This window comes from Neopsephotus bourkii, unplaced genomic scaffold (assembly GCF_033783945.1).
Source record: "Neopsephotus bourkii isolate Nb327-2 ecotype Australia unplaced genomic scaffold, CSIRO-AGI_Nbou_v1 NB_196, whole genome shotgun sequence".
Lineage (NCBI taxonomy): Eukaryota > Metazoa > Chordata > Aves > Psittaciformes > Psittacidae > Neopsephotus > Neopsephotus bourkii.
In genome coordinates this window covers 9,025,967-9,158,092 of record NW_026900709.1, presented here as the reverse complement: position 1 = coordinate 9,158,092, position 132,126 = coordinate 9,025,967, and the positions used below count along the sequence as shown (strand labels likewise).

The window sequence follows — 132,126 nt, the reverse complement described above, 5'->3', positions numbered from 1 at the left end:
GGTCCCAGGGAACAATAAGGCACAGGGATCTCAGGGGGCTTTTCAAGGTCTATTACAGGTTTTGGAAAACGTGCATATTTTGGTACCAGATTTACTGCCTGTACCAGAAGGAGAAAACAAAATTCCCCTGAGCTCCATGCCATTTGATGGAACCTCAGAGGGGAACACTAATAAGTACTCGGCTTTCCACATGGATAAGGGAATGTTTCAGTGTGCATACACATTTATCTACAAAACAACAAATGCTGTTTATATGTTAGGGAGGTTTTATCAAAGTCAATCCACCCTGTAATTACGTTAAGAAATGAATTGAATGGAATTTGAATGACTTCAGGTAAACGAGCTTTTAACCCACAGGGTATTTTACCAAATGACTCATGTGTGTTCACTTTTCCCCCTTTTCCCTCTCACTTTGTTATAAAGGTGAAGTGAATGATTAAGTTTATCAGGACATCAGCAATCAGTGTTCAGCAGAAATGAAAACAATCTCCCTCGCAGTAAACAACCTAAATATATTAAAACAATAGGGTTTTTTTTTTGTTAAATTTGCACAACATGGGCAAATAAGAAAGAATCAAGCAAGACACTGGATAGTCTCATTTTCTTATAACAAGAAATCCCTTGTCATGTCTGGAGACAACCACAGAAACAAATGAGTTAGTTCTGGGATCAGACTGAGAGGAAGACAAAGTGATGCTTTGCTCAGATCTACACCTACACAAAGTCCCCATCTCTCACATTTTTTAGCTCATTAGGGACAACTTTTCATATTTCTTTTCCCAGTAGGCACAGGAAATCAGCTCTTTTGCAAATATGTGACAGTCTGGCAAACTGCATGGCACAGACAGGCTGTTGTGTCTCAGCAAAGGAAACAATATATAACACGAATGTCTCTACTGCCAGCCACAGTCCCACAAAACTGTACAACCTCCACCCGTTCCCTTTGGAACTTCATGACAGCAAACGCAGCAGGGAGACAGGGCTTCTCCTGAGAGCCTGCATTCATTCGTTCTTTGCAGTAGAATGAGGAATACAATTGTCAAGAGCTGTTTGCATGTGCAGCTTGGTCACTGCCTGTCAGCAGCCCTTGTTGAGCAGCCTGGCAGGCCGGCATCAGCCCTTCTGGCCAAAGGTCAGAGCTGTACCTTGCTCTTGGCTGAATAAAGCAAGCAGAGCTGCTGTGTGAACCTTGCACCAGATGGTCCCTCTAACTGAATAATAGAGATCTTTAACAAAAAATAATCCCTGAACACCCCTCCCCCAAGAATTTTTCTTTGATGAAAAATACTTCAATATTTTTTTCTCTGTCTACTTCAACAAGGAAAACTGGTGTCAGCTGGGGAACCTCCTGCCCTCTCTTGAAATCAGGCTGTATTTTCTTGTGAGAGGATTGTGCATACCTCTCTTTGGATTACAAGCACGTTTCCTGGTTCAACCCCAAATACACCAATCGCATCTGGAAGTTAAATATGCAGTATTTTGCTGCTTCATGTTGTAAACTACAACCCTGTTTAAGACTGTTCATTAAGATCAGGACCAAGACATTACAAAGCAGGATGAAAGAAGTAGCTTACAACTCTGTGTGAAGAGAGCAAGGAATCTGAACAAACTGGGAAGATAACAGCCAGCCCTGGTTGTCCAGCTCTGAGCTTCTCTGGCATGGACTGTGTGCATGAAAAGTGTGTGCGTGACCTAAAAAATTGCACTTTATGTGCAATGTTGTCTACAGTAAGGGAGTTTAAAGCAAAGAGATTGTTTTCCATTCCTGTATGAGCTTGCATGAGTCACCCCAGGGGCTTCCGCATGTTGTCCTCAGAGCTGCATCAGGTGGGATCCAGGGATGACCCCATGCTATGGCTCAGTGCTGGGCTCCTGCACCAGACTGCAGCCAGTGCCGTTGTCCTGCCATTGGTTCAGCCCGGCTGGAGAGTAAGGAGAAGGGCCAGGTCAAGCACTTGGCAATGAAGACAGGCAGAGCAAGCAAAGGTGATATGGCAGTGCTGTCCTCAGCCTTACACTCAAGCCTTTTTGCATGTGACATTCCCTCTGCGCTGCATGCCAGGTTGCTGCATCTCTGCGCCAGGGGTAACACATGGTCTGACAGTGGATTAAATCCACAGGGACTAAAGCTGTGTTCACACTTCCTCCTGCTTTTGTCACCTGCTGCAGCTCTGTAATACCCGCTTGTGATAGAATTAAGCAGTTCAAAGGACTAAGATGGTTTTCAATAAGGAAAATATTTTACATCTTGCATTTTTTGGTCTTTGGTATGAAACAAATAAAACTCAAGCTGTTCCTGAAGCAGTTCCAAATGAAAGTGCTCAACCACCTGGAGACACAACAAGGGAGAGGATTTTTCACACCCAGACTCTTTATCTCATTCATTTAAATACCTTTCCCTTTAAATACCTTTTTAAATTCATTTGAACTTAAAGTCCTTGAATTATCCCCTTGAAAGATTTTCATCTTTCTTTCAACCACTTAAACTTTAATTCAAGTTGTCAGTTGTATAAATGGCATCAAAGGTCTTAAGGGGAATTATCAGCCTCATTTTTTACATGATAAACATTAAGTAAAAATTAAAAGTATTAACTCAAATGTAATTAAAATTATAGGAACCAACAAAAGATATGGGAGGGAACCTACTTGAAATAATCTTATTCATTTGGACTTTCAAAAAGCTTTTAACAAGTCCTGCAGAAGAGGCTCTTAAAGAAACCAACCAGTTATAAGGTAAGAGATCAGGGATTTGAAACAAGGTGCTAGAATATAAAGCATACAAAAACATGGTCAGTATTTTTATGGGAAAAGGTTAACTGTGAAACAGTCCCAAACCCTTGTTCTAATATTTGTAGTACTGCTAGCTGTCATTCAGCTTACTTGGAACAAGAGAGATAGGAAACTAAAGAACTTATAGTAGTTGAAAGGACAACATAATGACGGCTGAAAGTCATTACAGATAAGAACACAGTAATGGACATTAGAGGAAATCTTGCGAATTATTCATACAAATTTGGTGTACCAATTGAGGAAGAAAGACCAGCGCATCACTGTGGACAGCTCAAACTCCCTGATCACCATTCAGTGACTGTCAAGAAGCAAACATACAGACTGTTCCAAAGCATAAGGAAAAGCAAAAAAACCCCATAAAATACAGTGTCATGCTGAAAATTAGTGGTGTGGTCCCATCAGCTGGGATCTGTGCTTGATGGCTCCAGAGTACAGCATAGACTCACAGAGAACAGAGCAAGAGAGACAGGAGAAGAAAGATGACTATAGGTTGCCAAGTCTTTCCTTCTGAAGCGAAACTCTTTTTACAGTGTTTACAGAAAAGACGAATAGACAAGCACTTAGCTCTGGACACTGGCAATAATGGATATTATATGGAAGAGAAAACGAGCACTTCTTACCCCATCTCATAACAGGAGAGACATTCAATGAAAATGAAAACACCACATTTTAAAAGAATGACAGCTTTCTTATTTCAATGTTGTAGATGATTCTATAATAATAATCTGCAAGATTTGTAGCATCTTCTGAAACACTGACTGATAAGGAAGTAAATATTTCCATGTGATTTAGAACAACCAGGTGGATCAGAAAGCTTATTAAGAAAACAAAAGGGCTTTCTGGAGATATGGAGTCACACCCCCCTCCTCCTTTAATTTCCTTTTGTAAATAGAGATTATAATGGTCTTCACAGTAAAAGGAGAGACTGGAGGTATCAGGAACAAGGAAGAAGATTAAGTTGAAGCCAATGCTAGGGTTAAAGTGCAAATTAAACCTGTCATTCAAAATGAGAATTTCACAGACTGATGACAACTGCCATGCAACTAACCTTGAAACTCACTCTCCCTCGGCTGGAGTATGATACACAGATCATGAAAAAAATTGGTCTTCATGCTGTATTTTCTTTATAAACTACAGTGAAATTGCAACTATGGAAATAAATCCTTCCTATAAATACCGTGAAACAAAGAAAGTTTTTGATTATGTATGCACCCAAAATGTGGTAGACCTTGAGTCCTGAGTAGAAATCCTGAGCACTTAAACCCGGTCATTGCTCCTCACCACACTGGTAATCACAGTCACACAGACCACAGGATGTGCCACCCATCCTCCCCGGCATACCGAGGCACAGCCTGATCTTGGCATGCACACTGTGCTAGTCGAACTTCAACTTCAGTTACTCTTGGGAAGTATAATTGCATATATATAAAATATCAAAATGTGACATCAAAATACGCACTATCAATGCTGGTATCTGTAATCCCACCTTTTGAAGTGCCTGTTATCAGGTACTATAAAAAAAATACACATTTTTCCACTTTGGCGCCATTACACCATCTACCACCACAGAATGTCAGTTAATGGGCCACATACCTTTATTTTTTTTCCCCAGGTAGATTTTATATCATCAAGACCAACACTATGAATATTGCATACTGTTAGGGTATAGAGCAAAAATAATGTTTGGGAGCTATTCAGATGTTGTGGTGATAAAGCTCATTACACAGAGTATAAATAGCTGAAATGTATGCCGATGAACTGTATTCACACATACAAGCAATCTTAAGCTCTTGTGTAACAAGAGAATGAAAATAGAAGACTGCAAGTGTGTGTGTTTATACATCTGTGGAAAACTAAAATACATTTCTCCAATATGTCTGTGCCTCTGTAAATAGAGAGCTAAAAATGAAATGGGAGGAAATAATTACTTTGCAAGATGAAACAAACCAACTGATTTAGTGTATATAGGGATGAATTTAGCCTGAGGTTCCACACAGAACCATGGAGGCTGTGTCCTTCCTTCCCAGCCATGGGTGAAGCAAGGAACCCATCCTCACAGTTTCTCCTTGCAGCCATAATCACATGCAGAGTGGAGGAAATGATGGGCTATGAAGCACTTGTGGATAGCATCTCAAAGAATTCCAATTTCAAACAGGTACAGTGATCAAAACAGCCTGATGCACCATCTTGCTTCTACAGAGATATAACAAGGTTTTCTTCTGTGCAGAGAAGAGAGCACAGGAAGGAACAGAGCTGTAAAGAAACTTTTTTATATTCTTCTCCCAAATGCGGAATTTTGCTTTCTCATTTCAATCACTAAATCAGTCACTCAGCTTCAATCTTTTCTTGAGCACTTTTGTGTTCCACTTCTGGTGGTTCATAACAAAGTGTACAGCGCAAGAAGAACAGGCCCCTCAGAATCTAATCAAAGGAGAGCCTACAAGATCAGACATCCCACCTCAAGACCTGAACAAAGGAAACATTCATTAAAAGCATGCATCCCATTCCAGGTAGTCATCACCTAAGTATTCCTCCCACATGGGAAATCACAAATGCTGTCTGCACCCCTAGCATAATATGATCTATCAACTTCTCAATTGGCTAGTTCAAACCCCAAATGAACGCAACTTTCTGTCCACCAAAATGTCCCCTGACACTGAAGTCTGTTAAAACAGGAGACCCAGAGGCAGCCACATGAAACTTATGCCTTATTCTCAAGGTGTAAATACACACCACATCTGGGACATGAGACACCATTCTTAAAAGAGAACAGAAAGATGTGACCATCTCTTCCTTTCTGAGGGACACATGGGAAACAGGGAGGACAGTCTGAAAGAGGTGGGGTGCTCTGAATTTCCTTCAAGGACTGTGTTTAACATTCCCAGCAGTAAGGGTGGTGGTACGAGATGGAAGATGGCATTCTCACAAAGATTACAACAGCAAAAAAACCCCAGAAAGACTGCTGTCATCCCCCTAACTGGGACAAGTCATGAATTGGTGGAATCTTTCTCTCTTCAGTGCTACTGGCCTACATTATTTTTCCAGGGGAATTTTAAATTGACTATTTGGGCAGGTCTCATTGTTTTTCTACTTTACTAAATGAAAAATTAGGACACTTCACAATTTCACATGAGACATTCACCTGTGACTGACAATCAGGAAAAGACGAAAGTACTTGTGAAAGCTAACCTTGGTGTAATGAAGCTAGTTCCTCTGGGCTCTCTCTACAGCCAAGACAGGCTCTTTGAGTTCACTGTATGCTGCAGAAATTTTCTTCACATGTGACCCACAAAGCAGCCACAGGAGGTTAGATTCACAAGGTTCAAGCCAGCCATTGTGAAAACCCTCAGTACACACAAACAGCTGACCAGACATACCATCTACCTTGCCTGAAACATCACTAGAGCAATGATTACCAATGTAGACATCAACATCATGCCCAGCTCTGAACTTTTGTGATGGGGGATGACATGGACAGGACAGTAAGATTCACCTTGCCCACGTCTAGGTGGTCTTGGCAGTGCTTCTCTCTCTCCATGACCCTCTGCGTGAGCCTTCATGGCCAAAAGACTGTGGTTGATTATGTAAAGATCATTTTTATGCATTATGCAAGTGACATACAGTAAACTTTTTATGTGTATTTTTGGCATTATACTTTTCCAAATGGCTAACACTGCATGTGATAAAGAACAAAGTTCAGAAGTGCTAGGAAAAAATGGAAAAAACTGTAACTAGAGCAGGAGAAAATGAGGAAAAGCTAAGAGTAAGAATACTGAGCAACACAAATATAGGCAATACAGGAGCAGCATCTGGAACTGACCAGATGAAAGATCTTATCCCTCTCCCTTACTAATCAATAGGCAGCTCTCCAATTAGCTGAAATATTGCCCCAGGGCAAAAAAACGATGCTGAAAATTACCTTTCCTTATGGGATGGAGTGGGCTTTTCCATGGGGACTTGAAAATACAAGGAAACTTCTTCAAGTTAAAGGAAAATTTAGGTAAGGTAGTTACAAAGGAATTTTTACACAGCATTTTATTATACAAAAAGCCCAGAATCTGAAATTTCCCAAGAGATTTCACAGCTATGACTGAGGCATAAAGTACCTCCAAAAGCAATAGGTAAGCAACTGAAAGCAAGCCAAGGGACCAGCAATTTTAAAGGGAGGATGCACATTCCAGTTAAGTAATTAAGCAGCAACACCAGTCACTAAGCTAAAACCAATTAGCATTACACCTACACACCTGTGTCAGTGGCCCCCACTGTGAGAACAGATTTGACCTTACCTTACCTACTGAGAGCACCCTGATACTCAAGACAGGGTTTTTTGTTTCTTGGAGCTTCACATCCTCTTCCATGCCTTTACTCTTTTCCCCACCACTTTCTTTTAAGACATGTTGCAGCTTATTTTCAACTTCAGGAAAAAACGTTGGTCCTTATTTTGTTTTATAAAATAGCGGAAAAAGATAACTCAAAATGGACATAGCTTAAACATGCAAAATGTGACAGCTAATTTTCTTAACAGATTGTCCGGCTTATGGGTTAACAAACCATTTTCCCAACATTAAGGTTTTAAGTTGCAGTCTTTCCTCCCCCCCTTTTTTTTCCTGTCAAAGTTAGGAGGAAATGCTTGATGATAGTCATGAGTAGACAAGAAAAGAAAATCCCTAACTAGTCTCAGCCAAATTACAGACTTGCTTTAGGAAAACATATAAAAAGCAGAACATCTCCTGAAATGACCTAAAGGTTTTTCAGCACAAAGTAGTATTTTGCCCATGCCACTTTTAACCTACTAATACATGTTTTATGTAGAGTTTTAATTGAAATGCTTAAAATGCCCCTTTATTCTGCATTTTGAGGTCACCATTTCTGAAACAAAATATTTTGACAAGTAAAAAAGATTTAAAAAAATATACTAACTTCCCTAATTGGAAATAAATTGAAGGACACGTTTCTCTGCTCTGAATGTTACTAAGGGCAACTGGAGTCAATTCTCTCTGCTAACATGGTAATAGACTCTTGCTTTTAAAGATTCTTTAAGGAAATTAGCCTTGTGCTTTCCTAAACAGTGAAAGATAATTCAAAGTAGTTTAAGAACGGTGAATGAAGATGAGCTAGTGTCTTTTTATAGGCATAAAAATATAAATTTAATGACAGGGAGGTACTTAAATTGCCACTGGAGTTTGATGTGTCCACTGTAGTTCATGCATTTTTTCTGGTGGTTGACATGACCCACCCTATTTTAGAGTATACCCTGCATTCAAAAGTGAAGAACAGTTATGCTATTGGAGCCTTAAGTAAATTACAGAACATCATGCTACCAGGTTAAAATAACATAGCATCTAAATCTAATTGTACTGCTAATAATTTTCAAAATTGATTTTCAGATGTGCATGACCTCTCTGTAAAATTTATTTAACATGAACACCACAAACAGAAATAACATTTTTGTAGTCAGGTTCCCATTCCTATGCAGAATTGTGAGGATGAACTACCTACAATTCCAAGACTGCAATATTGCTTATATAACAACTAAAACTGCTTTAGAAAGCATGATCTGTTAATGACAAGTTTAAAGTATTTTAAACAAAATAAGTATATAGTTTTGTTCCAAAATTTATCTAACTGCTTTCATACTATGAAAGGTAATACTATGAGGTAATACTTTGATAATTTATATAAAAAGATGGCTTTGTTACAGCTTATCTCCATAATACCATACCTTTCCTTAACACCACTGTTAAGGAAATTCAGATACTTGGCCAGGGAGCCCTAGCAAAAGGGATGCAGTCTCTCTTACTGTATGTATGGGCTTAGATATTACAACCACCCTTGAAAGGCAGTAAGCATGCAAGATCAGAACAGGTCATCACAAGTTCCTTCCCAAACATCTTTTTGGTTCACAGAAGCTCAGACCCAGCTGAGTCTGGAAGTTTCCCATAGAAGGCATCTTCCCTGCAAGGTGAATGTGGTTAGTAGACAGAGCCCTGTGCAACAGGAACTCATCTCTGACCACTGACCAGCATGAGGGACTGTGTGAGCCAACCCAAGAAGCTGACAACAGATCCAACCAGACCCAACATCAGAAAACGAAGGCTAAGCTCTTTCAATCATGTTTTTTAAGTAACAAAGATTAATAACTGAGCAAAATACGGAAAAAATGTCACAAAACCAATACTTCCTGAAGTCTTTCAGACAAAACTTCTATTAAAAACACAACCTAGAGCTCCAACATTAACTACAGACTAGATGTATGAGTTGCTTCATTACTGGGCATGGTCTACAAGTAGCTGTTACTGCTGAGGAACGCAAGCCCAGGATCACTATGTATCCCTCTACTCTACAGCAATTCAGAAGATGCAATGAAAAGAAGCAAACCCCCAAAACTCTTATGTCACTTTGCAAATCCTGGAATACCCTCAGTTTGGAGACTATACAGTATTTTGACTTGGAAAAAAAAATCTACCAAAATTAAAGGAGAGGAGCACTGATCAGGGCTATAGAACAGTTCCACACTAACAGATATTAGAGGTGCATTTTAATTTCTGGAAAAGAAATGGCAAAGAACACACATGCTTAGGTATATGAAGTCACAGATAAGATGAGAAGCAGGAAGCAACTACACACCATTATTCAGAAAACACATTGGAAAGTAGCAAATCAAAGTAATCAGGCAAAAACTGTAAAAAACCCCAGACAGGCTATATGGCAAAATAATGGAACTCCTGGCACAAGATGCTGCACAATCCACCAGAAATAAATTAAATTAGGCCATTTAATGGTCAAGGCCTTACTGAGAGATGCACAAAGTGACTCTGGCTCAGGACGTCCTTAAGCAACTGTCTGCTAAAAACTGGAAACGCTCTCGGTATTACTGACCAGTCCCCCTGGGCTGCCACAGTGCAGCCCTTCTGAGCATGTGTCTCTTTACATGTGCACATGAGGACTACTGCTCATCGCCTCACTGCTTCCAGCTAACATTAGCCTACTTATACTAGTAATGGTAAAAATAACTGCTATTTTAAATAGGTCATTGTATTAAATATCTATTAATATTCCTGGGAAGGGAAAAAAGAAAACCCACCAAGAAATTGTAAATGCAGTTAAAACCCCAGCTCCAGTCCTAATCTCATCCTTTTACATTTTTTTCCACCAATGAGCATTATATTTTTATCATCCTGTATGAAATATCAGAAATTGGAGATGTTTAAGCTGGCACCTCCTGATCAAGCACCTCTGAGATCAAACACTTTTTTTTGAATACATGTTTTATGCTTTCACATTTATTGTTTTATTATTAAAGATTTAATTAACAAGCTTTTTAACCTGAGCAGAATACCTCAAAAGTTATAGGTTAATGAAATTTATGTTATTAAACCCATAACATAGCAAGGGAAGTATTACTCTAGATAAATTAAGTTTGTACAATTAAGCCACTACGAAGTACAGATCATTTTCAATAATGTTTGTAGAGAGCTATCAAAGCAACCTAACAATTATCAGCAGAAGTATTTTTTAGAAAGTGTTCTTTGAAATTAAATTGTCCTGGAATTCACATACATTGCAAAAATGTACACATCATTTTGAAAATGAGAAGCGCATTGTACAACAAAACCCCACCACAGTTTGATCAGTATATACTTCATGATACCTCCACAGCATTTTTAACTGTGTGGTATAACAAGATAGAAACCGTATTTTTTTCTCTGCAATATGAATTTATTTTTCATGCAGATGCTTCTGACTGGAAATATTTTATTACATGAAGGCTTGCGGAAATAAATTCTGTTAAATACAGAAAAAAAATTTAAAATGTGATATTTTTCTTAGAAAAACGTTGCAACAAGACTTAGGCAAAACTGATCTATTTCCGTAGGAATAGTTCCATTTTCTGTTACAAAACAGCTCAAATATGTTTCTTAGCTTTATACAAGATGAAATACAATTTCATACATGAAATGTGTTAAGTTCTCATATGCCCAGAAATTGTGCTCATTTCACAAAGTACAAAAAATGTAATCTTATGGCATCAATAATGGCGTTAATATAGAACTATCACCTCTGTCCACACTAGTGGACAGAGAAATAGAAAACAGTGTCTACACTACTTTCTATTTCATGCTGAAAGACTTTCAAAATGTTCCTTATTTACTAATGAGATTTAGAGTCTTAACCTGATGATCTTGATTCATTACTTGTACAATGAATGTTGAGCTACTTGCTTCAAACGGATCCAGGCAGAACATGTTATACTAGAAACTGCTGCAGCAACTAAGGTTTTTTGTTTTCTTTTTTAAAACTTTGCTTGCAATAAACTTGAGCACTTCAAGCCACAGCGTGCAAAATGTCTGAAAGATTTGAACCACCTCTTATTTAGATTTCCTATTTCATTTCTATAGGGAATGTAGAAAAATGGGAAAGATGTCTTTCAAACACATCCTTTGTAGGGCTAAAGTTGAAGTCTATGACTTTAAGACCAAATTCATATTTAGAAAAAAAACCCAACATCAAACCAACAAACACAAAAACCCGAACAAAAAACTCCCACTTTTAAGATCACAAGTGTAACTAGCTCAGGATGTTACAGTATTAAAAAACATCGTGAAAAGCAACAGAACAAGTTGACACGCTTTCAAATGTGACGCTGAAACCAGCGATATTGCTTTTCCAGTTTTTAACTCTTGAAGAAAAAAAAATAAATAAATCAACTGAAGTATTTCCTGAAAATTTTGATCAAGCTTGCTTTTATGTTTGAGCAGTCAAAAGAATAAATGAAATGCCAGAAGCAGTCGCACTGATGCTGGAAAGCTTCATCAAGCCTACTCTTCTAACATTCACATTATAATCTCAGATTTTTACATTTATCACCCTAATCTCAGTATCTGACTTTCAATTAACAGGAAAAGTTAAAAACTGATCTTTATAGACTATGAAGTTACAAATATTTGAAACTAAGCGACAAAAACACACATTTCACAGAGATCTTAATAGTTTTATTCACAAAATAAAGAGCTTCATCTTTCCAAAGGAAGACTTTAACAGAAAGACTCAATGCAACAGTTATAAAAAAGTGATACTGAAAATTTGAAAAAGACTAGTAAAATTTACAAATGCAAACTATTACTTTGTACAAAATTTTTGTTTTCAAAGACAGTTCAGTAACATGTTTTAAGATACAGTTTTAACAGCTCAGAAACGCACATTAATTTCAGCCTCTGGCTAGGCATTATTTTCGTCTGTGTGGGGAGTTCTCTCTTCGTCTGTCCTCATTCTTTCTGGATTCTCTGGATTCCCTGTACTGGTCAGAATAATGGTTGTACTTCTCTCTGTGCCTCTCTGAACCATTTCTGTATCGATCTTCTTGCTCCTCCTCTCTAGGACTTGAATTATTATGGGCTCTCTCTCCAGATCTTGATCGTTCTCTTCTTCTACTGTGATGTTCATTATCTTTACTCCAGTGCCTGTAATTTTCATCATCAGAAAAAGAAGCTCTTCTGTCTGCTTTCTTGGGTTTCGAATTACTGTGTTTATTTTCTACATCCTTACTTCTTTCACGGTTCCTATCCTTTCCACTGTGGTAACTGTCTCTGCCATTGGACTCAACTCTGTGATGATATTTTGATATATCATCTCTCCTGTGCGATTCCCTCAACTTTCGGTGATTTCTTTCCGATTTGCTCTCAGTATCACTCCTTTCCTCTTGCTGCCTCCTTCTCATTTTTTTTTCATGTGATTTTCTTTTCCTTTCTTGTTTTTTCCTGGAACCTTTATCAGATTCTCTATTTTTTTTTTGCATTCTCTTTCTTTTGGCTTTAGGAGCATCTGAAATTATAAAACAATAAGGGAATAAAGTTACATTTTAATTTATTACCCTTGTTAAACTATGTAGAAAGTTCTAGTTTTTTGTTTTGGTTTTTTTTTTTCAGAAAACATTTGTGTATATGTATCTGGACAAAGGTTTCAAAATAATAACCTTGGACTTTATTCCCGTCCCGCCTGTCTCATGCAAAGGGGGAAAATTCACCCATTCTTTAATTGAGCAGGTACTGATTATCCTCAAATGTTTGTCTTCACTACAGGCTTTCTATTTTACATAAAATATGAAATTCTCCATAAAAGTGTGGGCCGACTATCAAGCCTAAGACTATTCTCTATTTTCCCTCCAAGCTTCAGTATTCTTAGTAACTCCACTGTTACTAACACAAGAACACTATCTTACAAGGAAACAAAAGGTATGCTGAAACGGCTTGAGACATTGGTACGGCAGCAACATTAACAATGGCCCTCGGGCTCATTTTCAGGAGAAACAGTGACAGCTTTGTTAACAATTTAAGACTAAACCTAACTTCCATATTTATAAATCACTGTACTGCTTACCTCAGTGGAAAAGTTTGCTCTTTTACAAGGAGCCCCTAGATTTCACTTGACAGTATTTATGAGTAACAAACATTTAGAATAAACATTAATTGACCATACTGTATAAACTTTAGCACCATAACAGCTGTTGCTAATCACTTTTTGAGAATACCACAGCCACAAACTGATTTAGTAGCACACCAAGTATCTGAATCCTGCAGCAGCTGCTAGTCTTATGTCTAACTTAAGGCTTTCTGGCATACTGATAAAACACAATGATGGATCAATTCGTATTTTTTGACATATTAAAATCAGTGTTTTCTCTACTATTTTACATCCATCAGAAAGCAGAAAAAGACCTGAGAAAGTAAATACAAAGAAACAAGCTGTTCTAGTAAGACGCATTTCGTCCTCTCCTGGACCCATTTTGGTTGCAGTGACCTCTCTATGGCAGTGCTGAGCTGAGCTAGCTGAAGAAGTTCCACACATTAGTTGTCAGTAAAACAGTAATCCCTTGTTTAGCTGTATGTTCAATTTCTCAATTTCTAATCATGGCATTTTCTGTTTTCTCTTATACACTGCACTGTTAAACCACTGAAGTAGTGTAGCAACACTCCTCTGAAAAATGCCTTTCAACTCTACCAAGTTATTTTAAAGATTTTTAAAGATTTAAAAAGCTGCAAACACACAAGATAGAGTAAGACAGAGTTACAACCAGTAAGGGACCTCAACCAAGCTTATAATTAAAGAACAGTTATCTCTAATTAGTGTTCTGGAATTAAGTACAAGAGTCAGAAGCAGGGAGGGGGGGAGAAGTTAAATCAGGCTTCAAAGTTATCAAAATGCAAGCTTTTATGAATGTGTTCCTAAATGGAGAGAGGACAAGCAGTAAAAAAGAAGGTCTTAACCTACAAAAATAAAGTGTTCATACTAGCAGACTGCAAACTCTGTTGGTTTGTCACTAAGGACTTAGCTCTCTGATTCCTATCAAGCAGTTGTCTGTGCAGAAGATCTGGCTCTTTGCTGAACCAAGGCCTTCTCTGACCCTGTTTAACTGTGACATCCTCTAGTGCTTTGTTGTCATTAATGCCATTAATATAATGAGACACAAATTGGATTTTGTACAATAAGGTTACTATGGAAAACAAAAATGCATTTCTAAAGCATGAACAGCTCACACCGCTTTTACCAATCAACATTTTCAGCTCAAAGGAATAAATCAAATTAACTCTGAATCAGCAAGCTTCTGTACTATAGAAAGTCCTGCTGTGTTATCATCTGCCCACACTATACCCAGTGCACACACTAACACACACTACTTTATAGATTAAGCAATGTTTATGACACTTCATGTCAAAAAAGAAGGTTCTACATCAGCAGGATGGTATAACATGCTAAACATTAATTATAATGCACAAAAAGACAAGAAACTAAGTTGTCAGCAACAGCTAATTTTTCCTTGGAGATTTCTCTACAGAAAAGAACCTTCACTATATCACAGCACAAACTCTTCCTGACTAAGAGGAATTAGAGACAGTTCACCAGTAAGCATCCCACAAAGATATCAATAAGGAATGAGCCTAATACCTGTTGCACAGTACTAGAACTTCAGCTTAATGTAAAAAAGTAATCTACATAACAATGTTTCTCAGATATTTAAGTCCATTAAAATGGAAATCAGTTTCTCTAAATTTTGGCATAAATTTCCATTAGCAATATTCAGTATTTTAAACCATGTGCATTTAAAATCATTGATTAGTTTCTAAAGCAGAGGAACTGACACTGTCTGTAGCTAGATTTTCCACAAAATAAGTATACACAGAAACAGAAATTAATAGGTGTATAGAAGTAAATAAAAGACATGCAAATAGTTACATAGCTAGTGTTTAAGTACCTGAGTCACTGCTGTCATCACTAGTAGATGAGGAGTCACTGCTGCTGGATGATTCTGAGCTACTACTGCTGCTGTCAGAATCAGAATCTGAGGAAGAGTCTGTCTCTGAAGACGAAGAGGAATCTGATGACTCAACATCTTGTTTCTGTGTCATTATCATCTTTGGTGCATTTTTAAGATGCTCCCGTAATTCATCCCTAATTAACAAGAAAATTTTATTTTTAGTTGGGTGGGTTTTTTTTTTTTGGCAGGTGTGAGGGGAGATAAGGAAAGTAAGTATAAAATAGTAAGTGTTCCTTACGTTAGTCCTCCCAGGCCAATGGAAGTGAAGAAATTGATGGCAAAGCGAGTGTTTCTTGGGTTATCCCGAGGCAGCAATCCCTCAAAGAAAGGCTGCAGTGTTCTGACGGAAACAAACATCTAAATTAAACACTATGCCTGCTTAGCACTAATTCTCATTGACATTAGTAAGCTGAAAAAGAAACTGCGTGTATCTCCATAGGACAGCAAAAAATTTTCTCTTCCTGCATTTTTCTATACTTTCATTGTATCTGTGATGCATCTTACCAAAATGCTACTTAAAAATCTGCTCTTTTATGAAAAGGAGCTTCTTCACTCATAGAAGTGACATATATACTGTTGATTATGACAACAAAAGTCTGATTCTGTGAAACCCTGAGGAGACTTGTCGAATTGCAGCAGCAGCAGCCTATGATAGCAAAGGATACCGCTGGTTGATTAAGAAGTTCAAAGACTTAGGTATGTATGTTGAAGTCCCAATCAAACAGGGCCCTAAATATAACTTCAAATTCAAATTTACATGAGTTAAAGCATCTACTTAATTCTTCATCATACATAAAGAATCCCACCTTACAGGAAATAGTTCAAACAACTGAAAGGAACACTGGGAGAATGCAATGTATTAAATCACACAAAGGCTTAAAAGCATGTGTTATTTAAGCTACACTTGAGGATAAGTAACTAATCCTAGAAAAACTTATCAATAGTTAATGTGTTTTTCCTAAATTTTGTCATAAAAAGAAGCCACAATAACATTTATTACACACCTATATAGCTGACAATACATATAAGTAAACTTGCACTTTGAAAATTTTTATACAAGCTGAGCATTACTGGCAAATAAAATTGGTAACAAACTGACAGTATCATGCTCAGCTTAATGGGACTCTTTGCAAGGACTAAATCTATAAATGAGCTTAGTCTTGAAGTACTGCAGCTACAGAACTGCAGTTTTAGTTGAACTTGAAACCAAGAGTTCTTATTTGTACTTTTTCAGATAAAGAAGCTAATTGAATTCACAATTTTGAAAATAAAATTTCAACTTACTCGTCTTTTAATCTTGCATTTAGATTAGGAAGTCCCATATATTCACTGAGTTCCTGAAAGAATATTTTGACAAAAATTCTGCTGGAGGATGTGGTAGTTTCTTCACTCAGTATTATACATTCAAGGACCTGAAAATATTTAGAAAAATATATATAGAAAAACCTTAAGCTTAAATATACATCCTTTTACTGATCTTAAAAACTTCTATCCTCCTAAAATAACTAAACACTGATTTCCCCCCTACCCACCCCTCAAGAAAGTAAATCTTGTAAATCCCTAATCAAGACTTTCTTCCTCAAAAATTCCTTTCTACCATCTGGAAGCAGTTTCCGATCATATTTATGCTAGTAATTCTTTAAGGACTTACTTTATCCAGCAAAACTCCACAAGAGCATGAACTGTTGGGAAATTGCACATATAGGGCTTAGAGGCTAAATATTTGGACTTGTTTGTGCCTGAAGAATGACAATTAGACTGGAATACAAAATAAGACTAAAACAGCATGAAAAGAGAAGTTACCTTGATATTTATTTCTTCACTTGTAACATTGTAGTATTATATCTCAGAATGCAAGATTGCTTTTATTTGGTACTTAAGTCACAAAAGATCAATATTTTAATATTTCTTGTATTTCTATAAAGCCTCTAATTTTATATATAAATACTATTTTAAAAAGTTTCTTTAGTCTTGTTTTTTTAGGGGCAGTTCAGCTATTTGGAGACAGTTCTACTTTTAAAAGTTCAAAATTCTAAAAGTAATACATTTTAATCAACCAATTTCAGCTGAGCTCCAGAAAATAACAGTTCAAAATAGCTACTTCAGAATGGGCTGGGAGGATGACTATGCAGAGGGGGCAGAAAGAGGATATGGAATAAACCAGAATCATTCAACAGAATCTGAGAAGACAATCCAGTTTGCTACAAATACAAGTAGTTCCAGATTGCAGAGTAAATACTAAAACTAATGTAATTGTTTCAGAATACAGGAAATTGGTTATTGAGAAAGAAATCTAGGACAACAGCTTTTTTTACTTACACTCCAGGGAATTGAATCGGTGTGCAGTAGATGAGCAAACATCTTGGCAACATTCCGCAGTTTGTTTGTTTCCAAACGATGAATGGTATCATATTGTTCTTTGAAAATAGCTTCAAAGGATTCCATATATTCTTTTTTTAACATGCAAAAACGCTGAGACAACATTGTACAATTTAAACAACCAGATTAAACAAAATATTAAACATGCAAATAACCTACATGTAAGTGACCTAATGGTGCAAATATTTACTGCAAGGTTTTCCTTTTAAATAACCCCTGAAGGAGAAGACTATACCTTCATATGGATATATTCATTGCTTTCAGCAGTTTGTTGGAACAAGAAACTCATCTGCATTGCAAAGTAGTAATTATCAATTTTGAACTACAGCAAGATATTCAGCAATTTCTTTTATTTCTGCACATCGAATATTTTCACCTGATGTAACCCCATCAAATGTAACTTTTTATACAGGACATCAATGAATTACTAAAATTAGAGAGATAGCAGGTAAGGCAGTTTGGTCAGAAACATTCCAAAGAACATGGAAATTAACATTTATAGTCTACTAAACCTGTAGATTCATCAGATGGTGCTTTGTAAATGACTGCAGAAATATTTCCTCAAATAATGCTTAAAAATACAAATGGAAAAAGTCACTGCGATTCAGCATAACTTGCTCACTTTAGAAGACAAGTATTTTATCTTAACTCATCAGATCTGTCAATATCATAGATAAAGAAAACTTAACTAAGAAATAGCTGTAACTAAATTTCCAATCAGTTACACAAAACTGAAGAGATAGCTGTTCACTGAAAAACAAACAAAAAGACTGAACAGAAGGTATTCATTCAGTCTTGTGCTCTAAAGAAAAAAAAAAAACCCACAACCCTACTAAGCAGCTTTGAACACAGTGGTCGGGAGTCTCCAAAATTAAACTTCAGTACTGTAAAAAGGATACCTTCTTTAATACTTTAACCTCTTTTTAGTACCATTCCTTTGCCACTGATTTATTGTTCTACCTTAATGAGAAAGGAGGAAGGTAAAAATAATAAAAAAAAGCAATGATATGAAGAGAAAATTAGTTTTCTCATTCTGCATTCACTATGCTGATTACAATCAAAAAGTTAATCTAATTCACTAATTCAACCAAGCAATATAAACATTTCCAGAATGCTAGACTATTAGTATTATTTATCAATTAAAATGTTAAGTTTGACAAACAGAAAAACAGAGTAAACCAAATTAAATTATCTACCATAAAGTGTAAAATCTGAAAATAGAACTCACCCCCGCCAGTAACCCGAAGAATTTCTCATATGTTCTTTGCTGAGCACAGCAGTCAAGTATCATATTGCAGAGTTCTTTCTGGTTTAAGGAAAAAAAAATATTCTCTAGGTAAATTCACTGTAGCAGCAAATACTGAAGAAAGCCTTACAGAGATGCAACCTTTAAAACAAGAACATTTACATATAACTTCATTGGCAACACCAGTAGTTTCCTGAATATCTCATTTTAAAAATTATCTGGGACATGAATATGAACTTTCACCATTTAAATTTCCTGTTTGGCTTAAGCTAAAATGTATGCATTAACACACTGTGTATCTAACCAACATAGGTCAAAACTAATTTACAAATTGACTTTACCACAGTGCAAAAAAAGAGGTGTAAGATAAAAAGGGAAGGTTTTGAAGGTTTTTCTTGTAGTTTTGTTTGGTTGTTTGGGTTTGGGGGTTCTGTTTGTTTGGGTGGGGTTGTTTTGTAATTGCGCCAATCCCTGCATTTATAGAAAATGGAGATTCTTCACAACTTCCAAATGTCAAACTACCTTACAGACAAACCATTTGGCAACTGAAATACAATGTGCATGCTTAAGGGAGTATTTCCAAAATCAGAAATATTTGTAGATTTTGGTATATACTAGTATCTTGAATTACCCGTCCATAATTTTCACAACCACCTCTGCTTACCATAAGCAGGAGGCAGTGTTTCACTGCAACTGCTTCACTGGAGAGGCCTGAGGCTGATGTTCAGAAAGACTAAAGGCATCCGTGGGAGGCTGACTGAAGGCTCTGAGAGGAACTTTTCTAAAGAAGCTGTTTTAGGCTCATGTTCCGAATCACTCTGCAGAAGAGCACCTTTCATTCTTGGCTAGACGAAGCAGAGGAAACCTAGCTAGATGAGCCTCCCAAAACTTTTATGCATCCCCCATCACAAACAGCCTCCTTTCTATTTTTTTCCACCATCTCCATGGTGGACATGGGTGCAAACACCAGCTGCAGTATTCACACAGAAGATGCTCTCCTTCCACTGGTATCAACTATCTAGAAGAGTTAGTCCCATTGTTTTGACATATACATGTGGTCTGTCTCCCTTTCTCCTTATTCCCCAATTCCGTTACCCCAAGATCATTGCCAAACTACCCACTGGCAGCTACCTCCTCCTATCTTTCACACACGCTACACCAAGAGCCAGAGAGAAACACGCATCAGTGGATTCTGCATTGTTAGGACCAGAGGTCTTCATTGGCTGAAGGCGGTGATCTAGGTAAGTAGGCATACACAAGTTTAAAAAAAACCCCAGCAAACTTACCCTCTGACTTACTATATAAGCTCCAGGTAGCTATACAGCTATGAAATGGTTTAGGGCACATTCTGCAACATTACGACAAGTGAAGCAAGCTTTTATACAAATTAAGAGCCATGAACTACATGACACTTAAACAGGACTGAAGGTTTTTCCTCACTAACTTTTTTTATTATTATTTTTTCATAAGACCAATACCATAGCATAAATCGATTTGTGATATTCCCAAACAGGTTTTCAGCTGCCAGTCATGTATGTTTCACTGCTAATATCTCTTTCAACTAATAACAACATATCCATAAAAAATACTGGATAATTTCAAGCACTTTGTCCTCTCTATAACTTAAACTAGTTTACTGTAACATATACCCACTTGTGCTATTCTTACAAGCATGTATTCCAGAAAGTAACATTTTGGCCATCATAGAAACTCAAATAAAAAGCCAATCCTGCTGAGCAGGAAAAAAATACCCCCTCCAAATAGCAAGGCCATAATGTATCAAACAAGCTTACAGATGCACTTAAAGGCATTCCTTTCAATGCTGTATTAGTGTTATATATTAAAATGCATATTAACTTTTTATATCTTCCTGTTTTACAATAATGCTGCAGTTAATCAGTTTTTAAACAATAAAAAGGGTAAAATGCTGATGCCACTGCTAGTAACATCAGCACGACTTGAAAAATTTCTGCCTAATCTTAAATGCAATTACAATATTGGTATCCCCTGTGGTTTACAGTAATTAAGTATTTTAACATTTTAATTAAATATTACAATGATTTCTAGGAGGGTATCTTAAATAACCACAAGCATGAAAATAGATTAGCCCACAAAGACATTCTTGCTAGTATTATCTAAACAACTCCAAGTTAGGTCTAGAGTAACTGCTTTCCAATAAACTAACTTTCAAATTCTTTAATTATTTTTTGAGCAATGAGACAAGTTCATGTGGCAATTCTAGATTCATTTATAGCTTTAAAGGTTAGTAAACTTATTTCTGTACTTGCAATGAGAATAGGTCTGTGATGTTTATGATAGGAAGAGCCCGTGTTTTTTTAGTCCATCACTTGCTTTAAAGAATACAGTGAATACGTTTCCCAGTTTCACAAGCAATTTGTATACTGTGCTTTTCCAACAGTTTTCATACAATGCTCAACAAGTGATTATTTAGCTTAGTTAAAATATGAACGGCTACCTACTCATGAAGTAGAATGCTTTGACAGTATCTGAAAACCAATACATATGGTGAATGACCTTTTGTAAAAATCTTTAATTGATTATTGTATCATGGAAAATAAAGGCACTTCCCAAAACTGCTAAGACAAGTAAGGAGAAAGTTCCCTCTACATACAGTGCATTTCTTACAGTTCTCCCTAAACATTTCTTACTTTCTCTTACCCAAACAGGATAAAGGTTTAGACAGATCATGGCTCAATCTAACATGGAAAGAATCATCATACATTTAAAGATGCTAAAGGGTAAATTAGGAAAACACACACACACAAAAAAAAATAATCAGACTTGCTTCTTTCCCCCACAGCTTTACCCTGCCCACTGTGTATTTTCTCAGCTTCACACAAAGGCTATGTTCACTGTAGAGAGATGAACTAAAGCAACTTGGTCTTCTCACTCGCTTTTGATCGTGGGTTCCTTTTCACAGTTATACTCCCTCCCATACCTTCCTTCTTTCCTTATTTTTTGCAATTTCTTTTAAGATTTGCATTTAGCTAAGACTGCAATTTCAGAGCTGCCCCCCAGGCTGTCTCCAAAAGGAGGCATCCCTCTCCCTTTCCTAGCTAGAAATCATGGAATTTCCACCTTCCCTTCCTTGACAGCCACACAGCTCTCTTCCACCACTGCATACACAAGCTGAAGCAATCATAAGAGATCCCCACCCTGTAAGTTAATGCGGCTTCTTAAAAACATAACTAGCAATGCCAGCACTTGTTTTTTAAAGTTTCTTCAAGGAACTAGTGACACTGATTGGCTGGAAGCAAACCTAGTAAAGGACATAGGTTGGTCTGATTAAATGCAAAACTGGGATTATGTAAAATTAGTGCCTTTCATTTTACACATGTGCACAGCTTTTACAGATGCGACATTTCTGCTTTTTCCTACTTTATTTCAGCTGAAGTGTATTTTACTTCCACTTACTACCTTAAAGCTTTCCCTACTGCTGCGTATTTTAATGCGTATCACCATCACATGTGCCTAATTTTCCCAGCATCTCTTCTCTTTCTCTACTTTGTTTGTCAAATTACAAAGAGCCAAGGCCAGGAAAGCCATGGAAGATGTTTCACTAGGAGGTGGCCTCTTGGCAAACTACATGCAGTGCTTTTGGCAGCTACTATACTGTGCCTCCAGGCTTGTCCTGTGTTTGGTCACCTAATGTCTTTCTCAACTTTTTTTGTCCTTCTTTACCATTTTTTACCTAAGCTGATTTTATGTGGAGAGCAATGCAAGCTTAAAGCTTGATACGGTTATCAAAAGTCTTGCACAACTCAGACCTATAACACTTTACACAGGAATTATTATTTGGATATAAAGATATATACATCTTTAATCCTGCCACTACAAGTCTGCAACACAACACTAAAGAATCTGGTGAAATAATACATTAAAGCTCCACAGTGTCTGCTTCCCTTCCACCTGAAGGCTACCCACACAAAACTAAATTCAGCTTAATTCTGCATGCCTTCTACACCTTCATTTTGTAGACATTACTGTACATGACAACATACACAGAAAATGCAATAAATTTCCCAATTATTTAATGAAACTGACTATTTTTACCTCATTGGTATCTTTATGTCATAGAGATAGGCAATTTTGGAGTATCCTATGATTTTAAAATATTTTAACATAAATATCACCTGCACATTTATAAAGCACAGACTGTTTTCCAAAAACCACAAGTAAGCTAGTTAACTAAGATAGTTGAAAATTAGTCTTAAGATTTTATTTTCTAAAAATTTATTTTCTGGTAGAAAAGATCATTAACAGCTGAAAATTTTAAACTTAAAATGTATATGCTTAAAATAATCTCATCCAATAGATATCATGCATTTAAAGAAGTACTTCTTAAAACTCCACTTGCATTTCTGGGACTTCATCCCATATAGGTATGGTTTAATTGACCATGGATTAAAAGAACCCATTACAAATTATTTCAAGTGGTATTTTGAATAATTATATGTTTAGATGATTTCTCCTGTCAAACCGCAGCCCCTTTGTGTGATCCACAAGCCTATTAAGAGTAACCCTATTCCATCCTTCAGGTCATTAAAGAAACTTCAGGTCAGCCAAAGCAACTACTTCATTCCCTACCTCCAAATTATTTAGAAACTGTTTTCAATTTTACAGGATTACAGTGTAATCTACATTAATAACTGGAGAGAATAGAAAAGAGTAAACTGGTTCCACTAATGGATCTTTGCAAATTTTAACTAAATATTCAGATTCTGCACCTGTATGTGCATTTTCTTATGTTCTCTTCAGGGATTACACTAATGTCAACAGCACTGTATGTTACACAAATTAAAGGCAATGAGGAAGCAAGACCTTGTCTATCAAAATTTTATACCTTAACTGCAGAATGAGGCTAAGGATAACAATAATAATTCCTTTCTTTCTTCAACACCTTTTGAAGAGTCCTGAGACACAGACTTCAGATTGCTTTTCAAGTTGTGATCCACTCATCTCAGGTATCAAATACATTATTTCCTTTTTAAAGATATAATTTACAAACTATATACGCTAATCTACATCTCTTGTGAACATCCTGTGAATTGATGGTCTGTCTAAAGTATTCCAGGATCATACAGGTCAGAGATAGCCTGTGTAAGAAGCTATGCTCTGTAGGTAAGGATTAGTTACTGCACCTTGGACTAAGAAACAGCTGTAACCACGTGCAGTCCTTTTCAACACTAAGAAAATCAGGTTGAGGGCCAGCTTCTTTCAAAAGTTTTGGAGTATATTATAAATATTCAGCTAACAATGTTTTTAAAGAATTAAGAACTTTTAAAATTCCATATTAATTACACATTTATATATTATATAATACTTTATTATTTTTTTGTTAATGATCATACTAAAACATCTGGAAACAAAGATAACTAATGTTTTAAGCTGGGCTGATGGTCACATGAGCAGTTTGAGAATAAAATAATTCTGATTTTGATGGAACTTCCAGCTTTAAGGCAATATATTTGAAAAGTAGCACGGCTAAATTCAATGCAAAATCTGAACTAAATGCTATAATATTACAAGTTAAAATAGTAAACAGTTCAGAAAATTAGGTGTATCCATGTCATTAGATTTATACATCCAGACACTAACAACAAAAGCAGGGAAATAAAGGAAGTTTATGCATTAACAGAACTCCAAATAAACATACTTTTAACCTCAATGTCAGATATGAAAATTCAAACTGACTCAGCATCTCAGGCCCGTGAAAGTCCTGCTTCAAAAGACAGGAAATCTACCTGAGGATGGTCACCTTTCGCAAGCTAGCCTGTGAACTAATCATGGTGCTGCTGCCAAACCTACCAGTTGCAATGCCCTACAATAACAAAGGGAAATGATGAATCCAAGAAATCAACGACTACTCAGTTTCCTGGACTACATTCTCACTGAATGTCAAGTTAAGTATTTCTGTTATCTTCAAGACTTGATGCATGAATAGCATGAGATACTGACCCCTCCAACTAGGACTGGTTTGAGAAGTATGACATCATCCTGTAAAAATGTGAATGTGCCAAATGCATGCATAACTCTTTCAAGAAGCCCGTGCCTACAATAACTTTTATCTTTCAAGTAAATACATAAATATCTAATGATCCATTACTTTAGTCAGGGGTAAGCACATGTAAGTGGCAGATATCCTGACAGAAGAGGCTCTAATTTAATTTAGCAAAGTTCCAAGCATTGCAGTATATAAGTTTAGTTCTCACCACAACCAAAAACAGGAACAAAAGCCTAGAAGACAATCAGGATAGGTACATTTTCAGAAAGCAAGAACAATGTATGGGTGGTTGTTTTTCTGGCTGGTGTTCCCTTCCCCTCCTACTAAGAGAAAACGGGCAACAAGGTAAGATATTTCCCGTTCTGCTCTCTGCTTGAATGATGTCAGTAAACTTTCACAAAGACGTATTCTGCAGGCAGTTGCATCTTTCAGAACAGAAAAAAAAATAATCTATATTCCTCATATTTTCCTAAAGGATCAATTCTCTAGCTAAGTAGCCGTCATTCCTGTCTAGATTTGTATTACTGTGAAGATCCTCAATTTTTTTTTCCCAACTAAAAGCATCAGAAACTGAAATGTATTCCTTGAAGAACACTGACAACAAAACAAAATATATTAAAGGAAAGCATCAAGTAGAAAGTTTATTTATGACATTTTAGTTGAGCTTATTTGTTCACTTTCCTTGTAGTTCAGAGGCCAGAACAACTGGTAATACCATATGCCTCTACAGTTTCGTTAAAATGTTCTTCTTTGATAATGCATGGGATTGATGCACCTTTAACAGATAATAACAGTACTTTTTAAAAAAGAATAAATAGGGTGCTCTGCCAAGACTGAACATATGTCCAAAGAAGCAACTGTAAGGCTTGTTTACAGCAGTTCCTCGGGCTGTAGTACAGACTACAGCAAAGTTTTTCAGCTTTTGATACTGCTGCAGGCTGCAGTTGGGTCTGAATAGCACCAGGAAAAGCAAGCTTCCTCAGATTAAATTTACTGCAAAAATAAAGAACTTAAACTATTTGAATGTCTTTTTTTCTTAAAAAGAATACATAAAACCAGAAACGCATGAGAATTAAATTCTGAGTATCTGACATACTTAAATACTTACAGTATGCAGAAAAGCAGAATTAAGATGCCAAAGTGAGTCAACAAAAGCAAATTAACTATCCAAATAAAAAACAACCTCTCTGTTAAAACTTAAGAATCCACATAGAAGAGTATGAAGGAAGAAGAACCCCAATGCACAGATGATAATAAAAAATAAAAGATGAGGACATGGAAATAAGTGAGTATTTTGAGGTAGGAGAATATACCGCTGGAGATTAAAAATTAACTGCATGCAAGTTCAGATGGGAAATGGAAGATGGATGTTTCTATTTAACAGCATCATTCCCTTCTCAAACAGCAGCATTTCAGTTCATGGCAAAATGGAAAAATGTGTTAATCTCAAGACAGAACACAACCATTTTAGGCTGGCAAACACAAAAAAACCTGCTGACATTCCCCTCAGCATCCAGTACTAAAGTGCAGTTCCAAAAAGCAGTGTTATGCTGTTCTATTCTGTAGATTATCCATTTGAAACTTAATCCTCTTTCTGAGAATTGGAGCTATGCGACAGATCCATTACTGGTATTAAGCATACAAACACTTGTGTTGCACAGCAGTTACTGTGACATGATAATCTGATGAAATACTGGTAAAAACTGATAAATGTATTCCTGAACTCAGCTCTGCTAAATCACACTGAAAACCTCTGGACACGAAGATTTCCTGAACAACTAACCTGCAAGAAAGTTAAGACTGCATTAGTCTCAAAACTGTCATTTGTGTCTATCATTAGGTTTTGAATAGTCTCTCAGTTTTTAGACTGTATTTAATTGACACTTTACTAATCAAAACCTGTGCAAAACTGTCTTAAGGACAGAACTAAAGAAAAAATACTTTATTCAGTAAAGCCTTCAAGATGGAAAACATGGAGTTCCTATAATATTAAACTTAATTTGAAAAAAAGGATTTTGCTATGAGAATTTTAAGTTTCACCTGATTTTTAAGGAATAGAAACTGCACTCAACAATACTTTAGTCAAACACTAGTACCTGTTTCTCCTAATAACCACCATTCACAGTAGGAGCTGTCACAGAGGATGAGCTCTTACCTACAGGGTCTTCACTTCAACAAATAGTCAACAATGACATTTTCTCCTCTCCTGTAACTGCTCTTAATTGTAACTTTCTTACAAGCATAAACAAGCTTTAAAGATTCACCCAAGAGTTCAGCAAACATTTCAGGAATTTCTCAGGACCGGTTAAAGCTTAGAGTCATAAGGTACAAAGAAATTATAGTTAAAGACACAACATCCTGCAATATGAGTTGCTGAAGCTTCCAGTAAGAGGGAAACAAACAAACAAACAAAAAAGTGCTTTACAGCTTAAAAAATTAATCCTGTGGTTTGTTTTGATAATGAAGGCAGGGGTAATCAACTCAATAAAGGCTTCAATCATGAGGTATTAGCTTGAATAAATGAGACTGTACAATGAGCAAGTCAATGCTCTCTCATCTTTAAAGTCAGGTGAAACATAATAGTGATTATTAGAGAAAAAAATAATCAGCACAAAAAAGATGCCTTGTGATTCAAAGAATTTCACATCAGTTTTGAACACTGAATTGTAGTAATTCCTACAACTAGTACTGAATCAGGTTGATATTGATACTCTTTAGACCTATACTTACACACACAAAATGCCAAAAATAAAACTTCTGCATTTATTTTAAAAGCATTTCATTCCTAGCAATTACAGCTGAATCAAACTATATTACCTCAGATTCTTTCTAGTAATTGTGGTGTGCTAACCGAAATAAATTATCGAAGCAACACAAACTGTAGTATTAAAAACCATACATTCTTATTCATCTAAGCACAGTAATTTTCAAAGAATGCTTTAAGTTTTAATATTAAAAACTGTAACAGTGAATTTTACATGTTTACCAAAGCACAAAATGACAGGAAAGAATCTATTGGAATGAGATGCTAAGAGCACAAAGTAACGTTGTCTAGAGACCTGACTAGATAGCTAACAGGATACCATATTTTGTATCCTGAAGTCATTCGTTCTCTAAAGAGACATGAAAGTCAGTGCAAACATTTCAGAGATTATAGGGCTATTGGTAACAAATCTACTGCACTCTAAATTAGTTAGCATTGTGTTTAACGGATTCCAAACAGTTCATGTCCATACAATTTACTTATACTTTCCAAAGTCTCAAAACTAGACCCGGGAGTTGCTCCAAGAGCTTTCCTACAAAACTGGGAGTATCAATTGTTTGCAGTGCAGCAGGAAAAAAGGTGAACCTGTCTGCACATTTATTTTTGCATATTGTAACATTCACGTATTACAAAAAGCGATCCCTTAAATTCAACTGCATACGTCTGGTTATTGTTATTTGCAGCAAACAACTGTTTAACAGAAAGCAAAAGAAAACAACCTGGCAGCAAATATTAAAACAAATCTCAGAAAACACCACATAAAATGATTAAGAAAAAAAAAAGTTGTTTTTTTTTTTTAATGCACCTAAGAATATGACTAATGGGCTGGCTTTCAGTATTGTTTTATTTTTCTTCCCCTATTCAATTTATTTTTTTCCAGGTAGATCTTGCTTACAGCATAGTTAGTTGCTGATGAAGAATGCAACAATATTAAATGCAAATAGTTAAGTAGTTTTCCAAGCAGCTACCTAACAAGCAGTATTACACAAATTATATCCTTGCTGTATGATTTAGTATGTACATTCTAGATTGTTCTCTTTAGTCTTCATAGCTGAGTTGCTAGAAAACTGGATTTTTTTTTCTATTTAGAATTCTTCAGGTTATGCTTCACTGAGAATTATACTCCTGTACATACTCAGAATTGCATTTCATGCACAGAATTAAAGAGTTAGATAATAATCTCAATTCTTGGTTCACTTCCACGTAAATTGCTTAGGAACAAAATAGTATAAGAGCTGAAAATTTAATAGGCAAACCAACTGCTGACTATTAGATTAAACCAACTTTTCTAAGAACACTTAACTGTAGCCCAAATCTCCACTTACTAGTTACTATTATGCTAACAGGGCTACTTCTATACACATTGTTTAAAACAGAATACTGATAATTAAAGCCACATGAAAATTAAAAGATCTCTCAAATGCAACTCTTACTATATAAGCAACAGCTTACAGCTGACTGCAAAGCTGTTTATATAATTAGATGGGTATTTACATTCTACCAGGATCCAGTATAAGTACTAGCTGAAGATCAGTTTACTTGAATACTGGTTGTATTGAAATTACGCAGGTTTTGGAGACAATACAGATTTTGTCTGATGATCTCCAAGAATACAGCAAAGCAATCATACTTACAACTGCTTCAATTCAATACACTACTGTTCAAACAGGACTGTGAAAGCAACAAAACAACACATTCTTTGAGCACTATGCTAAATTTCAAGGCCCACTGATAAAGTTAACAGCTGCCTGCAGATATGATCTTCAACTCTTGAGTTCTTTCAGAGAGAGCTCTTAAAAAGACTGCCATACTACAGTACTGTCATCACAGGATAAATGTTACAACAGTTCACCCAACAAACTTTTCCATCAGAGACTATATGTAAACATTTGAACTGCTTGACAGAAAGGAGCAGTTGCGTAAGACAAATGTCTCATGAAGTATGTGTCAGCCTACTTGCTCTAAAGGTTGTAGGGCTCATAGGAACAACAGCTGTAAGGAATTACTCTCATTCACCCTATCTGCTATACAAACAAGGTCCCAGGAACTGAGAATAAGGATTCTAGATACTACCACAGTACTGTTTCTTAATAGTAACAAAAAAGAGTAAGAAGCAAGGCTTACAGTCTGACTTTCGGGAAAGTCCATCTTCAACAATTTGTGAGCACATTCTTCAAAGTCTAAGCTGCAATAATAGAGAAAACAGCTCTCATTATCTGTGCAATATATCCTATGCTAAAAACATTTCAGAATTATACTGATTGATTGCTGATGCTGAAGTTTCAACTGTTTTGAAGTATTTAATTAGTATTCAGAAAAGTGTTTATTTTGTTGTGTTTATTGTTGCTGTGGTGTTTTTTATATAAATATTTTGTATTTCATGAATTTGTACCTGAAAATTAATCTGAAAACACCACATTCGCAGACAATCTGAAAACAAGACAACTCAGGTGATTACTGTTGCAAGCGCTGTACATAAGCTCCAAAAGGAGTATATACAAAGCACTCTCCTCTTGGCACTTCTGTTCTTGCTTATTGAAAGCCTTTAGCTAGCAGTAGGTACCTGCCCCCACCCAAGATGAACAAACTTAAGCAGGGCAAGGAAGTATTGAACAGTAGCTTTGAGAAATGTAAGACCTTTTCCCGCATTTTAGTATGGTATTAATTCCTGTGTCTGAAGAGCAATGCCACAACTACATTATCTCACCCCTCATGCAGGTTCAGACATGCAGAATATTATGGGCCATGCCTACTTTTAACGATGGAGTTGAGTGACATATGACAGGTTAATCTCTCACCCAGGTGACACAGGAGTTAAACCACCATATTTTGATTTGTGCCATGTACTGCAAGGGGATTTCCTTCTTGAGATGAAGAAACACCTTTCTGAATACAAATAATGTACACTTCAGGACCGGTATCTGTATGCTTATATTCCAAACAATGCAGATGGCAATAGGACTAAAGAATATCACGCTGCAGAATGCTTACTTTCGTAAGTCATTCTACAGCATCTCTATTTCAAGTGTATCACACATTTTTTTCAGAAATGCTGAAGGTGTACAATGTGCTGCATAATCTGAAGACCACTGACTTTTGTTCACTCAAAAATGTGATGGCAGTAACCCTCATAGAAAAAGTCCCAGTTCACTACCGTTTTGAAACAAACAGGATTTATCTTAGAATAAGAACTGGGGTATCCATTTGTTAAAACAGCCTATATTATCAGGTCCAGCTCCATAAAGAACAGTACCCTGCCTTTTTTTTAATTGTACATTAAAAATTAATTTAAGAAGAAACAGAATTCTAGTTCATCCGTTTCAAAATATGTACATTCAAAGGTGTACAAATTCTATTATATTTACCTTGACTGTATAGCAAGATAAATTGTACGACGAAAGGACACCAGGTTAATTTCTGTTTTGTCATGGACAGTAACTTTCTGACCTGGGAAGGAAAACACGGTTTTGTAAAGAGCAAAGTATTAAGGCAGATATATATAATTTCTTAGAATAGCAATACATACTATTTACTAAGTCTGTAGCACACAACATAATACCCTTCTAGAAATATTTAGAAAAGTTTAGCACCTTAATGTATTTTTTATTTTTATTATTACAAAGAAGGAATAATAATAATAAAAATTATCAGTACTTGTATCATCTGATGTGAACAAGTAAATATTTAGAGATATAATTTAAAGAGAGTAACTCCCCTTTTAAAAATCTTTCACATGACTTAGCCACTGCAACCTCCGGGTTCAGCACTTCTTGTATATATTGTTAGCAAAGTATTTTCTGTATAATTTAACTACACAATGCTTTTACATAGTCCCTGATTTCAATAAGAAATACTGTGTTTCTACATTACAGTATTTTGCAAAGTTCTCTTTTGTCATGAAGCAAGCGTAGAAAAATCTGTTCTGAACCAAAACCATTCTGGAAACACCTTCGTTCATCAGGCATTCACTATTACTTCATTCTTTTAAAGTCTGGTAACAGCATGAATGATGAAAAGTTAAGCGAATTCTCAAACTTTTATTCAGCCTGGAAGCTCTTTTCTTCTGTGAAACACTGCAGCAAACTAGTGAGGAAATACATTCCTGGTATTCTACAAGAACAGGACTTGGCTGGCATTTAACTACTCACACAGTCTGCACAAATATTTCAGGTATGCTCATCCATCAGGTTTTTTTTCTGGGAATCAAATATTTAATTCTTTGAAAATGTGTAAACCCTGACTGCTTCCCCTGAAGACCAAGAAAGGGGGCTGGAGGGTGAACTAAAAAAGACGTTTCTTAGCTCAGCCCAGAAATAAGATGTAAAGACAGTTGTAAGAAAACCCACTATGATTTTTTAAGTGACTTAAAAATATGACAGAGCACTCGAAAGTGTTCAGAAATGTTTGTCTTTTCAAGTTTTTAAGGAAGTGTTTTCACATTCTGTATTTTTAATGTCTTATGACATTATTATACGTCATTATGGTGTCACATATACTATATGACATTATGAGGCTTTTCTCACACGAAACTGATGTGGTCAAAAACAATCAGACAACATACCAACACTAGTAAGGTGCCAAACATACGCTTACCATCTTCTCCCTCCTCTTCATCATCATCTTCATCCTCCTCACTACTTCCAGCCTCTTGATCTGCTTCAGATTCACTGTCACCTTCATCAAGAATTTCTGAAAGAGCAGTATCCCAGATTAAAGTACTATAGACCACAGTAGTTTCATTACCAAAAAAACTTAATCCCACATTTATAAATGAAATGGGTGGTGCCTCAGATATAGAATGTGACAGAGTCAAAAAAAAAAAAAAGGGTAAGTAAACAACCTACAAATGTGTAAAATTATAAATATTATATATAAACGTGTATATGCACACCCCTACCTTTCTTCAGCATTTTGTATTTCTCTTCATTTTCCATAAAGTTCGGATCCATCTTGAAAACATCTTTAAAATAAAAAAGAATCATTTAAAACACAAAATTATGAAAATGATGAATATTTAATCTTAAATTTGTTTTCATGGGGAATGCAGTCCTAGAATTATCTTCCATTTCTAACTTACTAAGAACATCCTCTGGGTTGTACTCATCTTCTAATGGCAACATATGAGTGAACTGATCCTCCTCTTCTACTAGATCTAATCCCTCTGGAATGATTGGATGATCCTTGAAGCCATCCTTCCGTACAGCAAACATAACTTCTATCATATATTGAACACGCATATCAATTTTAGATTCATGCAGAATATGTCGAAGACGGTCAAAGATTGCTTTGGAAAAAGACAGAAATGTAATTATGAAAACATTTACTAATACAAAAACCAAAACCACAAACGTTCTGGCTTAAATATACTTACCATTAATACCCCTAGGAGAAACTTCTGTTAATTTGAGCCCACTCTCTTTAATAAATCCAATTGCTACTTCAATACTGTCATCAGTAGGCCTTTCAAGAAGCAATGTGAGCATCTCCAAACATAAAACCTCATGAGCCTATAGAAAGAATATTAATAAAGAATTAGAATATACAATGTAGCACTATTATTATAGTGATTTACTTGACAGAGCAGTCCAGCCTTTGAGGATACCACAACACAATCACACATGCAAGGCAAATGTAGTGGGACAAAGCTAATAAAAAAAACAAAGGTCAAAATTTCAAATATCATTTTACCACCTGTATTTACACCAACTTTGTGGCAAATGCAACTATGCTACTGAAGTGAAGAAGCAAACAATGAAAAACATACTGCCATTAAGAAAAAAAAATCACCTGCATTTCCAAGAAGCAAATAAAACAGCATAACTAGTTTCAGTAATGTAAGTTAGTGGACTGTGTCTACAGTTAAATCAGGTCTTCCAGGGGGAGGCATACAAGCAAACGGCACATCTGGGATCAGTTTCATCTTTCCCAAAATGTTGTATATTCCCAATGCATTCCTGAAACACTGTTTCTTGACATTATTTAATTGAAGTATCCTGACTTTTAACACTTAAAAAGGTAGCATAGAGCTTGATTCAGTTTAGACACAACTGAGTCTAGATCTAACTCCACAGATGTTTAAAGGAGATGACAGTGTTGCAAGAACACTTTAATATGTGTGGAATAGAGCCCCACATGATGCTTGCTTTGCATCAAGATTTGTCTCAGTACTAGCCCAAACATATTTACCACGTCTGGTGAAGCTCGGGAGCGTAAGTGCAATGGTAAGTGATGATAACTGCACAGGCAAATCCCAATGCCTTTAATAAAAAGGTCCTAACAACTCAGTTTTTCAGTAAACTTTAGAACAGGGAGAGTATCTTAACTTAAACAACTGCTGTCTTGAAATCAAGGAAATAGCCATGCAGGCTTTAAATTGAGAAGAAACATGAAGTAACATACCACATTCTGATTCATCAAGTGTGCAACAAATTTTGAGGATGTTAGACAAAGTTGCTGTAAAAGAAAACAGAAACTTTTAACACATTGTATATGAAGGACAAAAATTTGTAACTCAGACAGACTGCAGAGCTGTGCATCTCGCAATCAAATGTGCTACTGACAGTTGTTCACAACTATGCTTTAAAAAACCAACCCCTCAAAACTGTCCCAGTACCAACACAGAACAGGTTGTCAAGCTTTCATGATATTCTGACACCAGTATACTTAATATACTAGTAAGTCCTGACCCTCAGGTCTCAGCTGTGCTCCTTCAAGTACCTAACTGCAACACACATGATAAAGTTAACACGACAGAATTGTAAGTTTCAGCATGTTGCTTCTTCACATCTTACATACCTTATCATTTCTGCGATATCCTTTGCGAAAATTTAGTATCAACCTCTTGAGAATCAATTCACCAATATTTGGAAACTTTGAGTTGATAATTGCCACTAGGGCGGCATAAACATGGGTGAAAATTGGAGAGGCACTCTGAGCTTGCAAAATGGATCTAGACAAAAGCCCCCTGTAAAAATATGTAAGTTTAAGATTTTCCTGGTAATAAAAAAACATTTTTATTCAGTACATATCACATAAAATGGTATTTTACAGCTGGAATAGTTAGAAGATACCAGATGGTCATTTTCAAACTGTTGTTTATCATGTCACAAAAAAAGTTTTGCAAAATCTGTTGCTCGTGTTCAAGACAAGAAATTATTATCTTTCACTACGTATTATTTCTATTCAAACTACATCTGAAAATGCTAAGCATGTACAAAGTCTTAATCTCTTATTGTGCAAGTATCTTTTATCCCTTTACTCGACACAGATTCACCAGTTTTGAAATCTGTATGATTTTGCTGTGTCTTTTCCTCAGTTCAGAAAACAAATACCTGTTTGCGACAGAAAAAACATCTTCTCTGCAACCATTTATGAAACACAGAATTGCGTTTCAGTATAATAACTTAAACAAGCCAAACAAACTTCTAAGAAATAAAAATTACATTTCCATAAAAGGTCTTTTACAATAAACATCTACCTAAGAATAATAGAACAATGTTCAGTAAAACCGGAGTGGGCAAAGTAATACTTTTTAATGCTTTTCTCAAACAACACTGAGTATTTCCAACATAATTATTTTTTGGAACTGAGAACTGATTATAAAAGACTACTATTACAGCCTACATGAATGTAAACACAGAGCCCATGAGATAACAGTTTATCATACTAGCAGTCTCTCTTACGTTTGTATCAAGGCTGAAGTCTGAAAAGAACCTGAGACTCCCCTCCTGCTTCACCTCCCCCTTTGTTTTGTTTCTTTTAATGCTTTAGGCGCATGTAATAGAGTAATATAGCTAAAGTAAAACTCTAAATGGGTGAAGAGAAAAAGAAAATACCCTCCAAACAAAGTGCACACAGGTGTTCAACTCTGTCTTCTCTGTGGTCTTTTGGAATACCCCCCCAAAATGCCTATGTGATACTAAACACATAAAACTATGTAAGGACCTTATTCCTACTTACTTTGAAGTTGACACATGAAACAGGACTCATTTCATACTAGTGCACAAACCCAGAATTATTTAATTCTGAAACTACTAGTTACTTCTTGCTTATACACTGAAACTGGTCTGGTTCAGACCCTATTTACTCTCTACTCAGAAATTCAGAAAAGGCCTTGCAGCTAGTTAAAACTTCATGTCATTAATTTCATATGCACTTTTCTGCAAATCTGGAAGTCAAAATTAACTGTAAGAAGAAGGAAAATGGTGCCATTTTCCATCTACATTATTTTGAAATTTATAAGCTTATAAACCACACACAAAAACTTCCACAGCGTATTCAAAACACATTTAATAAGTTCATTTTTAAACTAAAATATTGCTGCTTATACGAAAATTAAGTTTCAGGGACATGAAATCTGGAAAGTAAAAAGAAGCCCCACACAGACTGAGACTTCATTATTACTTCTAACTGAAATTACATTCAAGAACCACTTGCTCACTCTCTAGATTTTACTTCTCTCCTGTCATTTTCATGCTACTTGCAGGATTCTAATCTTCCCATGAGGTATGGCATACATGAAAGTCATATATTCCTTCACTATAACCTCCTCAAATAGCAGTGACAAGTTCAGAAAAAGTATTGCCATCTGTTTGAAATTTAACAGAGGATTTTTTTGTTGGTGGTGGTTTGGTCGGGTATGTTCAAGTGGCAGTCGAACTAAGAAACCCATGCTCCTTTAGGCTAGCAGATTTAACCTCTAGTAACACCAAAATGAAAGCAAGGCAATATATCACACTGTTTGCACAATCACCATGACTTCATGCTGACCTCAAACAGCATAATAATATTTTCTGTACATTGCAACAATAAACAATCCTGCAGGTATCATGGAAACACAAGAAAATGTTTTAAAAGGGTAAGACTTACCTTCCACGAACAATATTTTCCTGAAGGAGCTCATGAATGATATTTTCTATATTAGAAACGTTCACTTTATTGACAAGACCATTGATGGACTTCTTCAAGGCTTCCCAACTCATCCTCTGATATGCCAAGCTATTACAAAGGTACAAGGAATTCTTACTGCATAAATCTGAGGTAGCATTGCGTGAATTCATATATATATATATGAAAACACAAATATAAGTTGTAATCAGTAAAATAGGTTTAGTTCACAATTATACATTTAACTACTAGGAAAATACCAAAACAACATTATACACCAAAATGTAATTCTCCACAGACATGGTATAACCCAGCATGCTCAGATTTCCAAGATATTCTAGAAAATCCCTGGCATCCCACTTTTCCATTTACACTTCACAGCAAAAGTAGGTACAGTCATAATCTGATTCTCTTACCTTTCTGCTGATAGAAAGATACCTTCAAAAGAATGATCACAGCTATTCAAGGTTATCCCATTTTCATCAACATTCACCAAAACTCTTTACTGTTTCACTTTGCAGTAGAAATGCTAATATATTACTTTCAACTCACCTATTTTTATCAGTGATTTGCTCTTGCATCATCCTGAGCTTGGCAGGTGGAATATATGCACCACCTGTGCGAGTAAGGATAGGATCCACTTCTTCCTTCTTCTTCTTTGAAGAGGTCTCATCATGAGCAAGTGAGCTCTGGACTGTCGACCTCTCTGGACTCCTATGATCAGGTGATGAGTGTCTTCTCCTCCTTCGATCAGATTCTCTCTCCTCCCATTTCTCATGGTGTCTGTCTCTACCCCTTTCCATCCTTCTATAAAAAAAACCAAAACCAAAAAAATAAACAAAAAACCCAACCAAAAACCTTAAACAACAACAACAAAAAATCCCAGACCACCAAATACCCAAGGGTTTGTGCGAAGTTTTCTCATCTTATTCATTAAAATGAGTATCTTATTACTGATTAAGAAGGGGCTTAATACCTTCCTTCTGAAGTTCTGTCATCATAGTATTCCCTTCTTGAATACTCATGATATTCGTATCTGCTGTCGTCAGAATATCTTCTCTTTCTGGGAGATGGAGACCTGTCACGCTCTACATCCCTAATTGCAACCCAAGACACAAAATTCTTAGTAATAGGCTTTGACAAGCAATGCTATTAATATCTACTTGCAATATAATGTTACAATACAGAACTGTTACAATTCTGCAACCTGGGTTTCAGTTTAAGCACCATTCAGATAGAAGATGCTCCATCCATAATAACTTCCTGTCAGCAAAAAATAATCAAAAAGCAAAGGAGCACTGTAAAAAGCTCCCCCTAGAACTTAAAATTAAAGTCTAGTCGTAATAACATCAAATACCAAAGGTAAATTTAGCACCACAGATTCCTTATTACAAGAGGTTTGATTCCAGTTAAAATGTGAAATTAAAGGTAAGCTGGTAACAGTTCATCTTATGCCTTGGAGAAATATCAGCTGAAGTGCACTCTACCATCTCCTACTAGCATCAATAATCTTGCTCTAAAGTGACAACTAAAGAATCAGCAATATGCGGGTCCAAGCAAAAAGCTGGCATCTAATTGCCACTTTCAAATTGTCACATTCCCGTGACAATTTAACTGAATGCTAAAGATTTTTTTTTAAGATTTAAAAAAAGATTTAAAAGATTTTAAAAAACCCTAAAACCACATCTTCATTTACTGCTATATCAACATGCATGTATTTTATTAAATTTACACTTATTTTTCACCGTTCGGTTATAGTAATACACAAAAGTGCAGGTTTTGTTTCTTTATCTAACTATCTACGTGAAGTATGCATACAAAAATGTATGGTATAAGAACCATTCTACCTGTCCTCTGGAGACAGACTTCTTCGGTGCGAACTGTAGTTTTCCTTCTTTTCATAACTGGAACCATGCTTTAGAAAACAGGGAAAAAAAAAATCAGCCCAAACATTATACATTAATTACTGTGAGCACATATATATTGAGATCAAAGCGTATCATGTCTTCAGTTCTCTACTCCTTTACAAGAAGGGCTACCAAATAAAGCTAACAGCAGTCAGTTAAGACAAGGACAGCTGGCTCTAAAGCGACAAGTAGTAAAGCAGCTGGACTCCCTCCTACAGGATGCTGCAGGATTTATCCTTAAATTCCTCCTTTTTACTAACCATGACTTATTTTCTCACGAGTCATTCCTAGTTTCATTCATTATAAACATCTAAGTTACACTGTTCCACTTGACAGACCCTCGAAGCAAACTTAATTCTAGATTTAAAATGTAAATTTACAGGATCGTTTAAGTGACACACACTTAAAATAGTTCTGTGGAGTGAACCATGACCTGTAGAAGTATGGAATTATACACAGAAATCGGAGCATGCCAGCATCTACAACACACATACAAAGACATCTCATCAAGATGCTTCAAAATTACTTTGGTGGAGTATAGAGGCTATATAGCTATAACCTCTATACTTTAATTGTAAAGGTCCTTTTTTCCCCTTAAAATACTATTTATGATTTTTCAGAAGCACGACCTCATGTTATCAGCCAGCGATCAGCTCTGAAGTAGGTAACACTCCACCCTGATGCTGAAATTCAACACAAGGACTTGCTTATGCACTTTGAACTTTTTGCTGAAATACTCATCTGTTGAAATGGCACTGTATCATTCAACATGCTAGCATGCTAGTTTTTGCTTCACCAAAGAACCAGTTAAAACTGTTGGTTAGTTGAAAACAATGACATCTTGGTCACAAGCTGACCCTGATGGACAGTTATACACAATGATCTCCAAAACTGTCATTAGGAACAACATGGCAAGCTACTCTACTACATGGCAAGAGTGTCTTTACTATGTGGCAAGCACAGTGTTTATAATGAGCTGTGCAAGTAAAATCAACATTAATGGAAGCTTGCTAAAGTAATAATAGCAACACAACAATCATGAGCATCATCCTATCAACAGACTGATGAGGCTGAGTTGCCATCACTCAGATTGGAGTGTATGTACACATATGCAAGTATATATTTATATTTCTGAGACCATTACAACATATCCTAGAATATCATCTTCCCTGGGGTACATTTCCACACCACGTTAAAAGATATTCTCAGTGTTAGCTTGCCTGAATCAAGACAATGGTACAAAACAAATGCATTGCATCATTTACTGGGAACATACATCCCTAGCAAAGTAATGCCTATCTGACAATTTAATTTCAGAGTCACATTGTCTTTGATGGCAAAGCTAGTATAACAAATTCATGTGTTTTCAACAAGGTTTTCTTTCCCTTTCAATATTAATTTGTGGCACTACACCATACAGCAGATCACTGAAATCAGTCAAGGTTAAAAAGGTCCTTAAGTTGCTGGTTTGGTTTTCGTTTTTCACAAAAATAATGTAATGCAAGATTGTATCCTAAGCTTCCATGGAAGTAACAAAAATCTTCAAAATACACAGAACAATTACTGTATTCAAACAATATTTAGCAGGTGGGAAGAAGTGGGCCTTTTCAGGATGATCTACTCTCATGATTTCTACGTCATCTGCCTTTGCCCAAGCAGACCTGAAAAGAGAAGTGTTCACAGAAATAAAGCAATGTTAAGGATGTCTCTGTATTTGGCAGTTATCATGTCCCATTGCAAAAGCAGCTGTTTGCTGAAGAACTTGTCACCCTTAGCTCTTTGCGACCAGGCCTTCTTCCACAAGTCACAGTCTTCTTCCTTGTCCATTTTTATCAAAATGATTAAGCCAAAGTGTCCAAATAGTGCGGTTTTGCTAACTGACTGATTTTGACAAATGAGGAAGCACTACCATAACCACCAGACTGGGAAGATATTGAGAAGATATCAAACGATCCCTCAAGCATCTCTATTAATAACCACTTCACATAGAAAACTTGGAACCAAAAGAGTGAAGAAGCCTATGCAGGGTCAAACTTTAGAAACAGGCAGATAAATACCAAAGATTTGAGACAGGGTATTGCTCTGCTAGCCTGCGCCAAACTTAAAGAGTATTTTTTAAAGCCAATATTTGCTCCTTGCATTCCTAAAAAAATCAATCCCAACCATTCAGAAATGTGTCACATGGCTTTTAAAAGGGAAACAAAGTTTAGCTTTCACAGTAAGAAATACAGTTGCCACATTAATTGCTATTTCCTCTCTTTTCATTTTAACATGATTATTTTTTCAACACCTCTTTTTCCCATTCCTCCACATGCTTATGTTTTCTGTTGACCCATCATTCAACCACTTTTTCCCTATTACTTTATCATTATATGCTAATAGTGCTCAGAAGTTGTATTGTTGGGATAACAAGTGCTAGAAACACCTGTAATTCACTAACTTCATAGAACTATTTCTCCTGTAAACAGCTGCTGTCAATATTGTTTGCTTTAAATCCAAGGAGGTTTATTTACTATAACATCAACTACAATCATAATCACCAGTAATAAGGGAATGATAAAACACTACGATTTAAAAACACTTACATTTACTTGCGTAACCCTGCTCTTCATCTTGACTTCCTACTTTTTATGAAGCTCTGAATGTGCAGCAATGAGACAATCCAAGGTGGAGTTCAGCAGACAAAAAACATTTCATCTATATAACACGCAGAAAACAATAAAAAGGTTTTCATTGCACGAGGTGCCGGAACTTGCTCTTTTAATTTGCTCCTTAAAGCTACGTTTGCGTAACTCCTTAAACCAAAACAAACACTTCCCCCAACCCCGGCCAGGCCTCTTACTGTTACACAGCACCTGTCTCAGGAGAGAACGGCTGCAGAACAGCAGTCGGGAGGCCGAAGCCCTGCCCACGGGCACAGCCACACGGCGCCCGGTCCCGGCTCGCCACCGAGCTCTCCGCCGGGCTGCGTTAACGCCCGCTGCTGAGCCGCGACTTCCGAGGGGAGGTCCCAACCACCTAACCCATGGGCTCACGCGGCGGGCCAGCGGGCGGTGTTCGGGGGCTCCCCGCGCTCCCGGGGGTAAGGTGGGAGGGGAGAAAGGTGATCCACCGCCCTGCCCGCGAGACCACCGCCACCCACCACCCGCGGCCCAGCCTGCTTGCACCTACCGCCCACCACTGCACACGGCCACACCGCTTTCACTTCCGGAGCACGTCGGCGCACAACGCGCGCGCGCAGCCGGCGGTAGTTTCGTTTCCCGCGTAAGGAAGAACAAGCTTCCGGCAGCCAGGGCACTGGTGCACGACGGGAAGCGTAGTTCGGCAGTAGCCGCCATCTTGCGTTCGGCCCGGTGTTCTGGGGGCTGTTCACCGGCTTTGTCCGTCCAGTTTCGTTTTGTTTGTTATTTAGAATTCAAATGGTTTTAGTGGTTATTGTAAGGAAAAACAAAACCACCAAAACCACAAGCCAGAGGGACATAAGCTGGTAGAGTGACTCCTGACTATAGTTCTATAGCAGATGTATTGCTCCATCCTGTTCAGCCTGCACTTCCCTAGTGCTGCCTTCTTAAGTGAAGGCGTCTCAGAAAAAACAGCCCCATTACTACCAAATGTACAAGGGTCCGGTCTGAAATACAGGTAATGGCTAACGAGCAGTCAAGTCCTATACCAACGAGAAGTCTTCCAGCATCTCAGTGAATTTACTGAGTGAGTTTAGTACACTGGTGCCTTAAGTAACACCTGTAGTGCACACTTGCTGTCACACAGATGAGCTGTTAGTTAAACATTACTTGAAGTATGTCTAGGACAGACATAATACATGACACCATGATGGGTGTTAAAATGCTGTTACATTAGGATACCTGTTTATCACAGGGGGCATTTTGGCCTCTGACAGTCTGGAGTAATTGAGCACCACCAATTCACGCTAACACAGAGCCTGTGGCTTATTAGAGGCACAATTTTGTTTGGCTTGTGAAAAGTCATTAAATTCATAGGGAGGGAAAACAAAACAGGACAAGAAAATGCTCTGTGAGGTCTTAAAATGATTATGGTTCATCTTCACCTCTTGCAAGATAATGAAAATAAACTCTTTGAGGACACAGCACATCACGGTCAGAAAGGCACTAATTCAGCCAAGAGCCAGATGGCTCGTGCAGGGACATCTGCAACCAAGCTGTGTGTCACTTGTGTTGTGCTGCACCCACCAGTGTCCACATGAAGTCCATGTGTGTGCACATGTATTGGGACACGGTACTTGTTAAGGGGAAGAAGGTGGCAATAAGGTGGGAGCAATGCTGGAAAAACAATACTTACAATCCTGCCTTTCAAACAAGGCAGAAAACGCATCAACTGCAGAGGATTCTGAGGAGCGTCGAGTGTCTGTTAGCCTTATGCGGACTCACAACCACAGTTACGGTGTTATCTGCTAACACATTCCCTGTGTTCGTCTCACAGCTGAAATTTGCTGAACTATGATATTCACAGACCAATCTACAAGATAGTTTCGTGTGAGTGGCAGGTATTTGTCTGCAGCATCCCTGCAAGAAATGGGGAAAAAAAGCACGTAATTTTACATGTTTTATTCCTGTTCCCCCTTGCCCTCCTGTGAGAACTGCACCCTCTGACTGTGTTAGTGGAAATTGGCTCCTTTCTCACAACTAGGTAGCTGTCAAGAGGGAGGTACTTCCACATTACTGTAGAGTCCTTGCCCTGTCTCAATCCCCCAACAACCCAGGTGTCCAGGTCTGGGGCCAGAAGGTGGGTGACTCCTGGTTGTGCCTAGGGTCCTGTAGCCTTCCTCTACCACATATTTTGCAGGCCTCTGGTCCTCTAGGTTGGTGAGCCAATCTAAGTTTTTAGTGACTGTGATCCTAAAACCTGCAAAGTCCTCACTAGCATTTTGTAAAGGAAGAAGACCAGATAGCTGAATCACTCACTTCAAGTGCAGAATGACTAAGAATGTCTTAATGTCTTCTTTGTGTTGTGATGGTGGCCAGCCTCACTCACCAGATGACAGCATAGGAAAAAACATGCGTTATTACCTGAAATAATAGGAAAATGTTATTGAAACTTTGCAGAAAACTAGCTAATTCAATTTACCTCCAAGTATGGAATAAACAGTGAAATCAAAATAATGAACTAAGAAAGCAAAATGAAGAGGTTTCATAATAATAATAAAAAAGCTATATTTTGAAATTCATGACACAAAGGTCTGTGTAAAGTAAAAGTACAATTCGGGGTTATTATTGAGGGTAATCCCTTCAATGCTGAAGTACTGGAGAGTGCTGGAAATCTTCTATTGACTTATTCTGTAACATTTATTGGTTAGGCTAAAAATTTTAAGCTCCAAGCTTTTCTGGAAAGCATAGCTCTCAGTATCTTCTTGCTACTTTCTAAAAATGGTTTAGTGTCAGGTATCCCAGTATTTTCTTCTTCTTCACAATAGATCATGATTACACACAATTGCTGGAACAGCTACTGTTTTTTAAATGCCCTTTCAGGACACTGATTTGTTTCCTTTATTATTCAGCAGTCTTGTTCTTCTGTTAGCTCTTGATGTATATCCATGTGGGTCTGTTCTCATTGTGGAAATGATAGAAGGTTTCTGCTTTTGGAGGATTAAGATGTTGATTAGAAAAGGTAGTTACTGAAAGCATGGGGATATTTGTTACTCTTAATAACAAGGAACTTTAATTTGTACATGTTCTGAAAGATTTGTCATTGATTAACTACATGCATATAGAGCACTAGATGAGAGCATTAAAAATTTAGTTGTGCTTACATGTTTAACACTTCACATTTTGTTCATTCTCATCAATATGGAAATATCATATTTGTTTTGTGAGAATTCCCTTGGGATAAGGCTATTTGTACTGAAACAAAATGTTTTTAAATCCCAGTGATGCAAAACACTTTCTCACTGTGCCCTGTGGATCGCTTTGCAAAATCAACATCCTCTGTATTACATCTTGCTTGAAGTGTGGGGCTGGCGAATTTGCAGAGCTGAGGCCTAACATCTGTGAGCTTGTAAACAGCATGGGCTTATTGTGATGACTTTGACTTATTGCTTAATTGATTGGGGATTTTTATTTTAATGTTTGACTTGCATATTTTCTAAGGGCAGTCTTAGTTATATAGCTTGCAAATGCTACAGTAATTATGCTTCACTTGAAATACGGCTTAATTCTACCACCAGGTTCTGTCATGCAGATCATTACCAGTGACATTAGGACATTATATCATGTAACCAGATGTTCTGAAATGCAGTAATTTAAAAGAACCATATCTTCCCAGCATTTGTGCTCACATTGAGTATGCATTAATAACTATGAGGCTGGGATTTTTTGATGCAAATACAGGAAAACATTTTAATCGTGATAACTTTCATGGAGTCATACCACTTAGTTAAAATTCAGATCCAGCATTTCATTTTGCAAAGTTACGTGGGTGCCATTAAAGGTCCATTGTCACTGGTGATTTGTGAATTAATACTGGCTTCTACAAACACACCTATTTGACTTGATTGGCTTACAAAATATGTGAAGAAGAGATTAAGTACATAATCAAATTATGTTTTTTACATATTATTATGAAACCCCAATGAGTTTTGTTTGTTCCCCTGTCATCTGCTGTTAGCATTCTTAAAATGATGCTGCGTCTTAGCTTTTCTTTTGTTCATGCACTTCTCTGTTTCAGTCAGGTCAGTGGTAGTAATGAGAGCTATATTCAAAATGCAAATACTTCTGTTAGTAGTGCTCTCAGCACTCTAGATTAGATGACTGGTAGTTTTTCTAGCTAATCTTTCAATTAACTGCTTCATGAAGGCAGAAGCAGGACACTACATACTTTCTGTTTTTTTTCAAACAGAAATCCATTTTCCTGCTTCATAAAGGCTTGTTTTTCATAACGTGCTCAGGAAAACAACTTGCCTTTTTCCCCTCTTTCTTCACTAAATTTTCTTAAGTTACATATTCCTCTGTTTCTTAATGATACCACGTTCCTGGCTGTGCTTGCTTTCTCCTTTACCATATAATTTCTGTTCAGGACTCCAGAGTTGTTTTTCCAGTTTTGCTAATTACTTGCTGTGATACTAATTCCAAATCTTCCTTGCTATTCAGATAACCCTTTAGTAGAACAATGTAGAAAGTGCAGCTTCCTGAGGTGTACTGGGGGGTGTGTGTCAGATCTAGCTTATATTTGATAACAGGTTTTGTGTTTGGGTTTTGGCAGTTTTTTGGTTTATTGGTTGGTTGGTTTTTGGTGTTGTTTTCTGTTTGGTTTTTTTTTTTTTTTTTTTGTGAGTGAAACTATATGAATACAATATAGTTAATTTTTTTAGCTGATTTTGTATATATTTTTTTGCTAGCAATGTTAATTTTTAAAGCTATCAGCTGAATTTAGTAAAACGTCCTCAAAAAATGAAAATGCTACAAGTTCTTTTTCCTTCTTTTTCTTTTTTTTCTAGGTTCTTGAATCAACTTACTTTTTCTCTACTGAATATTATAGTCTTTTTCTCACATTGTGTAATGTGTTTTGTCACATCATGTAACACACCTGTAAGACTACTTTAACAGCAACAAGTATTACAAGCTTGAATCCTCAGTGTTCAAAAAAAAAAACACCCCAAACATTGACAGACTAAATCTGGTTAATCTGGTGCAGCAGTTGAAGACTTAGCTATTAAGATTTAAGATATCTGCACTGCTCCTCAGTCCAAGATTCTGATACTACAGAAGAGTGAGAAAAGGATCATCATCCCATGACTGACAACATTGAGTATGCTGTGGAGCACATTAACTCAAAACTGCTTTGGCTTAAACTACACTACCAGTCTTTGCTCCCCAGCACTTGAAGTGTTAACAAAATGAGTACAAACCTGTTCTCAAACTTTTCCAAAGGCCAGTTGTGCTATCATAGAATTATGCACCATACCAGATATAAATATTCTGCACTCCAGAGATAATAGCTATTTTTGCTTACAAAGTTATAAAAGTCAACTCTCTCATTTACTTTGCAATACTAAGAGGAAAATATAATAAAGCAAGAAATCCCTAATCAAGATAAATACAGGAATAGGATATGTTAATAATAATAATACGGAAAAGTGCATTATTTTTTTCTGCTTATCACTAAGTTTTAGATACAGAATTTGATTTCTTTGGCTTTCAAACTGTTTTGCAACTGTGGTGCTTACACATGAGACTGAAAGCAGCATGTGTCTGGATGGTTATACAGGTTCTGACAATATGAATTGTTAAATGCTTCTGTGAACCCTCTGCAAATACAGCATCGCCTGGCCCTGTATGTTCTATGGTTTCTCATTCGGCTGTAAAAGTAATCCTTTTCCTGACTCACACTGTGTAAACAGGTGTCATGAAATAAAAAGGCATATGGCACCAACGTGGCAGCAGCAGCTCATGAGAAGGACATCCTGTGGCTGATGGTGCATGTACCGTCACTCAGGATGTCCCTCCAAATGCCCAGGGAGAAAGCAAACATGGACAGCTGAGCGTGCCCCTCAGAGGGAGCCTGAGGCCAGGGAGAGGAAATAAATAGAGTGCTTCGAGGTGCCTTCACCAGGAGACAACTTATTACCTCTGAGAAATAAGTGTGTGTTTTGAAAGCTGAATAACACAGGGTTACATGAATTACACTCGTCTCTCCTTAAATGTGGAAAGCTGAGGAGGGGCTGGGAAGGTGGGATTCATTGAATAAGAAAGGGAAAAGGCAGTTTAATACTGAATATAAGCAGTGAAGTGAGGTTTTCCATTTCTCCTTTTTTAAGTTAATGCTTTTACTGTTGGATTATGAAGTGAAGTTCCCTTCTGCTTATTTCTTCTCTGGTCTGCTTGTCTTGCAGTCCTTTTTCTGCATTGTGTAACCCTTAATTTTACTCTTCATCATGGTGAATGAAGAATACCTTCAGTTTTATAGTGGGTCTAGTTTTGGTTTGGCAACATGGGCTTTAAGACATGCAAGTTTAATTCTGCGAAGGTGAAAATATGTGCCTGTCTAAAGCCTATCTTTGGGTGAACGCTTTAAGGAATAGGTAGCAGTGCATATTCAAGTGCAGCTCAAGACCCTAAATGTATGTAGTCTGAGGCAGAGCCATGACTGTGGTTTCTGACTTCTAGAGAGTAGGAGGAATTCGGGTGCATCTTCTTGCTTGGTGTGTCTTGCACAGCTTCTTGTTCAGCTTGTGGGGTGTCTTAATTGCCTGGAAAACACTCTGTGGTTGTGGTATATGAAGCATCTTACTGCAGCAATCCCAATCACCCTGCAGGAGGCATGCAGCTAGTTTGTAAATGTAAGAGATGGCTAGGATTTTGTATCTCTAGCTCAGTCTGAAGTAAATTCGTGCAATTGGAATGGAGCATGATTTTGGAGTCTGGGAAAAAAGAAAAGCAAATCCAAACCCCAAAAGCAAAGCAAACCTGCCCCCCAAGAAAACAAATTAAAAAAAAACAAAACCAACCAAACAAAAAACCCTGAAGAAACATACACTCAATCATCACATATACTCAATCATCAGTCCTACATGTATGCATGAGTAACCCCAGTGGCCCCACAGAGCTGCCCTCCACGTGCAAAGAGCAGGTCGCCGGGTAACAGCACCCAGTGGAATCAGTCTGAGTGTGGCAGGACTCTGTTCAGCCCCGCACTGAAACTTGACTCCCCCAGTTCCAGTAAAATGCGTAAAAGCAAGAGTAACTAATTAATATCATTAAACAAACTCATCTGGAAGAAAATGCATGAGAGTGCTCTAATTATAGGTCTTTGGAAACTACTTTCGTATGGGTTTATATGTATTTCTGAGTTACCTCAAGGCATGTCTACTGCACAGTGCAAGTGAAATGGAGATAAATGAGCTAAGTTAACTCTAAATGAGATAGTTCTGGTACCAGAAACAATATAGCCACGTTAAGTAGAAATCTGTGCTGATACAACTTGTTTCATTAGGTTAACACAGTGTTATGGATGGGCTAGCAGGATCACATCATTTCTGGTATCCAAATTAACTCATGGCAAGTAGCTTTATGTATATTTAGAACAGCAATAATTAACATAGAATCCTTCTTTTTTTCTTAAGTGAGTACAATGGTAGATCAGACCTTAAAATACAGTAACACCTAATTCATACAAAATTAAATTAACATGAGAAGTTGTGCCTTCAGATAAGGCAAATTTAAAATATAAATTTCTGCACACTGAAAGTGTTGAAATCAGTGACAATTCAACTGAGACTAATAGCAATTAAACCAACCATAATTACAATCTTTGAAAACTGCAGAAAGGGAGAAAGGATAATATGTCCAACAAATTCATACTCATCAGCTTAATGTTGTGCATGAATACTCCATTAGTAAGCCACAGGAAACATAGTTTTAGTAATGTTGTTTTCCCATGGCAGTTTTTGTCATTGTGCTTGAAATGATACAAGTTACAAAATCATCCACTGAACTGGCACCTCTCCTGGCATAAGCATCTGTAGCTCCATCAATTCCCAGTCTTCTGCAAATGAGCAATAAAGGTTTCTATCTAGAAGCTCACTGAAATTATCTAATACTTTTGGAAAAAGCACCATAGCTACTCCAATACTTTATTTTAGTAGCTGATTCTCTGCAGTTAATATTGCTTAATTAACCACAGAATGATGGACTGGAGTCTGGCATGCTGTAGAATTAAATTTTTGTGCAAGGCTCAAACTGTATTTCCAGATGCTGTTAAAGTGCATCAGCCATAGGATATTGCTCCACACCTCAGCTGAGACAAGAAATCACAGCCAGTGCTGAGGTTTTGGTATCAGGTCAGATAACCAAGCTGAGCCTAGCCAGAAAAGGAGGTCTGAGACAACACAGCTGAACTCGTTTGGTAGTGGAAGGGGACATGATCATGCAACCCCTTCTGCTACCTTTTTTTGAAGCAGCAGTAATCTTGCAACAGGGTGTTAAGAAGCAACATGTGAGAGGGAAAGAAACAAGAAAGCTCTTACGTCACGTATGCATCACTCTTTCAGGGGGACCTAATAGCTATGCTATGAAGTCCCATCACCATTACATTTTAATAAATGCTAGAAGATCACAGATTTTCAATAGTAACTTGGTACCTTACAAGGGTAGCATTCGCAACACTCCATCCCAAATCTTATTTTTCTCAAGACAGTGCTAGCAGACTCCTAGCTGGTTTTGATACCTCATCAAAGCAAAGCTGTCCCTGTGAGCTCAGTGGGTAGGGATGATTGCATGTGGAACTTTGACACATTCTCCACTGTGTGAAAACACATCACATATGTTTTCTATTATTTTTAATGGCAGTCTCTCAGCTGTTTCTCATAGTAGTCAAAAATCTGCTCAGCTCCTGTTTAAAGCAGGAGCCTAGTCTGTATTTTTATATTTTATTTTAATTTTGTGGCAATGCTCTTCTCCAACCAGCTTCTATGATGGGAAACAATTCCTGTCCCTTCAGGCACCTTCTACCCTCAAAGTAATACACAGACTAAGCATATTATTCAGAAAAGGAGGACACAGGAAATGGAGATTGGCATGAAAAACTCTTTTTTTTACTCATGGGGACATGATGTTCAGTGCCAGCAGATGGGTTTTTGCCCAGAAACTGTAGGACAGGGTATGATGAATACACTTGCCTTTTGGCCTACCTGCATCAAACCAGTGACTGTATTGGCTAATGTGCTAGTTAGTGGCTAGGGAGCTTGTGTCCACATTCTTTGCTAAGCGTGCAGTTTATTTGATGTAATCCTTCTCTTACTGAAATCTTGATATATAATTTTACTCAAATTTTACTCTTCAGCTGGAAAGGGAACATGACTGTAAAGATATCAGAAAAAAGAATATTCCATCCATACTGGAAATTCCACCTAAATTTTGTCCTGCATTAAGGATCAATGATTTAGTGGTTACATGCTTATAAAAATGGTTAGATTCTTCAACTTTGCTTTTCCAAACAAGAAATGGGAAATATGTTCTTCCCATAGTTTGTGTTTCACAAGTTAAAAGAAAACAAAACAGAACAAAACAAAACACAAAAACCTCCCCTGTCCCTTCTGTCACTTTTCTGTTGTATTTTTATTACTATTTTATCAAGCAGAAGCAGCCACTCAAACCTTTAACTAAAGAACAAGTTAGGACAACTATTTCTTAACTACTAAACTGGCATTTGGCATGTTGGACCCATCTTTCATGTCTTCTGCACTTCAGAGGGAAAGGTACTGTCTGGAGCTAGTGAGTGCTTACAATGAATCTTGTGAGATAACAGCATAAATGCATCAGGGTAGATGGTATATCATAATATACTGGAAAGGATCTGATTATACATAGTTTGCCCTATGTTTAGTGGACCTGAAAAATGTGTATGTTAATTATTTCTTCTGAATTTCTTCAGTTTCTTGACAAAACTTATGGGCCTGGTGTTGGGATAGAACATCCAGATATTGGTAGGACACTGAGCACCACTTGGAGCTCCTGGATCTTGCAGTACATCTAGCTATACGAGTTCATCTCGACAGAGACTAAAGAACTTACAAGGTTGTTTGAAAATATTTTATTCAGAGTTTAAACACATAACAATGCTGGGAAGACCCCCTGAAGCATTTCACAAAGAACTTTATTATATGCAGAACAGTACTGTAATTGAAAAAAATAAAAGCAGGAGAGTATAGTAACAAGAAAGGTAACAAATTCTATACTTAAGCATATTTAACAATACTAAAATATTTAATTCCTCTAAAATAGCCAATTAGCGTTGCAGTATTGGGTTTTGTACAAAATATGATGCTGATATTGTTTTCTTGGAAGTGGAGGTATTCAAGGCCAGGTTGGACAGAGCCTTGGGTGACATGGTTTAGTATGAGGTGTCCCTGCCCATGGCAGGGGGGTTGGAACTAGATGATCTTAAGGTCCTTTCCAACCCTAACTATTCTATGATTCTATTCTATGATTCTATGATATATTTTAGTTATACTAAAGAGCAGCTTTTCAGTATGTGAGATCAATATTTGTGTTCAGGATGAAAATGATCCAAGGATCCTTTTAGTCGTAGTTCACGTCATAGCCATTGTTCCTTAATCCTACCCAGAAGACTTGTCTTTTTCCTCCTAGATCAAAACTTATGCTGGTGGAAGAAGCTGGTGTAATGGAAGAGTTAGCACTTCAATCTAGAAAAGAAGATATTTCAGTTAGAGATGCACTAAGTATATGAAAACAATGATTTTGAAGTGACCCTGACAGCATGTGACAGCATATATGTAATTCAGTATAATTTCAAACAAATTATAGTGGTTCTGTCACTTTTAAAATACATATAGTTAAAAACAATTCTACAGAAATTTGCAAAATGTCATGTTCAAGATAATGAAAACAAATGCCAGAACACTGATGCTCCTTTGACAGTCTTACCAGCAGTAGTGTGGTTTTGCACATTGTGTATTCAACTGTAAGACTTCTTGGCCGCCTTCCACTTTACCTAGAAACAGATGTAAGATCTCTTAACATTTTTTTTTCTTTTAAATTACTATGGTATATTGACAAAAAATTCACTGGGAGCAGAAGTCACCCTAACAAGCCCTTTTAGAAATGCATTCATTGTGTCATGAAATCCTGCATTTGCTAATTATCTTTCCTTAACTCTATTGCAGACCTTCAAATTAACAGCTATTGAAAACTATAGGCAAACAGTAGGTGCCTGACTTAATTAACTCTGACCCTGTGTTATGTGATTTCTATCTTGGTGTTGCTTGTGCTAAAAATGGGCACTGGTTTTCCTATGGCATATGACTGTAATTCTTCAAAGGGCTGTGATATAGCAACTTTATAGAATACTTTATTGTTATTTGATGATTTAGTTATCATTATGGCCTGCAGATCAGAAGACCTGCAAGCACCAGGGCACAGCTAATGGAGTAATGCCAAACTAATTGCATTATTGTTTTGATTAAGACCTCCTATATATAACAAATAAAAAATATTAATAGGAATACCAGAACAGATTTGCTGTATGGTCTAAACAGAAACAGACTCCATGATCACATGGGTGGGATCTTCTGAAGGGCAGAATACTACTGCACTCAAGGAAGGGATTTCTTATTTTCCCCTGAAAGATTAAATTCTAATCCTAAGCACTGTTCTCTCTCTGCACCACTGTGTCCATGCACAGTTACTTTCAGCTACCCAGGAGAGGAAATTCAGCTGCTGGTATGGTTAAACTTCCTTGCTGTCCTACTACTGGTACAGTATCTACTTCATGAAAATTCTGGGGACACCGTGACAGCAATTAGCACCAACAAAAACCTGCCAGCTTTCCAGGAGCCCTTCCGGACAGACAGATTTCATCCTCACTGTGGGGAGGAATATGTAAAATAATAACATTGTTCTGTTTTGAAAGCACAAAGTCATGAAGGAGATCGTTCACAAAAAACCCGTCTGGATCCAGGTGGCACACTATCTGTCACGTCTGCATCCTGCTTAACAGGAGGCATTCCAGTGTACCCACACATCCTTCAATTTATTACAAATTTTTTAAAATTTGGGATTTTATTTTTTTTTTTGCATAATATACAGTTGTGAATGTCCCATCTTTTTGAGCATGGTGAAAAGACTTCTACATTTTCAGGCATAAAATGCACAAACATGTACACAAAAATAATAATTTTCTTCAACATTTTGTTACAGAATGTGTGGTAAAGTCCATATCAGAAACAGTCATAGATAATAACTATCAAGCAATTAACCAATAGTCATATCAATACTTAGAGTCACACCATGTTTTAATGCCTGATGAATGTTACTATTTTTGTTTTTAATGGACTGTCTTCTCAGATGTTAAATTTTAAGGGAGTCAGTATACTTACCTTATGGTTGGCAACTGAGTTGAGTCCTTACGGTCTTTGCAAAGTACCAAATGTTCCTATTTCCTATGAAAAGGGTTTCCAAATAAGCCTTTGGCAGTATTTCTGAAAAAAGTGGGACTGCTGCAGAAATAAACTGGCTTTGTGTCTCAAATCTCCATGGGGCTTATGAGGCAAAATGACTTCAGCAGAGAAAGTAGGTTAAAGCAAGGACAGACAGCCTCCTCAATGAGCAGAGCTGGAAATAAGCACAGATACTCACCCCATTCCGTACACTTAAGATTTTGTAGTTCTAAAAAACAGCACAAGTAAAAAAAAAAAAAAAAATTACTAATGTTTATAAAAACATGTCCATTAACTCTTACTTGGATGAGGTGTCCTGTAAAACTACCATGACTCAGCTGTAAACTGGGTTTGCTTTATAGACGTAATTTAAAAAATCTCATTTGATATAATCTTAAAATTTGAAGGTAGTCTGGTGTTTGACATGAATGTTTTGACATGAATGAAAACTTGATTTGATTTGATTTTCTTTTTGGTGTGTGTTTCTGCCAATATGCATTAGCAGGCATTGGATAGTTAGGGTTTTTGTTCTGCTTTTCAAAGCCCTGAATCATAGGTAATTTGCTTGTATAAGGATAAATAGGAGAACGAGTGTCTTGTTAATCAATTAAGACATTAATTGATTAATGTTTTAATCAAAAAACAATTCTAATTGGGTTTTTTAGAATTTCTTCTTTCAGGGATGGACTCTCTAGGAATTAAAATATATTCTTATTTTTTCTCTACCTAATCAAATAGCTGTTGTTTTCCTCCATACCAATTGCCAGCAGCAATATGGATTTTGTCCCCTACCTTCTAGCTATAGCTATTACTTCTGGAAATACTTTTGTAACATCTCTAATATATTATTCCACTGCTTTTCAGCTCCAGTTATGAATTACCTTGAACAGAGTTACTAATTTTTGACACTGAGTAGTTTTCATGGCTCCAAAATGTACTGATAATGCTTCTATCACTGTGTATCACTGGGGGAAATTAAATTCTAAGAACAGAAGCATCTTATTTTTCTGAGCTTTTCTCTCTTTTTGTAATGAAACAGTGCCCCCAAGAGCCTTTATTTAGGAAGGGGCAGTTTAAGAAAATTAAGTCAGTTAATGATTCACCAGTATAGTAATCCCTAAATATAAAAAGTCTGCCAGGCATTGCAACCACAGATGTTGGTTTGAAGGACAGTGAAAAGACAGTTTGGTTTGGTTTTCATATTTTATGCCCAATAATGGAAAGTTAACTAAATGACTAAATTCTTCTGATATGTTTGGAGACCTCTGCCTGCAGAGGACATCTTTGCTGGTATTCTGAAGAAAGGGAGGGTGCGCTGTCTGCTAAGGCTGCAGAGCACTGCTTCTTAGTGAGTTTATTTATTGGTGGGCTGGTTTTGCCCTTTGCCGATTGACATCAGGACAGCTGGCAGCAGTCCAGGAGGCAGCAGAAAGCACTGTTGGTTTGTTTGTTTGTTTGTGTGGATAAACAGAGAAGAAAGATGGCGTGAAGTGCAGAAGAAAAAAGAGAAAACCAGGAAGAGCTTTAGCTACAACGGAGTTATAAAATGCAAATAATGAGCCTATTATGCATTTTTCCTAAACTACATGAAATACACATAAAAATAATCATGAATCAATCTCACAGAGGCAGATATTTAAAGTGTTGAGAGTCATCAGTACTTTTTCTGAGTAATATGCAACATTTTGTTGACAGCATCGTGGCTGTTGAAAAACTGAGGAACCATCATCACAGCATCTAGTAGATTCATCATCCTCAATGAAGGAATTTTTTGAAGAAAAATTCAGAAAGGAAAAAAATGCCAGTTTATCTGTCAATTAGCCTTTACATTCAGAAATAGCATGAGGGAGAGGGGAAGGGTAAGAGAGAAAAAGCTTGAAAACAGGAAAGGATGCCACTTGGAAAAAAAAAATCCATTAATCATTACATTCAGTGCAGAATTGAATTTAATGTACTATTAGCACCACAGAGCACAAGAAGAGTCGTAAGTAAAATGGAAAGAAAAGGGGGGGTTTAGGGAAAATTAATCACTGGCTTCAGCCTGCAAACTAGCACTGTAATTGTATTTAATTATAATCCAAAACTGTATGCAGATTACTCACCGTATACAAACAGGACAATTAGGGCTGTGGATCTTCCCAGGAAAGATGATACCCATTCCAATCTGACTGCTTGATACTATATTGATGTAGTTATCTACAGAAAAGTAGTAATTTTTATGGTTAAGTAAAAGGGTGTACATCAGAGCAATGCTGCAAGTTTTGCATGGGCACTAAACATTTACCTCTGATTAGCTCATTGTTGGGAGTGGCAAAAGGAAAGGAGAAGGGAAAAGATAAGGGAAAGGAGAGGAAAGGGACTGGGGGTTGTGGCTGATGGGCTGAGGTTGGGTTTGTGAGAACAGGCAGGAGAAGCGGGCATGGCCCCTAATTTCTCCATAATGGTTGGTTTTCTCATGGGGTAACAGATCTTACCAGAAAGGAAAGCAAGAAAAGGATTACTATCAATGAACTCCACAGCAATGAGAACTATTTCAAAATAATTTACAATGAAAGGTAACAGCATCTGCCTCACACAGCAGTTACCCTGTGCAGCAGTGACAAATTAAAATCCATGAAATGGAAAGGAAGAACTCCCTGTCCTGGCAGGCTTCTCATCAGTATCATATACCACAGTCACTGACAGATGAGCTTTGCAGCATACTGTGATGTTTAGCAATACAGGCTATTTCACACCAAAACTGAGGAGCTTGGGTTGTGTAAGTGCAAGGCTATCAAAGTCACTCACACATTCAGGCACTTAACTGATTTTCCACTGCCCAGCTGAGACACCTTCTGGCTTCAGCAGGATCCTTTACCACTTGCTGAGCTGGTGACTCCCTTGCTTTGCTCACTCCTTTTTACTCGTTGCTGATTCAAGGCAGCTGCCTCATCCAAAAAAAAATGTTTTCCCCTCCAATATATCTTACACCACCCTGATGCCCTAATATTGTCTAACCCTGAAAAACATTTATCACAAACAGAATTTTGGGTTATTCTATGTCTTTCTCACCATCCCATTACGTAGGTTGGCCATAAGTAGGAATTTATAAGTGAAATTTTAAAAAGCACTTGTGAAAATAATTGCTTTAAATAATTTTCAATAACCTGTCACAGGAACAGCTCAAGATTTCATCTACCACAGAAGCAGAAAATATAAATAGTAGACATGGTCTCCCAAAATAGCCTGCTAATAGTAAATAGCTCTCTTTAGCAGAGCGATCTAATTTTCTCAGGTATATCTCAATTTAAAATCAGGGATTTCCATCCAGATTCTAGGCCACTGAAAGCTTTAGAAGTCAAAGCCAGTACTTTGAACTCTACCTGGACTCTATGCAGAGCATTTAAGAAAGATAAATAGGTGTAAAAGGCTTGTGATGTGATAAGATTTGTGTGAGAGTGCAGTAAACTAGATGATGCTGTTCTGATCAAGTGTGCAGCAGGTCAGAATGTGGTTATTTGAGTTGTACAGATCTGTGTGAACAAAGATAAGCATAAGAAAGTGCTATAAAACACACATACAAGAACTAAATCATAGCATTCCTAGATAATCCCAATTTACAAAGAATAAACTATGCTCTCAGTCATTGGGGCAGCACCAAAATGAAGCTTAACTCTGTGACACGTAGCTTTGTTCTCTGCATAGATGTCTAGATACTGCAGCTTTCCTCAGCTTCATTACACATTCACTAAATATTATTACATGGAATTACAAACTGATTTTTGGTCACAGAGAGGCAGTATCTCACTGCCTCTAACAATTATTACTTGTTGTATTAGAATTACAACTAATTAGATTCCCTAATAATAATAAAAGAAACATGCTGTAATTTATCTGTCAAGTGCATCTATATAAGTAATATTTTCAAGTCTGTACTGGCTTCTCAAATAAATAAAAATAAAGATCTACTGTCTTAATCACTATTTTGTGGATTTTTATATTTATAGCTTTGACACCACATATGTAGTTTTTACAGTCTGATTGCATCAGAGCATCTCAGGGGTGGAAGAATAAACTCTACTCTGATAAAATTAAACAGAGGAAAGGCTCTGACTGCACCACCCAAGCATTGGAAGGCAGATGCAGGGCCTGTGAGAATGAAGACCTTGGGCCCACTGCAGGAGAGGAACTGGTTTGAGACCATCTTAAAAATCTGAACGTACACAAGTCCATGGGTCCTGATGAAATCCATTCGCGGGTCCTGAAGGAGCTGGTGAATGAAGTTGCTAAACCGTTGGCCATCGTATTTGAAAAATCATGGCAGGCAGGTGAAGTTCCCGACGACTGGAAAAAGGGAAATATAACCCCCATTTTCAAGAAGGGGAAAATGGATGACCCGGGGAATTACAGACCAGTCAGTCTCACCTCTGCACCTGGCAAAATCTTGGAGCGGATTCTCCTGGAAGGCATGCTAAGGCACATGAAAAACAACAAGGTGCTTGGTGACAGCCAGCATGGCTTCAACCAAGGGGAAATCCTGCCTGACCAATTTGGTGGCCTTCTATGATGGGGCTACAGAACTGATGGACAGGGGTAGAGCAGTTGATGTCATCTACCTGGATTTGTGTAAAGCGTTCAACACTGTCCCACACGACATCCTTGTCTCTAAATTGGAGACACATCAATTTGATGGATGGACCACTCGGTGGATAAAGAACTGGCTGGATGGCCGCACGCAGAGTTGTGGTCAATGGCTCAATGTCCAGCTGGAGACCAGTAACGAGTGGTGTCCCTCAGGGATCGGTGTTGGGACCGGTCTAACAAGACATCTTCGTCACTGACATGGACAGTGGGCTTGAGTGCACCCTCAGCAAGTTTGCCAACGACACCAAGCTGTGTGGTTCGGTTGATACACTGGAGGGAAGGAATGCCATCCAGAGGGACCTTGACACGCTTGTGAGGTGGGCTGATGCCAACCTCATGAAGTTTAACCATGCCAAGTGCAAGGTCCTACACCTGGGTTGGAGCAATCCCAGACACAGCTACAGGCTGGGCAGAGAAGAGATTCAGAGCAGCCCTGCGGAGAAGGACTTGGGGGTGCTGGTCAATGAGAAAATGAACATGAGCTGGCAGTATCATAGCAGCCTTCTAGTATCTGAAGGGGGCATATAGGGATGCTGGGGATGGACTCTTAATCAGGGACTGTAGTGATAGGACAAGGGGTAACAGTTTAAAACTTAAACAGAGGAAGTTTAGATTGTATATAAAGAGGAAATTCTTTCCTGTTAGGGTGGTGAGGCACTGGAATAGGTTGCCCAAGGAGGTTGTGAATGCTCCATCCCTGGCAGTGTTCAAGGCCAGGTTGGATGAGGCCTTGGGTGATATGTTTTAGAGCGAGGTGTCCCTGCCCTGCGGGGGGTTGGAACTTGATGATCTTAAGGCCCTTTCCAACCCTAACTATTCCATGATTCTATGATTCTAAGTACTCTTTAAAGGTTTAGGTGCCTTGTGTTAGTTACAGACACTTTGGAGTCATTTGCTTGTGTTTTGTGCTTGATATAAGCACAGGAATGTTGTAATACTGCTAATCAGCATGCCTTTTCACTAGGCATTCAGTGCATTGCCTGCAATTCAAGGGATGTATTTTGTTCTGATTTATAAAATGACAGATTTCTGAGCTTTAGGAAATGTTTCACTATCTAACACTCATAAAAATAACTTGATGCATTTATTTTCTAACATTTAAAAATCAGCTTTTGCCTTTAACTGGAAATTTGTTCTTTTTATTATTAACCCAGTCAGATATGAAGCTTGAACAGGTGTATTAATGAGCACAACTTTTCAATTCTCAGTGCATCAAATAATTTGCTGCTCTTGAAATTTCTTGCCCCTGACAATTGTAGTCAATATTTGCTAGCTTGAGGTGGTAATACCAAAATGTGATCCCACACAGCCCATCACTTGCTGGTAGAGCAGCGACCTGCAACCACTTACGTACTGTTGTTACTCCTGCTTGAAACTGTTATTTGGTTGAAGTCTGTGTGTCTGTGAGAGGAGATCTGTTTTTCTGTTTGTTTTGGGGTTGATTTTTTTTAAGCAATATTTGTAACCAATTTCCCCATCTATAGGAGAAATTTCTACTTAAAATTAGAAGTAATTTCAACTGCAAGTGAAGGCACTAATTTTTTCCTTTCTTGATTTGATTTCCATGTAACAGTAAACTCACAAAAGGGAAAATGTGGAATAAAGAAGATAATGGATGGTTTTATAACTGGAGTAGAGTGAATTTTACAAAACATGAGAAAAAAGTGACCTCTGTTCAGAAGCCTCTCTGCTCATTAGCAGATGGATGGCTGTGGTTTAATAATTCTACTGTGGCCCAAAGAAGGAATCAAATTAGATGTGTGAAGCTGTCATTACTCTGTGTGTTCATCTGTTTAGTTCCAGCTTAAAGCATGTCATTCCTTTCATAGCAGCCCCTCAGATTACAGTATCTCATCCTTTCTACATCAAAGTGCTGTCAGCACTTTCATAGTATAAAAAGGACACAGAGATAATTTTACAATACATTCTCTTCAAGCAGCATTGACTTGTACACTTACAACATTTCTTTTTAGTCTGGGATTTGCAAAAGAAGATGCACTAAAATGAGTGGCATCTTGAAACTGAATAAAACCAGGAACACAAATATCTATTTAAGATTCGACCAATGCATCTCTGAGGGAATGGTGGGATTTCAGACAGTTCTTCTCAAGCACTGTCTGAATTATATTTCAGTCAATAACAACCATCGTGAGTGTGGGAAACATGTCTATTCTTTGGAAAACATGGATCATCTCTTTTTTTTTTACTAAATTAAAAAATACCATAAAATGTCTTTAGTGAAATATATAGTAAGTCAGGTCCCAATTCCAACATATCAAAGACATAGCCTCAGCGAGTAACCAGTGCATAGATAGCTGGGTTTGCTATGTTGACCTTATTGCCCTATGACAAAGTAAAGAAGGAAAGAAAAAGAATACAGGAAGAAAGGCCTGAAAGGCAGCAAAAGACACAACTTTGTAGGATTGGCTTTGACTTTGTGGACTTTCTTTAAAGCCACTCTGCCAAGAGCTGTGCTTTCTTCATAGATGCTCATTATGAAGCTATACGTATATAATTTGTATACGTATTCACTGTATTTCCTAACCATGTTTGTCATTTACCAGCATCTGTAGAAGAGGTCGTCATAGAACTGAGCAAAGATAGGACAGGGAATAGAACTGTGAAAATCTGATAGAGGAACTTCAAAACGGAAGGCAGCCTGTGTGTTGGCAAGCAGATGAGCAATTTATGTGGTTCATCTGCCCATCTCCCTTTTCAGGTATTCTCAACAGCTCGCTTGGAAGTGATATGATGTAGGACTTTGCCTTTCTCACCTGGTAGAAGGATAAAGGTTTTGGATCTTACTATGTCATTGGAGCTAAACTGTGCTTACTACAGTCAGATTTTTTGAAAGGAACAGCATACTTAGGTTTTCCGACATTCTTCCTGCTGTTTTCTACATAGGCAAGTAATAATGTAACAAGCTCTGGAGCTTCAGGAGGATGTCGTATACCATTCTCAGAAGAGCTGGGGACCTTAGCCGTGCAATGGCAGTTGAAGGCAGCACAACACAGGAAGAATTCTGGGCAGGACAGATCTAGCTACTGCCACACAAAGGATAAGGCTTGGTCAGCAGGCAGGAACTGCATGTTTCTTTTACAGAGAAATTGTAGAACTTTGGTTTTATCTCAGATTTCAAAGAATTCAGATCTAATTTTTTTTTCTTATTTACAACAGGGAATGGAACTACAAATCAATAAATAATTACCAAAGCAAACCATTTCATTTTGAAGGTTATAATACGTTATAATACATTAATTTTTCAAAATTAAAAAGCAAAACATGGCTGTGAAATAAGGTGAACATGTTCCTGTGAAAGCATAAACTTCAATGAGAGGAAAAGTGAATATTTGGATAATCCATTTTTTGAACTTGATGGCAAAACCATTCTGAAATCATGGGAAGAAAAGTTTGGGTCTACATATATTATGTTTGTCAGATCCATCTCTATCTAAATACTGAGCACCTTTGTCTCAGAATTTTGAAAGACTGCTCAGGTATATTATGAAAGATTTGCAGTCAAAACTATTTCTTCCTCTCTCAGTCATCTTTTGCTCCCTTATCTTATTAGCATATGACTGTCACTAGTGTGTCCTTGGCTCTTCATGAATGCAAAAGGACAAACACTTAATAATACTGTTTCATCTTACACAGAGGTCACAAACTGATCTTAGTTAATGTCAGTGTAAATCTGGAGAAACTCAGCTGAGCTCAATGGGCTTACTCAGGCCTGAAATCAATTATTACTCTGGTGTGAGATGGAGCGCAGCTCATCGGCCTGGTTCTGGCATTGAGATGCAAATGGCAACCGCAGGGAACAGCAGAGCATTGCCCAGGCATCTCAGAACCAGCCCTGGCCACCCAGTGCTCCTTGGCACTACTCGTGCAGAACAGGCGAGCAACAATGCTGGGGCGTGCCCGGGTGCTGCATCTCATGTAGCTACATGGCCAAGGAGCAAACAGGGAGAGAGTCAATAGAAGTCAGTAATTGTTATGCAGCCATGCAAGAATAGAAGCAAAATGCAGCTTAAATACTACTCCCACAGCCCAGCCCCCATGATTATGATTCTAATAACCAGAGTAGTAGCTGTGGTGCCCATTTTTCCATTTCAGTCTCTGGCATCTGCGGGCACTGGCACTGAAACAAACCCCAGTGGGATGCCTGGAAGGCAGTGCTGTCCCAGGTTACTGATGGGATATATCAGTTTAGATAAACTGATGCTTCCTGACACCCACCCTGGGAGAGCCACCTTGCAGGAACAGGCTGCAAGCACACACCACAAAGTCCTTTTCCATCTCCTTCCTGTGTCTTACCTCCTACTGCCAACCAACAAGCAATTATGAAGTAATATGTTGTACCAGTTTAAAAATGACACTTCCCACACTATGTGTGTCATTATATCACATTTAAAACAAGGAATTTAACCCAAAGTTGCACATATCTGTACACATATGCACATATGTACACATACTGGTACCCCAGTAGCACAGTGGGATGGATATTCCAGGGGTAGGGATCTGCAGATGTTCTTGAAACCCCATTCCCAGGGAGCCTGCTTTCCAGCTTGCATTAGCTTTAATAAAATGCAGGGGTGCTTAAAGGTTTTGTTTCTTTCGCCATATCAGTATTTTCCCACACTATTATTCCATATAAAACAGAATAACATTGAAATAGATTTTTTTATCCTTGGTGATATTTATCCACTAACGATTTTTCCCCTCTAGTAGCTGATGTAAGTAAATGTGAAGCGCAGAGGTATTGATCAGGCAGGTAATTCTGAAAGAAAGAATGACATAAAATTTAACAAGCAAACTAATCTTCCATTTCTTTTTGTTCAGATTTTATGACCATTACTTAGTGCAGTTTACCTTTCTGCAGCTGTTATGCTACAATTGGCAAATCTGGGAAAAAAAGAGTAAATCATAAAATGGTTTGGGTTGGAAAGGACCTTAAAGATCATCAACTTAATATATAAAAAACACATAAAACCTTGACAAATCCCTTGATCTATGACAATCACAGGATAAAGGCTCATATGGAAGGGATCAACAATAATTTGATTTTTTTATAGTGAAAGTTTCTTTTTCCCCATTTAACTCCCTGCTTCAAGCTCCATATGACTTTTCAAGCCGTCGGCATACCCACATGATATCGATATACTGCTACTAAAACTGAGGGTGATCATTTTCTTCATTCATAGCACTTCTAGACAACCTGTAACATACAGCTATGCTCTGCTCACTAGCTATGTAAAATATATTCATTGTAAGTGCAAAAGAGAAAGCTTCCAACTTCTTTATTATCACCTCTTTATTAAGCTCTTGAAGTTAAAAGATTTAACATGGAGTATAAAGATACCAAATTAAAACCAGTGTTTCAGGCAACACCCTGTTTTGGTGAGAGTTACATATTTTTGCTGAATAGAGGCCTCAGAGCTGATGAGAATCAGGATAAGAAATGATCACCTCTGACCAGCCCTTAGTCCATGGAACATCCAGAGGGTCCTTTGGGCAAAGGCTGAGAAGGGCAGGGATTTGTCACTCTACTAGGTTAAAGCCCCAGACATAAGAAGGAAGATAGCTGCTAGAGTCTCCGAGAACTGAAGAGTGGTTGGGGCCAATAGGTCAAAACAAAGGAATTTTCTTCACATCAGTTTTACAGAGTGAAATTATATGAATTAGTAAAGAACGATACTGAGGGCACTGAAGATAGAAAGTGTTATGTTTCTAGTTATGGGGTGTAAGAGGCTGCATCACAGTCATGTATGCAGTAGATGTTGTCACGCTGTGGGCCATATGCTTTTAAGTTTCTCAGGAATTAATAAAGTCATGACTCTGCTTCTTCCAACCTCCCCCACAGGCCAGCCAAATTATGGGGTGTGTTGCCCTGGTGTGCTCTCACACAGCGGTGATACTTTGAAAATCAAGTCTAAATACATTTTCTTCTCACAGGGAACACATAAAAATTATACCAAAAAGTATCAAGACAAACTGTACACAGCAGCTTTGAGATGCAAATATCCTAGCTGTGACTAGTGAGCTAATCAGACTGCGCAGGAGGCAGACAAGTGGAATTCCAGTTTTATATATGGGCACACACTAAACAGTTTTTAGGTATTGTGATCTAGCTAACCTCATTCCTGCAGAGCATCGATCCATCAATCACCTACCAGATCTATAGCATTTATTTTCTCTTGCTAGCCACAAATCTGAGACAGTCCTGATAAATGTCAGTCAAACTTCCAGAAATACCATTCATCATCCTCACCACTGAGTGTATTGACAATGCATATATAAATATATATACCCTATACATAAGTGATAGCCTGATTAGTTACTTATCTGAGAGCTCTTGTAGTGGTTATAAGTAAGAAATGAGTACTGCATTTAGGGTCTTATGCTTCCTAAGCTGCTGAGTCACCTTATTTTCCACAGACTTCAGTAAGGAATGGAGAACAAAAGCTGCGCACAGAACGGTGTCTTTAGGGAGAGGTGTTGTCTCATGACAGCCAGCAGAGCTATACTGTCAGTGGGGACAGCTTCTGTGCTCACTATACATCTAATATCACTCAAGTGACATTACTCAGAATATTACATAGTGCTACTATGTCGGAATAGAAGGGCATTGCTGTTGCCAAATTCTGCACTTATACTTGCTGAAATAAAAGCCATGATAGAATATATATAAAAATTCATTTCCTCTGTTACTATGGTGATTAGTCTTAAAAGGTACTATAACAAACACAATGAGTAATAATTATTCCATGTAAAAACCAACCAAACAAAACCCTTGCTCTAGTTCCCCTGAAATGTCAAGCAATTCTGACTGGAACAGGAACTATCTGCTAAGAACAGTGGATTGATATGATGAAGCTGGAGGGTGTCTGTTTTATAGAATTAAAGTAATGAATTAACAAAAACCCCCAGCACTGATATGATAAGCTTGCTTTACTTAAATTAGCTTCTATGAGAAATCACTGAAAAAAGAGGCTTTTACAATGTTTCTTTTTTTTTTAACTGCAGTATGCTCATAGTGTTAAAAGGGTGAATGTATAAAAGCAGTGAATTGTAACTCTTTAATGTTGACCTTCTTTTGATAACTCAGCTTTGGCGTAGCCTCTGCTTTTAAATGAGAGCACTCAGCTTGTGCTGCTGGCTTAAATTCACTGTATGGCTAGTGAGCTTCAGCAGGTTTAGTGCTTTTCTACTTTAGACCTGTATGGCTTTTTCCTCCCCAAAGAAGTAAATTATTTATAAAGCACCAACCTTTTTTAACCCAGCTTCTGACAGGCTGGGATTTTTCCAATCTCAGTTGAAACTGTCTAAATAATTTATCAAGTATTCTTTCAAAGTACAATGAATTCTGAAACCTAAGAAATGTTAAATGAGATTCTTTGCCCTTCTAGTGTGAGTGGGTTACTAAGGTTAAGCTAATATTTTCTTTGAACTTTTCTCAGTCCTGTTTCCTCCCACTGTATATAGAGTTCCCCTTTTCTCTCCTACCATCTATGTATTCATTTTCATGACATTTTCTATTTATCAGACATTTCCTTTGTGTTTCTCTGTCTCTTGCTAACTCTTCCCTTACTGAAGAGTCTTCCTATACCTCACCTTAGCTACAGTAAGACAGCTGTCCCTTTAAATGGTCCTTGGGATAAAAAACCATTAATATCTGTGTCCCAAGCTATACAGGCAGTATCAGTCCAGTCAAATGTCTTCAGTGTTTTCAGCCTAGCCTCAAATTCAACAAAACCTTCTCCCATCCCCGTAAAGAAAACAATGATGAATTATAAAATCATGGAATAGTTTGGGTTAGAAAGGATCTTTAAAGGTCATATGGTACAACCCCCTGGCGATGAGCAGGGACATCTTCAACTAGACCAGGTTGCTCAGAGGCTCATCTAACCTGACCTTGGATGTTTCCAGGGATGAGGCATCTACCACTTCTCTGGGCAACCTGTACCAGTGTTTCAGGATCCTCATCATAAAGGATTTCTTCCTATGCCCAATCTAAAGCTAGCCCCTTTCAGCTTGTCATGGTTTAACCCAACCGAACAGCTTGTTAAGTCACTCCCCCCCCTTCTTGCCCTTCCCCTACTCTCGGAGGGTCGGAGAGGAGAATCAAAAAGAATGTAACTCCCACGGGTTGAGATAAGAACAGTTTAGTAACTAAGGTAAAACACAAATCACTACTGCTACCACCAGTAATAGTAATGATAAAGGAAATAACAAGGGAAGAGAATACCACACCCCATCACCAGGCGACCGATAACTTGCCCCCCAGCCCAATCAAGCACCGACCGATACCTCCTCCAACCCTGCAGTCCACCCAGCCCTTCGGCTCACTCTCCAGTTACATCCAGGGCATGACGTGCTGTGGTATGGAATACCTCTTTGGTCAATTTGGGTCAGGTGTCCTGTCTCTGCTTCCTCCCGGCCTCCCTCCTCCCTGGCAGAGCATGAGGCCCACAGAGTCCTTGGCCAAACCAAAACATTATTTTTATCAGCTCTGTTCCCAGCTGAAAGTCAAAACACAGCACTGCACCAGCTACCAAGAAAGAGAAAAATGACTGCTACTGCTAAACCCAGGACACAGCTTAAAGCCATTACCCTTGTCCTATTGCTACGGGCCCTACTAGAAAGTCAAGACTGTCTCAAGTCTTGAACAGTCTTGAGATCTTTACAAAGATGAGCACAAAGAAGTTTAAAACATTGATTATTATGTCTAAAAAAACCCCAACACCCAAACCCAAAGACTGGGACTATAAACAGAAGAAAACAACACAAACCAACCCAAAATGACTGCCACTATTCCAAAATTTCCAGGATGTATTTTAATAGCTTTAAACTTTTGTCAAATATTTTAGGTGGCTTCCTTTGTCTGAATCAATTCAGCCATTTCTACTCACAAAAGAGCTTCCAGTTTTCCTTTCAGAAAAGAAAAATAATGAAGTAGCACCCCACATGGATTTTTATTTCAGATTCAGCAATTCAGCACTGTACCCTTTATAAATTAGTGATGTCATGAACTATGCTTCAAGACATCTGAAGTAGTATCACAGTTGAAAACAGCAGCAGAAACAGACTTACAGGTGAGTTTCTGTTTTACCTCTGTATCCGCTGTGTTGTAACTTTAAACTGAACATTACTCCTTTAAGGAAGTTATTGAATTTTAAGGTTTCAAAGCAAGTCACTGAGCCACAAAAGCTGTTTTTAGAGGACTTGACCTGCATGGGTCCCCATGTCAGGGAAGAAATAGTGCCCAGGCATGATCTTGTAGGAAACAGTAAGAAAAGGCAGTAGATACAGAATGGAGTAACACCTGTTATCTTTGTAAGTAGAGAAGGGAATAACACCTATTATCTTTGTATCATAGAATCATAGAATGGTTTCTGTTGGAAGGGACCTTTAAAGATCATCTGCTTCCAAAACCTCTGCCATGGGTATCCTTTGTTTGTTATGATGTCATACAGCATTGACAGAAATTTTGCAAGGGAACTTTTTCCGCCTCTCACACTTCATCTTAACTTTTGTTTCTGTCACAGTCTCAATAAATGCCTTACATAAACTGCCCAGTGCCCACTACAGTCAATCCCCTGCCACCTTCTGCTGTCCCAAACCCACCACCTGTGGGCTTCTCTGTTTGGCCCCACTATTTCTGGAATAAGAATGGTAGGATAAGAATTGGAAATTAAAACCAAACAAAAATAAAATAAAAGCAAAACTAAAAGTACACAACAACAATAACAACAACAACAAAAAAAAAAAAGCATGCAGGGAGCAAACTAACCAGCAGGTAATCTCCTTTAAAATCTCCTTAAAATTATTCTTTATGAATTACAGGTATATTGCCAAATTTTTTATTTCATGCTTGCTGGATTTTACCATTTTCTGACTTACAGTGAATTCCTTTTCTGAAGGTTTTCTTACACAAAACTACATTTTAGCTGTAATTCTTAAAAACAGATTTGTTACATCATAACCTTGGGTTATTATTTCAACTTACATAGTAAAATGATTGGTCAAAAATAAAGCTTTGATCTTATTTGTAGATAGCAGTTTTTCAAATGTATGGCTACCACGATATTACTAAAAATACTTTAGAACTGTATGCGTAACGATTTGTTATGAGATATGTACGTTTGCATAGCTTAATGATACCTATTTGTGGGTAATAATTTTTTAGAAGTCTATAAAATTTTATTTTCACTCCAGTACTCTAGTTTCCCTTTTATATCTGATAACCATGTAAAATTTGATTATGAAGAAAGCTTTGTTTTTCACTTAATAGCTATCCCCAATACAGTATTTTTTCTTTCTACAAGAGCAGACAGACTTTGATCCCAAGAAACGGGAAAGCTCTGTTCATTAATTCCGACTTCCCAGTAGATGGTGCTCTAAGTACAAAAACACGCAATCCAGGATGTTCATAAATTTATGTGTGAATTACTTAAGACACATTACATGTTTGTTAATTTGCATCTTTTATGTATTCATAAAGATTGACGATATGGAGGCACAGTGGTCTATGAAAAACAATAAAAAAGTGTTTCTTCTGGTCAAAAAATTTTGGGAGCTTTTGGCTAGTTATCTCCCCTGGTATTCCTATGGCTACAGCACATCATTTAACATCAGTATTTATGGTTTTGGTCACTTGTGCTGCAACAGATATGCTAATAGCAATTTATTTTCTTGATTGGAGCTTATGCATAATGTTGTTAAATGCCAGAATTTACTGTGCTCCATTCCAGTAAGGTGTAGCAATTTGAATAGGTACCTAGCCATTAAAATACACAATGTATTATATAAAACCAGGCACACTCACACAGAAACACAAACTGGAATACACAGAAAAATGTTATTAAATAACTATGCATTCATCTGACACCCCTGCTCAGATAGCTTTATATGAGATACAGTAAAGTACCATAAAGGAATTACTGTCATGACAATGCCTTCCTTGTAGTGCCTTCATTTGCAGTGTTTCTTTATAAAAGATGTAAGACAAAGTTATGAATACAGAACTGCATTGGAGAACTTCATCTGTGCCAATTATGTATAATTGCTTCAATGCTGTAATTGTTTATATTTTGTACCATCTATTTAAAAACCTGACATTTCAATCTTTCCTTGTTTAAAATGGTTGAAATGCTTATTGCCAAACACAATATGCAAAGAGAAAAACTATCTCTAGCAAAGTTTCAACCAGAAAGGTTACTATCCTAAGCAAGAAGAGCTGGGCTTAAAAATGTTCTACGTATTCTAACATATAGTTGCATCTGAGTGCCTAATAAGCAACATACCCCATTCAGTCTGTGTGGAAAAACTTAGAGTGAAGTGGGTGCACAACACAATAACAGTGTTAACTTGCTTGAAGGCTCCTTGCGTTTGCATCAGTGACAAACCTGACTGATACTAATTCTTTCAAATCTATGAATAGTAAGTTTGAAATCTGTACTAAATTGGAAGACTGACGTTTGCAACAGAACTTTGATGTGCAAGATTATTGTTACTTTTACTTTCATTTGTTGCTAATATTAAAATATTTCATGTATGCGTTTATCTCAGTCTCTGAACATAGGTACGGCAATGACAGCTTTAATGGGAGCAGACTTGGTCACCCTGCTGTGACAGACTAGTGAATAATGCTATTTGAATCTTTCATGTATTAACTTTCTAACTCTAAAATACGTTCAGCTACAGACACAAAAGATACTGAAGCTCTGTTTAATAAACAATTTAACGGGATTCTGATCTTCATTAATAAATGAAAGAATGTATTTACTTATATTAATGCCTGACCTGAATGTCTAAATTTCTTCTTTGTCTCCATATTTACTTGCTATAGCAGTCCCTTAATCTTCTGGCTTGAGATAACTTTTATAAGGATTGTTGCTAGTGACATGTTTTGTGAATTTATACAAGGATTATTTATTTTCTTTGGTATTTTTCTGCGATAATATGCTAACTGTACCATCAATTTTTAATTAAAAAAAAATTGTTGCTGCTTGATAAAACAACACTTAAGGTGTTTAAGAAAAAAGGTACCAATATTCTTTTATTTCCTTAAAAGCACCAAGAAGAAAAAAGTGATAAAAATGTTTGAAACTTTAAGCAATCATTACATGCTGTTTACAGCCTGCTTTGCCAAAGAATGAAGATGTGTGTCAACATGTAACTACACTGTCTACAGTCGTTTCAGGACACAGGGGAAGAGCTGACACTAATCAAACAGCAGTATTTCCAGTTGCAAGAAAACATAAATCGTGACCTGTGCATCTCTATTACTACAAATAATATATTAATTATAATTTTTTTTAAAATTTGTTTTATTGTGCTAGAGCCTTTTGGCTTCAGATTTTCAAGACTTCTGGAACAATTATGGTAGATGGTGATTTTCTTTATTTAAAAATAAATCCACGCTTCCATTTCTCTTAGCTCTGCTGTCAGACCTCTTTTGTGTGTTCAGCTACGTCAGCAGAAAAATGCTGTCTTTGCTTATGTCAGTCAGGAATGTGGTGCAGCTATACCAGCCAAAAAATTGCTGTCAGCACGTCTTGAATCTGCACTTGGGCCTATGCCAGCCAGGCTAGTCTGTCATAGCTGCAGAAGCAATAAAGGCAAGCCTTCAGAGCCATGCTAGCTGGGGACCTACATTGCCAGGCCCCAATTTAATCTTTGAACACCCTAAGTGATAATCAGTGATCAGCAGCTCCCACATAGGTTTAAATCTGAACTCCTATCCTGGGGATAAAATCTAAGAGTTTTGTCCTGAGGTGTATCACAGCTTTCCTGCAGTATTAGCTGTGCACAAGCGACACTGGCACTGCAGAACCTGCCTGGTACGATTCATGCCAAACCCAGCTATTTTCTTAGTGTGAAGGCATGGATTTGCAGCTGGCCATCTTACAGCTTTCATTGGCTCTGAGACTTCCTAGTCCTAGAAAGCTTTTTCTCTTAACTTCCATTTCTGTCTTGCTCAGTGTGGGAACAATGCACTTTGTTAACAACTGTTGTGGTACTCTACCAACCTGTATCTATCAGGTATCATGCCACCATAAGTTCAGGGGAGGTGAGGGGGGTAGGTCTCAGGGTTAGTCCTTGTTTGTATGGTGAGAAAATGCAGCCAAATTACAGCAAAGAGTATGAAAAATAGAGCAAAAGAAGAAAGTAGGGGGAGTGCTGCTCAGGTGGAGCTATGGATGCCAAAATGAACATCTCCCATACTCACTTTGAATACAATTTGAGAAAAGCCGATTTCAAACTTTGCTTGAGGCAAAACTGGGATTAAGCTTATCCTTCATTCTGTCTCACATTTTTGAATGTAAAGCATTCTCAAGCTGGTGTATGATTTTTTTTCCACATACAAAAAAAGGAGAGTGAAAAGCATCACCTAAGCTATGACACCAAGTGAAGCCTAGAGCAGAGGCATGCTCCTAGGCACTTTGGGTGCAATGAAGAGGGTTAGCAAAGAGAGCAGTATAATTTTGTTGCGTCATTAATACTGAGATCTGTGTTTTGAAGAGAACAAAGAGGAGAGAAAGGAGAACAAATAGCGCATTATCCCAACTGGGAAAAACATTTTACACCTTTTGACTTAAGGTCAACAATAACTCTTTACATGTCTTCACAGCTCTTACCCATTCTGTCTATATGATATCTTCAAAATAAAAGATTGGAATAAATTATTTTAAGTTGAACTGAATTGAACAGACAGATACTATTTTAAACTGAAATACAGTTCATGTCAAGAATATGGTTTCTGCATAAAATGAAAAAGAAAAAGCAGAACTGAGTTTATAACATTATTTTTTTAGTTATGTTTGAATGAGCCACCCATCCTTCAGCAGGAAAAGGCTGAGAAAGGGAGAAGTGTTTGAAAGTCAAAATACTACTTTGCACATCTCTAATGTTTTACATTATAGGATCTCTAGTAGCTTTACAAGCTTAATGTGATTAACTTTGTGCTCAGAAAGCAGTTTTACCCATAAAAATAGGTAGGTCTTTACAGGATTAGGGCCTCAATTTGTCCTTAAAGTGGTGAGCAGCAAATATCAGTTACTGCTTTAACAGACAGAGGTGTGTAAATAACAGATACTGTGATTTGTGTGAAGATCTGTCAAAATGAAAATTGTATTGGATTAACCTGAAACAAAACAAAAAAGTGCTCACAGTTGCAGCAAACTGCAAGTAAAGGAAAGCAGAAAGTAAAAGAAAAAAACAATGTAATGAAACATTTCCTTTGATTCAAAAATGAAACATTTCTTTCTTAAAGCTCTTGAAACATCATTCTTTAGAATAAATGGAAATGATTTTAAATTGCCAGTTAGAATTGAAATAATAATTCTCAGTATGTCAAACTGAAATGTCTACTTTTCTTTTTACACAGCATGACAATTTTCACATTGGTAGAAAATATTCTTTGGCAGGAAGTGTTTTCTGGTGTCTACGTTACAAAAGGTTAAGTGGAATTTTTGACACATGGCTGTTCATAGCAAAGCATCCTCTCCAAAGGGCTTCTGAGGATTTTCTGAGGGCAGCTGAACCCAGCTTTGCTGTGTCCTGTGTCCCTCAGTGTGAAGGCTCTGCATCATGGTCTTTGATGAAAGCAGGTGACTTTGGGCAAAGGAATCATAGAATCATAGAATGGTTTGGGTTGGAAGGAACCTTAGAGTCTAATTCATCTCGTTCACAGCTTTGACACATGTGCCTCCAGTTACCAATATGGAAACATCTGTGGTCATGAGAGATCACCTGCATCATCATCATTCCCTCCTGTTGCCTAGTCACTAGAGCAGAGGTGCTTGCCACGTTAGCTCTGATGAACATCAAGACATAACGCTGGATCCAGCTGTCTGTCCTGGTGAAGTCCTTGGCTGTCTGAGTGCAGGGGCAGGAGGGGATGGGCAACCCAGCAGAAACCTGACGTAGAGAGGTGTGTGGCAAATGAGGCAATGGTACGGCTGCTTCTACCCAAAGTAACCATTAACTACAGCATAGCTGTCTTGCTCGTGAGCTCTCAGCAGAGCTGCCATTTGGCCTTAACCAAGGAGGCTGTTTTGGGAGCAGTCCTTATACCATGATCTCCCAGATACTGTAGAACAAAGAAAAGACAAGTTATGGGGATGGCCCACCTAGGGTGTGGACTGTCAGAGGCACACATCAATCTTGCATCGCTAAGACGTCCTTCCCTTGCCAGCTCAGCAGCCACAGTGATCTCACTTCTGGACACTGTAGGCTTGTATCCCTATCATAGCTGGGCTGTCCCCATCCCAGTGTAGTTCATACTAATAGAATGCTAATGTATGTTTTAATAAATGATGTTATCAGAAAGGAAAAATAGGGTTTACTAACAGCATATGTTTTGGTACATTCAGCTTGATACAAATTAAAGGAAAGTACCTCATCTACTAAAATTGAACATGCAGTGAACTATTTTCTAACGCAAGTTAAGGTTTCTACCATAGAATTTGAATAAATATATGTTAATTTTCTATTTGAATGAATACATATATGAGCAGTACATAGTAAGAAATATCCAGCTGAAGTAAAGGCCATGTGCAGTTGCAAGTTTGAATGTTTATGCACACCAGTAAAAACAAGCAATTTTAGAATAACAATAAAAAGCACAAATGCATATGAAGATTAAAAGCAGTTATTCAAATCAAGCTTCCACGGTTCAGATCTGTGATTTATATCACTTTGATTTACATGCCAATCCATCGTGCTTACAGTATATTCCTCCACTGCAATTAAACTCATGAATTTGAGACCATATAGTTGTATTGAGCTGTAAAGATATCTTCCTAGTCTCTCTGATTCCATTTTACTCATCTATTAAGAGAGAACAAAAACTCTTGTTTTTTTTATGGGTGAAGGTACCATGCAAATGCAAATTATATTATACAAAATTGTAATTTAAATGGTAAAGAGGTAACACGTTTTAGTAAAATGACAATTCAGGACACATGCAAGTGTCCCTGTGTGAATGCTGATCAAAATGCTGAAAGTTAGGACTGAATTTTAAGTGCCATAGAAAAATGCATAGAATGTTAAGAGTAATTTAGGAAGTGCACAGGCCAAGGGACAGAGCTGCCTCAGAAATGGATAAAGAAAGGACTGAAATATTCCTTTAAGGATTTAGGACAAAGGATCTCTCAGTCCTCAATAACAGTGCAGATCAGGTTGGGGAATAGGCTCGGGGGAACACAGGCATAGCAACACTTCAAAAGACACAGGAACTGAAAAATTTGAAAATGCAGCTAGCAACAGATTTGGATGTGAAAAGGAAAAAAAGCAATAGTGAGCACAGCTGGAGATGAACTTTGATGTTGAATTACACAAGGTTTAAGAGAATTAGGTCCTTTTGAAGGTACTGTCCTTAGAAATTATGAGGGGTGATTCCAGGGCAGAGCAAAGGCCAAGATCTCCTCTATGCCCCCCATCCCAAAACTGTGGCTGGCTCTTGTAGAGGCCAGTCCAGGAGGGCCTGGCACACATCACTGCGCAGATGCTCACTGCTTCTGGGATGCACCCCCTCTGAGGTGTCTAACTGAAGTGAATGACAAAGGTAAAGGAACCAGGGATGTCCTCTCAGGTGCACAAGAACCAGCTTTGACCTTTTTGCAAAGTCTGCATGCCAGGAAGAGGCAAGGTAAATGGAACTGGAAGGATGTGCTGATACTGACAGAGTAATAGGTAAGCTGCTAACCCTCTAGATAGGCTATGAAAAGTATCTTTTCCTGTGTTCAGGGGCACTAGAGTTGTGGCAGTAGCCTTTCAAACTTAACTCAAAATTGTGGAAAAGTGGTACACTGATATAAAAAGTCATATCAGTGAGTCACCTGAGAAGGTGACTGAAGAAAAAAAGGGTGTAGCCTGGCCTTTCTCATGCTGGCAGGGACATCAGACCTGGCAATATAAGACTTACTACTGCACAGAAGTACTGCTAAAAATACTATCTGTGAATTCTACTTTCTAAGATTTTATTTTTTTTTCCAAAAAATGTGGATGGGAATGCTTGAACGGGGCAAAATTATCCAACATGATGGGGAGAATCTGGGAGTTGCTAATGGACACTCAAAAATAATTTCCAGCACTAACTTGTGAATGTGAGAGGTGACAAGGAAGGAAAGACAATCTCACCGTCTTCTGGGAGTTCTTTGGTTGAGGCTATTTACTCATGGCAGGGTATGGAAAGCTTACTGAATAGGAGGAGAATGGTGTCTCTGTGAAATGATAGACCTTTGTAGTGAGTAGGAATTTAATGCCAAGCAGCAACACATTGCTGCTGGCATCTAAACTCTCCCAGTTGGTCTGCTCCAGAATTTGAACCCCAAAATGGAACAACAACCAGTACAAGAGAAGGGCCCATCCCAAATCTTGCTGTCTCTCCAAAGACTGCCTCAGGCAGACATGTCAACACTAAGAGTTTCAGTGTCAAAGGACATTTTCACTGATTGCCCAATCAATCAAGTAAATCCATCCTCCCCTCCATGCCTCCTCCCCTTTTTTTGAATTCTCACAACTGCCTCTACTAATGGAATCTCACTGCTGAAGACAACAGCTGAGAAAACACTGAGGATTTTACAGTGCCCAGTTTAAAAAAGGTCAGCTCCTTTGAATTGGAGGAAAAAAAATAATTAAAAAAATCAATAATTTTAATGGGTTCCAGCAGAGGAAACTACAGACCACTGAGATACACTCTGCCTAAGATAAGGCTGTCTTCTCACTTTTCATCATTTTACTGTCTGCTCAACTGGTTGGCAGTTATGATGCTGACAGTTTAATCCTAATTTCTAAATCAGTGTCAACAACTATTTCTTTCTTTGGAAATGATACAGAAAGACCATAAACGATGCAGTGCATGATGCCAAACAAGCCTTTTCCTTTTGGCACACCAGGAAAAGAAAAAAAAGCAACAACAACAAAAAATCAACACAAAAATCCCCACCCCAAAATAAAACCACAAGAAAATATATCCACAGCCATTCCCTTTTCCTAGGAAACAGCAAACCAAACACAGTGTATGAAATCTTTTCCCAGCTAGCGTGGGCAGTTATCACTGTCAGAAGACAGGACCAAATTACATTTGATCCCTTTGCTCATTTAAGTTACAGATAGTCGTGCTTCTAAAAAATAAACTGGTAAACTAAACAAGTCCTACTGGATTAATGATTCTGTGCCTTTACCTCAATCAAAATAGGTTATCACTGCAGAAGAAGCTAGGGGTACTTTGGTCTGAAATAGAATTAAATTTGCCTTTACTGGGGAAGAAGGATAATACATAGCGTGCCGCATTTTCTTATATATAAATGGATTAGGATCAGTGCACTTTTACTTGAAAAGTAGTTGTTAGTGTTTCTAAGATTTTAACAGCTCCCAGGGATGTATGAATTTGCTAACTTAAGCAATGATGTCTGGATCAAATGTATACATAGAATGACTGACTTGATATATATGTCCTTTGGGTATGAGGTTTTGTTTGTACAGGACTGTAATGTGACCTTGGCATGAGCCCAGATGTGTGACTGAAGTAGCTCATTTTATGCTACTGCATAAAATGTATCTTGGGAAGTGAAACTGCACCTTGTTGCAACCCACTTCATCTTACAGGCACCGTACCTCGTACCAGCCTACCCCAGCTGAATGGCTCCCTTTCAGTTCTTTTGTATGTTATATTGCTGTCTGATAGCATAAAAAAACCCTCTTAATTTCAGTATGAATCTTATGAAGCTTATTAAAAACAGATGCCCATCAACAAAGGCTTGCTTCTGAATGTTTCTGAAAAGAAATGCTGTCCATTATTTATCTTGTAAGCCTAATGTGAAACCCCCATCAACAGACTCTTCCCAGCTAGCTTGTGCTACCCTGTCCTGATGCCTGGGAATAGGAAGTGTACAATATCCATGTCTCCCACTGGAATCAGGGAAATCCTGTTGTCTTCAATGTATAGCACGTTCTCAGCATCCCACAGGATGTGGTCTTCAAGGTTCAGTTCACAAAAGCATGTGCTTAACTTAAGCATATGAGTAGTTCCATTAATACTGAAGTACTTAATGTTAACCATGTATGTTTGCTTGCATGGACTAGTTTCTTAATTAGCTACTCACCCTTTAATCCTCCCTATCTTTTCACCTCTGTACTGTTACATGCCTCAATTTCTTTAATCAGATAATGAACACTAGGGAAGCTGTTATTTACTGTTTATACTTCAAGATTGGAACAACAAAAAAAAAGACTGTGTGTAGAGACTTATTAAACATGGTAAAGCCAAAATACAATGGCATAAAAAGATGTGTACAACTTTTGAATAATATCTTAATTTTCCTTCTGCTAAGTAAATGACTTTTTGCACTTCCTAAAGCAACGCATGGATTTCTTTATGAGATGTTTTATGCAGTTTAAAAGTTGCACATTCTTTAAACTCCCAGGTTTAAAGCCCTATTACACTGTCAACTCAGCAAATCAAAACTGAAATGCGGCAATGCAAAGACACCAGAACAGCCACATTGGTACAAAACCTACCACCACCAAAAAGCCAGCAAAAAAAATTACAATGAGGTTCTAGAAACACAAAATAGCATGGGGAGGGAGAGGAGGAAGGGAAAAAAAGGGAAACTCAAACAAACCAACTTCTGGCAAAAGTAGCTTTGAAGAGGATGTTTTCCAGTTACTGTTTTTCATTAGAAGTGTCTGCTGGTTGCACTTGGATATGCTGATTGCACTCTCTGCTTTCTGCCAATCTATCCTTATCAAGTCTAAGGCTGCCAGGAGGGCAGGAAAGCACATTTACAGTCATCAGGTTTCATTGCCTTTTCTATTCCCTTGACTTGTTGTTTTTTTCCTAATCTTTAAATTTTCTCTTTTTCTTAGTTCAGCACATTAGCACTCCTCCAAATTTTTAATTATTCTCCTTGGTAATCCCCTGGACCCCTCTGCTTGAACTTTCTTTCTCCACTCGTTTTGCCTCTGAGTAATGATCACCTATACTATACTTTACCAGTCTAACCCCCTATAGTTTTCTTTACTTCATCTGTATGCTGCAAGCTGTCCATTTCGGAGTTGCCTTGCAGTTTGACAACACTGGGAGTCTACTCTTTCTCAGGTGATTTCCCTGTCAGGCTCGCTGCTACTGAAAACAGGACTACTGACAGCATACGTTTTGAATCCAGCCATGAAAATTGCTTCGTGATAATCTTTACCAAATGCTGCATTACATGGCGCTACATTCGCTACTGCACTTGGAATTCTTCTCTCTGTTTGTAAATCTGTTTTTATAACCATATTATTTTGAACACTTCATTTCATGCCTAGTACTGAAAAAGGAATAAAGTATCACAGCAAAGCATTAGATGCTTACCTAAAAAGGGGATGCTAGCCTATCCAATTTTCTTACAGTACTGCTCACTTACTATAGTGAATAAGCCCAAGGTCCAATATGATTCCTTCATAATGTATACTGAACTGTATCATTTTCTTCCTCAAGCCTGTTTGCCACTAAGCCAGATGTACTCAACCCATCTTCTCATTACTATGATCAATCTTCTCTCTGCTGATCAGAATTTAATCCCATTAAATCACTAGGCTTGCAATAAGTGCATATCATACACACACATGCTTGCCACAGCAGATTACTATAACTGCCTTTATTTTTGGAACATGCTTTCAAGGCTCCCTTAGGCTAATCCGTACAACCCTGCTGCATGACAGCAGGAAGCTAGGAGCAGCACAGCCTTCCCATGGAGGGAGAATGGCATGCAGGGACTGCATGGAAGGCACAGATCCTTCCCCTAGTCCGTGCTCCAGGAGTGCAAAGTTGAGAATGGGTGGCAGGGAGGACAGAACAAACCATTTGTATATTATGGATCTTTCTACCTTACATAGTTGCTCATGGACGAGCTGCCAGCTTGGAAAAGTCAACCCCTATGGTCTGTGGAGGCTTCTGTATCTCCTGAGACAGTCCTGATACAGCTTTCTCAATTTTATTGAGATCTTTGATTATTTGCCCTAAAGAAGTAATAGAGCAATAAAGGTCTTGACTGGGGAGAAGTGTTCCAAGTGATTTAATGATTTGGAGCTGCCAATGTTTCAACTAGTTTGGGTCACTAGAGGGTGCAGATCAGCCTCTTCAGCCTCAGTCTGGACATTTGTTTTGTGACATATAGACCCAGAAAACCTCCTGATTTAAGATATTAAGTGCTTCTGGGAGGAGGCATGAAATACTCATTCTGAGTCTGTTTGCATGTGTCTAGTTTTCCTTTACAAGGACAGTTTTCCTTTTACAAGCATACACTACCAGGGTGCTATGTTATGTAAAATAAGGCATTTCATGCCCGTTTCCTGCCATATAAAAGGAAAGATTTTGTCAATATAACCATTAAACAGAACAGCACCATGAAAAACTAGGTATGGCTTATTTAGTCTTTTAATAGCCTGAAACCAGCACATTCAAATTATGTCACTTATTTTAAAAATAGAGAATATTCCCTTCTGTGTGTGGCTTGCCAAGCTAATTCCTCCATTCTAGCGCTTCTGATAAGCAGTTTTACAGTTTAATGGTCTCTAAATTTGTTAGGATCAACAAAGTTGCATAGAAATAACAAGATTATATTCGAATTAAAGTGTTAGCAATTTCTACTAATTTGGGTACATAAATACCTGTGACCAAGAGGGTATCTTCTAAGCTGTAAATACACAATTGGTAGTGTTTTCCACATTTTATGTAAAAATACAACTGTTGTGTCCAAACCTGTTTTTCGCTTTATGTGGCAATGGCTTTAGATCATGCTTTCATCTAGCTGTTGTAACAAACAACTTGGATTTACAAATACTCTTGCCAGGGAGCTTGTGGTTTGGAAAATAATGAGGATGAGAAAACCTTCCTTGTTCTCTGTGCAGGCTAGACTCTTAATGAGAGATAATAGTGATGGGCTACAAAGCAGAATGGTTCTCCTGAAAGATAATCATCTAATTGTCCCAGGAGCTGCACATGGCATCCTGAAACTTCTTACTGAATAAAATCATCTGTCCAGAACTTAATCAACAAAAAAGTTAATGCATTTAAGACTGCTTAAAAAGTTAAGATCAATCAATCAAGAGTGCACCTCTGAGTTCACATGGTCATTAGTGATTCTATTGAAGATCTAAGCTATTGCAACAAAGAAGTAGAGAGAGTGTTTATAAATTCTGGCAGAAGGAAGCAGATGTGATTTTTGTATGTTATAAATAGCTGGATTCACTTGATGGGCCACAGGTAAACCAGTAAATACTATTTGAATGAAAAGCATTGACTCTGCCCACACTCATCATTTTGGTACTTAACTCTGAAAGAGAAATTTCTGTTATGAAATAGTCAGGAGTTATGGTGTGAATTTAATTCTTGACAGTACTCAAATCTACCATGCTGCACAGGAGTCAAAATATCATAAAATGATAAAATGTCATCAACAACCCAAAGGATTCCCCATGCAGATTATCCAACTGCAAGAAGTACATGTAAGAGCATAACTGTGGTGACGTAGATAGTGTCCAGATGCTGGTTTGTCTATTATTACTTTTATGTCTATAGTCTCCGCTATGGATCAAAAGGCCTGTTCCATAGAAGTGGATTGGCAGCTAAGAAAGGTGAAACAAGCCCAACACCTGTTATGAAATGGGGCTGCAAGCAGATAAAGCCACACTGACTCTTAGTCATTCTCTGTCAGAAAGAGAGGAGTCTGAGTAGGGAAAGAGGGTAAAGACAGAAGAATTAATAATAACATCGTATTTGCCTACTGTGAAAAGGGAAAAGTAGGAGCAGCAGAGTTTTCCCAAAAATACCCCAAAAAGTTGACGCCTTTGATAGAATTATTTTCAGGATTTAAATTCATAGACTTGATTAATTTTAAACATTTCACATGCTATTCAACAGCAAGCTGCATGTTCAAAAAATTCTAGTTTAAAATTTGTTCTTTACCTAATCTCTTAGATGACCTAAAATAATTACACATAAAAAACAAATGAGTGTAGCACTAGAGAAAGATCCTCTGAGGAGGGGATGACATGAAAGGGAGGCTTGACATAGACTCAGGACCTTGGCAGGTGGGAGATGTCCCTGGTTCTAGGCAGAGCTGGCAAACTGGTGTGTGCTCTGCAGAAGTGACACTCATATGGAAGCTCTGCTTTTGGCCCATTGCAGGCAGAATAAAGTGGATAACCTCTGCTGAATCAATGCTTGGCTCTGTACAACCATGCAGTGTCCCTGCAAAGGTGACTGTGATAAAAACACTGTGAGGCAGCTCTAAATGGAGCCTGATGAACATGGTAGGGCTGTACAAGTACAACTAGGGCAAGGGTAGCGTTACTAAGAGGCTGAATAAAATTCAGCAAAACATTATTAATTTTTTCAAGCAGTTCTCATGTCAGAAAATGAGGAACCCCCTGTGTTACGGACAGTGCTGTGACTGGCCTCAGTTCTCTGCTGAGACTTAGAAGAACATAAAACCCAGCAGCAGCAAAACAGTGACTATCCAGTGGGCAGATGCCATGGGATCTGCAACTGTAGGCTGCAAGTCGATATATATCAAGCACTGGTACTGTATGGATTATTTACATGATGATACTGTGAAGAGAAATTTATGGTGGAAGTTTAAAGCACATTTAAATTCCCATGTGGACATCTCTTCATATTCAATATTTGAAAGTGGGGCACAATATGAGACAGGAAGAAATAAGACTCTGTTTCTTCAAGTGTTAAATTCTGCTCAGAGAAGCCATGCTATAATTGATTCTATTCTGAGTCAAACAGAGTTTAGGAGAGAGGCAGTTTAATAAAATCTTAGTTAGTTCTATTTCAGAAGTCTATGCCTAGGAAAAAACAAAACCAAACCAAACCCCAACATCATGTAAAAAATAACATAAGACTTGCATAAAAATTCCTAGTCTGAAGTAGATGTTTTGTCTCTATATTGAAGAGACATCAATTTGATAGATGAACTACTCAATGGATAAAAAACTGGCTGGATGGCCACACGCAAAGAGTTGTGGTCAATGGCTCAATGTCCAGCTGGAGACCAGTAACGACTGGTGTTCCTCAGGGATTGGTGTTGGGAACAGTCTTGTTTAACATCTTCGTTGCCGGCATGGACAGTGGGATTGAGTGCGCCCTCAGCAAGTTTGCCGATGACACCAAGCTGTGTGGTTCGGTTGATGCGCTGGAGGGAAGGAATGCCATCCAGAGGGACCTTGACACGCTTGTGAGGTGGGCTGATGCCAACCTCATGAAGTTTAACCATGGCATGTGTAAGGTCCTACACCTGGGTTGGAGCAATCCCAGACACAGCTACAGGCTGGGCAGAGAAGAGATTCAGAGCAGCCCTGTGGAGAAGGACTTGGGGGTGCTGGTCGATGAGAAAATGAACATGAGCCGGCAGTGTGTGCTCACTGCCCAGAAAGCCAACCATTTCCTGGGCTGCATCAAAAGGAGCGTGACCAGCAGGTCGAAGGAGGTGATCCTGCCCCTTTATTCTGCTCTCATGAGACCTCACCTGGAGTACTGTGTGCAGTTCTGGTGTCCTCAACATAAAAAGGACATGGATCTGTTGGAACAAGTCCAGAGGAGGGCCACGAGGATGATCAGGGGACTGGAGCACCTCCCATATGAAGATCGGCTGAGAAAGTTGGGGCTGTTCATCCTGGAGAAGAGAAGGCTGCATGGAGACCTCAGAGCAGCCTTCCAGTATCTGAAGGGGGCCTATAGAGATGATGGGGAGGGATTCCTCATTAGGGACTGTAGTGATAGGACAAGGGGTAATGGGTTAAAACTTAAACAGGGGGAGTTTAAACTGGATATGAGGAGGAAGTTCTATACTGTGAGGATGGTGAGGTACTGGAATGGGTTGCCCAAGGAAGTTGTGACTACTCCATCCCTGATGGATTCAAGGCCAGGGTGGACAGATCCTTGGGTGGCGTGGTTTAGTGCGAACTGTCCCTGCCCATGGCAGGGGGGTTGGAACTTCATGGTCTTAAGGTCCTTTCCAACCATAACTATTCTATGATTCTGTGTTAAAATTATGTTCTTTCGCTCATGAGTTAGGGACATACATTGCAATATCGTGCTATTCAGATGCTATATATTCTCTGAAAAGTAAGTATAACACATTTCTGTCAAAAGTACCTCTACAAGCAAAGACAGTTCATTTCCTGAAGGAAGAGTTCTCTCAGTATCTTGCCCATATACTCTGCTAAGGTTAAAAAAAAAAAAAAAACCACTGCATTTTTATCTTTTTTATTCTTCTGTCTTTCATTCTTCTTTTATATTGTTCTTGCCATTTTCTGAACGTAAATTTCTAGATCAGTGAAGAGATCCTTGACCCTCCACTAATAATTAGCATTTTGAGACAGACTGAAGTCAAAGACCTGTAGATTAAAAGCATTATAGCCTGTTACCAGTCTACCAGGATAGTTTGCCCTAATGTTGTGTCATTTAGAAAAGAGGTCCTCTAGTTTGTGATCTTCTACATTAATTGTTTAAAAAGGAATTAATCCTAAAATAATTCATGCCAGTTTATATTGTTATCATCTATCTGCAGGTTTTTGTTCATTCCAGCTGTAAATGTAATGGAATTCTCTCTTTTCTGTCCTTCATGGTTCAATCTCTGTAATTGTAATTCACGGTCAAGATATCTGTCAATTCATCGCTCCTTTTGCTGGTCGGTAGTTCATACAACAATGAAAACTATCTGCCAAGAAGCACCTGTCTTTTTAATAATTCAAGATATTAAATAAATAAAATGGAGTATGTACCTGCTGCCTTATTTTCTTTAAACTCACTCATCCCTCTCATACACATTTCATGACAAAAGCTGTAGGTTAAGAGATGCTGATTTGTCATCAGCACGTACAGTGAAGTTGCAATAAGGAAAAACTTCGCTTTTCTGACTGTTTCCCTACAAAGAGGGATAACAATTTCAAGCCACTGTCAATATGAGTGTGACAGTTGTTTAAGTTAGCCAAGACGCATGCATGAAGTGAACGTATTTATACTGTCTGTGCTTTTAAACAGTTACAGTGAAATTGAAATACCTTCATAGGGAATTAAGTTCAACACAGTATTTTTTAGAATATCAATTATTTTGATTTTTTTTATTTAATAAAAAACTTTACTCCCTGTGTTATTTCTATTGGTTTATTTCTTTAACTTTTCAATTGGGATAGCTTAATATGTAAAGTTCAGACAACGTTAAGCACAACAAAGTTAGGAATTTGACTGTTACATCCATGATGATGTAACTGTTCTGCTTATGGTATCCGTCACAGAAGTACTGTGATTACTCACAATGTACCTACAAAGTGTAGTTTTGAACAGAAATCTACTTTTTGCTATTTCACAGGTTGGGAACTGACCCACAGGGACCAAATCCAGATCCTCAATCGCTGCTTAAAGATCTTCATACCACCAAGTTGATTGCAATGTTGTGTGGCTGCTTTGAGCATCTGACCTGGCAGAACTGTCCAGTGCCAAAGATGGAGTGTTTAGTGGAAAAAGGATCATGAATATGAACCTTTTATGCTTTAGGCACTAAGCATGAAGATGTCTTTCCATTTCATTTTTTAATATCCACTTTGAATTTTGTTTTTCAATCAGCATATATTTGAATAATCAAACATTTATTTTTATCAAGAGAGAGTCTGAAATGTGAGAATTCACTGTTCTGTACTTTTCCCTCAAGCAATCTGTGGAAAGAAAAAATCTGTATTTCACAGATAACATGGCCATTAGCAGCTTAGTCTGCTGCTTCTGACCAGCAGTATTATGTCACACATAGTTTTGATATCAGAATTGAAAGCAGCAGGTATTCATTTTTCCCTTACTATTTCAGACATATTGTATCTTGTTAGATAATATATGTTGCAATTTACCAAAAAACATGAACATTTTGATAACTGAAGAATGGTTATTAAAAATCCCTCGAACAAACAATTAATAATGTAGGTAAGAGCCAGACCTGGTGTGCATGGGGGAGCAGGGAGGTGTTATCTTCCTTGTGTACAGCCTCTTCCAGCCTGAAGGTTTTCAGAGCACATCTGGAGCTACAGCAGAAGCATTACTTAATTACTACACTGTGATGTGGATGATTTCAGTGGCATAAGGAGGATCGGATACTCAAAGCAGTAGCATGGCCTTGCCATCCTTGTCATCAGGCAGTAAAATAAGGTATGATGTTCTGAGAGATATTAGTCTGCCAATTTCCATGGCAAACCACCACTGTTAGCGACTGTTTTAGCCTGTTACATAAGATCACACTGATTTTTCTTCAGAAGGTGTTGAAGATAACAGCTCTTTTGGAAAGAAGATAAAACAAAACACCCACAAAGAGGGAGGAACAAAACAGCACTGTTAGAAAGAAGCAGCAGCTCTTGTCTCTCAGACCATCCCTGACTTGCAGACCATAAGCTTCTTTTGGTCCATCTGCACTTTTCATACTGATATCAAATCATGTAGTCCCCAGGGCAATGGCTGAATAAGTACATGAATAAATCTCTCCTTTCTGCTGACTAATTTCTGACTTACCATTTTTAATCTCCAGGCTCTGCTCTCTTTGAAGGGTTTTGTTCTCTCTAGCTATTTATGTAACATGCACAATGATTCTTACCTCCTGCTAGAGAGAGTGGCTTTTGGGAGTCTTGAGAAACCTTGTGCTTCCCCTTCCTGGAGCTACTCAATGTCAAAAATAATGGAAAAGGGAAAAAAAAAAAAGAAAAGAAAAGATTGCCTTTGGTTCTCAGAGAGGGCCTGTGAGGTGAAACAAGGTAATATACCATTATAGATTATATCCCTAGGGTATTCCTGTGAGCAGCATTCTGGATGAACTGTGTTTCAAGGACTCCTTAATCTAAGACATGCCTGTAATTTTTAAAGTAAAAACCAAACCCCTGTGCTCCTTCTTGACCCCCTGTGCAAGGACCCTTCACCCAGCAGGAAGGGGTGTTACGCTGCTTCTTGTTTAACTCACATGCATTCTAACTCTCTAACTCAACAAAGTTGCCTTCTGAGCTGCTTTAAAGCCCACACAAAATTCCCTGGTGCTGCAAATATGAAGCCCGCAATACTTGTGTACAGTTATTGCCAGCAGCACGCCCATGACTCTGGGTTTTCACCACACAGCATCATTAGCACTTAGACTGCAAACTGCTTGGGCTAAAGACCCTGTCAGGGACTAGTTTTGTCAAGTACTGTGTGCAGCTATGGTATTTGAATGAATCATAATGCAGTATTAGACTGCCATGTGGCATCACTAGACTGCCATGTCAGGCAAAACATTATATATAGCAAAATGAATTCAATGGAAGTGAAAAAAGGCCTTGGCATATTTAAGGAAAAGAATGGTTTGACTCCTGCTGTAAAAGGAAAATGGGGGTGAGGAGGAAGAGAGAAAAAAAGAAAGACTGATTGCCCAAGTGTGTGCATATTATAAAGCTGTCATTTACAGGAATGAAAGAAAAATAAACTCCCTTTCTACTACTGACATAATCTAATAACCTGCATTGCTTTATGTAGAATCTGCACAGAGCTAATGACTTCAGATCTTGCTGACCCTGTATGGCTCAGTTCCCAGAGTCCTACTGAGCATATGGGGAAAATAGCCAGGTTTTGTACAAACACAAACGTTTGCTTGAGCTGAGCCCAGGACCAATACAGTCTAACCATCACCTTGGGATAGAAAGTTTTGTTGCCAAGTAAAAATATAATCTGGAAGCTAAGAGTCAGTAAGAAATAGAGTTGTTTCCTCAGACAGGCCTTCTCTGCTATGAAAATCAAATCCATGGTAAGAGGAGCAGATTGTAAAAAAATTGTACTATGATGATGTCTAAATACCTCCTAAAAAAGGATTTATGATTTTAGTCTAGTCCTGAAGGGAGCTTGCAGAACTACAGGACCCCTGGCACTGATGTGGGGATTGCAGATAGCACAAATTAGGCTCTAAATAATGGATCAAAAAGAGAAGCCTCCAAAGCTACATTTTATTGCTCTTTGGGGAATAGCGCAGACTATTATAAAATACTGCAGCTTATGAAGCTCCAATAGCATTGTGCAGTTTAAAGGAAAAAAAAAAAAAGCCTCAAGGAAAACGGGGAAAGCTCAGTGGCAGTGAGCCAGGTAGAGCTACACTTTCTTATTGTAGGAGACAGTGGTACATGGGGCAGGGATGGTGGGATGTCCTGGAGATGGCCACATCCCGACCTTACGCAGTGTTCAGCATCCTGCCTTTCAATCTTGTACAACTTAATGTAAACTTGTAATGCCTGGGTGCTTCAGCTTTCAATCCTACATTCTTAAAATAAAGCAAAGGTTAAGCAAGAGCAATTATGGGATGATGATATTCAGGTATATTCAGTTGGTTGCTGCTACCAATTTCTGTCTGAGCATGAGCATACCAGAAACCATCTCTGTTTCTTCTGTCAAAAGGGGCAGACATCATCAGCATAAAACAGCCTTTGTTAATTCAAGTTGTATTATGATATAAGACATACTTGTCCTCAATTAAAGCTATACAGCATGCTTACTTATGGCTCTGGGGTCTTTTCCCAATTGATTTTGAATTGAAAAAAAGCAAACAAAACCCCAAAGTCAATTATGATCAATAGAAATTAAGTAAAAATTAAATGTAAATAAATACTAGATCAAATATAAATTAAAACATGTCAGAGAAAAGTAGTTTATTTTCACCTGAAACTTAAACAGGCCAGTAGCAGCAAATGCTTGGCTACCTCTAAGCAAATCTAAAGCTTGCTTGCCAGACTCAATCTCTGGTGATGAGCTCTTTGCAGCTACATGCAAGACTCAGTAAGAAAACAGATGGCACACTGGAGCTTTACTTCATGAAGAATAATAGATGAGTAGATAGAGACTCTCAATCTCAGAGTGGCACACAGGGTGATCAGAATCCTAATCACAATCACCCTGTGATAAAAGACTCTGGATGAAGAATGAATTAAGGTGGTTTAGTCTGTTTTATCAATAAAAGTAATAGTAAGACATATTTCTTACAATTCTTTAAGCAGAAGACTCACAGGAGCGATACATATTGCTTACAAAGCATCATGAAGTGGGATAAATCACTCTGTCCATTTAAGGGTTGTGTGTTTGCTGCCTCTGTATTATCAGCAAGATTATTCCCTGAATTTTGGCAAATGCATAAGAATATATAAAAAATATACAGACCAAACTTCTCCTTCTGGCATCTTTTGTCCCTGCACTGTGAAGCCTGGCACAGGTTAGAAAACAAATCATCTGCTCTGTGTTGCCCTGTTTTGTTATTATGATGCATTATAGACTAATGCAGGATTCTGTCATCTAGAAATATTTGAGCAAGATTTCCATATTTGAAAAACAATTTCCTGTCAAGAAGGTAATAACAAGTGAAATAACATCAATATAACTGGAATATTAGGACAGCCTAAAAGTAATGATATTGCAGCCTAAGGTATTAGAAGGAAATAGCTTAAATTATTCAGCAAGTAAACTGATGTCATGTGGTCAATGCACTACATATTTCACATATCCCAATTAGAATTAATGTAATAATAAAGATTGATTATTAAGTAATAAACACTGGCCAAACAAATTACTTTAAACATAAGTCAAATCTGCTAGGACAGCATACCTCTTTCTCTCTCTGGGTTGCAGAGCAGACCTTGACACAAGCCGGAGCAGAACAAACAATTCTTCACAAGTATTTTCAGACTCCTTTGCCCATCTTGCAAATATAGATCAGGCTCTCTTTGAAGCTACTGAAAACTCTGTGCGCACTGTTTGGTCAGTGTGTTACTGTCCACAGTGTGACGGTAATAATAAAACAAATAACAATATTTGGGCTTACCTGTGTAAGACTGCACCAGCTACCTATGCTGGTTATAATGAAACGGAGTAAACTATATGGGGAAACTGCGCATTTTTGTTTGTATTGCAGTATCAATTAATTTGGTAAAAGCAGACTCATTTATGGACTTCTAGGCCTTTTGCTGAACGTAAGCAATGATTTGTGCTACAGAGATTTTTAATACTGAATTGTACCCCTTCATAAATAGTGATTCAACCAGTGTGACAAACTGCAAAGCCTTGCAGCTTTCATGAAATGCCGTTCCCGTCTTACTGTCTTTCAGATGGTGTCAAGTGGTACAAAGTTGTGCCAAGATACAGTTAGCAGCAAAGAATCTTTCCTATCACCTTCCTTTTAATTCATTGCAAATAGTGCATTTTCATCCACAGATACAAGCTCATCTTGTCTACAAGATAGAAAAATGAAGCTGAATTTTGGATCATGCGCTAATACAAGACCTCTCATCCCACAGCTAATACAAGACCCTTCATCCCACAGCCTTCAGACTGTGGGGTGGGATTCACTCTTGTTTCATATACAAGCGCTTACAGAAAACCTGCAAACTAACTGGGTAAGCCCCTTCAAGTCCTTCATATTTGTTTTCACCTTTTCTGAGTTATACTCATTAAAGTAAACTTCTAACATGGCACTGCTGCTGATCTTCTCGCAGACATTGCTCTTTCATTGTTTTAAGTTATGCAAGCCTTCAGGCTGCATGAATTTGCAAGTCCATTGTTCTAAGGCGGTTTGTCACAAGAAACAACGAAGGAAATGGGAACAGAAGAACTTCCAGCTCATGCTGTACAGCGCTGCTGTGAAAAGGCAGGTCCATCTTGCTTGTGTGCATCAAAAGACAGTGAAAAACAGCTTATATGGACAAAACTTTTTCTTTTTTTTATGATATTTGGCATTAGAACACAAATAATTTGAAGTATTCAAGACCTATTACAAAATTAACAATGGAATACCTAATTGATTAGGGGCAAATATACCCATGCAAGACTTAAAGCAGCATAGAGAACAGTATGTTAGAGATGAAAAAATTGAAGTCTTTGTTTCAGATTTACCTTATCACAAGTGTCTGTCCCCACTGTACATGGCTCTGGTCAGCATGTGTAAGCAATAACTGACGATATGAGAATTTAGTTGGCCTTTTCAAATAAAGCTTACCTTCAAAGTTACAATAAACCAGTACTCTCAGAAGTCATTGGTAAAGATGGCAAACATGAAAAAAACTACCTGTTGTTTGTAAACGTTCAAATAGCAAATAAAGAAATGTAAGACCACTGCTTCCTGCCCTAGATACTTTACAATTCATGACCACTTAGTAGAAAACTTAACTGAGATATAGTGCTTTTGAGACACTTCTTCAAACACACTTTGCTGTTTCAGGCCTCTCCTCTCTGCCTCTTGGCATATTGTGCAGTTCTACCCTGTATCAGATTTATATGCAATATACTCCTAGATCTTGAGGTAAACTATCAGGCATCTGAAAGAGACCCCAAATGAAATATTCATGAACTGTCATAACATTCATTACCATTTTATGATTCTCTTTACTTGGTTGAACAACAACGCTTTCTAGCACTCTATTAAATCAGCTAGCAAACTTTATAAATCATCGGCTAAACTACATGAATCTGTCACTTCTTAATGTACTGTCTGGGCTCCAAAAATGCTTGAGTACATGGCAAAGTCATACTACTTGTACGACTCTCTTTGCTGTCATTCTTCAACATCGATTTTTCTGGGTGAACTCTTACTGTATTAAGAATTTACCATATTTTTACAATTGAGTTTGAGTTTAGTAGACAGATAAGCAATAAAAAATAGGTAAAATCTAAAATATTTATTTTTGCAATGATGAAAATGTCCTTAGCTTATCTAGAAGACAATAATACAAATGTGCATGGACTCACTAACTAAAACCAAAATTTTTTTGCTAAGCTGTAGTGAATAGAATGGGGACATTCAGATCTAGCTAAAACTTTGCAAGACTTCTAATGCTGCACTGAAAGCTAACTCAATCTGCTTGAAGATGATGCTAAATCCTAGTGAAGGAAAGTGGAAGTGATTGGAATTGCTGAGGACACAGATGACCTAAAGAAGAATCAGACCTGTCCATTTCCATTGTGACCTCTCGTTTCAGGGCTGTCTACAGTATACTTTTTCCACCAGTCATTGCAGGCTAACAATAGCCCTCATACGAACTTTTATCAATGACTTGCTGCCCCAGATCAACATGGTCCTTTTATCTGTTGTATTTACTGGAGTCAACACCATGCACCTTCTTGTCTTACTGGTTTCTTCTCTGGTTACACTGGCTTTTGCTTAGCCTGTCTCTCCGTGTTGCGTGCTAAAAATCCCAAATCTACATAGTTCTTAGTCATGACAAATTTTAAGCAATTCTATCATGGCTGACTTTGGCCACATCATCTTAGTCAAATAATGTCCCCTGCAAGTTACTGAATAATAATTTAAAAAATAAACTCTATATCTAAACTGAAACAAAAGTATTGACTATCTCCTGAATTTGTTGGCTATAGTTGCACCTAATGCAATATTTTCAGCAGTATCTGTTCTGCTGATAATGTTTTACAAGGTCACATAATAAATTTTGTGTTCTCACACTGAATCTTTCTGCATCAAAATCTTTGACCTCTTTTCTACTACACACCAGGTCTTACTGATTTGTGTGACTTTCTCCTGAAGCTATGGAAGTGTCAGGATATTTTGAAGCTAATTTCTTTCCTCGAAGGAGCTGATAGATAGCCTAGAAATGATTTACACACAAGGTTAACCTTTTAATACCCATTATCTATTCCTGTGCTTGAAGTTCAGTGCTAGTTTAAGTGCTTTGCCAGGTTAGAGAAACAGAGCTGGGTTGAGGGCCCCTGACATCAGCAGGAGGCATTTACAGAGGCAAAATAAACTTTGAATTAGCTTAAGAGAATTTATAGCCATTAAAAGACCATTCAAGATGTCTATATATTTATGCATCCATTTAAAAAATTGCCAAAGGCAAAAGATGTCAGAGTAGATTGTAAAGTTTTGGTCTACTTATTATAAGAGCTTTTAACTGTTAGTATGGAAACATTGTGTTAAGTGATATGAAGTATAATTTCAAATTTCAAGTTCAGAAAAGAAAAAGCACCACAGAGAAAATGTTAGTCTGTACCTGCTAACATGCTAGATTTTCTTAAAAAAAAAAAAGAAAAAGAAAAAGAAATGAAACATTTTCATTAGTGCTTCACGTTTTGTAATTCTTTCTCATCAGTAACATGTAGCAAGATTTGACTTTAGAGTTGATACTGAACAATCTGCAAAAAGATACAGACCTCATTTAATAAATAGCAGCTAAGTTCAGTCTGGCATCCTGCTTCTGGATTCATTGAGAGCAATGACAATACTCTTGTTATCTTAGATAGAGGCATGTTTTATTTTGGGTGATTAAATGCTATCACAAAAAAACCCTAACATCTTTCTCATTTTTCCATAAACACTTCTCTGTAGTACACGTTTCCAAAAGATGAGCATACAAGGGTGAATGAGATTTCCCTGGGTCAAGTTTGAGCTTCTTTTGAAGAAGCCTGTAGTTTATATTAGAAACGTAGTAAGAAATGAGAAACACGTATCTACTGTCAAATGAAGTCTAGATGTTTAACTTTTTAACTTGGAAGGAATATCTGCTTTGCAGATACCTTTCCAAACATGAGTTATTATACTTTGTGACGATAGAACTGAGCATTGTTGTAATTAGCAGAGCAATATAGTAAAGACACTAAACCAACAAAGCATCACAAGACGGAAATGATTGCAAATTATCCATTGGATTATTTTTTTTCAGAGGAGAATTGGTTTTGACTAATCAAACATTTCTACAGAGGATAAGCTTTCTCCTCAAAATACTTTAGGTTACAAAATCATACATTTTTAAAAAGTTTATGAAAAAAACACTAAATATCTTTCATGAAAACTCACTTTTCTCCTCCTAAACATATTGTACTAACATCAAACTTGGTAGCACATTGCACAGGTAGCATCCTCTGCAGGTAACTGAGAGAAGGCAGCAACTTTGTTGCACTTTTTGTGGAAGGGAGCATAAAATCCTGAAGTCTGTTGCTTTAACTAAATTTGAAGACCACTGCTTTTCAGTTCAAGATATTTTGTGTGAACATTCTAATTTATCATTGAAATTATGGATGTGACAGTTTATAAAACTGTCAAATTATCTTCCAATAGAGATAATTCATTACAGGCTGAAATTGTCATGTTCTATCAACTCCAGATAAAATTTAAAGCAATGATACCAAAATTCTCTGAGATACAATACAACACACCATAATAGTACCAAAATTCTCCTGTTTGCTAAATAACTACTTTAGGTGCTTGGTTTGCAATGATAATATTGCTTTGTTTTGTTAAGCACTTCCTTTTTCAATTCTGGGTTGCAAAAAAAAAAACCCAAAAACCAACAAACAAAACCAAACAACATTTTAGAAGTTTTGCTTATAGGTTTCCATCTGACATAACAACAGTTTGGAAGTTATTTTTGTTGAAGTTGGAACATCTCAGTGGCAGTATCTCACACCAATTTATATTGTTAAATATTTATATTCAAGCTGGAAAAGGCAAGATTAAGGTGCTAAAATGTGTTTGTATAGCAACATTTGAGACATCCTAAGGTATAAGTGACATCCATGCAGGACTGGCAATGGGATGCAGTACACAGAAGAGAGTCAAGTTGCTTTGAGGTAGTAAGTAAAGGATAGGCATGATAACCCAGCCATCAAAAATTGTATTGGATGCCTATTTTGGAGGTATCTGAAATGTTTCTATAAAATATGTAACATTATATCATTAATCCTCCTAATCACTGAGTAGCTGAACAAACACTTCCTACTGAATTATAAGCTTCTGATGAAGGCAGGTTAGTTGAAGACCTTGTCCATAAACCAAATAATGTAAGATAATGTCATCTTACACAGTAACAAATTGAAACATAGCGTGCCTTACTTGGGTAAAATCACAGGAGATATGAAAGTCACAAGACCGTACACCATGTCTGAAGTAACTTTTTTTTTTAAATCCTGAGAAGCTCTATCTAGGGAAATTTGTTTCTTTGTTTGAACCCTTAGGAGAAAAGGAGCATTAATCCCATCTGAATTTTGTTATCTAATTTTACCAGGAAATCTAGTTAGCACAGCCCTCCGACCCTTTTCCTGTCAGTGGAAGCAGGTGCTCTGAATTCCCTTCTGAAGGAACACAAGTCAAGTTTTACTCAAGTGCTTTCTGCAAGGCTTACATTTATGGATAAGTTCAGGTAATAAAATGCCATTCTTGATGACCAAGCACCAAAAACTTTAGGATTATTTTTTGTGACTACACCCACAATTCTCAGGTCTGCTTTGGTGCCCTGGCTACTTTGTTACCCACCACATCTCTCATCTTCTATGAGAAAAGCTGTTTTAAAAAGTGCACCATCTTTCACATGACATTAGGGAGAGTGCCTTATATCAGACTCCCACAGTAGTGGAACAGAACATAATGGTCTAGACTCTGCTTTCATCTTTGTATCAGCTTGGATTTCGAGTCACCAATGAATATAATGAAATTATACAAGCTATGTATTATGATAATTGGCCATAATTATAGTGCTTAGAGATAATTAGATGAAGAATTACTTGAAATACAGTAGTAAAATCAATAGACAGTGAGTAGAAAAGCAATTAGATAACCTTTCAGGAAAAGCTTTTTTTTTTAAAAAAAATTATCAGAATTTATTTAAGGAGTTTTGTATTTATGGAGTCCTGGCTTAAGAATATCAGCAGCATTTTTCAGTTAGACACCCTAGGACTCAGAAACGTGACAGATTTGTATCACAACTATGCCTAGATGGAAAGGTGGGAGAGAGAGAACTTTACAAGAGGAAATAATGAATTCTTCCTTGGCCATTGTCTTAACAAAAAAAAACAACCATCAAACAAATCACTTAATGAAATTAGCTGTAAACAGAGAGCAAAAGAAAATCTCCAACATCAGACTCTGTATGATAAGAATTTTCATGTACATGGACAAGTTGGACAACATAAGGCCAGCTGAACCTCATGAGAGCTCTACAGTGTTCTACTTGGGCATGGTCACAAACAAGTCTCTTCAATTTATACTTGCAGCATTGCTTCATAATGCTCATTCTTCAGGATAGATTCTGCTAGTGCTCATATGGATGTTCTCCTGGCTCTAGGCCCATCCTCTCTGACTTCTAGCCATGATCCAATAGCCAGATAAAAGGAAACTCAGGAGAAGAGAGAAGAAAGGAAGGCCATTAAAAGAAAGAGACCTGGCCTAAATCCAGACAGAATGTCCTCAATGGCTTCTTTAGGGTGACTTTGTAAATCAGTGCCAGCCGTGAGTACTATTAGACCTTCAGCAAGAACGGGATTCTAGCCCACAGTTTGATCTGCTTTGCTTAGCACATCTCCCTGTTCAGGCTTTCAGCACAGCAGATGTCTATCTCCAGCTTCAGATGTCTGAATGCCTTCCAAATCAGCAACATCAGAGAACTTCCCTCAAAGTTCCAAAATAAAAGCTACAAAAATGGGATCAGATCACTACTAATGCCGAGCTGGTAAGTGAAAGGGGTGCCAGTCTTTGATCACCACATGGAGCTTATTAATTGCCACTTTTCTGGATCACTCAGGTCAAAATCACTACATAACACCAATATTCTTATAATATTATTCAATTAATACAGGTATTTTAAACACCATTATTTAGCATATCTCCAGACACCTCAAACTATTGAGCCAATCTAACTTATGGGCTTCAGCTTCCCACCTGCAGACTTTCATGAAGTGACAACCCAGTGCAACACCATTCCAGTGTCACTTCTCCAGATTAAATAACAATAAATTCCTTGCAATCCTAAGAAAAGAATTTTGGTCTTTGATGCGACACTTGGTAACAGGGCATGTGATTCATAACCCAGGCTTTACTAGTTGGCAATGCTCCATGGAAAAGAGGAGCAGTTGTTAGCAATAGCTGTCCTTCCCTCACAACTGAACCACCTCCACTGCCAATTCAAGGCTGCATTCCCCAAGCTGCATCTGCCCGTGTTCACTGCATTGTCCTCTCCTGCCATCCTCACGTCCTTGTCCTCAGAATTTCCAGTGCCTAGTCACTGCTTTAGCTCACATATTTTTCCATCTGTATTTCACCCCTTTCTTCTTCGAATTAAAAAGCAATTTTTATGAGCATTTCAGGTTTTCTCCACCGTTTGTATCTAATAGTTTAGATGGCTAAAATAGCTGTTAGAAAAATCTTTAAGTTAAACATTTGGTAAATAGCAAAGTTAATTTTAAACATTAACTTAGACACAGATCTCATATTACAGACAACTTTTTAGTTACTGCAGCAGAGCACAGGAAACCTAGGAGTCCCCCCACATATGAAATATGCTACAATTATGTTTCTAGATATAATTTGACCTGTTTCCCAGAGGTACAGTAACAGTTTTTCTCCACTTACTTCCTAGCTTTTCTCTATATGCTAGAGGTTTACCCGAAGGCAAGAAGCATAAGTTACAAATCATATTTTCATATGTTAAAACCAATAGCTGAGTAGGTTGGTAAACAAGTTTGCAGCACATTTTCAATTCTTTGTATTTGTTTTCTTCCTTCCCATGCAATTCAGAAGCTCTATTAATCTTAAAGTATGCTGATATTTTATATCCTAAAGAAAAAATAAAATTGTTGTGTTGCGTTTGTGTGGCAAGGTTTTGGTAGCTGGGGGGGGGGCACAGGTGATGGCTTCTGTGAGAATCTGCTTGAAGCTTCCCCTGTGTTCAATAGATTCAATGGCAACCGGCTCCAAGATGGACTCACTGCTGGCCAAGGCTGAGCCCATCAGCTATGGTAGAGCACCTCTGGGATAACATAGTTAAGAAGGGTAAAACAAACCCCAACACTGCTTGTGCAACAGTAATGGCAGCCAGAGAGAGGAGTGAAAATATGTGAGAGAAAGGACTCTGCAGACACCAAGGTCAGTGCAGATGGAGGGCAGGAGGCACTTCAGGTACGAGAGCAGAGATTCCCCTGCAGCCCATGGTGCAGACCATGGCAAGGCAGGCTGTGCCCCTGCAGCCCATGGAGGTCCATGGTGGAGCAGATCTCCCCCTGCAGTCTGTGGAGGACCCCATGCTGGATCAGGGGCATGCCTGAAGGAGGCTGTGACCCCGTGTGACCCCCATGCTGGAGTACGCTCTCAGCAGGACCAGTGGTCCATGGACAGAGGAGCCGACAGTGGAGCAAGATTGCTGCAGGACTTGTGACACTGCAGGGGACCCATGCTGGAGCAGCCTGTTCCTGAACAATGCACCCCATGGAGGGGACCCACACTTCACAGTTTGTGAACAAGAAGTCTGTAGGAGGAAGCCCACACTGGAGCAGAGGAAGAGTGTGAGGAATGGCCCCCTGAGGAGGAAGGAGCAGCAGAGACAATGTGTGATAAACTGACCACAATCCCATTCCACGTCCCCATGTGCTGCTGGGGGTGGGGAGGAGGTAGAGAATTTGAGAGTGAAATTGAGCCTGGGAAGATGAGGTGGAGGTGGTTTAAGACTTGTTTTTTTATTTCTGCTAATCTGATTTGATTGGTAATAAATTGAATTAATTTCCCTAAGTTGAGTCTGATTTTGCCCATGACTATAATTGGTGAGTGATCTTTCCTTGCCCTTATCTCGCCCCATGAGCCTTTTGTTATATTTTCTCCCCCTTGTCCAGCTGGGAAAAGGGAGTGATAAAGGGGCTTTGATGGCACCTGGTTTCCAGTCATGATCAACCCACCACACTTGTGTAATCCATTTACAAACAGATAAACCTCAAATGTGAATAAATGGGTGACCATAAATACTTGCAATAGCCGAGATCTAAAAGCTGAAAATTAAATAGACTGAACTTGGACTCAGTCTCTCAAGTTCTATATGTCACAAAATGATGCAACATAATTTGCCAGAATCTGTACAACAGTTAATATCAAGGGAATGGAAACATGACAGTGATATTTTACTCCATGTGACTGGACTTTTTAGTGTAGTGATTTTGGTCATTTCAAGAATTTGGGCAGCAATAATATTATTGTACATTAATAAGCTAGAACTAGTCTCCAGATATATGCAGAAAAGGAGTTATTTGTCAGGAGATGAGTCCCATGAGATACTGAACATTCCGGATCCAATTCAACAGAGTATTTAAGCACATACTATTTCACTTCAAGCACAGGAGCAAATCCTTTCTTTAAGCTATAGTTTTCAGTACCTTGAAGAATTAAATTTGGTTTTCCTAAATTTGCAAGTGATATAACTAGTGAACAAAATAAACAGTCAGATGATGCAAGTCAAGCCATAATGTACAAACATCAACAATACAGACTACTTGTTCTAGCAAGCCTGTTGTTTGTAGCATATAACCTCTCTGCTTTGCAACTGTTGTCTTATATCCATGTTTTCTTTACCACAGCTAGTTATTTCCTAAAATACAGTACACAGCAATATTAATTTCCTGAACAGCTCTCCTCCTTGAATGAGGCAGATGTGCTTCAGCTCCATACTGGCTGTCAGCTTCAATTATTCTGGAGCCAGCCAAATTCTCACTACAATCACGGCTGTCATGCTCATTGACTTGGCAAGAGTAGTGTGAGGTGACATACATATCCCTGCATTATTCCAACTTTCCTAAGGATCCAACCCAAGTTATCCTGTAAAAAACTGTATAAACCCAAACTTGAAGAATTGTTGCAAAGCCAGTTATTTTTGTTGAGCATAGTTTTGGAGTAAGTAATGAGCTCAGCGCTTCTCCAGTTTGAAGATTTCAATATTTTGAGGTCCTAGTGAAAAGAACAGGCTTAACTACTATCCCTTATCAAAAGAGCCCTGAGAAGCAGGGTTTATTAGGCTAGGCACAACAACATTTTAATGCAAATAGTATCTGAATTGAAGAAGACTTAATTCTGGTGGCTGAGATTAAATTAATGTATCTCCACTTATACCATTCCTGAGCAAGATACCTCTAGCAACCTGAAAAAGGTGACTCAGATATTTGCAGTGCTGTGTTCAGTTTTTCAGATCAGCAAGACAGCCCCTGTTTTGCAGAACTGTCAGTGTCCAATTTGTTTTGTTCTCAAAAATTTTAACAATCAACAAAGAAAAAAAAAAAGGAAAAACTCCATGTCAAAATGAAAATTTGGCTTCTCATACAGAGAAATATCTGGCACCTGACTGATGCACTGGAATTTGGAGTGCTTCAGTCTCCCCATGAACACAATGCCTATTTGACGTCCAACAGAAGAAAGAATACAGTACTCACTGGCATATTTTAATCTTTTTGTAACCGCATGAATGTACATGAGCCTGCTAAAGCAGATTTAGTGGTTTGAGGTTTTTTCATCATAAGATGCTTTCTAGAATACATGTTGAGTATTTATGCTTTTGACTCCCAGTTGTTGAACGTTTTCCAGCAACTTTAGTTAAAAGAGTAAAGAGAGAGACTGCAATAAAGTGTATTTAAAGAGTAACTGACTTAGATATTTTCTCAAAACTACACATTCCAGCAATAGTTTTTTCATTGCTTCCAGCCTATACAAGGACAAGTTTTTTCAGTTAGCTTCTGGCTACCATCCAGTCAGATGTTTAGGTGCTTGAATGAACTTGGAGAAATATTTTTACAGTGTGAAGAATCTGTGCTTAATCACTTGGGCAAAAATATCCTATTTTGATTCTTGGCTACAGTACTTGTCTAAAATTGCTTAGTCACGTGAAAGTACAATTTCACTAGCTAGCAGATATCCCTTTGAAATTTCACTTGCAACATACTTTAGCTCACCAGCTTTGACCCTCATGTAAGGTCATCTACTCTGCTGTTTAAATAAAAATACACACCATGATAACTCACAGTAGTTTCCAGTCATGCAGAAATGTGAGTGAACAAGTTATTGATTTTAGTGTCTGACATGACCTGCTTGTAATTAGGAAATCAATAACCTGGAATTCTTCCTCTCTTGCCACCACCTGCCTTTCCCCCAAATTCCAAAAATATCCCTGCATTCAATTAATGCTGATGCTGGATTCCCATCCCCATTTTGCAACACAAGCAATTCTCTACTACTTACATAATTTCATACCTTCTACTTTGGCCTCAAGGCCTGGATGGTGGTTGTGGAAAGAATTTATTAAGTAGCACAGAAATTAATGTTCAAAAGACACCATAAAACCTGACAATATAGCAGAATTTGGCTGATATTAAAATCATAACAGGTATATGAAGAAAATACTCAGCTGACAACATTAGTCAAACTATTGATGCCTCACCATTTCACTGAGTTGGCAAAGTAGCTGGAACATGTTCTGCTTCCATCCTGCCTAATCCCCTCTTGCTACATTACCATGTTGCTGGAATTCTTGGCAAAATGCTATTACTGAACTTTAGCATCACTGTACCTGATTGACAGTACCCAGTTAGTTTCTCACTAGGTACTACTGCTCGTTTTCGGTAGTTTTACAGAAGATTAGGGGACTTGAAAATATTTGAGATTGTTGCTGAAGAGTGAAACAGGGCATGCAGACAAACTAATGGAAGAAATCAAATATTTAAATCACATATGTAAAGGACTTCGGGCATCTTACATGGCATCTCAGAAAAGAGTCAATTATGGTTCACAGAAAGAATCTAATAATAACTAAAGTAGGCCAAATGCAAACACTGTCATCCTGCAAAAATCTGAAAGAAGCTATACAAATAGCAGTGAAGGAAGACAAATATGTGCGCTCCTAGCATGCATACCCCAGAGTACCCTTACTGAATCGCATTATGAGAATATGATCTACCAAGCTCGGGAAATTCTGAGTTCAGATACAGCTACATTTCACCTGAAAAGTCTGCCAAACCTAACGTACTTTGCACTCCAAAACTGCAACAAACTCATAAAAAATCATGGCAAGTACTTTTGTACTTACCTGATTCTTTATACTGGCTAAAAAAAGAACAATGCACAATGTTGCATAGTTTCCACTATGCTTAAAATGCAGAGGTGGCAACTAAAAGCAGCAGGAACAGTAATCAGAAGAGAATAATACTACTGGAAGCACAAAGCAAAAACCAAGCTTCAGCAAGTATACAAAAATAGTTTTCTTCCTTGCAGCTTCACGTACTGAGGGTTTTGAATGAATATTAAAGGTACTGACAAAATAGCAATGTATTCCAAGCAAGCACAAGAACCTTTAGTGAGACACATTAGGAGTTATTTAGTGGATGTTGAAAAATAGGGTTGTCAAAAGGATTTATCCTTTTTTTCTAGTGTAAGCTTTGTGAAAATAAACTTACATTCTTGGAGAGAATCTAGTTCTGGTACAACAGATGTAGAAGTTCATCCTTCATTTAAAGTACAATTCACTGCCTATAGTGTTTTAAGCATTGTATACATTACCACATTGGTGTAAAAGAATAGGAATTTGCTTTCCTGAAAGAAGTCAACATATTAACCTTCAAGAAATGCATTTTTACAATTCCATACTTTTCTGACAAAAAAAAAATCTATGACTCCAGGAATTGTTTTCAGTGGACTCAGCTGCTTTCAGTGGAAGACTTCCCAAAAATATCTTTCAGGGGTTAAAGTTTGTTTACATCTTATCTGGCTTTCACTATCATGCTCTCACTATCCGCCCAGGCAGTGGTGCTCTCCCTCACTCTTCAGGGGACATTCCAGGGCTTAAACACACTGTTTTTCAGAACTCTAAGCTTTATGCACTGAGGGCTTGTAATTTAGCATACATGGTGCATGCATTGCCCATCGTGAAGGTTTCCATGATGTTTCTTGGAAAAGAACTTAAATATTCTCATGGAGTTAGTGGGATAAGCTGGATCAATTCAGTGATATAATTTATGACAGAAGTCTACCACAGCATTTTTGAAGAACAGCTAATACAGAAACTTGGGAATGGAAATGAGGTGCCATTTTAAGAGCTAGAAAGTGATGCAAGAATTTCAAGTGGGAAAAAAGTGTACAGAGTCATAGCTGCTCTCCTCACAACCCAGGCAAAACCAGGAAAACAGTCTCCCTTGTTTGCTTCTTACTTTGCACTAATCTTCAGAGTCCACAGAGCAATACAGAATACTTCTCTTCCAATGCCTGTTTTGTTCTGCTGGATTTATTTCCTCTGATCTTCTCATCAGCAATACTGTGGCTACCCTATGTAGTCCTGCTGCAAATTACCCCTTTCCTTCTCCTCTCTATATTTTCATATAGTTAAGAGAATTTACTTGGCATATCAGAAATCATTAGCATTTTAAAATAAAAGCACATCTGTTATCTTATAGGCTTATTAGTTACTCCTGCCTACCAAGTAGTAGAAATACTCAGCTTGCTCTGCTTCTGCCTTTTAATGCTTTTCCACGATGACTGAAAATACAAAGTTTAATTATCCTAGACTGGGAAATCATAGCTGCACTACAGCCTTACTATAAACTGAGTAAGACAGCAATCTCATTAAACTGTATACCCCAGACCTCAAGCTATGCTATATTATAATCCTAGGACGAGATTTGCGTTTTCTTTTTCCTTTTTTTTTTTTTTTTAAATGAACTTTGATAATGCTCAGTTTCTCACTTCTGTATCGTAACACAAACCTCGCAGTAGTCAACATAAGTCCCAATCTGATTGCTGTAAACATTTCAAAGTATACCATACCACAGTCCCTCCCTTCTGTCCCACCACCTTCTCACACTTACATTTGACTGACGCTTTCCAACATGTGGGAACATTCTCATGTTTCAGTGAAAATCTTGCCTACGCCACATGCTTTGGTCCTCTTTTGTATTTATTTAATTGGTTGCCATTTAACATGGAATAATTAACACATGACGACAAATGCAAATCTACCCCCTTTGCAATCATTTCTTTCAAGACACAAACGGCTGTGCCTCATCCTGGCTTGCTTACATCAAGAAAGACTAGAAACAACTATTTGTTTCCTGGAATAAATTTTTAGGGAAGGTGTAAATTTGCAATCACTGCCATTAATTAGATCAAGCTAATTGCCAATTAGCTCCATTTAAAAAGGAAACAAATGTTTACTCTAAGCAAATTCTGGTTTGGGTATGTGTGTGCTTAAAAAATGGAGTTAACTTCTGTGAATGCATTTCATCAAGTAGAAGGAGAATAAGCATCACTTAGAGAACTAAACTAGGACAGAAAAAAAGGCATATTAGAAGCATCAGTTTTTCTTTTGAGGGTGTACATGGCTGTTTCTTCCACTGTTTTAACACCCTATAATAATGATGGAGGGCTGTCACTTTGGGCCCTACAGAAGTGAGCTCTGAAGCACTGCTTTCAAGGAGGAAAGTGTCAGTGAAGTTGAAATAAATTTGTATTTCTCTCAACAGTAAAGCCAGTTTAAGCATCCCCTGTGTCCTTACCCCATGCTCTTCTCTCTGGTGCTACACCACAGCTGGTGTGGCTGTGTGGTACATAAAATCAGGGCAGCGATCCCCATTTAGGAAAGCTGCTTAAAAACAACAATAACCCCTATAGGTATCCTAGCAAAGGAAGGACCTAGACAGAGAGAGTAGAATACATTATAAATTTTCTTTTCTCCCTAAAGAAAGATCTTAGAAAGCCTTACCATGAGGGAGGCTTCAGTCTGTGCCATGGCTATGCAGACCCACAGGCAGGACCCACATCAGGGAGCCAGCGAGAGGGCCCTGGTATGCAGCTGTACAAAGTGCAGTAGCAGCAGTCAGAGCCATCCAGGAGCAGGAAGGAGAAGCAAGCTGCACTTCAGCATCCCCTGTTTCTGCCTTTTCCAGCTGAACTGCAGTGACAGAGCACAGAGCTGTCTGTCAACAGAAGGAGATATTTTTTTTCCTGGTTGCATAAGGAAGCAGTCAGACCTTGCTGTTCTCATAATTTGTCTCTAGCTCTGCTGACTAAGATGTACAAGTCAGGAGCTAACATCTTTTTTTGTCAATTTTCCAGTCATTTTTCATAGGTGATGTAAACCACATCGAAGTTATTCATTCTCTGTTCACTGTGGTGAGCTGTGAGACTGCAACAGAGCTCGTTCCATCTCGTGTAGCCAGTTTCAAATACGTGCTATGTAAAAGTATTAGCTGATAGTATTTATTTGATGTCTTCATGTAGCAACAGCAGGTTATACCATCCTACTACATAATTACTAACAGCCCTGAGGATTCTTCAGTCGTTAATGACACAGAATATTTGGGTACTGCAGCAGTGTTGCTTGAATGACTCTTTCTTTAAAAGCTGCATTATAGCAAAAATTTCTTTCAATTTACATTACCACCGATGGTCTCTCTTCAGCCTTTACACAGAATTCCAATTAATGTCAAAGAGGAATAATCACACATTAAATGGATGGAGAATATACCCCTTAAAATTTAACACATACATGAGATATTCTTATTAACTATAGCCTTATTTAATTTTAATGCTATAACATCAACTATAATTTGGATAAGGAGTTTCTGATTTCCACCCCCACCCCCTCACCCCGCCCAAAGAAAATGCAGCACTGCTGCTCATGCTAACATAGCCTTTCTGGGCTCATAAATGGTACTGAAGGCTGTAGAGAAAATGATGCCCCAAACTCCCATGGCCCAAATTCCCCAAACAACTGAAAAAACCCTCTCAAAGTGTCTCTAAACCCACACATGATATTGAACTTCTGAAGTGAAATTAGTTGCCAGGAAAGCTGACAGGATATAATCTAAACCAACAAAATGCTGCACCTAGGTAATGAACTAGTTAATCAGAAATTGAGGTGGAGGATTCACTGTCCATAAAGAAGGAGAAGGACTGAGCAGAACAGAAGCAAGAATACTGATAAATCAGTAGAAAAGCTTCATAAAAGATTTTGGGTTTTTTTACTGTAACGGGATGAGTAGGAAAAAAGAGACAACAGCATAAGTGATATATGAAAGCATGATGGCAATATAGCTTCCAAGCAGTAAAACGAGGTGTAATTTGACTCAGACAGTTTACGTTACATCTTTTCAGTTGATGGCAAAAAAACCCTCAAAACAACCCACTGCATCCAAAAATGCACTACTTCCCTGGAGCATTGCTGAGATATGTCTAAGTTTAAGATCAAAGCCCTCCAAAGTTTCACCTTCATATAACTGCATATTGCACCAACTTAACTGTCTTGCCTCTGTCGAGGGTTTTGGCAGTTTTCTTAGAGACACATTGAAGGACTACATGCAAAAATCTCAGCACTGAAGAATGTTGTCAAGGGTCATTGATTTATACCAGGGAGAAACGAAAGCAAAACAGAAAACCTGCCACAGCCATTGCCTGTCTTGTTCTCTTATCTGCATTTGGCCTTCAAACAAAATTCATTCACTCCTCAAGAGTACTTCTAGTACAGAAACTGTGATAGTGGGATGAAGTACAGCATCCAAGAGTTATTTTTAAGTGCTTACTTGAACTCTTCTAAATCTAGTACATGCTGCTTGAGTGTTTCTTTTTTTTTTTTTATGTGGTTTCCAAGTTAAAATGCTGTAAAAGCATAAAGAGTAACCTATGTAGGCTGCAAAAGTATGGAGAAAGTACAGCTTGGAGAGGACTGTACCAGTTTCTAGAAACACGGAGTGCTTAAAAAAAAATGCAACAAACCTTACTCGTGTTGCTTTTAGAAGCATCAGCTTTTCAGTGAGCAGACGGAAGTGTTTAGTGAAATCTAGTCCTTGTAGGAAGAACTTGCTGGCCACTTCAGTTTTGTTAGATTCAACATCAGCAAGCAGTGACTCAGTCAAGGACTATTGCAGCTAGAAAAAAAGAAGAAGGGTGTCTGCTAAAGGTGAAAGAGATGCTTGGTGTATGAACAGTCTTGGTATATGAACAGTCAGTATTTCATGATCATAGGTGTAACTTAAAAGCATAAAACCCCACAGAAAATACTTGGAAAAGGACTTGGGAAAAGAAGCATCAGGGAAACAATGCAGAAACATTAAGTGATTCTTGTATAGCAGACCTAGCCCTACTCAGTACTAGTAAGTGCTCATTTCTAGGGCACATTCCGCACCCTCTGTCACACAGTCAGTCTGACACGAACAAGCAGTAATCCTGTATATGTCATAAAGAGAGCTTCATGTCATTATCTACACCCATGGGATAAATCTGAAGATGGGTAGTGCAAGAGGGGTATTGGCACACACAGCAACGGCAACCATTAGTAACAGAGGAAAAAGAAAGCGTCAACATATCCTCATTCATAAATTCCAACTATAAAAGGACCTTTCAGTAATGTCAGGAATACTCAGGAAGCCCAGACATTACTGTGAAAGGTTACACAAATCATGCTTCTTCAAAATGAGGAGAAAGAAAGTATTGACAGGGATTCCCAAATGCATTGTAAAAGAGTGGTATGATTAATGATACAGCAGAAATGGGTATTAAAGTAAGCAATTTGTCAGAAGTATAAGGATTCCCAGAGAAAAAAGTGCCAATCTTATCATCTCAGCTACTCACAAGTGACATTGGCCAGAGTGAAAATGGAAAGCTTTTGGTTGAGGAAATTGTGAGCATATGATTTACAGTGGACTGTGTTACTGTTCTTCCAGTAGGCACTGTGCCCATTGCTGTACCATGGCAATGCATGATGAGCACCAGCTCAGGAAAAGCAAATTCCTGCCATGTACTTGCATTACTGACTTTCATCCTGAGATCTCTAGCCAGCCTTCTTCTAGTTCGTGAGTTAAACGATTAAACAGACAGTACATAGGAAAGATTTTCCGTTAAAATTGGAAGGACATAAACCAAGTTTGCACAGAAGAGCCATACTTTGCACTATGCAGCAATTGTGATGGACACAATAAGCCCCCACTCACCTAACAGCTACAGTGGGAGAGAGAATGCTTAGGGGGATAAATAGGGAGCAAGAGATTACGAAAGCAGAAACAGCTGTAACATTGCAAATGCAAACAATCCTAAATACAGTATTTTGATATAGCAGAAATATAGCTACAGGACCTGAAGCAGTCAAGACTCATCTTCTACATACTCTGGTCACATAAGAAGGCAAAAGTATCATGAAAAACACAGGCATCCTCCCAGAATATCCCAGAACTGCATACACAGAGAAGATAATTTGCAAACTAATCACGTTATTGACTGAGATTGAACAACCTCACTCTAAATACCTTGCACACTTGCCTGCAAAAAAGCACAACAGGAAAAGTTGCAGATCCCTCCCCCCAGCTCTTGTTGGGCTGTGGTAAGCTTGTGTTTGAAGCAACATCGGTGGTTCAGACAGTTACTATGCTTGTTCAAGTTTTCAGCTAAATTTAATGGTGTTTAATTTTAGGCCTATTTAGATTCAGATCCAAAAGAAGGGAAATTATACAGCAGAGGTTCTGGCAGTCCATGCTGCCTGTACACTCAGCACATGGGCAGTGAGAATATTCTCTGATGCCCTCAATACTGGTAAGGATGTCTGTAAGTTTGCTTCTTATTTCTACATGTAGCTTTTGCTCTTTAGAGGTTTATTCTGAATTATTCTTGCTCATCTAGAACGTATTCAATGGCCACATCATGTGAAACACTTTGTAGCTGTTGGCATGCCACTGATACATTATGTATCCTCATAAAACCTGTCAAAAAAAGATGCAAGGAGAGGAGTCTAAAGCATTTGCTTGGCTAGACAGAAGAAAGAGTATTACATGCTTTGAAAGTACAGTGGTTGTGCAGTCTTTGCTGCCTTACATGGGTGCAGTTTTAGAATCAGAAATTCACCACCTGACATGGATACAAATGCTTATTTTGTATTTAAAGAATAAGAACAGAATACTATATATATATGTGTATATATGTTTAGACACACTAATCTATACGGATATATATAAGATACTGTGAAATGCATCTTCTGGAGCAGCTAATTCTGGAAAACCCCAGGCAGCTTGTACTGGGGAAATACGTCTGTTGGGACTGAAACCTACTTCACCATGCACTAGATTTAAAGGAGGGCCCAATTCTTTCCTGGCTGGATGTGAGCATCATCCACTGAGATCAATGTCATTACATGCATCTTGCAGAGCAAGAGTTTGTCTGTTTGTATGCGATTTGAGAATACTTGCAAAAAAACACTAACAGCAGCTGAGAGCTCCCAGTTACTCTCTGAAGACTAGGCTGTCTGCCAAGAGAACAGCACATTAGACAGACACATCAATAACTCCCATCATCTATCCATCAAAAAAAGGAGATTCCATTTACCTTAAAATGCATCATATGTGGATTTTACCATGCTGAAAAGGGCAACACTTGTAAGTCTCTGAACTATCATTATATAACAGGATTGGTTCCCCTCAGTGCTGCTCAGATGCAGCTACTGCCTCAAGGAATTTATATTAATTCAGCAAATTCCATCCCATCCTTGACAGGAGTGGGCTATTTAATCATAAATTGGCCAAACTCTATGGCTATAACTGATCAAATGAGGTGTGCCCATACATAATGTTTAACCAGAAAATTTAACTAAAGAAATAAAATTTGAACATCAGCCAATAAAAGTGGATGGAGAAGTGGCAGCAATAGTCTCAGCAGCATAGCTATTCCCAGCACTGGCTGCAGGACAAGCGTTTCAGAATGTAAAATTAGGTGAATAAAATTCCAAGCTGGTGATTTCAATATACCTTTTAGAAGGTGAAATTTAAGCTGAATGCTGTTGAACATGCTATTTAAATGTCATTTGTTCTTTTGCCTCTCAGTATTTCACAGTTCTTACATAATGTTCTCATCTGAGAAACGAGCCAGCTATGTTCTGTGTTATATTTTGCCTCTTACTGGGTCATTTTGGCTAACATTGTGTTTTCAGCTGATTGCCTGTGCTTCTCTCGCTGAAGAAGGCAAACAATTGTTGCCTATGTCCGAAAACCATTTTGATTGATACACAGATAAAACAATTTTAGCTTGGTGTGTTGTTGCTTGCCTAGGATTGGAGTTAAAAAAGTTGAAAAGAGTAAGAATCCTTCTTCCAAAGCTCACTGTGAATTCTGAGTATTTTCACATTTAAATGCTGACTTGAATCATCAGAAAATCAGCAACATGTAAGGAAGATAAATGATTTAAGAGTGAAGATATGTCCTGACATTCAAGAAAAGACTAATTACAGTTTCTAGATAGCCCATTTGGCTGCAACTCTGTTAATGAACTTAAACCACATGCAGATATTGTCAGATCAAACCCTAGTATTGGCAAAAGAAAAAACCTGATCTAGATTTCTCAATAGCCTGTCTTACATCTGGGCTGATCAGTTTTATTGTCAGTGATTATTTGCCATAGTACTGACATTTCAATAGGAAGAAGTTGCTAACCTGTGCATGCATGGATTAGTTTGGGTCTGAGCAGTACCGACGTATGCATTAGACACACCTGTGACAGAGATACTGTGTGTATTCAACATATTCTGTGCTATGTAAAGTCATAATTTTATTTTTACCACTTTGTGAAATGTAACTTGAAAATTCCCAGTAGTTTGGTAAAGTGCAAGTGATTAAAAATTATATACAGAATATCATTACGGGAATAGAGATTAGGGAGAAGATGGGAACGGAAAAAAGGGGCCCAGAACTTGGGCTAGTAAGGATGAGCAGGAAAGAATAATTAGATGTGTTAGTACCAGGGGTACGCAGCCCCTGGTCTGGTCCTGCCTTATGAAAGCTGGAGCCTGGAAGGATCTGATCGAGGAACAGAGAGCAGGTATTTCTACTTCAAGCAGCTATTCCTCTTCCTTCGGTCGCCACTCACTTTCCCAAGTTACTTACTATCTAGGTCATCATACCCCCACTACTTGTCTTAAAGAACACAGCCTTGACAGGTACTTCACCTGGGAGAGCACACAGACAGTTTACACTACAGCCAACACACACCTTCATCTGCCCTACAGTTCCTCCTCTTCCCACTGGGCTCTCTCCTTCCCAAGCTTTTGAGTGCTGTCCTTAAATACTCCTCTGGCATCTACCTCCCTTCATCTGGGATTCCCGGTGAAGTTGGGCAATTAACATTTCTCCCTCAAGCTAATTATCTAATCATACCTCCTGGCCAAGTCTAAAAATAACCTCAAATCCCTTCACAATACTTGGGTAACAAAGGCTGCATCCACTGAGGAGCAAACACAAAAGGGAAGAGAAGAACAAGTCACAGCTGCAGTAAGGAAAATTGCTGAAAGCTTGTCCCATCCCACCCACTGTAAGGTGCTGGTTTTAAATGTCCTGTGGGAAGCACTGCAGTTTCTAGAGCAAGCAGTACAGCACACGTTTTCTCCCTGGAATATTTTGCATCATTAAATGTTACTAAAGACACATCTGCCCTTTGGAGGTTTAAAAGCAAACCCTCACTAGGGCTCAGTGAGGTAATGAGTGATCTGAAAGAGCCAAATATTAGACTTCAAGCACTGTAGAATGATTGAAATTTCACATTACCTAGAGGATAAAGTAAAATTCAGTAACTTGTTTTGAAACAGTGTAAGCAAAAAAGTTTTCCTGATTTTATCAGCGCTGTTCAAGATTTGCTTGAAGTTGGCATGCAGGAGAAAATCATTTTCTAATACTACATTCTCTTTGGATAGTTCAACTTTTACCATAAGCAAAATGGAACAAAATTCAAAATAACCTGGTTCTTCCTTGACTTTAGCCTGGAGAGGTCCATCACAGGGGCATATGTGGGTAATTTTCTATTTAATCAATGGCCAAAACTTCACTTACTGGCTTCCCCAGGAGGCTATGCTATCCTCTGCAGCTTGTGAGACTGACAGTGGTACTTAGAGCAGGCAACAGTTTCTGACAAGATGACAACTGATTGAGTGATCAAAATGAGAGAAGGGCTAAGGAGGCAGAGAAGTATTTTCTCCTTTCTTGCTCTTGGCAAAGGATGAAACCAAACCTTGTTCTGTGCTAAATGAAGTGTAGAGGTAGCAGAAAATGTTGTCTACAAGAATTACCAACCAAGACACAATATTTATCTTGGTTTCAGAGGACAAGTAAGCCCCTCTGTTAGCAATGTCCCTCTTGCAGAAAAGGCATAACTAGGGCCAGGTTTATGGAATTTTCTTGTACTGCCCCATTAGAGATCCCTGCTTGGGCACACAGAGGGCTGCGCAATGCAGATCTCTGGCTGGAGGACAGTGATTCCTTCTGGAGGAAGACACATCATGTTCTTCCATTAGAGTGAACATTCAGTTTGTTGCAGATGGATCATAGCAGAGTTCTGATGCCATCTTTAACTTGGGCATACTGCCATGCTGCAAGTTCATTCTAACGATGCACTATATGGCTTTGCTCCTCTTAGTCTGAAGTCTTTTTGGAGACAGTCCAGGCAGGCTTTCCTTACTTTGTGACAGCTCTTGGCTAGCTTCTTCTGGACTCAGCAGTTCATTTCCAAATTTCCCACAATCCTTACATCGCTCCTCTTTGATTTCGGTCTGCCCAAACCACACAAAGAAGACAAGAAATCCAGGCCCTTCTTCAAGCCTGGTGTCTGACCTGAAGATGGTGAGCATCCACACCTTGCTTCATTTTTTCCCAGCCCCTCAGATGCCCTCTCTGTAGGTGTTATTACACTACCTCCTTCGCCTCCCTCTGCCAGTGGCGCAGGAGCCTCTGCTGAGCATCACATGTAGCTCCTCAAAAGCAGACTTAGAGCAGAATTCAACCCCACAACAGAAGTAATTAGAGGAAAGCCCAGACAGCATCGCCTAAATACATAACACTCTCCCACCCTCTCTGACTGCAGACAGGCGCATATATTGTGTTGCACAGATGGACCAGAAGTTGTGCAAATCCAGATGATTATTTCTGATACTTTTAGATGCTGGCTAACAGTTCTAAATATTTGCCTACTGTTGGTAATCATCCAGGTTTGTGAATTACTCAGAAAATATTTAATTAGCAAGAAATTAATTGCATTTTTAATTGCCTCCTCTTCTGTGATGATATATAGTATAAGCATAGCTTGGATGAACACAAATGCAGAAGATTATGCATGCAGAGTTGGAAGCCTTCCCTGGAAAGCTTTTTTCCAAGTCCTAACTAAAGTTAGCAAAATGAAATGAAAGATAATCATAGGAACTGGGGAGAAAACAACGGCACTTTTAAAGTCACATATGGGGCTGGATACAAATTCAGGTCTGACACAGGACACGCACCAGTTATAATCATCCAAATAGTCGCTCAGAATCAGGTTCAGCGTGTTTAACCCAAACCTTCCCTTTTGCCAGCATTTGCTGTCAGCCAGGTGTTTCTGAAGCCTCAAGTCAGCTAACAAAAAATACTTGACATGAGGATAAAAGGATGGATGCAGGTCATCTCAGCACAACACTTGGTATCTTCAGGACACTTTGGCATTAGACACAGATCGGCTTGCTGTGGTTCAGGACAAGGGAATAAAGAGATGCAGGGCAGGAGCTAAAGTACTTGGTTAGGACAGTGTCCAACCGAGGCATCAAGCTGCCCTTCTGCACCCCAGACATGCCAGCTTGGCTCCTCAGGCTCATTTGTTGATACACTCTTGGCTAAGTGTTTTCAACAGCTTTGGGACTACATCACCTCTTCAGTGTGTCAGAAACTCCATCTCAGCCTCTGAGGCAGAGGACACCTCCTATGATGTTTTATGGACACTTGAAATGGGGGTGATTGAAGAGACTGATATATTTTCTTGAAGAACTATGGAGAAGCTTATGCTGCTTTCAGTAAGGGGTTAGTGAAGGATTGGTCACTCCCAGTGTCTAGAACACTGTGTGCTTTTAAAGTAAGAGCAACTGCCTGTAGCCTACAACTGGAGTCAACCCAAAAATAGAAGGAACAAAGAGCATGCTGGCAATCCATGGCACAGGCAGAGGCTTAAGGCCCAGCTCTGCAATGCATGTCTTGCCAATAGGGTTCCTGGCATTGAGCCTTGCATTTTGTTGGGGCACCATTTATTTGTTCATCAAACCTTTACCAGTAGATACTTTCACCATTGATGGATGCATCTGACAAATGCACACTCAGTACGTTCAATGATATAGCAGTGTGCTTATTACGAAGAACAGTGGTAGATTTGCCACTGAGTAAAGATTTAAAGTTGCCAGACTGGTTCAGTATAATGAAGGTAGCTGCCTGCTCCATTTCAGAAATCAATGACACATTGTCATCCACCACAAGATAAACTGAGAACTCTGAGCTAAGGTCTTGACAGGTAAAATGCCTTTGATTTCGCCTGTGTCAAGCTCACAACATTACTGGATTCTCTGTGTTAATAATAAATACATACTGAAGCTCATGTCAGTGGCAGGGTTTCAATTCTAACCTGGTAACAACATACCTCTGTGAACAGCACATCTGGGAAAAGCAAGACACTATTCACAGTGTAGCCAGAGAGGAAATGTGACACCTGTTTAACAAAACATGGCAATAAAATGATGGTAATAAGATTTGTAATTAGATTTATAAACTCCTTTTTTTATTTTCAGCACTAGCTGTTCAGTCAAAGAAATCCAGTTCAATAATTTTCATTTCCCTCCCCTGCCCCCCCCCCCCAACCCCCCATGAAAGATCTGAAAAAATAAGGTCAAGAATAACTGGTTTGGACCTCTGAGCTCTATAGGACAGGAATTCTTGCATATATTTAAATGATATACACTCTGTATATATGTGGTTGCTCCAAAGAGCAAGCAGACTACATTCTGCTTTCCTACATGGCCATCCTGCAGAGGCCAAGTACACATGCCCTTCCCTCCAAGCACAGACTGGGACTGTGACCCTGGGGTCTTGGTTTCGGATCTGCCGGGGGAGCAAGCTGGTGCCTGCCCCAGCACCCAGCGCTGGTGTGTGTGTTTGCACAGTGAGGGCGAGCACAGTGCAGCCAGAGACCTCAGCTGGAAGCATTAGGAATTACCATGAGGAAAACAGAACAATAATCAAAATGTGATGTGGGAATCATCTCACATCTTAAATACCAGTCTGAGGGTTAACAGTGTCCCTCTCTGAGAGGAGAAAAGCTTGTCTTTCAGTTTGCTTGATGAAACGCAGCTTAATTTATGTATTTTAAAAAGCAAGTTGTCTTTCATTAACAGCCTAAGTTGAAGACTTAAATACTGTGGTATTTTTCAGACCAGATCCATTTATTTCAAGAGATCTTTAGAAAGTGGAAAATTTACTTGAAGGTTTTAACTGGTATAAGTGCATAAACAACACCAGCTGCAGCCATGAAGTAAATAAACCATAGCCATGATTAAGATGTTATACATTATGCAATTACTGTGACTTGGTTTTCTGTTTGTATCCACTAAGAGTGAACTGAATTGGATCAAATAGATTTGAATCTATATGTGATAGCCCAAGCTGGCTCTTTTTTGTTAACATAAATCTGAACTACAAGACCTCTGAATCGATTTTCCTAGAAGAAAGCTTAAGAAATGTATTTGAAAGCTGTTGAAAGCGTACACTAGATTTTTGCATAAAAAAGATGTATTTGAATGCATATTTAACAAATCACTGGATATTAGTTGCATTGAATATAGTCTCTTGGCTACAGTAACATTAATTTAATCCTCATTTCTTATCTCAGTTGCAGCACAATTCTGTATTTACTGTATTTAGTCTGAGGGATCATTAACTCCATTAATAGCAACAATCTGGATATTTTTTTAATTTACAGTTTTTCCATTCATCCTTATTTCGTCAGTGCCATGAATGATTATGAATCTGAGTGGTGCCAAATCACTGCAGCCTTCAGTGACTTCAGCAAGAGTTGCAGCTGGTCTGCAGATTATGGCCTTTCAGTGTTATGTTTCTGACACAGTGACAAAGTGATGAGATGAGATGAGGGCTGGTCGTGTGGTACTGTGCTGATTTTGAATTCAGGAGAACATTTTCTGATCTCTCTTCCACATCTTAAACTCTTTCTGTGAACCTACCCATCTTTTAAACAAGGCCCCTAAATTACTCTAGAGGCAATAGCAGAAGGACATTGCATGTTGCAACACAGGATTCTCTAAACATTGTAATACTAAATGGATTTATACAGCTGATGCCAACAGATCAAGTTCTGGTAGTCAGACATAATATTAATATTTCTGGGTATATCTGATTTACTGGGTAAATCCATGTCTTGATTTTATATTAGTATTTTTACTGCTATTCACTTTTGCAAGTACTCAGTAGAACCTAATAATTTTCTCCACAACTTCAGTCATATAAATTGAGGTACTGATTTCTTCAAATAACCTAATGATCTTGTTGAACTACTGGCAGACTATTCTGTACTTGTCTTGTTCTGGTTATCAGCACCCATTTAATCAAACCTTTAAGATACCTAACAGAAGGTAAGGATGGTTATCATCTTCTTCAAAAGATTTAAAAGCCACCACCAGCACCAGCATCAAATGGGCAGTCCAATGTATAGGTGTTTCATATTGGAAAAGATTTGATGGTGGAAGGTTGGTGAAGACAGATTAATATGAATCTATTAAGGGGAAAAAAAAAAATATTTGAAACCCAGTATATAGAAATAGCCAAAAAGAAAACTGACACAAAAAATCAGACACTGCTAGTGCATAAATAATAATCGGAGGTAATAGAGAATGTAACCTACTTCAGATGAATATACTTTGCAAAGTCTGTGACTGAAGCACAAGTATCAAGGGTGCAACCCCTTTCTCCATTAGAATTCCATGATGAGTATGAATAAAAACTTGGCAAGGAATTTTGGATTAATCTCACATACTATAGTTAGACCTATAGAAAGGAAACAGCTAATCTATTGTCATTGATATTCTCATCCATATCCCTAAGATAACAGTACAAGCTGTTCAGTTACCACTACTAAATGCTAAACCAATAATCTCTACAGTATTATGTCCTCCTCCTAACACACATGTGAAAGATTTGTTACAAGTGACATGACACCATGAGTCTCTGTGTACATCTTCATTGCAATGTTAGCTTGGGAGCAGACCTAAGAGCTCACAGGCACTTGTATGTCCTAGTACTAAATCCATGAAGCGCTGATACAGGTACAGTTATTTGATTATCACTCTGGTACAGCTTTACAGCATGAGTGCTGATACTCAAGTGAAACCTATTCCTGTGTATATGTGCTCAGATGCTCAAGAATCCTAACAAAACCAAGATTATATTCAATTTGTCTTATTTTTTCCTAACCAGTCATCTCTTGTTTTTTTTCAGTAAGCTGCACTTTAAGAACCTCTCTGCAGAGAGTTCATCTTTTATTTCCCAAGATTCAGCCATCTTATTTTTCTTAATAAACATCACGAAAGGTTTTTACATATGTATTATGAAGTACTGTATTTGCATTAAAGTAGACCAGGTATGTAAAAACGTCTGTCGTGGGTTAGCCCCAGCTAGCAATAGTATCACTATTAGTACCACTCCCTGCTCTGGGCATCAGAAAGGAGTAAAAGCCCCCGAGTTAAGAACAGTTTAATAATTGAAGTAAAATATAAAAATAACAACAAAATGAAAAGGGAGAGAACAAAAAGAGAGACAAAATAAAACTCAAGAAACCAAAGCGATGCACAACACAATTGCTCACCACCCACAAACCAATATCCAGCCCAACCTTAGCAGTGATCTAGCCCTTCTGGGTAAGTCCCCCCAGTTTATATACTGGACATGATGTGCTGTGGTATGGAATACCCCTTTGGCTACTTTGGGTCAGATGTCCTATCTCTGCTTCCTCCTGGCTTCTTGTGCCCCTCCTCACTGGCAGAGCATGAGAGACTGGAAAGTCCTTGATCAGGGTAAGCATTACTTAGCAACAACTAAAACATGTGTGTTATCACACTGTTCTCAGACTGAAGCTGAAACACAGCATTCTACCTTCTACTAGGAAGAAAATTAACTCTGTCTCAGCCAAAACCAAGGTAATGTCAAATAGTTCAGAGTATTTGTGTCAGCTTTAAGACTGGTATAATTCATTACAATAATTTTGCTAGCCACATCAGCCAAATAATTTACTATCTCTAAACACAACTTCTGAATAAGGTGTTTGAATGCTTTTCTAAAGATGCCAGTACTTGGAAACTTAGAGAAGAAATAGCTTTAAATTGCGGTGGAGACCCTGATTGCACTATTCTGATTAAATAATACATGAAAATAAAAACTGCAAGAATGCAAGCTGACAGCTCCTAAGTCCAGAAGTGAATACCAACTGCATATTTTTAAAAGATACATTCAAGGCATGTATGCACAAATTAGAAAGGGTGTCCAGCTTGATGGAAGAAATTGCTTACATTTTTTCCCACTTTTCATTAATAGAGCAGAGCGATGACATTTTAATGGTGTAATCAAGACGCCTGATTGCCATTGGTGACAGAATATGCCATGATATCCAAATGGACATGATGGATAGAAGCACTTCTATTGAATTTGTGCACTGTATGTTTCTGCTTGAAGAAGCACATGGGTTTGGTGGGTTTTTTTTTTATTCGTTTTTTGATTGCTTTGTTTTTCTGCTGACAATAATCCTTTCAATTCTGCTTTTATTATTTTTTTTTTTTAATAAAGCTGCAAAGGGTGTGATGAAAGCATGTGGAGATAGGAGAACTGTGCTCAAAGTTTACCATAACTGTCATTTTCATATGGGTCTTAAAATGTAGATACACTGGCAGGGAATACGCAAGTTTAACTACTTGCAAGAAGAATTTAGAACTAATCGCTCTGTGCTGAGAATCACAAGTAAGCACTGGATATCTGACATATTTCTTACAGTTTTAATGATTGCTCTCTCTTCAGCAGAGAAGTTTACAGGACTGTTCTCAGATTTGTGATTTCAGAGGTCTTTGTGTAGCAATTTCTGCATTGGCATGTGGTCGTATTTCTTCTTATGTGTTTTCCCTGGTTTTGGATTGGTTTGGCTTTATTGTTGGGTTTTTTTCCCTAAAATGTAGAGTTGCACAACCCTAGGCCATTTCACCTCCTTACTGGAACATTTACCCCTAGTGTACCTGGAAGGAAGGTCTTCAATACATACAGCCTTGCCCTGTCCTCATGATGTGCTCATGATATCATAATTAGAAGGAGAAACTTGGATGCACAATGAATGTGTGGTGGGGCTCTCAGTCCTAACCATTTAGCCAAGCAATTACAGAATCACAAAAGTTCAAAAGGCTCACAAGGAAGTGTCATAATCAGAAATGTAAGTGAACCATGAGACTTGCAAGAAACTAATTAATGGCCTAATAAATCCCTGTAGCAATGGATTAATTTGATTAGAACTTTGGAAAAGGAGGAGAAGCGATTTTTTCATTTACATGGAAAAAATGCTTTCAAGGATACCTTATGTCAAACCAGTGCTCAAATTTACAAAACTGACATCCCGCTACAGAAGTACAAATTGTAACCTAAAAATAACTTTTAAGTATTACTGAAGGATAAACTGGAGTCCTTCAGGAGCAAGGAATAATCATTACTTCTCATTTTCAGGGGTCCCCATCTTTTCACATGTATTCATAGTCACCTCTGATTTTATGAGTTTCAGCTAGCTACATAGGAGCTCTTCTGGATTTCCTCCTCACTCAGAGCCATCTTTTCTGAGTTAATTTTATAAGGAGGTCTTCTTGCTCTCAAGTCTGAATTGCCTGTAAAGACACACTTGGTGACCCAAGCACCGTTTCACTGCTGGTAGCAGCAGTACCTGCCTGCCACGTTGATGCTGGGCTTGAGTCAGGCCACAGTTGACTCAACTAGAATATAACATGCTATTTTACTGTAGCACAGCTGCCAACATCATATTATGCATCACTACTGCAATTTAAAAGCAATCAATACCTGCAATTCCATTATTTATAGAAACTCATTTAACTACAATGTACTTAAGGGAAGAGTGAGAGGCTAGTAAATGCCTCTTAAAAGAGACAAATTGTTCCATACTAGAAAAAGAAAAGACATGACAATCTAACACCCCTTCCTTACTATTTTAGCTTTAGATTGCTGTAATTGAGTAATGTGGTAAAAACATTTGTTTTGGTCTGCACTTGTCCTTATCAGACCTGTCCTTAGCTGGGTAATAAGAGACTTCAGCATCACCCTGGTCACCCTGCAGAGTCTTTTGAGGGATGAGAGAATTTTGGGGACCAGCAGTTTCTCCTCTCCTTAGCTGTATTTACTCAGAAGTTGCATGTTAATCATATGTTCACCATCATGCTAATGATATGTTTCACCATCTCAATAATTTATTCCCATGTAGGTTATTGGCTGTATTGTCTGTTTCCATAAGTAGCTATTTTCACACCAACTATTTTGTAATCAGATCAAATCACTCTTCTGTGAGCCAGATTTATACACCACAGTTCTTTCTCCAACTTGAAAATAAAACCTTTAAACTCAATTACTCAGTTTTTACTTACCATCGTCACTGAACAATAATTATAGGAGCTTAGGAGTATTTTTGTAATTCTTTTATATTAATATTTTGCACATAAAAATATCACTACAATCTGATACCATAGGAAAGGACAGTCTAAACTATTTTTTTCTTTCATAATTTAAGAAGGGAAAACCCTTAAAAATTGTAAGCAGACCTTTATCTAAAGGTAACGATCTTTGTAAAGGAGCTTATGTCAATGAGGGCAGGAAAAGGGAATGATTTTTTACACTTACGTGTAGCTGCTTTTGAAACAGGTTGTCAGCTGATATTTCCATGAAACTAAAACCAATACCTCATTGGCAAGCTGATTAGACAAAGATGTCTGGTCCTATATGCTATTATTTGCACTGGAATAAAATTTAAAGCCTTCCTAAAGAAGCAGCAAAGGTGCAGTGAGAGATAAGTGGAGATGGAGGAAAAATATATCAGTCTAATAACATTAATTAGGGCTTCAGTCCTTCACTATTGCTGGGCACATTTTAAGCTCTTCACTTGAAGTACCTTAAAATTCAGAGGTACAGTGGGTATCTTACAAGTGCTAGCTGGTAATGAGCTATGGTGCCATTCACTAGCAGGTCAGAGTTTCATGCCGCCAAGATTGTCACTGACCAACAAATGAAAACATTGTGCCTGGAGTAAAGTGTTGGAAAATGGTTCAACACAGCACAGGGTTAGGGCAGAGCCATCAGCACCATGTGAAGCAGAGGGGCCTGTGCCCCAGGATCCAGAGAACAGAGCAGCATCCTCACCACCCACAGTGACCTGACTTGCTGCAACCCACACTGTACCATCACAGAGAAAGTAACAGGGCTGCAGTTACCAGTACAATGTACAGGTCTTTGTTCCACAGCTGACTTGTCTGTACTTGATTTGGTTGTTTGTTTTTTAACAGTCCTTAGAGTTCAACAGGTAGCTTCATTTTACTTAGGTCTGAAGATGTGCTGCTTTCTTCACTAAGGCACTTGTCTTTATCAAAGACCTTTCCTTCCTTCATTAACAGATTTTAATGCAGGGAGAAATAGGACTTTAACTCAGCAGGTGTGAAGGCCACTGTACAGGTGCAATGAATAAAAAAAGAGAAGGCTTTTGTCAGCCTAAAATTCTCCCTAGGGTTGTTTGGTAAAATAATAACAATAGTTGTAGTAACAGATGGGGCTTGCCACTGAAAACTTGCAATTCTAAACAGCTGTGGTTCCCAAACCATGACAGATACCAGCCTGTATACCTCTACATTTACCTCCTTGAGTTTGTGTTTCTCTGTAAAAAAAGGGGATCAAATTTGCTGTTTGGGTAATTCCCCTGATTTAAACATCCCTTATTTCCTCTAAAGAGCAGCGTGTACAAGTAGGGTTGACTGCTTAGTCTGTGATGTGCTCTCAGTGTGCTCAGTTCTGATTAAAATTAGTAGTTGCAAAGCTATTAAGGTATCTGAATCTGATCAGTTATAATTAGAACAAAACTGTCAGAGTAACAAAGCACCATAAAAATGTGCTGCTCCTTTAGAGAGGAAGCAACTGCAGAAGAGCCACTTTGCAAATACAGCATTTTGCATTGCTACTAAATCTGATTAATTTTCCAGGTCATTCTGCGTATTCAGGATGGCTTGAGTTTAGAGATAAACAAGCTCTGGAATTTTTTTTGTGCCAAGTCCCACTTGCAGAAACTACAGAAGAAGAGGATATTTTGAGCTCTCTGAAATGTTTTAACATTATTATTTTCATTTTTTTAATAATATATTTCAGCACCCCTGAAACCTTGGTGATGTATTGTCATGACCTGAAACAGGTTACTTTGAGTCAATTTAAAATTAAGGGGTGTATTTTCATAAGAAAGCACTATTTTCAGGGAACTGTAATTTGTTAGAATGCCTTTGCCTGATTCCGTTCTCACAAGCCTGTCCAAATATACATCCCACTGTAGATGGTATGTACAGAAGGTACTGTTGATAATTGATTACAGCTCACTGGCCAAACCAGTGTGGCCAGTCAGAAATACTGTTAATACTGTTTAATATTAAAGCTGTGAAAGCACTGTTGTTAAAAATATTTTTTTAAGAAATGCTAAAATAGTCTGATTTTTAGAAATACTTGTCTGGTAATGAATGCTGCTCACACAGTTTACCAAGAGAATCTGTCACTCTCAAATGACATGCTTTTTAAAAAACGTTAGTGCATTTAAATACAATGAAAGTCTTTTATGCTAAACCCAATTACATATGGATGAGCAACTTCACAGAATATGTTCAGAAGGAAACCTAAATCTGTGTTGTGCAATCAGAGATGTGGCTTTCCATGGTCTTTGCTTACACTGGTTCCAGTGATGGAGATAAAAAAAATAGAGCTTAATATTTCAAGACAGTTCTAATGCAATTTTGGTTGGGAAATTTTTTTTTGGGGGGGGGGGGGGTATCATATTTTTGTGTTTTCCTAATGACATTTGTGACACTTTTTGCATATTCAGAGATTTTTAGAAAAGGAAAGCAAACTGTATCAATCAATCAGCACCACCCCACAGGACAAAATCCCATTCCAATCTTCCCTATGAAGGATGTTTACCCATCCTTTCCTCGTTGCGTCTTCTGAGGGATCTGAGGGAAAACTATTTACATCTCAAAGTGTGAGAAACCTGAAAGTGCAGCACTTCTGAGTGTGACAGCTTGTCACCAGTTGGTCTTCTCTTCACTGCCTACAGAACAAGAGTTATCTCTTTCTTGCTCATGATTTATTTCATGGCAGAAGAAGAGATTTTGTTTCCCAGGAACTGCCTACATGTGACAGATAGACTGGCTGATAGGCTAAGTCAAATAATAAGTGAGGGAAGTATTCAAATTAAAACTTTGGTTACAATAATACAACACCAAACCCTTGCTAGTAAAATTGGGCCAATTTTTGACAGTGGCTACCCCAGCTCTGCCTCCTCACTCAACACAGCACTAACCCAAGGTTTACAGAGGGGCAGCTGCTCCCTGTGCTGGTTAAAGTGTTCAGCCACCTGTGCCAAGATCTCTTGCAAGCTTTCCCAGTGTGTCTGGTAATATGAACATTAAAATGAAAGCCAGGAAAGCACAAGTCTTAATTCCAGACCCAGCATTCACTTGCCATGTCTAATTATATGTGGCTTTAATTATTCATGAAGAAAAAAAATATGTAAGTGACTGACTGTAATAGAAGGGATGTAACACTCTGTCCAGAGTTCAAGCTGCATGCCAGATATGCAAAGCTTGCGCCGTGGCTGGGACTCTAGTCATCACAATGTGCCCTGCTGTCCTGGTTACCCTCTTGTTACTTCAGCTGAAAGCTAGTACGAAAACTGTTCTTTTTTCCTTATTTGCAATGCTATACTCTGTCTGTACAGTGGGTTTTATAAACCCATTATGCTGACATAGGTTTCCCAGGCAACACTTGCAATACAGGCTGCAGTATCTGAGTTATTTGTGTTGACAAACCACATACAATCTCCCATTACTACAGCTTTTGACTCTAGTACTTTATTGTTTTCAAACTTTTATAAAATTGAAGCTTATGTATCATTTAATAGAGGCAGAAACTAAGGCAGTTGGTGACAGATCTGCTGTAGGACGTGGCTATTACACAAGCTACCATGCCATGCTGTTTCCTTGTGAGGTTTTTTTGTTTGTCGATGGAAAATGCAAGAGTGATTTGGAAAAGTTTCATCAACTGCATTTTCATGGTCGGAAAGAGAATTAGCATGTAAGTAAAAAATAAAAGCATTAAAAAAGAAAATAATACTTGATTGTACATTCTTACCAATTTTTATATAAAAGGAAATAAAGCATTTTATTTTAAACACAAAAATCTGCAAGCAGTACACAGCACATGCTCATCATTCATGCATACTTTGCTTCCTTGCTAAATTGGCACTAGGCACAAGGTCTCACCAGGTGGACAGGGCACAATGTGACTGTAAGTCATTGCTCTGCCACAGGCACCAGGTCCCCTTGCAGCTGGCTGGCTCTGCCCCTTCTCTCAGAGGACAGTTGGCTCCATACACCTCAGGAGACATAGAAATGACTTCTCCAACTCTTTTCCTCTTTTCTGTCTTTCAAAATAGTCCTAGTCCTACAGCAAGATCAATTTTATCCTTTTAGAAGGGTGCTAACATCGAAGGAACAGCAGCTTTTATAAAGGACAAAAACAAAGCTAATTGAAACCTTTTAACATCATTCCTGAAAAAAAAAACCCAGGACAGTAAAACGAATAGAAAAAGATGCCTTTTTTAAGGACCAAAAGCACTAGCAGACAGCTGCTTAATCCCAGAATTGTCATGCCAATTTAAACCCTTCCCCTGGCGGGGATTCAACTCTTTTCATCTCTCCTGGGAGCTTGAAAAGGTCAGAAAGAGAACATTATCCTGTGTTCACATTCAGGCTTGATTGCCTTTTTAGAAAGCTCTTTAGGCTTGAGACTTCAGCTAGCAATTCAGGAGTGGGAAAAAAACAGGTAACCTAACTTGGATGGTCATTGTTTAGTCTCTACACCCATGACAGGCAGCTGTAATCTTCAGTGGGTTCTCAGAGGATGCACCCACTGGAACCCATAGAGCCTCTGGACCCACCTTAGTTGACAAGACCACCTGTAAGCACCTCAAGCATTTCTAGTTGTGTTCAGTGCACATCCCCATGTAATGGAGTCTGGAGAGTGTTTTACCTTGGTGTGGGGAAAAAGAGAGTTTTGCCCTTGGATCTTGTAGTCTGTGTTTGGTTTCTGGCGAAACAGGCCTATCTTCACCTTAAAGATAGAAGGAAATACAAGAGATACCTGATGCATATTTGTTCACTTGCATACCCTACAAAACACACAAATAACCTACATCTTTCCCAGATCAGATGCCTTACAGAGCTCTGCTGTTACTGTGCAGCAAAACTACACTCAAGAGCCACAGCAGAAAAAAAAGCCTTCTCTTCTACATGTAACAGTGATCTATGCATTTACAACCTCAAGGTCTTATTATTAAAATTCCTTATAATTAGGACTGGAGCCACAGGCATGGAAAACCTCCAGCTGGGATGAAACATGAGAGCCTTTTGCTTGGCAGCAAGGGCTGTGGCAGGCTCATTGCACTGGGCTCCCTTCTCACCATTGTTCCATCTGTGCCTAGCTCAGTTTTCTGCTCAGCCCTCCACAGGGTCAGTGTTGGGGACTGTATCTGCAAATATGCCACCATGGAAATTGCAGATCAATGCAAGAAGGTTTAGTTCTTGCCCAGTCGTTTTCCACATGCAGGAAAACATTCATGCATGCATGCATCTGTGTTAATAAAAAGAACTTGTAGTGTAATCCAGAACAAAAACATCTGTAAGTCACACTGCTGAACTGCACTTCCCCAAGATGCCAGGGAATGGATGATGAAGAAGCAAGCACTGAAGATGGGCTGCAGCCTATGAAGAGATGCTGAGGAAAGGCTGAGCATGGTCAGGCCCTGGGGAAAGCGTACACACATGTTCTGCATCCCCCATATGATTGTTTGCCTCCTCCCTTTCTCTCCTGCCCTTGTAGACACAGGAGAAAATGTTATTCCCAATACCATCACATCACAGGGCAGTCAACAGGAAATGCAGAAGCGCCCATGCCCTGCCTCAGTTCATTTTACCAAAGGCACTAGCCACATGCTCCTCCCTCTCCTGACCTTTCAGGGAGCATTTTTGCTCCTTGCCATTTGCAGTGTTTTCTAGGACCTCCCAGGACTGCCAAAATTCTTCTCTAAGCACCTTGTAAATGTTTCTGCTCTGCATCCGTGAGCATGCCAAAGCTTGCCTTGGGTCATCACCATGCTATCAGAGGAGAGAGCTTCCTCTTCTGAGCTGAACAGTGACTGAAAGGACATTTTCCCCCTCAAACTATTTTCCCATCATGGCTTCCAATCAGTCTAATAAAATTATAGTTTTCAGGAAGTTTAAATGTTCACAGGAAGGATTAGGAATTACTCTACCTTTGTTCCTACCTGAAAACTTTATAGAAGTTTAGTTTAACATAAATGAATTTTGTGACAAGCAGTCATAATTCCATACTTTTAAAAGTATCTTGTTTCTTAATACTTCCTAATAATTCAATGCATCTGTAAACTCCTGGTCATCAGCTATATTATTCATTAAACTGACCCCATATGGGCTTGATTGCAAAAAATGGGGCTTGACAATTGAGCTTGCTGCTGGAAAACCACACACATCTGTGGATATGGCTAAAAATCCCCAGTTTCATATTAGGGCATTTTTATTTCAGAGGAGGTACAGATTGATTTGCTAAATTATTCCAAGCAATCATGAGCATTTTTGTGCATTCTTTTTCTCCCAGGTATTCCCACTCACTAAATTCACAATACAATATAAAAGCATACGTTTTTTACAAAGCCTAAATCCTCTTTTCTCTCCTAAATTGCTATTTCTAGTTTCTGAATAAAATTATGATCACTTGTGTCATACTCTGCATATTAGCACTGGCTGATCAAAGACAAACTTTGTAAGACAAGTATCAGTGTAAACATGTGCATTTAAAGAAAGTTCAGACTTTGAACTGAAGGAATAAAAATTAGAATGAAAGCTCACCTTGATACTCGGCCATATTTTGAAAGAAGACAAGGAAAAATCTGCTCTATAAACAATCTCCTTGTTCTGCTTGATATTGAAATCCTGTGGACATTCATAAAAAGGTGCAGAAATATCACAGAGAAGTAGCAAATGGAAGAAGCAAGCACCAAACTGCAGAATGGCTCATAGAGAATGCTCTACTGGAACTGTTTGCAAGTTTTTCACTGATGGAGCAAAAAGGAAACAGTGGAAAACATAAGTGAAAACCCACACTTATTGTTTCCAGACAGATTTGTTTCCATCCAGACTCCTTGCAACCATCCTAAAATTACTTCTTGAAACCTGCAAGCTCTAAAGTTACTGCAGGAACAATTAGAAAGCACATTTGGTTCATAAAGAAACCAAAGAATCTCTTTGAGTATCTCTGTAATAAGTGACTCACAGGCACAAGCTGGCTAGGCTACATGCTAAGTCTGTATCTTGAAATAGCTAATTCATTGTGAAAGTTTTGTCCTGAATTTATCCAGATCTGTTATAGCAAAATAGACCAAGATAACATCTCTGGCTGCAACTGTGCCCTGCGTGTGGCATTCTCTGGTAACTGGTATTGTTGGGTTTCTTTTACTCTGAAATCACGACTGTGGTCTTTCATGGACTCAAAACTCCATAATCTTGGTGGATTCTCCCGAGAACACTGCCTGAAGATTTTCATTTTTTGCACAAAGCTGAGAAAATTATTCAAATGTATTCAGGTATCCAAGAGCGCACTGAGATTGTGAGGCTCTGATTTCTGAACGTTCAGAGATCTAAACATAAGATAGTGATACAAATCACCGTTTAAATGTGTATATATAGCTTGCTGCTAAACACAATAAAGAACTCCCAGCAGACAGTATTTTCATTTGTGTGTGGGTGTACTGCAGCTCTGCATTTCATTCTCTAAGCAGTACTTAGCAATATTTATCCAGTCATTTGAGTCTTGTATAACACATATAGCTTCAGATATAATGTCAGCTTTGGAACACCAATACCATAATATCCTTTTCCACAAATCATAAAGTTTGCACTGCAAAACCCAAATATACCAGATGAAAGTCCTGCCACCTTGTTTCAGACTTTCGTGGAATTCTGTATGATAGTTCCTGTCAGGTTTCCAGCTCTGACACAGGAAATGGCTGTAAATTTGCTGTGTCTATAGACACAGTGCCTGCTGTGCATCTTGGCCATCTCTGTGCAGTGCAGCAGTGACTGGCCATGCAGCTGCCTGGGGCATGATAAAAACTGCACCCTTCGCCAGATGTGGAGTGGCCCACAAGGTAATCCCTTTATTTCAGCTATGTGGCTACAGAATATGATTTATCCTTGAGCCCAGTCCTGACAGCATCTAAGCAAAACCACTCGTATTTCCCCCAGACAAAACCAAAGCAATACAAGTAATTGAGGTCACAGCTATAGTCCCACAATGTGCAGAACTGTCATGGTTTAAACCCAGCCATCAACCCAGAACTATGCAGCCTCTTGCTCACTCCTCCTCCTTCCTCTCCCCTCCTGCTTCCCTAGCAAGTGATCCCAGCTGCTTTGCTTCCCTAGATTCTGGTTTGTGACTATCAGCCCCATTGTCCCAGCATTGGAGCAACCAGGTGATGATGTGCTCCCCTGGTTGACAGGTAAAATCTTTTCGCATATTCTGTAGCTTGGTTGAGGTCCGGGGTCTAGAAGTCAACTCTTCTTCTTCCTCTTCCTCTGGTTCACATAATAATAACTCTTGATCAGATGCTGTCCCATGTATTAAGTGCACTCTTTCTTCATCTAGCTTCTTCATCTTTCTTGCCTCTTTTTTGCTTTTTCCCCCTTGCATACAGGGGCAACCAATATTGGCATGAATTGGTCCTCTGGTTCAGCTGCAGTGATTATCACTGTGGTTGGAGTAGTTGCAGTATCTGTTGTTGGGGTTTGAGTAGCTGGTGTACGTGTCACTGAGGTTAGTGTAGCTGCTGTGCTTGGAATTGGGTTAGATGCATTGTCTGTTGTAGTCAGAGTTTGAGTAGCTGCTGTACTTGTCGCTGGGGTTGGTATAGCTGCTGTACTTGGAGCTGGAGTAGCTGCGCTGTCTGTTGTGGTCGAGTTTGAGTAGCTACTGTACTTGTCGTTGGGGGTGGTGTAGAGGCTGTACTTGGAGTTGGAGTAGCTGCTTATCTATTGCTTTGCCATCAGATCCAGAGACATTTTTTTTCCCTTTGAAGGTGTTGGATAGCATTGAACAGGGCTCTGTAAGCATAGGCCAAGGCCCAGCACATTGTCATGATTTGTCCCTCTCTGGTATGACCAGGATGACAACACACCTCATTTAAGTGTTTTACTGATTTTTCTGGATTTTGCACTTGTTCAGTGGTGAAGTTCCAAAGCACTGGAGTGACCCACTGACCTAGATACTTGCCCATACTGTCTCATACACCCTGCCACTCATGACTGTCCAGCCTCAGGGAAAATCTCTTGGTCCTCCTATATCATCATCTAATCCCAGACAAGACCCAAACCCGACTCTGCTTATCTTTTGAGATTAGACTAAATGGTCGTGGGTAAAACACACTATGTATGTGTGCCAACATGGTGATCCCCATCACAATCGGCAGGCAGGTCTCAAGGGTACCCAAGGGCCATTCAAAACCCTCAGAACTCTCAAACGGTGCTGTAAATAGTCTGATGGGGGAGCTGGGAAGTTAAGGGAATGTCTCCTTCACAGGTTGACCACCCGAGGAGGGGGAAAAAGAGGTGTAATTGCTAAACACTTCTATTATATACCTCACACAGTATAGAGGTGGTGACCACACTGGGAACGCAAGTCAGATCAGTTTCATGATCAACGATTCTATTGTATTACAAGTCATTACCATAAAGTACCATGAAAGAAGAACCTCAGCCCAAGCCCTGCAGCCAATAAACACTAAAATAGCAAATACCAGCTGTAAATAAGGTATGACATGCTGAAACTCCGAGATCAAGAGCAACAACTTTGAGAGCCAATAAATCAGCATTGTGACGAGTGACTATTAATCCAAAACAATGAATGCTTATCACAAATACGATCAGACACACTCCGGTCAGATCTGTCATTATCTCAACACTTCCAGCCCCACGTTGGGCACCAAAAAGAACTGTTGTGGTTTAACTGTTGCCAGCTGGCAACCCAGAACAATGCAGCCGCTCGGTCACTCCCCCTGCTTCCTCCCCTCGCTGACGGAGAGATGGGGAGGAGAACTGAAAGAATGTAACTCCCACAGGCTGAGATAAGAGCAGTCCAGTAACTAAAGTATAACACAAACCACTACTGCTACCACCGATGATAATAATGATAAGGGAAATAACACGGGAAGAGAATACAACTGCTCACCACCTGCCGACCGATACCCACCCTGACCGAGCAGTGATCTAGCCCTTCTGGTTAACTGCCCCCAGTTTATATACTGGTCATGATGTGCTGTGGTATGGAATACCTCTTTGGCTAGTTTGGGTCAGGTGTCCTGTCTCTGCTTCCTCTCGAGTTCGCCTCCTCCCTGGCAGAGCATGAGACTCAGAAAACCCTTGGTCAGACTAAACATTACTGAGCAGTAACTAAAAACACTGGTGTTATCAGCGCTATTCCCAGGCTGAAAGTCAAAAACACAGCACTGGACCAGCTACTAAGAAGGAAAAAAACTACTGCTACTGCTGAACCCAGGACAAGAGCAAGATACCCCAAGCACAGGAAGTATTTAAGGGGATTTTCCCCTATTATTCTTACTTACTGAAGAGCATGCTATATTAGTACTTTATCTCAGATAGGGAGTGATGCTTTGAATTGAACCTCCTTGTAGTCCCTGCTCCCTCCATGTTTGCTTCATGTAGCAGTGTCCAAGTACACAAACTGGATTCCTTCAGAATAAAACAGAGCTGGAAGACAACCACCAGCAGTCCATATACAGTACTCCCAACAGCAACAGGGATTCACCACATGGGACCAGTCCAGACCAGTCCAAATAAAACCATAAAAATGCATAACCAGGATGTCAGGTCTTCAGCAGCAACTGTTCTGCTCTACAGATCTGCTTTTAATAATCTGCACTACTGACTGATATACAAGCCTAACCTGAATGTTTTCAAAACACATGGGTATTTTGATACTGACTGCTTGCCAGGCAAAGTATGACCGAGTCTGTATTTCTCATCACATAAACCATCAAGACTAATCCCTTTGTGTGATGGACATTTGTTGCATCTTCTGTTCAGCATCATGTGAGTTTCTTGGACAAAGTCCACCATTTAGTGCTGGCTCGTGTACATGCTTATTTTCAAAGGAGTTTTTAAGCCACTGATGTTTGAAAGATTTATTACTTTAATTATTAGTTTATTTTCTGGTTTATTACTACTCTTTGATGTTACTGGTTATTGAAAGCTTCTATAAAGGCTTTTAATTACTCATGCCATTCAGAGATCTATGGAAGTATGATTTAAGGCAGCACGTACATTGCTTGATGAGGAGGAGATCAGAAATTCTTTTTTATTCATTAAAGAGAATGTTTTCATAATGATGAAATGAATAATAAGTCTACATGGGGACTGTCTGAGGGAACCCAAAGCCAAAAGAAGGGAAGTGAATTTTCCAATGGCCGCCATCTGATGGCTAAGGAGGGATATCTATCTGAGTAAGAACATTACAAGATGCTTTGCAAATGGAGCACCCCTGTCAGAGACCGAGGTCTGGTGTGCTGAAAGAGCAACACTCAATTAGCCTCCAAATGAACTTCATATTCTTACTGTAAGGAGGCAGGGAATGGTGTCTAACCTCCATCCTCAGCAGAATTCTGTTACATACTGCGAGGATTTACATCTCTTTCAGAAGAGAGGGAGCAGGTAACAGGGAGTGTTCCCAAGGCCCTGCAAACTTCAAAAATGCACTGTTTGTGCTGAGAAAGATTAAAAAGCTTATCACTGTCCTGGGTTTAGCATCCAGTTACATTACTTTCTAATGCTGAATGGTGCTTGCTAAACTACTAGTTTTCTGTTATGAGAAAATCAATAGTCTACAATGATGATGAAAACTGCTACAAGAATATCCAGTATCACCACAGGCAAAAGTTTGAAAATGTTGATTTTCACTAGCTTCTAAACAGATGAAAAGCAGACAGTAGCTATAAGCATACCCACATTTAATATATTAGTTCAAAACCTGCCTATGAGTTTTTGGAAAGGTAGTACATCTCAGTGGAAGAACTGATAAAAAGCTTTTTTGATGTGCTAATGAAATGCAGACTGACACTGCAAAGTTGAGCGCCAATTGTCAGGCTCTCAAATGAAAGAGGTCAAATTTTAGGAAGGTAAGTAAATGTGAAAGACTGAAAACAGTGGGAGTTGTAGGCTTTCAGCAGCTCCCTAAAGCAGATTCTTAACATTTAGAAACTGAACTGCAAACTTAGTCCAGATGTTAATGATAAAAAGCATTACAATGATCAGTTCACCAAATTCCAATTCCAAATCTATTCCAAACTATATGCAACTTCACAAATCCACTGCAAATACAGTGGTTTTTGGCAATAAAACAGCACTACAGAATCCAATTCTGAAAAAAAAAAAAAAAAGATCTCTTATTTTCCTTAACACACACCGAAAGAAAGACCATGATCTGAATACTACCACATTATCAGTTGGTGCTGACAAAGTTGCTAACCTTTTAGAAGAAAGTTGTTAGAGGTACACCCTATTGCACACCCTATTCTTGCAACTCCATCTCATAATCTGAAGACGTTGCCACTGACATCTGACACAACCCCACCAGGATCACACTGAGAGCAACACTCTCAGGTCTGCATTCATTTAGACTGTCATAAACTACACTTTGCAACTTCTCTGCTTAAAAACCAGCCAAACCAATTCATGAAGCACCTGGTTTGGTGCGCTGTGACTACACACTCCATGAAATGAGCAACTCTGTCATCTTCACTTCTGGATGGACAGAAATGTAGCTTGTGTAGGATGGATACTGTTTATATACTCAATAAAGGGAAGATATAGTTGTGTTTTATAGACGCGATTTCACTCAAATGCAGTGTTATGATGACTGTTTGTCAGATTTTAGCCTTTCCTATTGCTGGTGGTTGCAACAACTGAATTTTAAAACTAGATGACAATGCCAGAGGCAGAAGTACTTAACTAACTTGCACCGTATTTCTCAAAAAGCTTGTTTCGTATTAGACACTCTCACCTCTGACACAGTATCTGTATGGACCTTGACCCAAAACTCTACCTTTACTATTGTACTTGGTGTCAGTGGGCTTACAGTAGATAGCAGTATACAACACCCCTGATTATGGGCTATTGGAATGAAACTCTGCTTCCATTTCAGCTGACATGCAGAGAGCAGCTCCAAAGCTATCAGCTTATTGGACATCAATTTT

At 38.3% G+C, this 132,126-nt stretch overlaps 1 protein-coding gene and 1 long non-coding RNA gene across 3 annotated transcripts; both read right to left on the bottom strand.

The window, feature by feature from the left end:
- Nucleotides 1-11,761: 11,761 nt before the first annotated feature.
- Nucleotides 11,762-41,557, bottom strand: CWC22 (CWC22 spliceosome associated protein homolog). Of its 2 annotated transcripts, XM_061379224.1 has the most exons (20): nt 41,482-41,557; nt 40,896-41,007; nt 38,251-38,318; nt 37,380-37,499; nt 36,956-37,210; nt 36,386-36,514; nt 34,313-34,481; nt 33,917-33,970; nt 32,889-33,024; nt 32,595-32,801; nt 32,415-32,477; nt 32,111-32,206; nt 30,883-30,964; nt 29,642-29,702; nt 18,711-18,788; nt 17,423-17,575; nt 16,388-16,515; nt 15,342-15,443; nt 15,041-15,237; nt 11,762-12,612 (listed from the first exon to the last, which is right to left on the bottom strand). In XM_061379224.1, exons 2-20 carry the CDS (start codon nt 40,920-40,922, stop codon nt 12,017-12,019), a joined length of 2,721 nt encoding a protein of 906 aa, XP_061235208.1. In that variant the 5' UTR covers nt 40,923-41,007; nt 41,482-41,557; the 3' UTR covers nt 11,762-12,016. The 2 variants fall into 2 exon arrangements, with proteins under 2 accessions (XP_061235208.1, XP_061235214.1); XM_061379230.1 differs by lacking the exon at nt 41,482-41,557 and having other exon boundaries at nt 36,956-37,207.
- A 9,413-nt stretch (nt 41,558-50,970) lies between these two features.
- On the bottom strand, nt 50,971-103,672 carry LOC133226077 (uncharacterized). The gene is made up of 3 exons (XR_009729399.1): nt 103,394-103,672; nt 84,847-84,925; nt 50,971-51,484 (listed from the first exon to the last, which is right to left on the bottom strand). It is a non-coding gene; the product is annotated as an uncharacterized LOC133226077 (long non-coding RNA).
- Between the last annotated feature and the right edge of the window lie 28,454 nt (nt 103,673-132,126).

What these genes read in the sequence shown, in the direction of transcription:
- CWC22 (XM_061379224.1), bottom strand. Translation starts at nt 40,922, where the DNA reads ATGAAGAGCAGGGTTACGCAAGTAAAT. An exon ending in AGTCTGTCTCCAGAGGACAG is followed by an intron (nt 37,500 to 38,250) that starts GTAGAATGGTTC and finishes GGTTGCAATTAG; the next exon opens with GGATGTAGAGCGTGACAGGT. An exon ending in CAACCCAGAGGATGTTCTTA is followed by an intron (nt 32,478 to 32,594) that starts GTAAGTTAGAAA and finishes TTTATTTTAAAG; the next exon opens with ATGTTTTCAAGATGGATCCG.